The sequence below is a fragment of the Lucilia sericata genome, unplaced genomic scaffold (genome assembly GCF_015586225.1).
Source record: "Lucilia sericata isolate MDLA Ls3-8-SP2 unplaced genomic scaffold, ASM1558622v1 Contig001150F_arrow, whole genome shotgun sequence".
In the NCBI taxonomy this organism is placed as follows: domain Eukaryota; kingdom Metazoa; phylum Arthropoda; class Insecta; order Diptera; family Calliphoridae; genus Lucilia; species Lucilia sericata.
In genome coordinates, this window is record NW_023995121.1 from 1 (window position 1) to 143,863 (window position 143,863).

Genomic DNA, 143,863 nt, shown 5'->3' on the forward strand with positions numbered 1-143,863 from the left:
CCAGTGACATTACTGCCTGATGCAGGCAGAAAAAGGTTTCCACACAATCTTTAATTATTGATTCGTCTAAAAGAGTAAACATAAAACAATAATTAAAAAACACCTTTAAATAAATATTTAACATCTGCAATACTTACCCGGATATTGATTTTCCATAATAATACTGCGAGCCAAACTTTTGGCCAATTTTTTGAACAGGAAACGATTGCCAATTAAACCATCCCGCATGGGCTTCATAAGATGTTGCACCACCCAAGGCGAAATGCGTCTAATACAGCTGCCTATTAGGACTTCATCTAATTCTATGCTGGGACTGCAGGGCGTAAATTCATCATCACTGTCTTCACCAAACAGTTGGACAAATTTCCATTTCATTACATCATGCCAACGTAGATCTTCTTCGATGAGACGTGCCAATGATTCACTTAATTTACGTCTCTGCATAAACAGTTCGCAAGGCCAAATGCTTTTACTTAAATCTATAGACTTAAATAAATCTTGACAGTTTTGTGGCCGTATTTGTTTCGGTTCTAGAAGAAAGTTGTTGTCTTGATGTTCGATTGGTTCAGGATTTTCTTTAGTATTTATTACACCAACTATATTGGTTTTTGTGGTTTGATTAATTTTGGCATCTTCAATTTCTTTAAGAATTTTACAAATCTGGGGATCATCGGGCTCCTCATTCGGATCAATGCCAAAAATTTCATCCAATTCAGTTTTTTCCTCGCTAAAAAGACGTGCCAATTCTACAGCAACGCTATCATTAGAATTCTCATTTTCCACTTCTTGGGATACTGCTCCCGCTTCAATTAAAGATGTGTCTAAAGGCGTTTTCTGTACCGCAGGTGAAATGGGTGAAATGGGAGCTGTTACAATAGACGGTGTGGGACTAAAGTAAACTTCTTCCTGTTTAGGCTTTGCATGGTGTTCACTGCGATGCCTATTGTGACGCCTATAGTTACGATGGTGTTGTTGTCTTTTAGACACTTTAGGTGTCTGATTGTTTAAGGGATATTTCTTAACAATATCCAAACATTTTTCTTTTTGTAAATGTTTTTGAAACATTTCAATTTTCTCATCTAAAGACATTTTATTTTGATCATGATCAATACCATGGTCACCAGATTGAAATGTTGTATTTTGTGTTAAAGGTGCGTCATTATGTGGACATATATCTTCTAGAAGGCCAGCTTCTGTTTGCGTTTCTTTGGAAGTTGTTAGTGGTTTGGAGCTAACTTTAGTTTTTATACATTTCTCCAAATGTGTAAATAAGCGTTTTTCTTGCGTTGTTCGCCTGACTATTGCGATCTGGAATATTTGAAATACATTTTATATAAGGGACGTTATCTCTAATTCGAGAATACTAAATTCATAGATATAAAACGATTAATACGTTTTTGCATCAAAGTGGAACAAACTCACAGTCTAATTTATATACATATGTACATATTTAAAAGATCTATACATACTTTCCGGTGAGTCTTATTCAATTTTTAGAACAATTTTAATTTGTTTTAGTCATTCCGAGCATAGAGAACAAAGTTTTGTATATTGGAAACTTTTCAACTGTAATTAACTGTGTAATGTATAAACAATTTTATCTTTTCAACTTACAATTTTAACCATTGCTCTTTGATAGAACTTTGCTATCATACATGCTTTGACGGCTTTATCCTCCAACAGCTCAGCTGTTTTTCTAATTGACTTTTTACACAATTCCTCATTAGCGTAGTCCTGCCGGCGCAAGCCATTCTTTTTATTATTGCTATTGGAATTTAACAAATTCTCTTGCAATTGCTTTTCCAAATAATTCAAATAGTGCTGGCGTACCTTTTAAAATGAAGATATTTTATAAAAATAAATAAATAATATGTGTATTTACTGACCATTTCTGTTAAGCGCGTAAATTCCGGGTCCTGGTTACTTTCTTGCAATTCCTGCAATAGCTCATTGCTTTCATCATTATCTTCATCAATGGCCTCTCCTACTGCATCTGTTATCATATTTATTGTTATGTATTTGTATTAAATTGTTGTTAATCAATCTTATTGGCAATTTTGCAAAACTTTTTAGTTAATTTATGGTCCAACAACAATTTATGAAAAAAGAATCTGCTAGGACAATGGCGTTGCCAACTTTTTATTTTAAAAAGCACCAAACACTGATAAAAAGAACACAAATAAGTGTGCAGCACTGAAAAAGAAACACACAGCATATTTTTAGGATGAAATAGTATGTGTGTATTAATAGTAATGTGTGTATTAAACCACAACAAAACAGAACATTTAATTTAGCAAATTTGAGTTTGTGGTGAATTTTTTTCTACTCAATTGAATATTTGCTGAAAAATTGTATTGTGGTTTGTCATTCAAATTAATATTGTAAAAATTACATACTTTTTATTGATTACTCTTATTATACGTAATAAAACTCTCAATACCTTTTTTTTACATTTTATGTATTTATGTTTTTTTTTCAACTTTTTTATTTCGTCTTCAACTAAGCTATCATTAAATGTTATTAAATATATTTTAAACGTTTTTTTGAATAATATGTATAGTATAATTCATGTATAATGTGTTTTTAGGCAAAAATTGAAACAATATTTTAAAAGTTTGAGTTACAAATATTAAAAAAAAGAAATTTTTCCTTAAAAAGTGTTTAATATAATAAAAATTAGATTATACAAAAATAAATAATTTTGTTTTTTTCAGCTTACAATATCATAGTAAATATTAAAAGAAGTTGGTGGCATTCAATAAACAAAAATATTATTTTAAAATTAAAAAAATAAAAAAATATAAAGTTATGCATAAAAACAATGGTTTTTAGGTGAGAGTTTGCTGTGATTTATCTGTTTTATTGTGGCAAACAAATAACCTTTTAATATTATGTTCGACACACGCACTCATTTTTTTATAATAAATTTATAGATTTTTAGTTTTCGCATAAAATATTTTAATTAATATTTTAAATTTTCTTTCTTTTTTTGTTTTTCATTTAAAAGTATTTTTTACATTAATAAATTAAATGAAAAATATCTGTTTTAGTATTTTAGAATATATAATATTATTATGTATATCGTTAAATATATGTATGTATAGCCAAAGTTTAGGTGACAAGATCGATTTTTTTTAATTATTTAAATACAAACAAAATAATAATGTTGTTAAAAATGTATAGATAATATTAGTTGACAGTTAAAAATAATAAAACATGACCTGTGCAGAAACGAAAGTTAATAATTTAGTTTGGTTTGAAGTTTTAACGGTTTCAAAAACTGAGCATTAGTTTCTCCAATAGTTTTTTGATTTTTCTTACTCAATTAGTGGTCAGATTTGCAGGTCCTGATTGTGGTATAAAATTTTTATTTTCTTTGCTCCCAGCTTAATTACTGTTCCCCTTCAAAACCTGTAAATCTGTTGAGTACTGAAACAGATTTAATATTAACAAATACTCCAAAGAATTAAAAAAAAATCCGTTAAAAATATTTAATTATAAAAATGTAGCTTATAATACATTGAGCGAAGTTAAAATATATTTTTTTAATATCTGGCCAAAATAAAAACAAATATTTAAATTCTTAAAAAAAAACAAATGTAAATATAATTTTTAAGGATAGATACTTGGCAAAGTTTATGAATAAATTTTGAAAAATCGTGTACTTTATAATTTCCCTCTCTTTTCTGTAACATAAATAAAATTATGATTAATAAATAAGTCTCTGAAATCAAAACAATTTAAATATTTGTTAAATTTGGCAAAAAGAAACCCAATTAAAAATATATGTTTTTTATATAAAACCCCCTTGAAGCTTACTTGTGTTTCGCTCACCTTGTATAGATAACATAATATTTCCAATTCTCATACATGCTAGTTAAGAAACAGAAGAAAAATAAATGAGACAAACAAAAACTATTTAGTCCAAATCAACACTATCCATTTTTTCAAAACCAAAAATATTTTCAGAGCGTTGTTGCTGCTGCTGACGTTGACTAGATGATGCTGATGTATTAGCAGCTGAATTGCTAGTACCAGGTTGCTCCGAATTATTACTTGTATTATTTTGATTTTGTTGTGGCTGCTGCTGTTGTTGTTGTTGATGTATGGGACATACAGAAGCAGTAGCCGGACGCTGATGCTCATCAACAATGTCCATGTGAACATCATTATCGTCGTCTTCTTCGCCATTGAGCGATTTACGGCATATAGGGCAAGTGCCGTGTAAATTTAACCATGGCACTATACAATCTTCATGATACAAGTGAGAACATGGTAGTTTGCGTACCTTTTCATTAATTTTGAAATCTTCCCAGCAGACGGAACATTGCAATTTACGTTCAACTTCTTCGGCGCTTATGTCTACTTTGGGTATATCCTCAATTTTATCCTTGGCCAGAGGCGGGGGACCAGATGTTTCCATTTGATTAAGTAATTGGGTAACAATCGTATCTAAACCCTCACGACCCCAGGCATAATCACCCAAATTGCCCATAAATAAAAGTTGCGAATTATCGAAAGGATTAATTTCGCCCGCTACAGCGCCACTACCCACAGATATCGACTGCAAAAAGTTTAATAAGACATCGTCCAAGCGATCTAGACTTTGAGGTCTGACACGTCCACCGCCTGTTGGCAAAGGGCCCAGGGATACTATGCCTCTCGGCTGGTTGCGCATAGAACTAGGATTAATATTTATCTGCAGGTTGGGACCGTTGCGGGAAGCCAATAAATTGGCTATTTGCCCACGTAAGGTCTCCAGTTGCTGCTCGTCATTTCCACCGCCCATAAAACCTGCATTACTTGTACTGCTACTGCCACCTACACTGCTATTAGAGGCCGTAGCTGCTGGAGGTAATTCTTCCACAAAGCCTCCCGAGCAAATTGGACAAATGTAATCGGTGTTAGTATTGGGAATGTTTATTTCCTCATCGCACATATGACAATAAAATCTAGTTGGCACTGTTGGCCTTTCCTCCACAACTGCTTCAGCCATAGTAACTATTTGGTTAAGGGATGTTGCGGCCCGCTATGCCGGCTTGAAAATTACTGTTAGAGGGCTAGCTACTGTTTGCTTTTCGTTGCTGGGGGTATTTACTTCTTTGTTTTCTTAAGCCGTCTGCAAAAGTCTGTTAATGAAATACTATAGTATATTGCGTTTTCTACAAAAAATATTATTTTAGTATTTTGTTTCAGCTGGTGTTTTTTTTTTTTTGTTAATACCTATTGGCAATTTTTTGTCTTTTTTAGTTACCACACCACACTGTTTCTATAGTTTCACCACTTGTCTGAAATTTCGTAAATGTTTTCTAAAGCTTCTTGTGTATAATTTCGTTTATATTTTCTAAAGTAGTTAGCAATTTTGTTATTCTACAATTTTTTAGAGAATTCTAGGTAAAATTTTATATTTGACAATGCTTTTGTGAAAAAAATTTCGATTTTTTCTTAGCAAAATGTTCTTTTTTTGCAATACCCCACAAAGTGTTGTCAATTTAGTTATTTTTCTTATGATCAAACGGATTTTAAATGTGAATTCTAGCGATTGTTTTATTACAACCCAGGGTTGTATTCTTGTATGACGTGTTTGAAGGTATGAAGACGTATAGAAATCCTAAGGAGGTTATCAAACACATAAGAAATACACAGGATTGTATGACGACTTGGTATGAAGACTTTCTTGGCGCGAAAAGTCATCATACAGGACAGTGTCGGGATAAACTGCAGACACATATATACACATCCGCGAATTGATCGTTTATCGAAGTGTTGTGAAGCATTGCTGTTGTTGCAACAATTGCTATTGGAATAATATTCCAATTGCAATAAAAAAAGGAAAATAAATTGTATGCCTAGCTCCGCAAGTACTCCTATAATATATAATATAATAACGGAATTATTTTGCAGTAGTTTCGTGTTACTAAAATGAAAAATTTAACTTTAGGAAGAGAAAACATCCGATCCGAAACCCATTTGTTGTTATATAGAGACCCAGGAACATCAAAGTTGCAAATGTTGCAGTATGTTTTTCACATTCACTACTATACACATCAGGACGTGGTTCATCAACATAAACAAAACAATTGATATTATAAAGGTGAGTTAGAATTTTTATTTTATTTAACTTCGTAAGAAGGTTTGTCATTCCGTTTGTAATTTCTACAATATAATTTTCCGACCCTATAATGTTTATGTTCATATGTATGTATATTCTGAGTCCTTAAATATAACGGAGTCTATTTAGCCATCTCCGTCTTTTAGAAATTTCTATAGTATTGATTTTAGAAACATTAAATTGAGTATGTAGAGCCCGCAGTAAATTAAAAGCTATAAAATATGACATTTTGGTACATTTTCGTTCTTCAAAGGTACTTTTGGAATTTCTTATATTTTTTTTCAGATTCTTTTTTTTAAACTCTGTAATTTGTTGACGGTGTATTTAAAACACTCAAAATGCCAGGTTATCCACGTTGGTTTGGAGAGAACCCTCCAATCGACCTATACTTTATATAGGAAGTTGGAGCCCCGAACAATTAATTAATCAAAAGTATTATTTGGTCTCCACCAATTAAATCAAACATAACCTCAAATGAGGTAAGTAAAACGAAAGCACGCAATTTATGCAAACAACGCATAACTTAGAAACTGTTATACGGAGTAATACACTCAATTGGTGCGAGTGAGACGTAACTCTGTCGAAAGCTTGGCAACAAACACAAGCCTGATCGTCCTTAAGAAATAATGGCGATGACGCGAGAGTTGTTCCCCAACTCAGACCTGACGTCTCAACATTCAGATTCCTAAGTGAATGAAAATCTGTAGGAAGGGATTTGTGGTACTTTTTCGTTCTTTAAATGGTACACTTTGGTTTTCATACAATATTGAATCTAGAAACATATAATCAGACATATATCCTGATGTAATCAGAATCTATAAGGGTGAATTTTTTGGTACTTTAATTTTTGAATTCTTTTAAATATTAAATCTAGAAACATGATGTAATAGAATTAAAATCATATTGATGGAAATTTTATGTGAAAGTGCTGTCAGACTGATTTGCGAGAGAAAGCTAGTTTACCGTAACTTATAAATAAAAAATCGTATTTATACCCTACACCACTTCAGTGTGGAGGGAATATTGGGTTTGTACTGATGTTTGTAACGCACAATAATATTGGTCCTATACCCTATACCATTCAGAATCATTTTCTGAGTCGATTTAGCTATGTCCGTCCGTCCATGTAAACCTTGTAATCAAACTACAGGTCGCAATTTTAAAGATAATTCAATGAAATTTGGTACATGATCTTCTATTGTCCCAGGGACGAAGTCTATTGAAAATGGTTAACATCGGTCCATTATTTCACCTAGCCCCCATACAACTGAACCCCCGAATAGGACTTTTAAACTTTGTAATCAAACTACAGGTCGCAATTTTGGAGATAATTTAATGAAATTTGGCACGTGATCTTTTATGGTACCGTAAAAGAAGCCTGTTGAAAATGGTTTACATCGGTCCATTATTTCACCTAGCCCCCATACATCTGAACCCGCCGAATAGGCTTTTAAGTTTATAATTATGTTTAATATACTCATATCTCGGAAAAAGCTGCAAAAACCAAGTTCTATACAAGATTTGATGACCCTCACGAATTCCATAATAATAGGTCCTCATATGACCTTAGCCCCTATGAAAAGCCCTCATCAAAATTTCACTTAAATGTCCACAATTTTATTCAACAATAAACGGCTTAAGTATGTATATCTGAGGCAAGGTACAATTCAATTTAAATGCTTTATTATGGCAAATAAATCACATTATATTTTTGTCAAAGGTGTAGGGTATTATATGGTCGGCCTCGCCCGACTATAATTTATTACTTGTTTTTCATTTGGTATATTTCTTAAACTGTACAAATATTTCAACAAACATAAATGTATTACAATTTAGTTAATAACTTGATCCAGAAACGTATTGGTGCATAGGCTAAGCGGGTATAAACTCCAAGATAATATGGATCGGCACAACCAACTCCCCATGACACCATTCCCACGAGTATACCATTTATTGTAATGGGTCCACCACTGTCTCCTTGACAGCCATCCGTATTACGGGCAGCAGCACAGAACATGCTGAAAATATAAAGTGCATAAGAATACATATATACATAGGTAGAAACTTAATAGCAAACGGATAATATATTTTTTTAGTACAAGAAAGCAGACTTCTTACGCATTTGTTATACCGCCATGAGAATATAAACTTTCATGACATTTCTGTTGATTAACCGTATAAACGATGGCATATTTCAGTTCCGACGATAGTAAATGATCCCCTGAACTTTGATAACCCCAACCTGAAACAGTTGCTGCTACATTATCTTCTATCTTAGTGGATAATTGTGGTAGTTTAATCGATAGAATCGATCTATAATATACATCCATCCGGGGTTGTATGAAGACTTGGTATGACGACCTAAAATATCATCATACCGGTCAGTGGCGTGATAAATTGCCGCGAAAAATACAGCAACTTCATTGTTTTTCAAATTCCCGCTAAAGATGTGTGTATTGAAAGTACAAAGGTGTTTTATCCAAATTTCTAATTTGTGAAATGTTATGTTTTTATTTTTACAATACAAACAAGAAAATAATTCGACATTACGAATACTTTTTTGCATTCAGTTCTAGTTCTAAGCTATTCACAAATAATTGTTAACAACAAATTTTGACATTTCTAATATATGGCATCCTTTTCAACAGTGTTGTTATTAAAAGTATTATTAAACATTTGTACAACACGACAACACTGCAAAGAAACAAAAAGTCATCGTCTCTGCTAGTTCATAAGCGGCATTTGTTTTGCAAATTTTTAATTTTCGTAAATTTTTGCAAAATCATTAGATTTTTATAGTTACAAATTAAGAAAATAATTGCTAAAAATATAAGTAAACATGTCTATTTTGGCTTATAATGGTGGTTGCGTAGTAGCAATGCGTGGCAAGGATTGTGTGGCCATTGCTACCGATAGACGTTTCGGTGTACAGGCCCAAACTATTGAAACTGATTTCGAGAAGGTATTCCAAATAAATCCACGCATGTTCTTGGGGCTAGTGGGCCTTCAAACTGATATTCTAACCGTCAAGGATCGTTTGATGTTCCGCAAGAATTTGTACGAGACTAGAGAAAATCGTGAAATGCAACCGGCCAGATTTTCAGCAATGCTTTCTAGTTTCTTGTACGAGCATCGTTTTGGACCCTATTTTATTGAACCAGTCATAGCCGGTTTGGATCCCAAGACAATGGAGCCTTTTATTTGTAATATGGATTTGATAGGCTGTCCAAATGTTCCCGATGATTTTGTAGTGGCTGGCACATGTGGTGAACAGTTGTATGGTATGTGTGAAACCTTGTGGAAACCCGACTTGGAGCCCAATCAACTATTTGAAGTTATATCTCAAGCAATGATTAACGCTTTCGATCGTGATGCTATAAGCGGTTGGGGTGCTACAGTGTATATTATCGAAAAGGATAAAATTACCACAAAAACATTGAAGACTCGCATGGACTAGAGAGCGGGAAAAGGCAAAACTGGTTTTATTTACTTTTCTTATTGTATTTTGTAATTCAATTCTCACAAAAAATGTGTTTCAGGCAGAAAGATTTTTAATTAAAATAAAATAATTTGTTTCAAACAAATGTAAAACAAAGTCATGTTTAATAATTACTAAAAGAATTGTTTAATAAGATGAAAGATTGACATGTTAGATTATAACAATCTTATGATTATCATGTTCACAAAATATGCACTAATCATGTTATTTAGTTAAAATCGTTTTGTATTCCAACATTTTTCATAATAAATTGTTTTTATTTTTTCATTTAATTTCATTACTTTTTACTAGGAACTCCATTGAACACTCTTAATAGCCATTGCTACAGCTGCCTCTTTTGTCTTCGCCCCACCGATAAATCCTGTGTGATGTACAAATGTTAAACCTTCAATACCAGCCATCTTAGAAAGCTCTTCGTCTCTTAGTCCCCTCCAAGGTTCAGGCAAAAACTTACGACCCAAAAAGCTGTCAGGTGTTACAGGAACACCAGCTACACGCCAACCACCCGAGGTGTCCACAAAAATTACAAGTTTTGGTACACCCTCCATTTCAAATTCCTTCTCCAAAGCACTTAAATGATGTTTCCAGGGACAGAACTTTTCTAACATTAGAATTTCACCACTTTCATAAACGTCTTTGGCTGTTTTCAAAGCAGTGCGTACATATTCTCTAGCTTTTATCCAAGAACCACCAATCGACAACACATTATCGATAAATTCTTTGCCTGCATAAGCCATAGCTTCTTCGAAACGGGCATTGACATCCACATTGGTGCCTTCCTCTTCCCAACCGGGATTGAAATTACCCACTCTCTTCGATAAATGTGTGGAAATCTTATACAAAGGTTCCTTACCATCGGGGCATATTTGCACACCATTGTCAATGGCATCAAGTTCACTTATAAAGTTGGCATACAATTGTTTAAATGTTAATTTTAAATTTTCCGGACTGAGTGATACGTTGGCATGCTTTTTGAGGATTTGATCTATAACACGTTCTCCATAAAAACAGAAAACTAAACCGGCGCTACTTAATCTAAAACAAAGAATTTAATTTCTGTTTTACACAATTTATTACTGGCACGTACCTAATTTTATACTGATCTCCTAGTTCGGGTCTTAAACTACTCATGGTTTCCTGAAAAGTTTTCTGATGATGATCATAAAGCTTTTTCTCATGATCAAACTCGCCTCCCACATCCACAATAATATCACAATGTTCATGCAGTTCGGCATCATTGCGTGATCTTAATATTTTGGCATTTTCATATTCTGGCAATTGTTTAAGCATAAAACAAGCTAATACCTCATCACAATGGAAGGTGCCACTATGTGTGCCTATAGTTAAAGGGGCTCCCTCCGTTCGCAAACGTTTGGGGCTTATAGCGTTAGCAGTTGTGACAGACATTCTAAATAAATGGGCTGTTTATAAGGTTTAATTCAAAAAATGTTTTAATTAAATGAAGAAACACTCACGCTTGTTTGTTTTGAAAATCGTTAGATATAACTTACGAATTATCGGCAATTTGCTAGCGAAAATGCTACACATGTTTACAAGTCGAACATAAACAAGGTTTTTGCAGGTAGTATGACATATCAACGTTTGAGGGTATATTTTTTATATGTGTGATTTGACATTTCACATTCAGTAAGCTGATGTGCTGCCTATCATCTTGTATGTTTACATTCGCCCAGCGCTGCCAAGTTTGAAGGATTAACAAATTGTTCTAAATCGAGATGGCCACACATCAAATTTGTTGACTCAAACTAAGGCGAATTCAGATAAGGTGGTGGCAGTTCTGCAACAACAAAATTTTCCATGTAATTTGCTTTTGCATTTGGTACACACTGTCAAAAATGTCAAAACATTAATTGCACCGAATTCATTTAATGCAAATTAGGGTTCTATAGTTGAAACGAAAAGTCGACTTTTCGACTTTTTGCATTTAGTTAAAAGTCGACTTTTCGACCTTTCGACTTTTTCCATTTTATGAAAAGTAGATTTTTCGACTTTTCGACCTTTTTCATTTATTTAAAAGTCGACTTTTCGACTTTTAGTATTTTATAAATGGTCGACTTTTCGACTTTTTCCGACTTTTCGACTTTTTCCGACTTTTCGACTTTTTGATTTTTTACGACTTTTTGGCTATTTTCGATTTATTTCGACTTTTTTTCGACTATTTTTTTACTTTTTTCGATTTTTTCCGATTATTTTAGAGTTTTTGACCTCTTTTCCACTTTTTTAAAATTTTCGACTCTTTTCGACTTTTTCCGACTTTTCGACTTTCTTCGACTTATCGACTTTTTTCGAATTTTCAACTTTTTTCGACTTTTCGACTTTCCGATTTTTTGACTTTTCGACTTTTTTCGACTTTTATTTACAAAGTCGACTTTTCGACCTTTTTCATAGACGATAGTCGAGTTATCGACTTTTTTGGAACAAAATAGTCGACATCGACTTTTCGACTTTTTTCGACAAAAAGTCGGTTGTTCGAAAGTCGATTTATAGAACCCTAATGCAAATATGTTGTGAAATTTTTATATTTTATAAAAAATACACATAAAAATATTAAATTTTGTGAAGATAATATACCCTGAGTGGAATAATGTTTGTTCTAAATGAAAAATTCTACTCCGGAAAATTAATTTTGCAATACTTAAGTTTGTGCCCAAAATTATGAAAAATTAATATTTTTGTGAAAAATAAAAATGTAAAAATTTATAGAAAAATTATATACCGAATGAAAGAATCTTTGTTGTAAATGGAAAATTCTACACCGGCGGAGTAATTTTTAAAATTTACAAAATGTAGTCAGCTGCCGCCGGACGGGTAGATATCTCATATAGGTTTTGTTATAAAAAGCGTTCCGGAAAAGAATTTTGTTAGTTAATCACATTATATACACAGTGTAAATATTAAACAATTTATTATTTTTTTTAGACCTCAAAATTTGACCATAACATATAAGACAGTTTTCGCCGGTCGGTCAAATACGTCATGCGGGTTTTTTATATCAAGTGTTCCGGAACAGAATTTTTTAGTTAATCGCGTCATCTAAAAAGTGTAAATATAAAATATAAGGCAATATTGTTTAATCTCTTAACAGTTAATAAAAAAAAATATTATTGTTATATTAAGTTGGTACATGCGTACCTACCAATTATTCATTATTTATATAGAAAAATATTTGTTTATATTTTCAGATTTTTTTACATAAATTATTCAAAATACTAACGAGGTTTTTCTCTGTTTTATCGGACATTTTTAAATATAAAAATGTAAACAATAACAAACTCTGACATCCAAGGCGAATAGATTATAAGGTGAAGTCATTTCATTTTGCGGCGAATTCATTCAATTTTTTATATATGGAGTTTGACAGCGTCGGTTTTGAGAGAGAATTTTTTTTTATATGGAGTTTGACAGCGTCAGACTAAATTTCCATAGACAAAAATACAATCAGCTCTTGAAATGACTTCACCTTATTAGTTTCGCCATGCTGACATCAGTGCGTTCCAGTCAAGTGAAGAAAAAAATAATCAGCTGATTGAATAACACCACCTTATCTGAATTCGCCTTGACTCAAACGGTAAGTTTTTTGATTGTGTTAGTAAAAAAACTCACACCGCACATATACATGTGAGTTTTTTCACTAACACAATCAAAAAACTTACCGTTTGGGTCAAACAAATTTGATGTGTGGCCGTGTCGCTTTAGACCTGTTTCACACTGAGAAACTTTTGATTTTGTGTGTGAGAGAAAGAGATCGTTGATATTTGGTTCTCTTTCTCTCACCCACAAAAATCAAAAGTTTCCCATAAAAGTTTGCCAGTGTGAACCAGGTCTTAGTGAAAAAACTCACATGTATATATGCGGTGTGAGTTTTTTTACTAACACGATCAAAAAACTTACCGTTTGAGTCAAACAATTTGATGTGTCGCCAAGACGCTTTAAATGCCATACGGGTACAGTAAACATCAACGGCAGGGATGGAAAATGAAATTTTGTTTCAGTATCAAAAATCATCAGAGGGTACTTTTTTGGTATCGATTGTTTATTGTCAATAAAACGCTTAAATACGTGTTATTGTCAAAAAATTGACATTATATAAAAAAGTACCAGTTGAAGTACGAAAATATTATAGAAAATTCTAAAAATACCATTTAAAGAACGAAGAAGTACCAAAAAAATACTCTATTTAAATTTTTTATTCACTCAAGTCCCTTATTGCTTAGTTTTATGTTCTAGAAAACTCTAAAAGTACCAGATTGAACGAAAAATTACCAAAAGGTCCAAGTTCTCATTTACTCCGGGGACTATATGCTTAATTTCATGTTTAAGTTCAATATTATAATAAACTCAAAAAGTAATAGTTAAAAAAGTATCAAAAAGTCCGTTTTTATAGGTTCTCATTTACTTCTAGTTCTACATTCATAATTTTATGTTTCTAGGTTCATTATCATCGGAAATTCAAAAGTACCTACTAAAAATCACCCTTTTATAGATTCTCATTAACTCCGGGCTCCACATGCTTAATTGCATGTTTCTAGGATCAATATTATAAAAAACACAAAAAGTACCTTTTTAAGAACGAAAAAGTACTAAAAAGTCTCCTTTTATATGTTTTCACTTACTCCTGGCTCTACGTGCTTAATTTCATTTTTCTAGGTTCAATTTTATAGAAAACTCAAAAAGTACCATTTGAAGGACGATAAAGTACCAAAAAGTCCCCTTTTATAGATTCTCATTTACTCCGTGCCCTACATGCTTAATTTCATGTTTCTAGGTTTAATTTTAAAGAAAACTCAAAAAGTACCAGTGAAGAACGAAAAAGTACCATAGAAAATTCAAAAAGTACCAGTTGGAGAATGAAAAAGTACCAAAAAATATCCTTTAGTTTAGTGTTAATACATCTAAAATTTTTATCTAAATTGACTCATAGTGTTTGAATAAAATCAAATTTCCAGTTTTAACCCCCTTTTGGAACTTTTTTCCTCCCTACTAACAAAATAAAAATTCTATTCCAAAATGTTACAACATCGTAGTGGGAGTCCGTTATTATGTATTCGCATAAGTTAATAAACCAAAAACAATGTTTTATGAAAAAAGTACCAAAAATAGGTACAATTTTACCCCTTAAACGTCCGAATATCCAAAAAGTACTAAATTGATGTTTTTATTTTTTCGTTATATTATGAATAAGTCAAAAATATTTGTTGTATATTCATTGATTGAAAAGATACATGGGGTGCAAAAAAAGTACCAAAATACAGTTTTGTTCGTTTATTCCCTAAAGGCTCCGAATTTAAAAAAAAATACCATATACCTGCCTGATTATTTTTTGAATGAAGCTTTAAACTGTTTTTGTATCTTTTCTAGATTAGGAGATATAAGGTTACCGAATTTACCCGTTTTTACCCTTTTTGCCTCCTCAACATTAGAATTTCCAAAAATCCCGTCTTCTATCTATTTGGTGGGAGGCCAATCTTCTTTTAGGCTGTGCGATGATGAATCAGTCAGCCAGTGAGTAAGGCAGTCAGTCAGTAACGTTAGAATTTTATATATATAGAAGATAGGTATACAAACACTTGACTTGGAGGCGGTTTTTTAAGTTTTAGGAAAAATTTTCATTAATTTTTTTCTTTGAAAATAAAATTATTTTTGTTTTGTTAAAAATGTTTATTTTTTATCTTAAATATTGATTAAATTGATAATTTTGATGAAAACCAGTTTTTATACCCACCATCAAAAAAGATGGGGGGTATATTGATTTTGTCATTCCGTTTGTAACACATAGAAATATTGGTCATAGACCCACAAAAGTATATATATTCTGGGTTCTCATTAAATTCTAAGACGATCTAGCCATGTCTGTCCGTCCGTCTGTCTGTCTGTCTGTTGAAAGCACGATAGAGTCCGAATAGAGGGTTGAAATTTCACATAAATATTTCTTATAGGTAAGGTTTGTTTGGTATTGAAAATGGGCAATATCGGTCCACGTTTTCGGATAGCCCCCATACAAGTGGCCCCTCGAAAAGCAGCTTTAACAGCCATAACTTGTTTAAAAATACGAATATAGCGATGAAATTCGACATAAGTAAGTTTCTTATGATCCAAAATCAATATTTCAGTGTGATCCAAAATCAATATAACGAGTGTAGCGATGAAATTCGACACAAATAAATTTAATACGAACCAAATTCTATCTACCAAATTTTATGAGGATCGACCCATAATTGACCCTACCCCTTCAGAAAATTACTTTAACGCTCATTACTGGCTTAAAAATACTAGTATATAGATGAAATTCGACATAAGTAAGTTTCATACGAGTCAAAATCTATCTAAAAAATTTTATGAGGATCGGTCCATGATTGACCCTACCCCCCATATAAGGTCCCCTTCAGAAAATGACTGCAACGCTCATTAATGGTTTAAAAATACGAGTGTAGCGATGAAATTCGACACAAATAAATTTAATACGAACCAAATTCTATCTACCAAATTTTATGAGGATCGACCCATAATTGACCCTACCCCTTCATGTCTGTCCGTCCGTCTGTCTGTCTGTCTGTCTGTCTGTCTGTTGAAAGCACGATAGAGTCCGAATGGAAAGAGCTAGAGGGTTGAAATTTCACATAAATATTTCTTATAGGTAAGGTTTGTTTGGTATTGAAAATGGTCCACGTTTTCGGATAGCCCCCATACAAGTGGCTCCTCGAAAAGCAGCTTTAACAGCCATAACTTGTTTAAAAATACGAATATAGCGATGAAATTCGACATAAGTAAGTTTCTTATGATCCAAAATCAATATGCGAAATTTTATGAGGATCGGTCCATAATTGACCCTACCCCCCATATAAGGTCCCCTTCAGGAAATGACTTTAACGCTCATTACTGGCTTAAAAATACTAGTATATAGATGAAATTCGACATAAGTAAGTTTCATACGAGTCAAAATCTATCTAAAAAATTTTATGAGGATCGGTCCATGATTGACCCTACCCCCCATATAAGGTCCCCTTCAGAAAATGACTGCAACGCTCATTAATGGTTTAAAAATACGAGTGTAGCGATGAAATTCGACACAAATAAATTTAATACGAACCAAATTCTATCTACCAAATTTTATGAGGATCGACCCATAATTGACCCTACCCCTTCAGAAAATTACTTTAACGCTTATAACTGGCCTAAATATACGAGTATATAGATGAAATTCGACATAAGTAAGTTTCATTCGAGTCAAACGAGGTTTGATGGTGGGTATATAAGATTCGGCATAGCCGAATATAACACTCTTACTTGTTTTTCTTAAAAATATAAAATTGATGGTAACTTTATATTTGTTCAGTTAGCAGGAAAATGGGATTTAGACGATTTTTTTGGAGTTTTTAGTAAATTATTGTCAAGAATTTAAATACTTTTAATAAAAAAATAGATGTTATTAATTAAATTAATGAATTTAAAAACTCCGATATGTGTTGGTTGTATTAGAACCGATTTAAGACTTTTGAATACTACAAACGTAACATAAAACAAAAACAATTTTACTATGTGAGTAAAGCTTTAATGAAAAGTCTATTTATTTATGACATAATTAAACTATTTAAAATTCACATTTTATTTTTCAAGTTAAACTTTCAAGAAAAAATTTCGTTAAAATTTCGAAGAATTCACATTTTCTGTTTAACAAAATAAATAATGCAGGCAAATCGGGGTGTTAATATAATACTTTGCAGTTCTATTGGTTAAACATTAATAAATATTTACTTTCATTTATGTACATATTATAAAGTTTATAATATGTATAATTTAAATTATTTCCATCCATATCCTAACAGTGTCTATGATTTATATGTAAAAAATGAGAGTACAAATATCAATAATTTTAAACAAAAATTTTACGAAAACGCGCCTTAAAAATGGTACAACAATTTAATTATCATATATGAACTAATTTGAAATCAAAGCAATTAATGACAAAGTGTATTGAAAAAATAACAAACATACACAAAGCTAATTTTATTATAAGATTTATTACGCGAAAAAAAAGATATAATGTCCGAACAGTGGGCCATTGTTTAGACTTATTAATTGAGAGTTTATTTTGAAAATTCAGTAGGTCAAATCGTTTAATATTAATATATCCTTGAGGGGAAATTTGAATTTCAAAAAAGAAAACTAAATCTAAATGTTAAGCCTAGACAATACTGTATTTTTTAAAATAAATTTGTAAATTGCTTTATATTTTGACAGGTAAAATTCTCATTTGCCACCCACTGTGCCATATAAAGCTAACATTCTTCACAAAAGGGAATTTTTAGGAAAACGAAAAATATTGAACAAATAACAAATTTTGCCAGTGAAAATTCATTTCAGTATAACAAATCAAGTTAAAACGAGCACATAGATGTTAAAAAACGGTTAAAAAATATCTAACGGCTTACAAAATCGTTCAAATACATTGCAAAAGGAAAAAAATGGCGGAGACTCGTTTAAGAAGAAATGTTAGTCGTCATGTACCTACAATGTATGTAATTCGAATCTTGTAAAGTAAATTTAAATATTAAATTTATTAAACATTTACAATTACAAACAAAATCTTACAAATTCCATGGTAATGTGAGATTTTTTTTCGGTTTGTAAATAATAATAATTTAAACACGTGATAAATACCTTTCAGTAGATATTTTCTCACAATATGTTTTATTTAAACTTAAACAAATTACACATATTGGCAGTTTATTTTATACGTACTTACATTTTCGTATTAAAAAAAAAATCAACTATATATTTTGTTGCATTTCAACATGTCTATAATAAATAAAATTAAAAAAAATGTGTTTTTAAATTATACTTACAAAAAACCTTGTGTACGATTTTTTATTTTAATCGCAGTGTATTGTGCAGATTAAGCTTCAATTAACAGGTGTTTTTGCCGGGTTTTAAAGTGTTTCTTTAAATTGTTGTAAAAAATTAAACGTTTTGTAGAAAACTTTATTGTGTTTATTCTTTGATTCCCAGTAGTATAAAGAACTTTGTAATGACGTTATTGTTTGAACAATAATAATAAACATCATTCGAAAATCGGTTTAAGCCGAATAATACAAATCCTACGCGTAAAAAGCATGGCGAAACTAATAAGGTGAAGTCATTTCAACAGCTGATTGTTTTTTTGTCTATGGAAATTTAGTCTGACGTTGTCAAACTCCATATAAAAAAAATTCTCTCTCAAAACCGACGCTGTCAAACTCCATATATAAAAAATTGAATGAATTCGCCGCAAAATGAAATGACTTCACCTTATAATATATTCGCCTTGCGTAAAAAGCTTATGTATGTATGTACGGTTACTTATTAGAGAAGACCACAAGTGTCCACCGTAGAAGAAATTAAGAAATTTCATCAAAGACGTTTCAAAGGCTTCTTGTAAATGTTTTATAAACCTCGTATTTGCAGAGTTCGTCTTCGCATGGTGGTGGATTTATAAAAGTTAAATACGATTGGTCGAATTTTCAATAAAGTCGCTTTTGAAAATTTACTAATAAAGGACCGATATATATATCCGATAAATCTTCTATAAATCGGCCTTCGAACAATCAAAATGTCGGAAAAAGCTAAAGTTAACCTAAAAAAGTCGTTAAATCCACATCTTATTGCAAAAAGTTCAAAAGTTCGAATATAGCATCCGAAATTACTCAAAATTCTGGAAAATCATGATTTTCATGTTTCTATATCTATGCTATATATGTATCTGGATTATACAAAGTGAAGCATTTTTGCTGTATTCTTTAAAAATGAAATTTTACATGTTTTAAAAATATGTACATATGTATATACATTATTTCCTATCCATTGATATACATACTACGTATATTATTAGTTTAGTATAGTATTAAAACTGTTTTCTACCCGCAGTATTTTCCTTTGTGAACCCCTAGACCTGTCGCTGATAGGTTTAAGAGGTGCAAATTTACTATATAAAATTTGCAATACTTCCTTTCTCAAGATACTGATAGTTTTTTTCCTTTACTAACCTTTTTTAACATTTACTAAATCAGCGCTGAATCCCAATCAGTTTAAAAAAAATCCATTTTGGCCGTTTAAACTGAGTTAAAAATTCATACAAAAAATTTTAAATTTTTTATAAACATTCACTATAGCAAAATTATTTATTTGCATCGACAAATTTTAAAATGCATATTTATATATAAAAGGGGGGTCCACCTAATGCAAATATATACATATATTTGTTAGAAAAAGTATTTTTTTCCAGTATAAATGATATTAAATAACATTTAATACCGGAAAATTTAACATGTTAACATTTTTTAATTCCATTTTTTTCATGTTTAAATAAACTTTTAAAATGTTAGTGTTAGTGACTGCAAAGAAACTGTCAGCTGAGATAATCTGGTTTTATAATTAAAGATTGATTTCAATTTTTGTGTAATAAATTATATTTGATTTATAGACAGTTTTTAAAAAAAGTAAATAAGCTTAATTTAACAAACATATTTCACATATTATAGAATAAAATTTAAGAATTTTGATTTAAAAGTATACTTTTAACGATTTATAAAACTGTCATTTATTTTCGGGATTAAAAGATGTGAGAACTGAACTAGTTTTAGTTTAAAACTGAACTAAAATAGTAATAAATGGAACTTTTTGACTTGAAATGCGTTTTAGCCTAGAGCTTAAAAGCTATTTTTGCTTAAACGATTATGTTTAGCAAATCGGCGATATAACTCTGCATTTGAATACAAAAACTGGATTTCCGACGAAAGCGAATTTTGTTAACGGTATGTTCAAAAAGCCGGCTAAAGTTCATTCTCAATTAAATGTGAGTTTTTTCATTAAAAATTTGTTTATAGTTCAATTTAAAATAGTTTTTTTTCAATCAAGTTCTACTAACAATATTTAAAAAAAATCTTCATTGAAGGTCATAAATTTTATAACAATCGTGTTTTAGTAATTATAAATGCAAAATATTTAAAGTTAAAATAAAAACTTTTATTTAACAAATACCCCATAAATTTGACATTAGGTTAAAATATTTGCAAATTTTGAATCATTATATAGGGGGTAGTAGAAAAAAATTTGTCTTATAGACAGATGATCCCTTCTGACAGTTACAAGCTGTCAACATATAATATGACAGTTTTAATAATAAATTAACAAAATATTAATTTTATGAAAGATTCCATTCACTTAAATCTTAGTCTATGTTTATTCCCTATTTTTTGTTGTTGTTATTTTGATTAACTAACATAACTTATCATAAAAATATAAACAAATTTTGTATTGAGAAATATGTTAAAACAAATGTCTTTATTCATTATTCATTAAACTAAAATATTTTAATGAATGCACTTGACCTTAAAAACAAATGTAACATTTTTTTTTAATGTCACAACTCAGTTGTAATCAACAAAACTTGAAGGGTAGCGACCTGTAAAATGTCAATTGTAATTGTTTAAAGATTTTGAAGTGGATTTAATTTTTTTAATTTTGAAAATGATTAGATTAATACAAATTTCATTTTAAGAAAAAAATTTCATTCCGTTTAAAAATTGAAAAAAAAATATTTTTATATAATATATTTTAAATTATTTATCATATATATGTAAATATATATTTACAAATTGTATTTGTTATGCAAGTAAATTTTGCTCATATAAAACACCCCAAAAGTGTTAAAATTAAATAGATTTTTTGTAGCTGTCAGTTGTAACTACGCATTATGATGTCTGGTGTGGGGGGTTTTGAAGCGTAAAATTAGTAATAATTGTAAATACCAAAATTGTGGCTTCTGTTGAAATGGATATTAAATTTAATTGTTTTGCGAGATAAGAAAAACATTAAATTGTTTAAGAATAACTCACATTTTTTAAAATGGAAAATAATGCAATATATTTTATTTTTTACAGAAAATATTAAATTTTAAGTAATAAGGGTATTAACTGCAAATCGAATAAGTTTCTATTTCACTTTATTATATGTAATGAACTTTAACGAACGACATCTCAGTAAATAGATGTGATATCTAAACAATACAAAGAGCATTTTTAGGGAATAAAATTCATTCCTAACTTTAGGTTAAGATATCTCAAAAATGAAACAAGATATAACAGAATTTAAACTTTTATTTGAATTCATTAGATTAGACGACATATAGACTAGAATAAACTATACAATAGACTAGAATATAGACTAGATTATAGACTAGATTATAGACTAGACTATAGACCAGACTATAGACTAGACTATAGACTACACTATAGACTAGACTATATACAAGACTATAGACTGTAGGCTAGACTTTTGACTAGACTATAGACAAGACTTTAAACTAGACTAGACTATAGACTAAACCATAGACTAGAATATAGACTAGACTATAGACTAGGCTATACACTAAACTACAGACTAGACTATAGACTAGACTATAGACTAGACTATAGACTAGACTATAGACTAGACTATAGACTAGACTATAGACTAGACTATAGACTAGACTATAGACTAGACTATAGACTAGACTATAGACTAGACTATAGACTAGACTATAGACTAGACTATAGACTAGACTATAGACTAGACTATAGACTAGACTATAGACTAGACTAGACTATAGACTAGACTATAGACTAGACTATAGACTAAACTATAGACTAGACTATAGACTAAACTATAGACTAGACTATGGACTAGACTATAGACTAGACTAGACTAGACTATGGACTAGACTATAGACTAGACTATAGACTAGACTAGACTAGACTATAGACTAGACTATAGACTAGACTATAGACTAGACTATAGACTAGACTATAGACTAGACTATAGACTAGACTATAGACTAGACTATAGACTAGACTATAGACTAGACTATAGACTAGACTACTAGACTATAGACTAGACTATAGACTAGACTATAGACTAGACTATAGACTAGACTATAGACTAGACTATAGTCTAGACTATAGACTAGACTATAGACTAGACTATAGACTAGACTATAGACTAGACTATAGACTAGACTATAGACTAGACTATAGACTAGACTATAGACTAGACTATAGACTAGACTATAGACTAGACTATAGACTAGACTATAGACTAGACTATAGACTAGACTATAGACTAGACTATAGACTAGACTATAGACTAGACTATAGACTAGACTATAGACTAGACTATAGACTAGACTATAGACTAGACTATAGACTAGACTATAGACTAGACTATAGACTAGACTATAGACTAGACTATAGACTAGACTATAGACTAGACTATAGACTAGACTATAGACTAGACTATAGACTAGAGACTAGACTATAGACTAGACTATAGACTAGACTATAGACTAGACTATAGACTAGACTATAGACTAGACTATAGACTCGACTATATAGACTATAGACTAGACTATAGACTAGACTATAGACTAGACTATAGACTAGACTATAGACTAGACTATAGACTAGACTATAGACTAGACTATAGACTAGACTATAGACTAGACTATAGACTAGACTATAGACTAGACTATAGACTAGACTATAGACTAGACTATAGACTAGACTATAGACTAGACTATAGACTAGACTATAGACTAGACTCTAGACTAGACTATAGACTAGACTATAGACTAGACTATAGACTAGACTATAGACTAGACTATAGACTAGACTATAGACTAGACTATAGACTAGACTATAGACTAGACTATAGACTAGACTATAGACTAGACTATAGACTAGACTATAGACTAGACTATAGACTAGACTATAGACTAGACTATAGACTAGACTATAGACTAGACTATAGACTAGACTATAGACTATACTAGACTAGACTATAGACTAGACTATAGACTAGACTATAGACTAGACTATAGACTAGACTATAGACTAGACTATAGACTAGACTATAGACTAGACTATAGACTAGACTATAGACTAGACTATAGACTAGACTATAGACTAGACTATAGACTAGACTATAGACTAGACTATAGACTAGACTATAGACTAGACTATAGACTAGACTATAGACTAGACTATAGACTAGACTATAGACTAGACTATAGACTAGACTATAGACTAGACTACTAGACTAGACTATAGACTAGATTATAGACTAGATTATAGACTAGACTATAGACTAGATTATAGACTAGATTATAGACTAGACTATAGACTAGACTATAGACTAGACTATAGACTAGACTATAGACTAGACTATAGACTAGACTATAGACTAGATTATAGACTAGAATATAGACTAGACTATAGACTAGACTACAGACTAGACTATAGACTAGACTATAGACTAGACTATAGACTAGGACTATAGACTAGACTATAGACTAGATTATACTAGACATAGACTAGGCTATAGACTAGGCTATAGACTAGACTATAGACTAGACTATAGACTAGACTATAGACTAGACTATATACTAGACTATAGACTAGACTATATACTAGACTATATATTGTACTATAGACTAGACCATAGACTAGACTATAGACTATACTATAGACTAGACTATAGACTAGACTATAGACTAGACTATAGACTAAACTATAGACTATAGACTAGACTATAGACTAGACTATAGACTAGACTATAGACTATACTATAGACTATGATTTGTGATATTCGTCTTTCTTCAAATATTGAAGAGACACGTACTTATTTGGCATCAATGTTTGCATATATTTCGCAGTAATGCGTAACAAAGCATCACCTTATTTTCAACCTAATTTTTTTAAGGCAATATATTGAACAAATTACGTTAGCTCTGTAACCCAATTAATAAAAATTGCACTTTTATTCACTTACATAATAATAAAAACTACATACGAAACTAAATTAAATACAATTTTATCATTAAATATCATCTTATTATTTTTACTTTCTTTTTGAAAACATTTTCACATCATCAATTAAATTTCAATAGTAACGATAGTTTTAATTCATTTTATTTATTTTTTCTATGTAATATTAGTTTTAATTTGAAACGGAAGTTACAGATAATTGTATTTGTTCACATTTAAAATTACAAAACAATTAATTAAAAATATTAAATTTAAACTAAATTGAAAACATAAAAAAAAATTCCCAGAGTTCATTACTTTTTTTTACAAAAAAAAAAAAAAAAAAAAAAAAAACAAGCAGTGTTGAAAATTTTGTTTAAAATATTTTCAATAAAATTTTCTGTTTAATAACTAAATGAACTCATAACGGTTTTATTAACTCATAACTTTAGAAAGTTTTTTTTTTTTTTTGGGATTTACAAAATATCTGTCAAAATAAGTTAAAAATTACCTCATTTTGATTTTTTTCTTTTTGCAAAACACGTGCAATTTTAAAAATTCTGTTTCCAGGCTACGTTGTTGATGTTTATAAAGTTTAACCTTTCAAGATGCTCAAATGAAAATTGAAAACCAGTAAATTTAATCTTTCAAACTTGTTTGTTTTACATCTTGAGTTAAAATTTTTCAATTAGTAATTGGGAAAATTTTGTTTTGACACTGGCATTGTGTTAAGCATTTAAGAACATGTTTCCAGATTTATTATGTCCGTTATATGAATTAAAATTTACGGAAATTATAAGTCAATGGCCATGACAGCTTCTTCTCGTATTTTATATGACCCGATATCAAAAAAATGATTTTTCTTAGAAAATAAATCCCCAAAATTGTATTTTTTTATTTTGGACCATTGCAACCATATCTGGTGCCTGACTGATAAAACTGTATTCTTTTTGAGATTCTCTTCTTTCAATTTTATAAAAATTCTCAAACTAAACTACATATTTCTGTATAAAATTATTTTAATTTTAAAGGGTCTGTAGGGTATATCTTCTAAATTTACGATTTCTAACCGGTTAGTTTGATTTTAATAAAATTACAAATATTTATGTTTTTAATAGACTAGACTATAGAATAGACTATAGACTAGACTATAGCCTAGACTATAGACTAGACTATAGACTAGACTATAGACTAGACAATAGACTAGACTATATACTAGACTATAGACTAGACTATAGACTATAGACTAGACTAGACTATAGACTAGACTATAGACTAGACTATAGACTAGACTATAGACTAGACTATAGACTAGACTATAGACTAGACTATAGACTAGACTATAGACTAGACTATAGACTAGACTATAGACTAGACTATAGACTAGACTATAGACTAGACTATAGACTAGACTATAGACTAGACTATAGACTAGACTACAGACTAGACTATAGACTAGACTATAGACTAGACTATAGACTAGACTATAGACTAGACTATAGACTAGACTATAGACTAGACTAGACTATAGACTAGACTATAGACTAGACTATAGACTAGACTATAGACTAGACTATAGACTAGGCTATAGACTAGACTATAGACTAGACTATAGACTATTCTATAGACTAGACTATAGACTAGACTATAGACTAGACTATAGACTAGACTATAGACTAGACTATAGACTAGACTATAGACTAGACTATAGACTAGACTATAGACTAGACTATAGACTAGACTATAGACTAGACTATAGACTAGACTATAGACTAGACTATAGACTAGACTATAGACTAGACTATAGACTAGACTATAGACTAGACTATAGACTAGACTATAGACTAGACTATAGACTAGTCTATAGACTATTCTATAGACTAGACTATAGACTAGACTATAGACTAGACTATAGACTAGACTATAGACTAGACTATAGACTAGACTATAGACTAGACTATAGACTAGACTATAGACTAGACTATAGACTAGACTATAGACTAGACTATAGACTAGACTATAGACTAGACTATAGACTAGACTATAGACTAGACTATAGACTAGACTATAGACTAGACTATAGACTATAGACTAGACTAGACTAGACTATAGGCTAGACTATAGACTAGACTATAGACTAGACTATAGACAAGACTATAGACAAGACTATAGACTAGACTATAGACTAGACCATAGACTAGACTATAGACTAGACTATAGACTAGACTATAGACTAGACTATAAACTAGACTATAGACTAGACTATAGACTAGACTATAGACTAGACTATAGACTAGACTATAGACTAGACTATAGACTAGACTATAGACTAGACTAGACTATAGACTAGACTATAGACTAGACTATAGACTAGACTATAGACTAGACTATAGACTAGACTATAGACTAGACTATAGACTAGACTATAGACTAGACTATAGACTAGATTATAGACTAGAGGTATACTTCCCTCGTTTATAATCGAGTTTGCAGGTGATTTTTCTTTGAGTGTAACTAGAAAAATGAAATACCTAACAAATACATACAACGGGGAAATAAAAATAATAAATAAAAATACATTTTTATATAGATAGATACATAGATAGAAATGTACTTAGAAACCCGGCTTACAATAATTGTTGCAAAAACAACAAACAGAAGAGAATCAACAACAAATAAACACAAAATGTAAAATACATACATATGTACATATAAAACAAAATACGTACGTATGTATGTATGTATATACTTGACAATAAATGGCTTTTATGTGATAAACAAAAAAAAATAATAAATAACGAATTGATTTTGTTGTTTTTTGTTAAATACACTATACATACAACAACAAAATGTGTGTTGCACAAAGCTTTTAAGCCAAAAAACAATAAGCAATGCCAGTCGAAAATCAACCGTGGCGCGAAGATGTTCAAAAAAACCAGTTAACTAACGAGACAAAAAAAAATAAATAAATAGTAATAGAGTACTTAAAAAAATAAACAAATAAAATTATGAAACAAATAGTTATTATAGAATTTTAAATTATTGAAAGAAATTATAAAAATACAAATATAATAAAACAATTATATAAAAAAAAATATCAATAAAAAAAATCTGAATTACTGAATTTCGAGAAAAAGTTTGTTAATTATGATTTTTTTTTTTTTGTTTCATTTTTGTAGTTTCTTTTTGTATAAAAAAAATTTGTTTGTAAAATATGTTAAACAAAAGAAAAAAAAAACAAGTTACCAAACTAGTCTTAAAAAATCGTATAAAAATATATTTAAAAAGAGAAATAAAACTAAAGAAACAAATTTGTATTGAATGTGCAAAAAAGTGGAAATAAAAATTTAAAAAAAATGAAGTGGATTTTGTTACCTATACAAAATAGTGTCTTAAAACATTAGATTCAATTCAATTGTTACATTTGTTTATAAAATAATAACAATTGTTAATGATTAAAGTTAAAAATCAAGAGCATATTATCTGTAGAGCATATTTTGGCATATTTAGCATATTTTACAATTTATATTATTAAGTTTTTACTTAATATTTAAAAAAAACTCCGCTAACTATGTAAAGGGTTTACAAATTCTAAAATATAACACAGAACATATAATCGAGAGGCTGAAGTATACTTTTCTAAAGATAAAGAGATTAAAATATAGCAGTAATTAAACCCTTATATTAAAGCCAATGGATAGAACTCTCAGACGTCATAATTTCTTGTTATTATAACTTTTTGACTATGGCGAAAAATTGGATTTTTTTGAAAGCTTTAGCTTAGAAACATATACTTTAGATTTTTAGAGCGGGTTTTTGAGATGGTAAATTAATAATCAGATTAGTTAATCTAAAAATAAATTTAATCTTATGTTAATCCCCTTTGATGTTTTTGAGTACAAGATTAAACTTCGCAGTGTTGCCATACAAAACAACAGAGAATGTCACTGTTTGTTATCAAAACAATGCATATTTTATAAAAAAGAAGAAGACAATAGTAAATTTAATATGAAAATTAATGAAAACTTAAATTAAAAACAAAAAAATGTATTTTGAAGTGTCCATAATTTATACTAATCAATAAATAGAACATTTTAATGTTTATATTTATAAAAATTTTATTAATTTTTTTGCATCAGCTGTTTACACTTTTGCATTTCGTGCTTAACCCTTTCAGGGTCAAAAATAATTTATGTCTAGAAAAAAACTTGAAAACTTATATTTAAGATAGTTTGAGTATGCTGAATCCGGGAAAAAGTATATTTTTTGAATTTGAGTTTTCCCTAGTGAATTATAGAAGGTCAAAGTTAAATGTCGAATATATTCGACATTCGAAAAACAGTCTCCAAAAGTACCACCAATATTTTTTATGATTTTTTTTTTTTTTTTTTTTGTAAAATGTCTTCTTAAACTTCTTTCAATACAATACAATTTAAATCTGCATAGTCCGATCTCCTAAAATACAATTTTTTTCCATTAAATGAAGCTGTTTTTAAACGTTGTTAAAAAGCACTTTTTAAAAAGTAGTCATAAGTGACAATTTCTTAAAATCTGATTTTTAAATACTTTTAAAATACGGAAGATTTTTCAAAATCTCAATTATAAATATAATAAAGTCTTCATTTTCATCTAAAAGAAAAAAATTAAAACTAAAGTTAAATACTATACCCAAAAAATGCTTAAAAAGAGAGTCTATTGTAATGTCGAATATATTAGACAAAACCACGGAAAGGGTTAAGATTTAACCACCTCCATTGGGCGCTTAAACTTGCAAACAAAATTAACTAATTGAGTACTCACAAACCTCTTTCGAGGATTAATTTTAATTGAATCGCTAATCTTTCACCTAAAGATTGGCCCTTAAAGATTTTTTTTTTTTAATTTTTTTATTATAAATTTCTGAAATACAATTAGAATGTTTTGAAAAAAAAAAAAATAAATTTTTCTTAGAATTTTGTTACTGACTTTTTTTAATTTCTTATAATTTATTTTAAAAGCGTGCTATTTATTAATTATATAATTAACATTTTGAAACGATTTGATAAACAATTAAGAAAATATACCAAAATTAATACAAGTTCAAAAATCTTGTTTAGCTAAATGACAGTTAAATAATTGTTTATTTTATTTTCTAAAACAAAAATATAAGCTTACTTAAGATGCTTTAAAATACATTAAAAAATAAAAAAAGCTAAACCCGGTTGGAGTTAATTGATCTAATTAAATTATATGATTTGGAATCAAGTACTTATTGATTTCTTAACATAAGAAACTAAATATCAATCTAGCGTGTTTAAACACTGAAAAACTCCCTAAATTCAATTTAGAAATGGGTAGTTATACTAATTATATTATAATTTCTGGTTTTAATAAAAAGAATTCAATATTTTTTCACTTTCACTTGTTTAGACAGGAAATACACATAATTAAATAAAAAGTTATTAAACTATAATTAATTCAACATAAATAAACATTGAAGAATTTTTCTATTTTACAACAGTTATGTAAATTGTAATTGAATCTAAATAAAAACAGATTTCTTTTTTATTGAAAACATACATTTTTTCAATACAAAAAAAAAAGGAAATTTTCTTGGTTTTTTAAAAATGTGTTCAAAGTTCAAGATTTAAAAAAAATACATATAAAAATGTAAACAAAATATATTGAACTCTATGCTCTAATAATTTCAACATCCTTCCACTTGATAAGTTATTGAAAAGAAAGAAATACAAAGAACTGATAACGGTTATTATTAATAATTGCAATGAAGGGTATCAAAACTTTTTGCTTTCATAAGTAGTTTCCGGAAAACAGAGTGATGATTTTGTACTAAACTTTAAATGATAATGCTATAATATAGCCCACAACTAGACTGGACTAAAGTGTATGACAAAAACTGATCTACAACTACATAGAGACCTGTCAGACCAAAGAGTTAATAATCTAGAATTAGGACAGGACTATAGTCCAGAATAATAACCAGACTAGACTAGAGCATAGTTTAAACTAAAGTCCAGACTATAGTTAAGACTAAAGACTAGAATAAAAAGTAAACCAAAGTCTATGCTACAGTCTAGACCAAAGACTAGACTTAAGAGTAAACTATACTCTAGACTAGACTAAAGCCTAGAGTATAGACCAAAGTTTAGACTACGGTCTATACAAAAGACTTGAATATAGTACAGAAACACTGATGACTTGACTTTAGTCTAGACTATAGTATAAAGATTAAACTATAGCCTAGACTATAGTGCAGACTAAAGACTACACAATAGATATAGTCTTGACTAATGACTAGTCTATATATTATACCAAATACTAAACTATAATCTAGACCAAAGGCTAGAATATAGTATAAATACTAGACCTGAGTCTCGATTAATGAATTTACTATAATAAGATCAAATCACTACAATGTAGACTATAGTCTAAATTATAGAGTAAAGACTAGACTAGAATCTCATGAAGACTATAACCTAGGCTATATATTGTCTAGTATAGATCGATCTATATTTGGACATAGCTTTAACATAAAGCCATATTCAGAAAATCACTTTATATCACTACGAAGTATTGATATTGAGCTCTCAATATTCTGTGTGGATGTAGGGTATCATCAACTAGGACTTAAACGACTATACATTCTTAATTGTTTATTCTAGTCTATGAACGATTTATTAAATATTTTATTAATATAAAATTTATTTAAAACTTAACGCAACTCAAGCATAGGAAGAAAACTGAAACAATTCGTATATAATGGTCAATGAACGGACTTAAACAATTATGGATTTCAAAGTATAATAAATAAGGTAATAAATACACAATAACAAAAACAAAACAACTGATAACAAATAATTTTGTTAATGAATTTATAAAAAAAAAACAAAGATCAAATACCTCGTATTTAATTGTTGTGTACATATCAATAATGAGTGTTTATTATGTCGTCTATAGAGTGTCAAAGAGTAACAAAATGATGACCAGACAGACACCTGAGTGAATATGATAATTATTTGTTTTCTTTTTATGTGGACCCACTGATCTATGTACCAAATGAAAGTGATTTGTGTTAAATTTTATATAGATATCAGATGTGCTCCTTATATGAATACTATAACCAATTATAAACCAAAAGTCATTTAATTAAAATTATCGTGATATGCTAATTTTTAGATCAAAGTCTAAGCTTTAGCCTAGACCAAAGACTTGTTTCTAAAAAGCTTATATCTATACGATATCAAAAATCTGACTATAAAGCTGCAGGGTACTATAAAATTCCCATTTTTTACATCAATCTTAAATACATAATTATAATTTATTTAAACTTAATTATGTTTATATGCTAATTTTTAGAGCATAGTCTAGATCAAAGTCTAAGCTTTAGCCTAGACCAAAGACTCGTTGCTAAAGTGTTTATAGAATCAATATATCTATACGATATCAAGAAGCTGACTATAAAGTTGTAGGGTACAATAAAATTTCCATTTTGTACGCCAATCTTTAGCACATAATTATAATTTGTTTAAACTTAATTATGTTTTTTATGTATTACAAACTTTCCTACATATTTACCCACTTAAATATTCATAAAAAATAGGTAAATTTATTCGTGTGTGTATTTAAACATTTACAATTTTAACAAAAATATTTTATGTCAATTTCAAGTTGTGGTTTATAATAATCATTAATAATTATTGATTTTCAAAGAATAAATAAATAAATATTCAAAACTCGTGACTGTCTAAAATAACCATAAATGACTTGAAAGTAATTAAAGAAGGAAATATACATATAAATATTTGTTTCGTCTTAAACGAAATAAACTCGTAAGTGTATTTTGTGCGATCAAAAATTATAAGTTTGCATATTTTTATACCCTCCACCACCATCAGTGGTGATAGAGGGTATATATAACTTTGTCATTCCGTGTGTAACACCAAGAAATATTCATCTGAGACCCAACAAAGTATATATATTCTTGGACCTTATGAAATTCTGAGTCGATTTAGCTACATATGTCCGTCTGTCCGTCCGTCCGTCTGTCTGTCTGTATAAAACATTCTCACGTTAACACGAAGCAACAAAAATTAACGAAATTCACCCAAAATATTTATTATTGTCCTAGGCAGTTTGGTATTGAAAATGAGCAAAATCGGTTCTCACCGGGAAAAGTTATGAATCAAAATTTGAAACAACCTCGAAAAAAATAAGCATTTTTTACACATTCTGGTGTAATTTTCTCGAAAACTATGAAAGATAATTCCATAAAAATCAGCATACATTCGTTTCTACACAAGAGCTTGACTCCTGCTTAAAATTGCCAGAATCGGTCCACAATTTCATATACCTCCCATACAAAAGTACATATTCCCGGAAAATGGGTTTTTTGTTAATAACTTCCGTCACAATGTCGAAATCTTTACAAAATTTTACAAATAAAAATCTTATATCAATAGAATTCATTCAGAGAAAAAATTTTCTTGATCGGTCCATAATTGGACATAGCTCCCATACAAGGTCCCCTCCCGAAAATAACTTAAACGCAAATAATTCATTTCTAAATCAAGTTATCTATATACAATTTGGTATAAGTATTGCCCTCACATACAGAAGTATTACTGTGAAATTTTTTTTCCATCGGTCCATAATTGGTCATAGCTCCCATACAAGGTCTCCTCCCGAAAATCAATTAAACGCGCATAACTCATTACTTACATAAGACATCCATATAAAATTTGGTACAAGTATTACTCATCTGCACAGAAATATTATTTTTTTCCGATCGGTCCATTATTGGTCATAGCTCCCATACAAGGTCCCATCCCTAAAATCACTTAAACGCGCATAGGTAGGTAGGTAGGTAGGTAGGTTGATAGGAGGATGTATACTACATCAAATCCGAAGAAATACACCTAGGCCACTATCGGGCCTGTTGTGCGCTCCAATTCAAGAAAAAAAAAAAAAAAAAAAAATTGTTCACTGAATGTATTATTTTTCCATGTTCAGAAACTCAGTTTCCTGGACGTAATTCCTAAGAATCTTCCAATCGGTGTTGGTTAAGAATGTTATTTCTGGAATAACATCACTTCCAAGATACTTGGATCTAACTTCGACGAATGCCTGACAATGGCAAAGAAAGTGCTCCAGAGTTTCACTGTCCTCTCCACATGCTCTACATTCGTCTGAATTCGCACGTCCAATTTTGTATAGATGTGCTCGTAATCCTGTGTGTCCACTGAGAATACGTACCATCATACTAACCTCAGACTTGCTCATTTTGAGAAGATTTCTCGTCTTGCTCTCATCAGGGTCACCCCATAGAATCTTTGTGGTTCTACCCACCGTTTCATTATTCCAAGAGGCCTTATGGGATTCTCTCATCCATATTTTTAATTCAGCTTTTGTTGCGTCGAATGGTTTTGCGTTTGTCAGGTTAACTACATCGAGCTCCCTTCCCTTTAAAGCTATTACATTCGCCCTTTCGTTGCCGACTACTCCCGAGTGGCCTGGTACCCATATGATGTGAACCTTACCTCTGGGAGAGTATTCAGTTAAAGCTTTCTTACAATCCAATACAGTCTTAGATTTAATTCTATCACCTGATATCGCACAAATTGCCTTCTGGCTGTCGGTAAATATATTAAGCCCTGTGGGCGCCATATTTATTCTAATCCAATTTACACATTCCGTTATTGCTCGTACTTCTGCCTGGAAGCTTGTGTTATGATTAGGTAAACGGTGGTATATTTCTGTTTCTGGGTCTTCAATATAGAACCCCAGACCCACTTTGTCCCCTAATTTAGAGCCATCCGTGTAGCAACGGATTCCTACTGGTATTTGCTCTAATGTTCCGCTTGACCAAGACATTCTATCTGGGATTAGCGTTTCAAAGTTTCCGACATATTCAGTGTCTGGTATGCGATCAGGCACGTACGATGAATGCGTATAACCTTCCAATGTGTCCAGTATACATTGATGACGTGTCCTATAACCGTTTTTGGCCAGTTCGCCTAAAGTAAAGAGCCGTTCGGCTGTAAGCGCCGCCTCATATCTTATATATGTTTCAATGGGTGGAATATCTAGCAACGTTTCCAGAGCCTTGGTTGAAGTAGTACACATGGCACCACTTATACCCAAGCAGCATGTACGCTGAACTCCCTGCAGTAGTTTGATATTACACTTTTTGTCCAAAGCACTCCACCAAATTATTGAAGCATAAGCTAGAATTGGTCTAATTACACTTTTATAAAGCCAATTTGTCATAGTAGGACTAAGACCCCATTTCATGCCTATGGTTCTCCTACATATCGCCCAGCACCGATGTGCCTTGTTGATCCTATCCTCTATGTGGTGTCTCCATTTTAATTTCCGGTCAAGTATTACACCTAAGTACTTAACTTTGTCTGTCACCGGTATCTTCTTGCCCAAGAAGCAAGGTTCAGTATATGTAGAAATTTTTGTCTTTCTTGTGAAAAGACAGATTTCCGTCTTCGCCGGGTTAACATTGAGGCCTCTCGGTTGAGCCCAGCTCAAGGCCGTATTCAGAGCCTCCTCAGCTCTTCTACACAAGTAATTTGGATCCTTTCCCTTTAAAAGTATTACGACATCGTCTGCATAGCAGACAGGTCTAAGTCCTTTCTCGGTTAGGGTCCTTAGGAGGCTATTAATCGTGGTGACCCAGAGTAAAGGTGACAAAATGCCACCCTGTGGTATACCGCGAAATACCTTTTTCCTGATAGTTATATCGTACATCTCGCAGCTTATCCATCTGTTCCTTAGCATGTAGTTGATCCAGTTACGGAGCACCCGGTCAACATAAAACTGGTCTAGGGATTGGATAAGGGTATCAGTGTGCACGTTATTGAAAGCGCCTTCGATGTCAATGCATACTGCCAGTGTATACAGTTTGCTATCGAAAGATTCACCTATGTAGTGGACAACTTCATTTAAAGCGGTTTCCACCGATCGTCCCTTTACATAAGCATGCTGCTTATATTTAAGGTCATTGTATGGTATGCTGCTTTTAACCATGCTATCGACTATCCGTTCCAAGGTTTTAAGTAGGAAGGACGTAAGACTTATCGGTCGATAGGACTTAGGTGTCGCATAGCTAGGTTTCCCTGGTTTGGGTATAAATATTACCTTTGCATCCTGCCATTTAACTGGGGTATATGCCAATTTTAAGCATGCAGTGAATATCTGTGACAGATGTACGGAAACCAGTCCCGCCTCCATCTGCAAAAGTGCCGGGAAAATTCCATCCGGCCCTGCAGCTTTATAGGGAGCAAAGCTCTTGATTGCCCCTTTAACCATGTCAGTTGTAATAACTATTTCCGTGTTACCCTCCCCTTCCTCCAATATCGGTTCATCTATGTTATTCGATATACCGGGTGGGAAATGAGAATCCATTAGGAGTTTCATTGTCTCCTCCATATCCTCAAGCCTCCTGCCCGTGTCATCGATCATAGATTCCGGTTGGACATGAGTTTTGGATAGGAATTTTTTTATCTTCGATACGTCATTTACGCTATCTACCTGTTCACAGAAAAGTTTCCAGGAGTCTCGTTTGGCTTTTCGAACGATTTTCTTATATTCACCAAGTTTATTACGATACTCATCCCAGTATACTGCGGTCTTTTTACGCCGTGCCCGGTTAAATAGTTTGCGAAGAGTCTTCCCAAGGTTCCGGATCTCCCCAGTTACCCAGGGTTTTTCCTGGGCAGATCTCCGCTCTCGCAGAGGGCAGCTGTCCTCGAACGATTCAACCAGGGCACTTGTGAACGTTTCCACTTTGGCATCTATATCCTCTTTATTTCGACATTGAAAAGTATCCTGACCTAAACGGTTCTTTAGTAAGGCCCCGAACATTGTCCAATTAGTTTTAGACTTATTCCGAAACTTTATCGGCTTTGGTGGTGGCCTTAGTATTTTGAATCTTATGTACCGATGATCAGAAAAGGAGTGCTCGTCCGAAACTCTCCAATCCTGAATTTCGTTTATAAGCTCTTCTGAACATATAGTTATATCTAATACTTCTTCTCTGATTCTATTGACGAAGGTAGCTTTATTACCTAAGTTCAATGTTATCAAGTCTTTAGTATTAAAGAAATCCATGAGGGCTTGTCCCCTGCGATTGGTGTTTGTACTACCCCAAGCTACATGATGCGAGTTGGCATCACAACCTATTACAATTTTCTTATTTTTCCTTTGTGCCTCTTCAACCAGTTTCATCAGATCCGACGTTGGTGGTAGGGTCGGAGAATCGAAAGGCAGGTAAATAGATGCAAGGAATATGTTGCCTCGACCTTGCTTCAGCACCGTTGCATCCGATGTTGATAATCCTGTTGAGAGGAGAAAACATAAGTTCTTGTGACATAAGATACATGTTCTCGGGCGAGATCCTGTATCAGCGTAGAAAAGTTGGAAATTTACGTGATTTAATCCAGAAACCTTGTTGCGAATCGTCCAAGGTTCCTGGATTAAAGCTATATGTATTTTACCTGTGTTGATTTTAGCCATCAGAGCGTTGGTAGCTGTCTCGCTCCGATGGAGGTTTATTTGGATAACCTCAATCATGGTCATCCATTAAACTGTCTTCCAGCGAGTTGGTGGTCACCTCCTCGCTCTTTGGATTTGACTCCTCCGGATAGCCTGAAGTGGCTATTAATGCAGTGAGTACTGTTGATGGCACTGCGGTGTCCTTATCAGGCATAGGAATAGCAGTATTTTTAATAGACACATTCCCAATTCTGGAGAGCATTGCTGTTCTGTCTTCTGGCGGGTGAGTGATTTCCTCCTCGCTTTTAGGATTTGACTCCTCAACATTGCTAGTACTTGCTAATGATGCTTTGGGTACTGTCTTAGGTGTTTTAGTGTCCTTGTCGGGGCCGGTTTTGACAGCCCTTTCAATCGGCGCCTTCCCAATTTTGGAAAGGGCAACTACACTTTCTTCTGGCGAGTTAATGGTAAATTCCTCGATTTTAGGATTTGACTCCTCAACGTTATCAGTAGTGGATACTGTGGTCTTAGGTTTTTTAGTGTCCTTTTCGAGGCTTGTTGTAACAGCCCTTCCAATCGGCACCTTCCCAATTTTGAATATGACAGATTTAGAGGCGAAGTAAGCCCTACCTTTATTCTTGGCAAGACTAGCCATGGATTTCTGGTCGATACCTATTACAAATAAAGTTCCCTCAGGTTCTTCTTTCCTGTAAAAGACATCCCATTTTTCCACGGCCAGCTCAGCATTTTGACCTCCAAGAATTTCCAGTATACGTTCATTAGCCAGTTTACTGCCCCATCCTTTTATGTAGACAGTGGACTTTAGGAGCACCGGAAGCTCGCTCTTCTTTGCCAGTCCCAGCCTAGCGCCGTCCCAGGGAGGAGGGATACTTTCCACCAAGTTCTTTAGGGTGCTAACACATTGGTGAGATGCCAACCTCATCAACATCACGCCCATGCTGAACTCGCAGCTCTCGCTCTCTATTGGTTGTTTGCCCTTTGAAGCTATTGCATGGTCCACTATCTTATTGTTGACCAGGTCTTCTATTTTACTCTGTTGGTCTATTGGAATTTTGCCTGTCGGATTACCGGCATCGTAAACTGCATAGCAGAGATCGTCCCGGTGCCTACTTCTGGCAACTTTGGCGTAAGATGGCGGCTCTTTACCTTTTCCTCCGTCTAGCTTCTCCTTCCTCGTTTTTCGGGGCTTCTTTTGAGATTCCCTTACCTTCGAGGTTGATTTCGCCGACGTGTTCGTCTTCGGAATATCTGGCTTGGCGTTGTCACCCTTACTCGCAGGATTCTCACTTGAGATTCCTTTGAGTGAAGTATGGCTTGGCTTCGACTGTGTATTAGAAGACGGGGAGCTCTTTTTCTTCTTAGGCTTATTCTCAGTTGTCAACTCCTCGGGAGACCTGATCCTTTTTGCCTCAGATCTTGTGAGAGAGTCCGATTTTTCCTTTGGAGTGTCGTGGGATTGACTAACTATGATTTCCTGAAGCATCTTTTTCAACTTCCTCCTCTGTGCTCCAGAAAGTCTTTTCTTAGTAATAGGTAGTTTAGCTATGCTATCACTCACCTCTTTCACCATTTGCTCTACTTCATCCTTTTTGGGATTTGCTATAATGGTATTATTATTATTATCATCTGAGGATTCAGAGTCGGAACCCTCACCTATATTTAAAGGCTGAGGTAGCTTAGAGCTCTCTCCGAGTACATCCTTCTCTTTCACCCCTATATTTTTGCCAGCGGCATGCTGTACACTTGACGCATTGTCCGCCACGGAGGCCAAGGTACCCACCTCCGTAGTAGTATTCTGCTCACGATTGCAGGATGACGACGACACGTGACTCGCGAGTAGATCAACACTTGCCGCCGGTACTGGGTTATTTAGGCCCTGCACCGTAACTTTTATCTTTTTATTTTTATTTTCCATATTTGTTTTTTTTTTTTTTTTTTTTTTTTTTTTTTTTCCAATTTTTTGGTCCGCGGGGAATATAATATTCCCAGGTGGTGGACAATCTGCCCTCCCTCAGCTTAAGTGAAATTAAAGCTGGGAGAGGACAGATGGTCCATCACCACCCCCTATCCGCCACCCGGGGACGCGCTCGGTAGGAAAAATCTGGAAAACTCCCCCGAGTTTTCCAGATAACTCATTACAAAATTTGGTACATGTATTACTCTCACATACAGAAATTTTACTGAGAATTTCTTTTCTGATCGGTCCATAATTGGTCATAGCTCCCATACACGGTCCCCTCCCGAAAATCACTTAAACGCACATAACTCATTAACAAATTAAGATATCTATATAAAATTTGGTACAGGTATTGCTCACATATACAGAAATATTAATGTAAAATTTTTTTCCGATCGGTTCATAATTGGTCATAGCTTCCACTCAAGGTCCCCTCCCGAAAATCAATTAAACGCACATAACTCATTACTAAATTAAGATATCCACATAAAATTTGGTACAGGTATTGCTCACATATACAGAAACATTACTGTGGAATTTTTTTCCTATCGGTCTATAATTGGTCATAGCTTCCATACAAGGTCCCCTCCCGAAAATCACTTAAACGCACGTCACTCATTACTAAATTAAAATATCCATATATAGTTCGGTACAAGTATTGCTCTCACATACAGAAATATTACTGTGAAATTTTTTTCCGATCGAGCCATAATTGGTCATAGCTCCCATACAAGGTCCTCTTTCGAAAATCTCTTAAATGCACATTACTCATTACCAAATAAAGCTATTGATACAAAAATTCTATTTCAAGATTTTTGCACGATCGGTTCACAGAAAAAATTATCAGTAGTTTATTTTCAATTAACATGTTTTTCTCTTTCTTTAATTTTAATTTAAGCAATTTTTTATTTGTCTTAATTATCTCGTTGTTTAAAACCTAAGTTACAAATTTGATTAAATTTTTAATTGATTCAATTAGTTTTTTAATTGATTGAAAAAAATTTTGTGGCCAACTTTTCTATTTTAGTTTTTTTTTTAATATTTTATTTTGATTTCTTATGCTAACAATGTTTATAATTCTTATATAGTCAATACGATTTTAGGCATATAATATTCAAGTTTCCTGACAATTTATAAAACACTTTATATGTTCAAATTTGATAATAAAGTGATATTTTTTGTAAATGCTCAACGCATTGTTAAAGGTCAAGCATTCCTTTAACATTGTGAGTAATCAATTAATAATTTGATTATTTTAATCATCAACTTAATTGGTTTTTATACATTTTTTACCATACAAACTAATTCATTTGATTAATAAATTAATAAAAATTAGATTTTATTTTTATTAAGTATTTAATTTATACAATTAATGAATTAATCAATTTTAAATTTTGTCTCAATTATTGATATTAATTGTTCTGATTAATTCGTTATTTGGAAAAAAAAGTATTTTTTTAATTTTTTTACAAATTTGATAATTGATATCATCATTTTGGTTATAGGTGCATAACTTGCTTGATACAATTATTTTGATAATTGAAACATATTTTTAGTTTTTTCTGTGTTCATAACACACATTACTTATTACTAAATTACGATATAGATACAAAATTTTACTGAAATATAGCTTTCATTTCCAGAAGTTTTGCTTAAAGAATTTTTTACGATCGGTCTATAATTGGTCATATCTCCCATACTAGGTCCTGCCCCTAAAACCGTATTTAACTAGTTGCATTATCAATTTGTGTAGAAAAAAAAATATATATATGTATTTTGAAAATCCTTAAATCTTTCACACACATGCATACATGCAAATTAATAAAAATCGCCAAGCGTTGGTAATGTTCAATAAATCTTGGAATTGTAATAGATTTGAGCTGTTTGAATCTAGGGATTTTTCTATTTAAGATATGAGAAAACTTATTTCTACAAATATTTGATCAATTAGAAAAGTATTAATATAAAAGTAGCTGGTGGAGGGTATTTAAGATTCGGCTCAGCCGAATATAGCACTCTAACTTGTTTTTTAAATAAAATTTGCATAAATGTTAACCTTTATTAAACTTAAGGCCATGACATACTATGCCATTATTTTTAATTGTTAAATTAGTAAAAATTGGTATTTTTTTAAAAACAAACCGGGATATTTTAATTTGAATATAAACAATTTGAAAATTTTTAAAAATTTAAAAGAAAAACAAAAAAAAAAAAAAAAAAGATTTCGGGTCAGGACTATAGTCCTTAGAATAAAACGAAATTATACACAAACCCCAATATTATAGTTGTCGATACTTAACTATGGACCATATCGACCAAAGATTATATTTTATTTAAATATTTACAGATAAATAATACAGTTCATATATAATAAGACCACATTATATATATTCTAGACTAAAGTTTAGACTTGTCTAAATTTAAGACTACACTACAGTTTGTATTAAAGACTTGACTCTAATATAGTCGGCACTCGAGACTAAACTAAAGACTAGAGTACAGACTACCTTAAAGACTGGACTATAGTCTAGATCAAAGACTACACTAAAGCCTAGACCAAAGACTAAACATCACTACAGTTTAGACAAAAAACTATACTGTATAAGTAGTCTAGACTAAAGGCTACATTATTGTATAATTTTCAACCAACCAAAGTCTAGTATTTCAAGACGAGACTATAATCTAAACTATATACTAGACTATAGTGTACATTAAAGACTAGACTATAGTCTACATTAAAGACTAGACTATAGTCTAGACTAAAGACTAGACTATAATTAAGACTAAATACTGGACTATAGTCTAGACTAATTACTGAACTACTTTACTCTAAAAACTAGACTATAGTTTACATTAAAGAATAGACCATATTCTAGACTAAATACTATATTATAGCATAGATTAAAGACTAGACTATAGTCTAGACTAAAGACTGGATTATAGTGTACATTAGAGACTAGACTATAGTCTACATTAAATACTATACTAAGACTGAACTACTTAACTATAGTTTACATTATAAAGATAATGACTAGACTATAATCAATACTAAATACTGGACTATAGTCTAGACTACAGTCTAGACTAAAGACTGGACTATAATCAAGACTAAATACTGGTCTATAGCCTAGACTAAAGGCTGAACTACTGTTTACTCTAAAAACTAGACTATAGTTTACATTAAAGAATAGGCCTTATTCTAGACTAAAGCATTAAAGACTAGACTATAGTCTAGACTAAAGACTAGACTATAGTGTACATTAGAGACTAGACTATAATCTACATTAAATACTATACTTTAGTCAACATTAAAGACTAGACTAAGACTGAACTTCTGTTAACTCTAAAAACTAGACTATAGTTTTCACTATAAAGATAATGACTAGACTATAATCAAGACTAAATATTGGACAATAGTCTAGAATAAAGATTGAACTACTGTTTAGGCTAAAAATTAGACTATAGTTTACCAAAGTCTAGTATTTAAAGACGAGACTATAATCTAAACTAAATACTAGACTATAGTGTGCATTAAAGACTAGACTATAGTCAACATTAAAGACTATTGTTTAGTCTACATTAAAGACTAGACTATAGTCTAGACTAAAGACTAGATTATAGTGTACATTAGAGACTAGACTGTTGTCTATATTAAATACTATACTAAGACTGAACTACTGTTTACTCTAAAAACTAGACTAAAGGCCATATTATAGCATAGATTAAAGACTAGACTAAAGACTCGACTATAGTTTACATTAAATACTATACTTTAGTCTACATTAAAAACTATAATCAAGACTAAATACTGGACTATAGTCTAGACTAAAGACTGAACTACTATTTACTCTAAAAACTAGACTATAGTTTACATTAAAGAATAGACCATATTCTAGACTAAAGACTAGACCATAGTCTGGTGTAAAACTAAAGACTATATTATAGCATAGATTAAAGACTAGACTATAATCTACATTAAATATGTACTATACTTTAGTCTACATTAAAGACTAGACTAAGACTGAACTTCTGTTTACTCTAAAAACTAGACTATAATCAAGACTAAATACTGGACAATAGTCTAGAATAAAGATTGAACTGCTGTTTAGACTAAAAACTAGACTATAGTTTTCATTAAAGAAAATACTATATTCTAGACTAAAGACTAGACCATAGTTTAGTCTAAAACTAGACTAAAGACTATACTATAGCATAGATTAAAAACTAGACTATAGTCTAGACTAAAGAGTAGATTATAGTCTACTTCTAGTTTAAAAATCAAAAATTTGTTTAACTAATCTATTAATTAAACGAAATTTATCTTAATTTAACTGATTTCGCAAAAAAAAACAAGTCCTACAACTTGCTGTAAACAAATGCACAAATGCTAATTTTAGATCAAATCTAAAATATTGACAATAATATTTATCACTTGTACTAGATAAATTTTTATTGCTTTTATTTACAATTTAAAATTAGTGGTTAAATGTGACGAAAAAAATAAAAAAAAAGTTATTTATTATTATAATAAGTTTCTTTTTTTTACAATGACAATAATTTGGTTAAACATTTTTAAACAGTTTATTACAAAGTATACGAAACAATAATAACAATACAAAATAAATATAAAAATGCCAAAAAACATCAACACCTTATTAGAGTAGAAATAATAAAAACAATTTTAACCACAAAAAGAAACACAATTATAATTAATACAATTTAAATTATTTTAAACACATCACACAATTATGGATATGAATAAATCAGCAGATATAAAAAATGGGTAAATATTGTTTATTGGCATAAATTTATTATTAATTGTATTTTGTTTATATTATAAGGTAAAAAAAAAATCCCCAAAAATATATAAAAATAATTAATTATATAATTGTTAATTGGTATAAGCAAATAAAACAAACATAATGAATTTATTTTGTAACTTTTGTAATTTACAGTGAAACTATTTTTCATTGTCATTGTTTTTTATTTATTTATTTATTTTTTTTTTTTTTTGTAGTGCGGTTAATGATCGTCCATTGTTTATGCAAAATGGCAATCGTGGTTTTTCGATGAGTGATTCACAGGAAATCAGTAATTTCAGACAAGCGTTACCACAATTTTTAGCCGTTAGTGTTAAAAACATTTTACTTTTTGGTAATTATTTTAATATACATCCCTATACAAATTGTGTTTTTTTTTATTATTTTTTACAATAAAAATAATAATAAAAAATGCGTGAATTTGTTTATGACGATATTTATCACATTTAACACTTAATTGTTTTGTTTGTGTTTTCTGTTTCTCATTATTTGGTTGTTTTTATTTTTCAAATAGTTTATGGCATGACATTGGGATTCCCAACAATTGTTATACCCGCCATACAAGGTGGTGATGGCAGAGAACCCAGTGACATAGTATTAAATAGAGATGAAATTTCATGGTTTAGTAAGTATTTATGCTAAAACTTTTATGAGCTAACTTGTACTAACATACATATTTACATACATACATTTGTATGTGTATTTCATCTCTTCTCTTTTAGGTTCTATAAATTTGATATGCGTACCCTTGGGCTGTTTATTTTCGGGTATATTAACACAACCCATTGGAAAGAGAAGAGCTATGCAGGTGAGAAATATAGCTGAACAAATATTTAATTAAATTAAATAAATTGGTTTCGTGTTTGGATCAAGGCGAAGTTTTAACTGAATTCAGGCAAAATCTGGCGAATTTATATATATTTATATACATATTTTAAATTACAATTTCAGGTTTCATTACTATTAATTGTTCACCCTTTGTGAGTGTTATGGTCCCATTAAGAACAAAATGGAACCTCTGGCAATTTTATTAGTTCAGACAGTAATATATTTTAATAACAATTCAGATAATGAAAGATGTTTGTGCCAAAATTGTTTAGTTATTAAAACTCCATCGAATCCGTCCATATTGATATTTAAAACCCTTAATTGAAATACATATGTAGTTGTTGAATGGTTATTCTCAAAATTGATCATCTATCTATATACATATATAAAAATGAAAGTGTGTTTGTATGTATGTATGTTTGTTTGGACTTTATAGGCTGCTAAAAGGCTGGACCGATTTTCCTGAAATTTTCACAGTGTCTTCCTGTATGTCTGGAAGGAACTATAGGCTACTTTTTATGTTGAAATTTCAAGTGGGCGATGTGTCAGGCCTATATTAAAAAAATATTAAATCAGTATATCTGAGATAATATAACAGTTAGAGTCTTCCAAATTCTGTCGGAGCAATTTTAGTAGCAATATGATTACTTAGGACAAAAAGTGGATGGATTAGCATTAGGGGGCGTGGCACCTCCCATATAAATTAAATACAAAAATTCGTTTATCTTGGAAACTATTAAAAATTTGCGCGAGTAACTTTAACATCCATGTAAACATTTTGGAAAATAAATTGGCGAACTACCCATGAGGGGAGCGGCACCAGCCATATTAATAAAATACAACAATTCGCTTATCTGGGAAACTAATAGAACAAAATTCTTCAAATTTTGCACTAAGAACTCAAATATTTATCTGAACATTTTGGAGAATAAAAGAGCGGACTTTCATCATGGGGGGAGGGGTGGCTTGGAGCCCCCACATAAATTAAATAGAAAAATTAATATATCTAAGAAACTATTTTAATTGAAGAACTTTGACATTCATGTGAACATTCAGAGAATAACGGGCGGACTTTCAATGGGGGGCTTGGCACCTCCAATATGAATTAAATACAAAATTTCGTTTATCTGGGAAACTAATAGAACAAGATTCTTCAAATTTTGCAAGAAGAACTTTATTATACATCTGAACATTTTAGAAAAAAGGGCGGACTTTCATCTGGGGGTCTGTGAGTCCCCATATGAATAAAATAGAAAAATTCGTATATCTGAGAAACTATTAGAGCTAGAATCTTCAAATTCTACATGAAGATCTTTGACATACATGTGAACATTTAGAGAATAACGGGCGGACTTTCAATGGAGGCTTGGCACCTCCTATAGGAATTAAATACATAATTTCGTATATCTAGGAAACTATTAGATTTAAAAAAAATTTTATCGATTACATTAAAGTCTTAATTAACGTTTGGAAAAATTGGTGAATTGTAAAAAATTTTATATCTGGAAATCTATTACAGTTAGAATTTTCAAAATTTTTAAGTAGGTTTTTTTATTTATATTGCTTTTAGGGTAGCAAAGCACACTGGGTATAGCTAGTATTTATACTTATATATCTTAACTTCTTTTAATTTAACAGTTTGTCAATTTACCCATTTTGGCATCATGGCTGTTATTTCATTTTGCCACCAAAACCGAACATTTATATGCGGCCCTGTGCTTAAGCGGTCTTGGCGGTGGTCTAATGGAGGCACCGGTAAGTATTATGAATTTTTAAATATTTATATGTAGTAGTGCAGACTATAGTCTAGTCTTCAGTCCAGATTATATTATTGCCTATAGTCCAGAATATAGCCTTGTTTATAGTCCAGACTATAGTCTAGTCTATACTCCTGACCCTATACAAGTATATAGTACAGACTATAGTTTGGTTTATACTCCTGACCATAGTCCAGACTATAGTCTATTCTATAATCCAGGTTATAGTATATTCTATAATCCAGGCTATAGTCTATTCTATAGTCCAGACTATAGTTTGGTTTATACTTCTGACCATAGTCCAGACTATAGTCTATTCTATAATCCGGGCTATAGTGTATTCTATAGTCCAGACTATTCTATAGTCCAGACTATGCTATAGTCCAGACTATTCTATAGTCCACACTATTCTATAGTCCAGACTATTCTATAGTCCACACTATTCTATAGTCCAGACTATTCTATAGTCCAGACTATTCTATAGTCCAGACTATAGTCTAGTCTATTCTATAGTCCAGACTATAGTCTATTCTATAGTCCACACTATAGTCTATTCTATAGTCCAGACTATAGTCTATTCTATACTCCAGACTATAGTCTATTCTATAGTCCACACTATAGTCTATTCTATAGTCCAGACTATAGTCTATTTTATAGTCCAGACTATATCCTATTCTATAGTCCAGACTATTCTATAGTCCAGATATTCTATAGTCCAGACTATAGTCTAGTCTATTCTATATTCCAGACTATATCCTATTCTATAGTCCAGACTATATCCTATTCTATAGTCCAGACTATAGTCTATTCTATTGTCCAAACTATAGTCTATTGTTAGGATTATAGTCTGGATTATACCCTATAATCCCGATTGTAATTTAATATATATACCCAAAAAATTACATTTTTTATAAAAATTTTCATTTAATCAAATATAATGTTAAAACTTTAGCGGTGTACTTTTAAATTTTATAATTTCCATTAAAATCGAAAAACACAATGTAATCATTAAAATTGCAAAGATATTAAAACATTCTTTAAACTTAATTAGATTTTCATTAATTTAATTAATATAAAAAACAATTGTTTTCTATTGTTTTTTTTAGGTTCTAACGTATGTAGCAGAAATAACAGAACCCAAATATCGTGGCATTTTATCGGCATTGGGATCAACATGTGTCATTACAGGTGTTTTCATACAATTCATAATGGGTTCATTAATGGATTGGCGTACAATAGCAGCTGTGAGTTCAGCTTTTCCGGTGATTTCTATAATCTCATTATGTTTTGTGCCCGAGTCGCCGCATTGGCTAATACGTGAAAAAAGATTTCGTGAAGCCATTAAAGCGTTGCAATGGTTGCGCGGTTGGGTGTCGGAACAGCATATTGAAGAGGAATTTAATAGACTATACGATGAATTAATAACACAACCGGCTTTGGAAGAGCAAGCAGAAGAAGTGCGTATGCAAGCAACTGGTGGTAAGACATTTTTCAGACGTTTCCGTATGTTTCGAAAACGCTCCTTCCTGGTGCCTTTCTTATTGGTGGCTTTCACCTTTTTTGTGGGACATTTTTCGGGTAAAACATCATTGCAAACCTATGCTGTACAAATATTCCATACACTAAAGGCTCCCATTAATAAATATCATGCTACCATATTGTTGGGAGTAGCCGAAATGATTGCCACTATTTTGTGTGTATTTCTTATACATTTTTCGGGTAAACGACCATTGGTGTTGATATCAACAGTTGGTGTGGCTTTGTGTTGGTTTGGCACTGCCACCTATGCCCATTATCTAAAGATAGTGCCCGGTTTTGCCATTAACAATGTGGTGGTAAATGCCTCCTCAGTTGTCTCTAAGGATAGTATCCTATCACGTGAAAACATAACGAAAATATTTGAAAGTGAAGAAAAAGCTTTATTGCTAAAGGCTCCAGAGGAAATGGTAGAAATGACTACCTTAAATGATTTTGAGACTATGAGCAATCAAACTCGTTCAAGAAGGCAAGCAGCTATGGAAGACACGACTTTGGAACCTTATAATATAACATTTGTGGACTTGAAAGATTTAGATTATGATGACAGTATATCCAACTACACCGAGACAACGCCACATTTTGATTTGGAGGATTCAAATGAGACTGAAGAAAATTGGACCACTACTATGAGGCCAGCAAGTAAAGTTTCTATTTCCTCAACAACTTTAAGCACTATGACCTCAACTACAACAACAACCGTAAAACCCAATACACCAAAAGGACAATCTCCCATACCTAAAGAGATTCTATTAAAAGTTCCCAAACAGGAGAAAAATAACTTGGTATGGGTTCCTCTTATTCTACTATTAGGAGCAGCATTTTTTGCCCACTTTGGTATACGCATGATTCCTTGGATTTTGATAGGTGAGGTATTTCCTGCTCCTGTGCGCAGTACAGCCTCTGGTTTGGTTAGTGCTCTGGGTTATATATTTGGCTTTTTGGCCAATAAATTATTTTTGCAAATGTTGACAACTCTAACTCTGCCGGGTACATTTTGGTTCTATTCGATAGTAGCTTTTGTGGGAGCTATAACCTTATACTTTACATTGCCGGAAACGGAAGGCAGAACTTTAGGCGTTAGTATTAAAAAAAGAAGTGTAACAAAATAAATACTAATATTTATCTCTTTTTAGGAAATTGAGGCTCACTTTTCGAAAAAATCCGATAAAAATCTTCTCTGCAAAAAGCAACAAAAACAAGAAAGACTGCAAAAACAACAGCAACAAAATCAACAAACCTGTCCCATACACCTGGATAATTTGGACAACTTACAAATACCCATTGGTCCCTATACGGAGGCAAAAATCATACAATTACAACAAAGCGATTTCATACCACAACATAACAATAACAATAATTCTAATGGTAATCAAGGTGGCTTTACCAATATGGCGTACGAAGAGAATAACACTACTCATTTATAGTTTTGTTGGTTTCTTTTAGATTAGATTTAATTTGTGTACTTTTAAGTATTATGTGGACCATAATTGTATTTCTTTACGGAGAAAAAATACACAAAATATTTTATTTAATTAATATAAAAAGTGCCACAAAATAGGTTAATTTTGTTGTATCATATTAAACTTCAAGTAAGAACACAACAAAAATAAAATTGTGATTAATTTTAGGAAAATAAATTTATTTAAAAAAGTAAATAAAATTTTATACAAAATTTGGAATTACCCTAATAAGGGTGATATTTTGTTTCACAATCCTTAAATAACGCCCCAATAGAGATAATAGGGAAACGTTCCAATTCAGGAAACACCATAAATCTGTGATCACTCATAATTATCATATTGTATGGAAAATAGTGTTTTGTATTAAATCTCCAGCAAAAATACTATAAATAGTAAAACTTTAGTTTTGGAAAATGCGTATAAAGCCTTTTAATACACTGAAAAAAATCCATGCCTAATATATACGAAAAATGTCGTACATTGTACGAATCTTTCGTTGTTTCGCACCACGAAATTATTTCGTAATATAAACGAAATTGTACGAAATATTTTAGTATAATGCAAAATAATATTGGAAAAATTAAATTAAATACATAAATTGAAAAAAGTGAATTTTGAATAAATATGGTAAAATTTACGAAATATTAATTTATGCAAACATTTTTTTTTTTTTTTTTTCATTTTAAAATATTTTTTCTAATTTTAGTTAAAAATTATTCTCCACACGAATTTTTAATTTTTTTTATGAAAATAGTTCGTGAATTATATTATACTTTTTCTTAATTTTTATAAAAATGTTTGTAGTTTTATTTAACGATAATATAATTAATATCATTATGTTTAATTTCGCTAAAATTTAAGAAAAAAGTATTACGAAAGGTTTTCGTACTTTCGTAAAAATAGAAAAGGGTCTTATTAAAGCCCCCTTCACACGAGCACACAAGTAATATGATCTGTCAAAATTTTGTATAGAAGAGAACGGATGGGATCGTCTAAACGCAATATGTAACGAAATCATCACACATTGAAAGGAAATACGGATGGAATATTTGACAGTCGTATGGCTCTCTTCATTTTTTGAAATTATTCCAAAAACAAGCAAGTCGCATTAGATCAGGGATGTATTTTTATGTAAACACATACAAAAAAAAGTGAAACAACTGTTTCCATCTTTGTAATTTTTTTATACCAATCGTGGAAACACTAAAAATATCATACGACTTTTATTCTCTTTTTTGTCATACGGATGGAATTTCATTTCACTTTTTCATAAGACTTGTCGTACGTAAAGTGTGATCGTCTGAAGGGCCCTTAAATAATATTTCGTATTATACACGAAATTTTTGTAAATATTACGAAAAAAAGAAGTTACGAATTTTTTTTTTTTTCGTAAAGTTGAGCATGGATTATTTTCAGTGTATTTATGTTCTTTGGAGTTTTGTGTTTTTGCTGATGTTGAAAACTATTATTTGAGTTAAATGCAATTGCTTTCTTAGATTATGTTTATCATAAGATTTCTGATAAATAATGTCTTATATGTCTAATAAGAAAAATCTTAGAATTTATATCACGTGTAGACAGTTCTAAGGGGTATTTATAGAAGGTAAGCTTAGATACAAGTGAAATTAATAACGTCCTCGTTTTGAAAAATAACATGTCAAAAAATTTCCAAATCAGCTGTTATTTTTGAACATATATAAAAAATAAAATGAATTCGCTATGTTTTTCTGAATTCACAGACGACACTACCTTATAATCAAGGCGAATAGACTATAAGGTGAAGTCCAAGGCGAATAGATTATAAGGTGAAGTCATTTAATTTTGCAACGAATTCATTAAATTTTTTATTTATGGAGTTTGACAGCGTCGGGCTAAATTTCCATGGACAAAAAAAAAATCAGCTGTTGAAATGACTTCACCTTATTAGTTTCGCCATGGTGAAGTCATTTAATTTTGCGGCGAATTCATGAGATTTTTTATATATGTAGTTTGACAGCATCAGGTTTGAGAGATTTTTTTATATGGAGTTTAGCCCGAAAATTTCCATGGACAAAAAAACAATCAGATGTATAAAAAATTTCATGAATTCGCCAACTTCAAGGCGAATTCACATAAGGTGGTGTTACTCAATCGACTGGTTTACGTAGCTGTCAAAGTTTGTTATTGTTTACATTTTTATATTTAAACACAGAGAAAAATTTCGTTAGTATTTTGAATTATTTATGTAAAAAATCTTAAAATACCAAACAAGTAAACAAATATTATTTTATTTAAATAATGGCATAATTGGTATGTATTAGGGTGATCGATTATTCGACATTTTCCAAAAACCGGTTTTCGAATAGTTGACATTTTAAAAAAACCGGTTGATATTTTTCAAATTCAGAAAAAACCGGTTAACCGGGTTTTCATTATAAATAAAAAATATACTTTAATTTGAAAAACTTAATGTTTATGTTTAAATTTGATTAATAAAACATGGCCCGAAATGATTTTTAACAGTTTAAAAGATTATAACTTTAGATCTAGTCGTCTGATTTACATTATTTCTTTAATATGAAAAAATTAGGAAAAAAGTGGGACACTTCTGTTAAACATAAGGTACTATGTAATCCTAGCTTATTTTAAAAGCCCTGTTTAGGAAATTTGTATAGGCAAAAAAAAACCGGGTTATTCGATATTCGAAAAATCAACATTAAGAAAAAACCGACACTGGTAAAGCAGAAAAAACCGGTTGAAAAATCGAGTCGATCACCCTAGTATGTATGTATACAAAAATTGTATTTAAGAAAAATATTTTTTCTTCTATTAAATGTTAACACATTAAACATTAGTTGTGTTTTGTTGCTAACGTTCAAAGGCAATTTCATATAAATTTAAAATTTATAAACGTTAGGAGTTAACGTGTAAAATTATACAAGTTAATTTTAACGTCGATAAAAGTGCTACCAATTCAAAAATAAAAATACAAATATTAATGTGTTTATGTCAAACAATAAAAAAATATTTTAAAATAAAATTTAAATCAAAAAAAATATCAAATAAAAAAACCTTTTTTAAGAAAATGTAAATAATTTCAAGATTTAGCAGATTTCTTCTGTGGAGTGATGCCAAGTCAGGTAATGTTCGTTTTGTTGCTAACTTTAAGCGTTAACACTCATTGATAGCAACAAAACACAACTATTATTGTTTTATATTTTATATTAACACTGTTTAGGTAACATGATTAACTAAAAAAAATCTGTTCCGGAATATTTTATATAAAGAAACTCATACAGTTCTATCTTATTAAATATTAACAAATTAAACAATATTATTTTATATATTCACTATGTAGATAACGTGATAACTGGAAAATATCTAATCGGAGAGCTTTATGTAACAGAACGCATAAGAAGTATTTACCCGGACGGCGGCAGCTACGTTAAAGTCAATTTTTGAAAACTACTCCGCCGGAGTAAAATTATCCATTAAGCCCACTTCACACGAGCACACAAGTAATACGATCTGTCAAAATTTTGTGTAGAAGAGAACGGATGGGATCGTCTAAACGCGGATGGAAAATTTGACAGTCGTATGGCTCTCTTCATTTTTTGAAATGATTCAAAAAACAAGCAAGTCGCATTAGATCAGGGATGTATTTTTATGTAAACACATAGAAAAAAAGTGAAACAGATGTTCCATCTTACTTCGTTCGTCTGAAGGGCCCTTTAGCAACATTCGGTATATATTTTTTCATGAAAACACAAAATACATGTAAAATGTTGTTGTTGCTGAACTTCTACCATGAATTTGCATTGGACTTCACCTTATAATCTATAAGATTTGGATACAAGTCATTAAAGGCGAATTCACATAAGGTGGTGACTGTTCGGCAACAACAAAATGTTCCATGTTTATTTCATTTTTCCATTCCAATTTACTTTTTCATTAGACTTGTCGTACGTAAAGTGTGATCGTCTGAAGGGTCGTTTCGTCGGCGAATTAAGCCAACAGAGCGAATTCATTGTATGTATCGTCACCTGAAACGCAAACGGCCCTAACTTACCAAAAATTCAAAATCGATTTTATTGTTGATTATAATGTATTGCATCAAAACAAATTTCTACAGAAGAAATTGGACTCCTCCGACCTAAATTAGCGAATTTATTCACGAAAAAAAGGCGCTATCTACAAAAACATTTAAATATTAATTTATCGACTTTTATATACGATATTGTCAACTATCATAACAACTTATAGGTTTCACCAAGATGTATTAATTTACAGGTGAAGTCAATAAGGCAGCTGATTATTTTGTTTAATATTTTCTAACTTTCAAAGTTTATGCCATGGGTTTTACTATTAAACAATTTGTTTATTTACTTAAAATAAATCGGAGAACAAAATAAAACTCAATTTTGTAAATTTTATAAATTGGACTATCGGGCCAAGATAGTCTTTGCTGCAGGAGTAGCTAAGCAAACTTAAAATACAAACAAACAAGAAGAGAATTGGAAAAAAAAGACGTCTGAAAAGTCTACATGTAAAATGCGCCAAACTTGAACAGACGTCTGGACAAACATGCGAAAAATCATCGTGTAAATGGCGTGATACATATAAAAAAATTAAACATATTCGACACTGACTTTATTTCGTATAGATTCGCTTTTAATGTTTATTTTGTTACGAATTACAAAACGAAAGAAACACACAAATGTAAACAAAACCATATGTTTTTTGTTTTTGCTTTGTCTCTCGTTAACATTTTCAACATCTGAACTAAGCAATTTACGAATGAGGAGGATTCTAATAAGATAAACAAATGAGCATAACAATATTACCCCGTGGACCTTCCATAGATGCTCGGATCAAGTGGGCATCGATTTAGACATGGTTTTTATTAGAATAACAAATGTGTTTTAAAATTGTTTTTTTAATGGGCCAATTACGCATAACATTTTCTTGACAAAATTAAAACTTATTTTTATTTGTAAAAAAATTTTTCGATCTAATTAATTATTTTCGTTTTTCAACGTTTTTAATAACAAACAATTCTTAAAACATTTATGTTTTGTAACGAATTAGAAATTAAAAGAAAAATACAGATATAAACAAAGTCATGTGTTTTTTGTTTATAGACGCTTTTTTGCATTTTCTTTTTAAACACCAATTCTTTGCAAATTTTTTGGATTGTTGAAGCAAACAAATTTGTTTTTATATTTAAATGGGAAATAATTTGTTTTAATAATATATATTATATCAAACACTTACCTTACATATATTTAATATAATTACACTATTTTAAACAATATTTTTGTTAACATTTTATTAAAATTCATCACCAAACAAAAACCACTTGACCGACATATAAAAAAACACAAACTAAACGTTTGACAGCTCAAAGAGAGCAATATGTAGGTGTAAACGATTTTTAAAGTCTGGCAATACTTGATATTGATTTGTAAAAACAAACGCTAGAACAAGTGAGGGCAACACTACTTTGTAGTTTTCTGATGAATACTTAAGAAAAAACGCTAAAAACGGCTTGCTGCAAACACATTTTTTAAAACAAATTCAAAAGGAAACTTAATAAATTTAATTATAAATTGTTAGAAAAGATAAAAAAATCCATTAGAGATGGATACAGATACGGAATTTCTGGAAAACATTAAGGCCTGCCGTACTTGTGGCATACACTATGTAACACCAAGCAAACAGCAGCTCAAGCATCTTTTTGAGTCACCCCTGGAACATTCAGAAATCATGTTAATACGTTTAGAATTGGCACAGTGGAATATTGAGGTAAGTTTAGGGGTTATTTTTATATTATAAGATGAGTGTAATTTGTAAGTTTTAATTTTTTAGGTGGCTGAAAACGATGGTTATCCCCAGTTTGTCTGTAATACTTGTATACACAAATTTGAGCAAGTGTTCGAATTGCGAGCCGCTTGCATTAATGCTCAAAATGAATTTCGCAAATTTTACAATGTACCAAATGGTAATCTCGCCAATGTTAAAATCAAAACCGAATTGCCGGATGAGACGAATGAAGAGCAAACTATTTGCGATTTTATATATGTTGATGATTTGAGTGACACGGAATATGACGGTGCAACGCCCTTTAACATACCTCATGTGCCCATTAAAGAAGAAGTTATAGAGGCAGCTACCATACCGGCGGAAGTAACACAACAGTCCACAAATATAGTAGAATCTGCCACTGAAGTAGTGTCACAAACATTGCCTTCATCCTCTCAGATAGCACAGCTAGTGTTACAAAATAAAAGTGTATCTGAGCCAAGTCCTACCGCACAGCAACAAGTTGAATGCAAACTATGCCAGCATCTTTCCCCCGACCAGGAAGAACATAAACAGCACATGCAACGTGCTCATGAAATCAGGGATATGGATTGTCATATTTGCGGCAAGCAATTTAAAAATTCTACCCCGGCACGTCTCAAATTCCACATGAAATGGCATACACTCAATAAACATGTCAAGTGTACATTGTGTGGTTTTGTGTGCAGTTCCAAAGATGCTTTAAGGGAACACAAACGTGCAAATCATGGCAAAATTAATTGTAAAATATGTGGAAAAGGCGAGTGCCCTGAAAAGAGTTTAATTTATTTTTTATTTTTAACTAAACACTATTTTTGCAGGAGTTTTGGCAAGGAAGATGAAATCACATTTACGTCAACATGAGCTGCTAACGAAATATTCCTGTGAATACTGTTCAAAAGGTAATTATAAACGTTTTAAATTTTCAAATTTGAGAGTTAAATAGACAATGTTTACAAATGACTAGGAATCTGTAGGGCGTTCCGAAAATATATACATTCTGCTAGGTGTCTAACAAATGTTCTATGTTCTTAAAAATTCATTACAATTAAAAAAACTCGAATTTTATTCCTTACTCGTACTTAATTTTTCCCTTTTCAGTTTTCACCACCGAGGACGAAAGAGAAAATCATATTTGGCAAATACATGCAAATGAAGATGACAATCACGTAACCAACTCACCGACCACCATACAAACCTCATATGCACATAGCGCACAGGAAACAAGTCATAATATTATATATGGGGAACAGCAGGAAGGAGAACAAATGTGTCAAGAACCAGAAGAAAATATAATCAATTATAAATTTCTTTGTGCCCATTGTGATCAGGGTTTTGTGGAACAAATTGATTTGGAAACACATGTCAATGAAGAACATCGTGTTACAACTCACATGACAGCCACTATAACAGAAACTGAGAGTCACAATGAGGAGTCAATTTTAAATAATACTGTTGCAATGTCTGCACCAGAACAAGATCATGATGTTGACCACACAAATATAACAGTTTTTGAAGATTATGACAATGATACTGATATACACGATACTCAAAATACTAACACTTCCTTCGTTACACAAACTGAACCCATGGATCACGATGAAGGAACCCCACAAGAAACAGATACTGAAACACCTGAAGAATATCATACAGAATCAGCTTTAAATAACACAACAACGGACGAGGAAGAGCAGGAAGAGAATAACGATGAACATGCTACAAATTCCGCAGAAGAAACTTTGGCTAATGTTCCTCCTGCTCATATTGAGAATAGTTTTAACACATTTGCTTGTGCTAAATGTTCTGAAACTTTTGCCACCATTGAACAATTGCGTCAACATTATGATCAGCATTTGGCCACCGAACAACAACAATCACCAAAAACTACACCCACTAAATCCCAATTTAAATGTAATTTATGTGGAAAATCTTTTGATTTAAAATTTAGTCTTAATCGTCATGTTAAAAAACACAAAAATGCTCCAGTTTAAAACGGCCATCATATTACTAGTATTCCACTATGTACATATATTTGTAATGTATATTAATCAACGTCTTCATCAGCACAACACATTCTTCAGTCGTAACACTTACATACATAAATAAATAATGTATTTTGTTCTAATATTTTTATATTTTAAGGATTTTCTTTTAAGTTTCTTACGCGTAGTTTAACAAAGACATACATTTTTCATAAGAATATTATAAATAATATTCACTTTAATGTATTTCTTAGTAAACATATTTAATATTAATATAAATAAAACATTAAAAATTAAACTTAATGCAGATTTAAGCTTCTTTTGCCTTATTATTTAAATGGTGCAACTTAATTGAGTGGAAAAACGTCTTTAGCATGGGATTATGTTCATATCTGTCTAAATGTCATTTGAATGAAAATAAGTCCACATCTTGTATAAATATTTAAAAAAACATGTTTCTAAAGTATTGAACCCATTAAACAAAGAATAAATCCATTAAATTATAAATCAAACAATTTTTATTTTCTTCTTATAGTATGTATTTCTAAAATTTCCACTAAAAACTTCCTGAATATCAAATTACTTCATTTAATACGCCACATAATCCCATAAGAAAATTACTGCTTAAAAATAAAACTGAAATAATTTCCAAAAAACATGATCACTACTTTAGTAATTTGCCCATCATGCGCAACTGTTGCATTTGTTGAGCCTGTAACATTTTTTGATTTTGTAAATGTTGTTGCTGCTGCCCCGCCGCACCCGTTTGTGACATGGGACCCATAGCACCAGGAACATTAGGCATCATACCACCTCGGCCCGGTGGTCCTCCCATAGCAGCCATGGCACCCACTCCCATAGGTCCCGCAGATCCAGATGGTCCAATCATGCTGCCACCGGCCTCACCCAAACCTGCTGGCAGACCACCCACTGGCCTATTAAGTATAGCAGGATTTTGTTGTATATCCGAAAGACAGGCTTTCCACTCCTCCAGACGACTATAATGTTTGTTGAGTAAAGCTTCTTTACGTGAAATTTCTATGCGTAGATCTTGATTTTCATCCTTGATTAGTTGATCGGGTTTTAGAGTTGATACCAAGAAACGTTTTTGCAAAAAGAATGCTTCCATTTGCCGGGCCACATCTATAAAACGGTTCGTAGTTTTTTGCACTTCCAATTCGACTTCTTCCTTATTGGTGCCAGTATTCGTCTCTAGCTTGGTGAGTGAAAGCAGGCAATTTTGAAAAGCCTCTTCAAATTCATCCATTAGGTTGCCATTGGAAGATGTGGACATTTTTATCAATTCTGCGATTTTTCGCAAACAAAAAACAAAACAATTGTTAATTAGGGCTGCCAGACTAAAAAATACTTCTTGTATTTTTATAGTTGCCAGTTAGATGAAAAAATTTCAAAAGTCGTTTACTAAAATTTGTAAAGAAAGTCGAAAGTATGATTTTTTAATAGTTGAGTATTAAAACTTAAATCCCTTTTAATAGAATTTGTTTGAAAATCCTAAAAAGTTAAAATTTTTGTGAAAAATTAAAAACTTAATAAAAAGGAGATACTATTTACTATTATAGAAAACTTCAAAATTGAAGTATTTTTTTTTATAAAAAATGTAGAATATTGAATAACTTTTATAGAAATTTGCCAAATTAAAAAAAAAAATATATAGAAAATTTCAATTTTTAATAATTTTTATATGAAATTTCAATTTTTAATAACTTTTATATAAACTTTTTAATATTGATTAATTTTTCAATATTAATTTTTTTACAGAAAATTTTCAATATTGAATTTTTTTTATAGAAATTTGAAGAATTGTTAAAGAAAATTTTCAATAATTTCAATTTTAATATTTTTTATAGAAAACTTTTAATATTATAGAATTTTCTATAGACAATTCATGTTTTTTGGTCTAAATCGAATTTTTAGTGAAAATTTTGTTTCTTAGTTAAAATCGTTTTCTCTTGATACTTAGTTTTTAAAAATTTACTCCTTACACTGTCTTCACATGAATTAAGAAATCCATTAATAAATTTCAACACCAATATCATCATTATATTATTTTTTGTATAATTTTTATTACTAATTAACCTGGTGTTTGTTTTATATGGGGAGTTTTTTATTGTGTGTGTGTTTTTTATTAATTATTTATTTTTTGTTTGTTTATAATTAATTTATAAGTTTAAAAATATTTTTAAATTGTGTGTTTTTTCTTTACTGATATAGAGGAGTGTGTGTTTTGAGGGATTATTAGTTTTATTTTATAAGATTTTTCATTTTATGTTTTTGTTGTTGTTTTTATTTATTTTTTATTAAACTTATTAAATAGGGAACTAAACCAAAGATTTTTTAAATATCCTTTTTTGTATTTAATGTTTTTTTGTATAAGTTAAAAGTTATATTAAAGTAAAGTAATATTCATTAATTATTATTAATAAAGTGTAGGGGGTTGGTTGTGTGTATTTTGTTAAATTAAAATTAAATTAAAAATTATGTATATTTAGCTTCAATAAACAGTAATTAACTTAAATTTGATTTAAAGAGTTTTAATCTCTGCTCTCTTTAACAAACAAAATAATTGTATATAAAAATAAAAAATAATGTTTTTTTTTTTTGTTAAATAGCGTCTAAATCAACTTATCAAATTGGAAATGAAAGTACAAAAATGTGTAAAGGGAAAAGGTTTTAGGAGTAAGAAGAGATAAGGTTGTTTGTTTTAATTGAATTTTAAATAAATTTTAAAACTATGTTTTGGGGGAGATCAATCAATAGTTTAAAGAATAATTTACAAAAATATAAACTTTCTAAAACTTCTTTTTAGCAAAACGGGGAAGGAGGAAAAACTAAAAAGATAAAATTTAACACAAAGAAATGAAACAGAAGAGGGGAAAATCTTTGAAAATCGTAATATATTGTTTTGGGCTGGAGGTTTAAAACAGTAATGTATTAAACAAAGAATGGGCTAAATTATCGTAAAAAATAATAATTATAAAGTCTCCTAGTCTACAAATTATATATGTATGTTTATGTGTGTGTGTATATATACGATATAGTGGGTCGAGGAAATTAAATGTTGTGTAAGTAAAGATTACAACATTATTTATAAACTTAATCAATTTCGTAAACCTCATTCGGATCGAAACCAGGTGCTGGTCTTGGCGGGGCAGCACCCATAGCTTGAGCCGCTGGATTGGGAACAATTTGTACACCACCCACACCAGGACCAGCACCAACACCACTACCACCCACAACTCCATTGGCTGTCTGACCCTGAAAATAGCCAGCCGCCTGTGGATTTTGATTAACATATAATAACGGATTCATGTACATGCCACTCGGATGGGCCAGAGTGGCATGCAATGACAAAAGATCCTTATACATAGTAGGATCCCCACTGTTCATTTGGCTGTACAATGTATTCAAATATGTTGGTACTACTTGTATAACTTGATTTTGTGTCATTTCAGGATGATCCTTAGCAATTTTCATGTTAAGCAATTGTAGTAGTACATCCGAACGAAAACCGAATATTTTATTGGAAGTAACACTACCCGAGGCATTGCCATATTGGCCGCCATAAGCGCTACGATCATAAGACATAAACTGTGCGGTCTGTACGGTACGCGTCTTCTCAGCTTCGAATTCAGACCAGGCCTCTTTACGTTCCGATTCGCTAAGATTTTCACTTTCTTCGTTTTCGAGCAAAGAGTCATGTTCGTGATATTTGAACAGCAATTTTTCATGTTCCGACAATAGTTCGGCAAACAAACGATCCTTGGGCAAAAGTGGTATTTCTCGTGGCACACTAGGTTCCAATTCATATGTGTAGAGTTCCTGTAAATCCGATTGATTATAATGACGTGATATTTGCTGTTCATCAATAACCCGCTTGGCTGTAGCCTGTTTAGCCACTTGACGTTCGTATAACTTCTGTTCCATGGTGCCCATTGCAATGAGACGATATATGTAGCAAGGTTTCACTTGGCCAAAACGATAAACACGGAAAATACTTTGGGTGTCGTGGGAAGGATTCCAGGAGACATCGAATATAACTACACGATTGGCAGAAACTAAATTTATGCCCAAACCGCCGGCTCGTGTCGAAATTAGAAATAAACGAGCTCTTAAGTTAGTAGGATCATTGAATTTCTTGCACATGGATTCACGTTGCTCCACCGAACACGAGCCGTCTAAACGGAAGTAATCTGTACCGGAACTCCAAAAGCCAGTGAACTCGCCGACATCACCTGCAAATAGAATGTTAAAAATAAGAATTTCAATTTCAATCAACCAAAGATCTTAAAAAAATTTTTAAAATACACAAAGATTTTCTATAAAAACTGTTTCAATATAGCAAATTTTCTATTTCCTATAAAAAAATCTGTAATATTGAAAATTTTCTGTAAAAAATTGGTTAATATTGAAATTTTTCTATTCAAAATTTTTCTGTAATCAAAAACTTTTCTATTAAGAATTTTAATCAAAAACTGATAATATAGTTCGTAACTCACCTTCATATTCATAACCTCGAGTTTTACTATCAATCAACGATAGAAAATGTTCAATTGTGTCCAAACTCTGCAGCGATTGTGAGAAAACCAATAGTTTATCGCCAATTTGCTCACATTGCTGCAATAGTTTCATTAGTATAACCAATTTGGGGGAATGATTGATATTATTGAGTTCTCTATCGGCCACAAAACGTTTCCACCATTCAGAGGGATCATCTTGCTGTGTCGGTGCCACTTCCTCTATATCACTATCATTTTCATCGCCAGCATTATTGCGACGATAATTTCTAGTCTTGCGAGACTTTGATGAGGCTCCGGCACCAACTCCTCCACCACCACCACCACTACCAAATGATTTTGACGAATCTACTGAAGTGTCTGAGGAAGAACCACCACCACCAGCTGCTTCTTCTTCGTCATCATCATTGTCGTCAATGAAATCGTCCAATGAATCATTATCATTAGCTAATACTTTTTTGCGAATAACTGAATCACTGTTAATGCGCATATTCATGGGATGTGTCCATATGCGTCTTAATTCTTGAAAATCTTGGAAAAGACGAGCTCCTTTACCCTCGGATATGGAACTGCCAATATCACGTTGGTGTGTCATATAGTGTTCATACAATAGTTGTTGCAGTGTAGACAAAGTGGTGTAGACGACATATTCATGTTTTGGTGGTAGATACGGTGCCAGCACCGAATAATCTCGTCGTTGTATACAACCCTGCAACAGTTGATGCAAGATATGAGAACGATGTTTCATTAAACGTATATCACGTTCTGTGGAGTCTGTATATTGACCATTCATTATGGGGTTAACGAAACGGTTGAGATATTCCTTGTAAGTACCCAAGAGATTGGGTTTGATAAATTGAATCATACAATAGTCTGAAAATAAAACGATAAACAGTTGAGAAAAATAGAAAAATAAAATAAATCGCTTTTACATACATTCCTTGAGATTATTTTGCAGTGGAGTACCGGTCAATACAATACGTCGCATAGTGCGCATACGTGTAACAGCTTTACTAATCGAAGTCTTTTCATTCTTTAGCAAATGACCTTCATCACAGACCACTAGATCGGGACCCGGTTCAACCAGCGACTGTTGTAATTGTTCACGTTGTTTTTTACGCAAACCCTTGGCCTTTTCATTGGTTAATATACGATACATATCGTAACCCATAATGCAGACACCGCCCTCTTCGAACCATTCATTTAATTTGAAAATTCTTGTATTTTTATCTTTATACTTGGACATGTCGTAAATTTCAATGTTGCGTTTACGGGTAAAACCCATCCAATATTTAAATTCACGAGCCCAATTATTGAGAGTACTCAGGGGGGAAATGATGAGTACACGCTCGACATTGGTTTTATTGGAATTCGCCAGTAAAGTGTGAGATAAAGTGACAATTTGACAAGTTTTACCCAGACCCATGCAATGGGCCAAAATACAACCCGAACCGGGTTTCTCTTGAGCATCTTCTATAGTCTCAAAACAAGCATCCCACATAAATTTTACACCTGTTACCTGATGGGGTTTAAGTTTTTTCATTAGACCCTTGTCCACCTCTAGTAAAGTCTTCTTGGATTCGGGGTCAAAATCTAAAACCAATTCGGTTACCTCCACACTTTCGGGTTTCTCATAGATTTGATTATACAGTTTTTGACGTTCCTCGATACGTTTGCGACGTTCTTCCTCTTCCTTGGTGGCGGTTTTGGTGCTTATATTAAGTTCGGAAGTTTTTATAATTTTACGTATGTCTTTACGTTTGCCTTTGTCCTTTTTTCCATCTTCATCATCATCGTCATCATCATCCGACTCATCGCTGGAATTTTTACGAATTCGTCGTCGTTTCTTTTTAGATTTCTTGTTGTCAGGTTCGAAATCCTCATCGGAATTATCGGAATTTTTACCTTTTTGGAATACACGTCTTTTGCGTGTAGGTATTACCTCACTATCGCTACTGTCCCTTTGGCTGTCGGGCTCCTCGGCATTATCCTCTGCGCCGGAAATGCGTTCATCAGAATCGCTTTGTTTCATTTCAAAATCGGAATCATCATTGTCAGATGAAATACGTTTTCGTCGTGCAGCCGAAGTCGAAGGCTTCTCGGTACCACCATTCATTTTAGCTTTTTTGTTGTGTTTGGATTTAAGATTCTTAAAATCGGCTAATGTGCAACGTTTTAGTTTCACTACACAACGTCTAACGCTGGAAGGAGATGGTGGGCGGGCTAAGGTTTGTCGTTTAACAGCAGTTTCTTTTTTAGCTGCTCTTTTAACAGGCGGCCGTATCTCTTCTTCTGAGGAATCCGACTCACTTTTGCCTTCTTTAACGGAATCTAGTTCCTCCGATTCACTTTCAGAGATTTCCACAAAAGATACAGGTTTGCGAGATCGTTCGGGTAAACGTCTAACTGCTTTATCTGACGGAGGTTTTGCGGATCTTGTAGATCTTTCAGTTTTTTCCAATCTTTTCTTTAGCTCAGGTGAATTAGAGCGTTTCTTTTCCTTAGTTACTTCTTTTTCTCTAGGCTTTTCGAGTAATTTCTCTAAAGGTACTATACGTAATTTAAAACCCGTATTATTATTGGAGGCAACGCGGAATTGTGGTTCTTCTGGCTTATCGGATTTTTCTTCTGTATTCTGCTCTTTATTAGCTGCTGACTGGTCCGTAGCTAATGATGAAGTTTTACTCTTTGTAGTCTCCTTAGATGTTGAGGTACTGGAGGAATTGTTAGTTGAGCTGGTGGTGGCTTTTGTGTCGTTACTTGTGCTGCTGTCGTTACTGTTTTCATCCTCCAATACCTCTTCCTCAGTTTTATTTGTATTCAATTTGCTACCTTTATTTGCTGCTGTTGTTGTTGTGGTGTTATCGTTTTGTATGGAATTTTTATCTTTTAAAGAGTTTTCCTTGTTTTCCTCAATAGTTTTCTTAGCATCATTTGTATTATGACAGACCAAATCGTTGGTGGATGTTTCTTTGCCCATTTATATGGTAATTTTTTAATGCCGTCCACACTCTATAAGTTTTAAAAGGAGAAAATCTGAAAAAAGATAAACAAATGTTTGTTGGGTAAGCAATTTTCCGTTTCTTTCTATACATTATCTTTCGTAGAGTGCATGCAAATTTAATGTTAAAACAAACTTAAACATGTCTCAGCGTGTTTGCTTTAACACTAACACACATAAAATTGCAAAAGATTTTTTTTTTATTTTAGAAAACTAATCTTTTTGTGAAACTACTTACTTTTTTCATAGATTTCTTAAGTTTTCCAATTTTTTTCCTTATTTTACTTTTTTCTCTTTTTTTTCTGCTCGCTGCAGCTTCACTTCAATTCTCAAGTATAATTGTCGTTTCGTTTTTTTCTTTCTCAACTTTGCTGAACTTTTTATCGGAAAGTTCACTTTTTCAACTCGTTTCCACTTACATTTCTTTAGAAATATTGAGTTGTTAACAAAATTCCATTATTCTCTTTATTGTTTAAACATTTTTTATATTGTAAATAGTGTGAAAAAGTTTTGCAAATTATGTTTTTTTCTCCTCAGCCAAAAGAAACGCCGCTAAAAAAGTGTACGAAAAAACTGTTTCAGGTATAGAGAGTTAAACTGTGTTGAGTTTTCATACAGAGTTGCAATTGAATCAGTTGTTTTTTGTGAATACTAAACACAGAGTGTAAAATAGTGTTGCCTGTTTTTTTGATATTTTTCAAAAGTAATCGAATAATTGTGAATTTACAGAATTGTTATGAGAACTGATTTCAATAAAAATTAAATTTTCTGCAATATTGGAAACATATTGCAATGAGATTTTTAAACTCTTTGATGAAAAATATAGAAATTTAAAAAATTTCAACATTTTCTTGAATTTGAAGAAAATTCGTATTTATCTATTATTCAATTTGATTTCGAAATAATTTCTAGTTTTGTCGTCTTTACAAGTTTGTTATTCAAGAAGTTTATTTATATATCCAACCTTTCATCTATCTATCTTTTTATCTATCTATCTATCTATCTATCTATCTATCTATCTATCTTTCTAATAGACAATCTAATAATAATCTAGTGCACAAGACAACAATAATGCGACAATTTGCTAAAAAATTTCGTGTGCTTATGATGGCGCACATGATATTTTTTTTTTTAAATTGTCGCATTATTGTTGTCTTGTGCAGGCCTTTATAATTATCCATATATGTATGTATCTATCTATCTAGTTCTAGGGAGGACTAGTTCTGGCGTCTTTTTAAGTTCCAAGTTTGTTATTCAAGAGTCTGAAGTTTGTCTACTTATCCTTCTACATATGTATACACATACATATATATCTATCTATTGTATGTATGTTTGTATCTATCTATCTATCTATCTATCTATCTATCTATCTATCTATCTATCTATCTATCTATCTATCTATCTATCTATCTATCATCTATCTATCTATCTAGTTCTGGCGTCTTTTCAAATTCAAAGTTTCTTACTAAAGTCTGAATTTTGTTCCGAAAAAAAAGAAAAATATCAATAAAAACTTCCATTTATTTCTAATATATAAATTTCTAAAAGCTGTTATATTCAAGATTTTTTTTATTTAAGTTTTTTTTAAGCTAATTATTTATAATTAAAAAAATAAACTCTTTTATTACTAACTCAAGTAGTGTACATATGTATGAAAAGAGAAAAGTGTGTGTGTATGTTAGACATTAATTAATATAAATTAAATTTCGTACAAAATGTGTTTTGTATAATTAACGCTTAAGTAAATAAAGAAATTGGTAAAAGAAATACAACAAAGAGAAAGGTAGGGAGGAGAAGTGGGGAGTATGGGGAATAATTGCTGGTTTCTAATATAATAGTATAATTTTATAATAATATTTATTTATATTATTATACCCTATTATGTATATTGTATTATAAATTACATTATCTAAAACTATAAAATGTATAAATGTGTGTTTTGTTGGTTGATTGGTTTTTATGTACAAAAAATAATTTTAGGTTGGTTAAAATAAAAATGAAATATTGCTACGCTTGGCGTAGATTTATAAACTAAGTAAAAGAAAAAAACGACGTTCAAATGGGTATGATTGGTTTACATTATAAAAAGAGTTGTTTTTTTTTTTTTTTTTTTGTTTACTAAAAGTTAAATGTTTAAACATTTGTATCACTAGTAGAGGGTGTGGATGTAGTTTTTAATATGTTCTGTGTAGGTTGAGCTGTCAACGTTGATGCTGACGACGATGATGCTAATGATGACGATGAAGTATTGGTTGCAGTTGAAGAATCTTTAAGTTTTGCGGTGGGATGTTGAGCCAATGATACCACCTTCATATTTTGCAACGACTTAAGATTAATATTACCACCTTGAAAATTAGGCGATAAAAATATTTGACCACCACCTTGTACGGCTAAAACGACGCGATTCGGTGTGGTTGCATTACCACTACTGGTGGCTGCAGTTTTATTTGTTGGATTCTTGTAATTAGTTTGGAAAAAAAGTTGTTAAAATTATTTTGTTTTATTGTTTGTTTAAATAATTTTCTTACCTGTTGCTGCGTTTGTACAATTATGTTTTTATTTGTTATGTTTTGTGTTTGTGAGGAGGCTGGCTGTAGTCTTAATGTTTGTCCTGTCGAACCGACAAATATTGTTTTTGGCGTTTTGGAGTTTGTGGTCGTTAAACTGTTATCCATGTTATTGCTTAGAGTTTTTGCATTCGATACATTTATACGATTTGCTGTCGAGACAATTTGTGGTAATTGTTGTACCCTTAAGATTTGATTACCCATTATGACGGTTTGTAAATGTGGTGTTGTTGTTGTTGCTGTAAGATTTGTTGAAGAATTTTGGCTGGTAATTATACTGCCGCCACTTTTCTGCAGCAGTTGTTGTATGTTTGTCTGAAGGGGAGTAAAAAATCAAATGAATATTTTTTGTGAAAAAATCGGATCCTTATAAATTTATTTAAGTTTTGTGATATAATGATAATAATACATAAACAATTTTGTTGCAAAACTCTGTTGTCCTTTAATTTAAACAATTTTCTATCTATCTATCTATCTATCTATCTATCTATCTATCTATCTATCTATCTATCTATCTATCTATCTATCTATCTATCTATCTATCTATCTATCTATCTATCTATCTATCTATCTATCCATCTATCTATCCATCTATCTATCTTATCATATCATCTTTACTTACATTTCCTTGCTGCAATTTAACCGTTTGCCCACCAATAACAATGCTGCCCTGCTGGGTTTGAACCACATTTTGCTGCTGCTGTGACTGAGTCTTGCTAATAGTATTCAATGTCTTGCCAGTTGTTAAGACCACTTGTTTACCTTGTAAAGTGGCCAAATTAATGTTGGCCGTTTGATTGACTGTATTAATAAGACGTATATTTCCAGCTGCATTTGAGGTGGCGGGTGTTTGTTTTGTAATAATTTTAGTACCAGCGGCTGTTGCAGTTATAACACGACCTGTGCCTGTTGATACAACAGATGGTGTTACTTTCGTAGAGTCTAGATTTACCAAAGTGCTGGTATTGCTAGAACCTGCTTGTGTTGTGATAATTCTTTGGCCCACAGTAAAATTAGAATTGCTGCCCAAGGATATAATACTATTCGGTACAGAAACAATAGCATATTGTTGGGTTTGCTTCACTTGTTGCTGTTGAGATTTTTGCAACACATTTGCAGTTAAGTGTTGTTGATTAGTTTTGATAGTTTGTGTGTTATTGGCGGTGCCAGTTATACGTAATGTTCCTCCTTGTTTTTGTATTAAATTATCTAGAGATATTATTTGTCCACTAGAACTAGTTATAACGCGGGTACCAGCTCCAGTTATGTCGGACTTTAATTGTGGGCTGGTGGTTTTGAGAATTCTAGTTATATTTTGCTGTTGCACGGTTGCATTATCCTGTGAGACTACCACAACTGAAGTTTTGGGATTATTGTGTTGAGCAACCGTTTGAACTCTACCGGTCATGTTTGTCTGGTTAGCTGAAGTATTTCCCACAACTTGTACTGTTTTAAACTGTATTTGATTTGGATTTATAGTTTGCTGTTGCTGCTGCTGTTGTTTTTTCAGATTTTGTATTAGTATACGTTGTTGTTGTGGTGTCAAATTTTTAGCATTTATAGTTTGTATTTTATTGCCGCTTATGGTTGTTGTAGCCGAAGAAACGGTAGTCGCTTGGGAGGGTGTTACCACAACTGAAGATGAAGCCACTGGTATTTGTTGCAGGACAATACTTTTGCCTTGACCCGTTTGACCCACAATAGAAGTGTTGCCTAAAAAATTGAAGGGTTTTTTTAGAAATATTTTACAGAAATATTTTTGTGAAACATATTTTTATAGAAAAATGTTGAAGAAACTTTTTTAACAAAAAAAAAGTTAGGTTTTTGAGAAAAAATGTTGCTGAAACTATTTAGAGAGAAAACGCTTAATAAAACTATAAAACTATTATAGAAATTTACTCGAATGTTTCAACTTACCCAAAATAACTCTTTGAGGTTTAGTGCCCGTCGCCACAGCTGTTTGAGTTTTCGTAACGCCCGAGTGCTTAACAATAATATGTTGCTGCTGTTGACCTTGTTTTTGCTGTAGAGCAGCAAATTGTTGCGGTGACATTTTTACAATAGAACCAGCTGGATTTGTAACCGTACCACTAACAGTAATCACATTGCCAGTATTCGATAGTAATTGAAAGCCACTGGTGTTAGAATGAGATTTTTGTTGCTGCTGCTGTTGATGTTGTGGGGTAGTTGGACGTTCTGTTGTTGGTGTAGAAACAATTCTTTGTCTATTAACAATTTGGGTAGTTGGTGATTGTGCCGACATAAGTGTTTTGACATTTGAAGTAGGAACTAAACGTATAATATTTTGTTTGTTACTTAGTGAAGCAGACGCTGGGTTGCTAGCAACAGTTTGAGAAGTAGTAGGAGGATGAGAAGGTTCTGTAACATTAGATGTTGATTGAACATTAAGTGACATATTGTTGGCCATTGATAGCGGTATAATAAGATTCGATTGTTGCTGTTGCTGGGTTAAAATTTGATGTTGATTTGTTTGTAGTGTTATCCGATTTTGTATTAATTGTGTTTTCTGTATAAGTTGTTGCGGAGATTTTTTAATTGTGTTGGCAGGAGAGGAGTTTGTTGAGGGCGAGGAGGATGTGGATGATGTTGTTACTTGATTTATAATGATGGGTTTATTAAGAGTAACACGTTTGCCGGCTAAATTGGCGGTTAGATTAGTGTTATGTTGTTGTTGTTGTTGCTGTTGAGCAGTGTTAGTTAGCTGTTGTGATGTCTGGTTGTTGGTGTTTTGAGCCGGCATAACCGAAGTGGCATTTGATACATGAACAGTTTGCAAACCTTGCGGTGTGGCCACTATTATGGGGGTGGTATTATGATTAGGATGATTTTTATTTGGTGGCATTTGAAAACTGTGCTGTTTGAGTATATTACTGCTGCTGTTGCTACTCGAGCTGTTATTATTGCTGGTATTTAAAGCTTTATTGTCTGTTCTTATGGTGGTTTTTAATAAGGATTTCTGCTGTTGTTGCTGTTGTGTACTATTTGCTGATGAAGCCAGCGGTATATTATATTTTAAGGGAGGAACCGGTGGACATTTGTTACTGTTTATTAATTGCTGTTGCAAAACCTGTTGCTGCCGTTGCACTACACTATTATTGCTGACAATAATGGGATTTGAGGGTACTAATGCTGGCATGGTTATTAAGGAACCAGTAACCTTACTGCTAACATTGCTGGTCTCTGAGCTGTTAACCAAGTTAAAATTATCATTATCTAACATAGTAGACGGTTTGCCGGTACCGCCAGGTGCTGAAGTATGGCTTAAAGGTTTGGGTTTTCTTTGAGGCAACTTTTTTGTTTTGCCTATAGTTTGATTTTCTTGATGTATGCGCTCAAATTCTTCTTCCGAACGATTACGATGCAAATAAATCCATATTTTACGTTTAGGATCGTAGCGTACACAGGGATCATGTTCGGTGTGCATGCGATCCAAAGCTCCACTTACAATAGTTTGTAAAACATTCTCGGAAGCATCACGATTGATGTATTGTGAACATTTAAGCAGCTCGGATATTTCTGCTCGAGTACCCTCACCATTAGGTAAACGAGCAGTAGCATCTCTTACCAAAGTTAAAATCGTAACAAAGTTAGGACGATCACCTACCATCATACTATGACCACGTGCCTTACTGAGTGCCAATAAGGGTGTGTAGATCCCCTTGACCGGACCTACTACACTTTCATAGCCATACATGCGATAAGTGTAGGCTTTATGGGGTTGTTCGAATCTCTCTCGTTCCTGCCTTTGAAATTCTGCAATTTCCTCTAAAGTAGCTGCTCTTACCGCCCAATTGGTGGGACATCTGGGTGGTGGTGGGGGCGGTGTTAAGCCTCCTCCATTATCACTGCCTGCCTCGCCTGAATCATCATTTTCCACAGAACTTCGAGGACAAATTTCTAATTTCAATTCTGTTTGTGTTAAATTGTTTGTCTGTCTATCGCTGGGTTGTTTACGTTTCTCCATCCATAGAGTACACAGTTCAGTAAGTCTATTATCTGAGTCACGTCCAGCTCCTATCCATTGGTAGATGTTTAACTGCACCTTGTGCTCTATATAGGGTACATATTCATCTGGTAGATCGGGAAATTCACCCACTAGAAAGTTAATAGCCGACTTTAAAAGATTAGACCAGTTGTCGGCCAAAGAATACCATTCATTTAAAGCGGTAATGGGATTACGCAGCCAAACATCAATTTTATGACGCAAGTCATCATAACGCATGCGATGATTGGGTGTGGAACAGAAAAAGTCGCGTATTAAAGAGAAATAACAAGCATGTGTCTCCTGTATTAATTCACTAACAGTAGGAGCTGTTGAAGCTGTTGAAGTTACTTTTGGGGTTATAAGAGATGTTCGCGAAATGGGTTCTAATTTGGGGACCGGCTGTGTTACCACAACAGTTTCCATTTGCTGTGAGGGTTGTTGCTGGGGTTTGTTAAATGTTAACGAATTGTTGGTCTTGTCATTGCCAGCGTTATCACTTGCTGAAGGCATAATTACATCGTTGCCTATAACAAAAGCGGGTATAGTTTCCTCACAAGTTCCACCAAATGTTTCTACTTCTTCCTGTTGTAATTCCACTTCATTATCAAGCATATTAAAGGCATCGTGATCGGCCGTTAATAGAGAAGAATCATCCATACATAAATTAAGATTATCTTCATGATTTGTTACCGACATTAATTGGGAGATATTTAGAGAGTCATTTGTGGTGTTACTATTTAAACCAGCAGAATGGGTGTGAACCAAGGAATGTTGTTGTTGTTGGGTTATAGTATGATGTTGTTGCTGCTGAAGATGATATTCCTTTGTTGGTGATTTTGTTGCCATTTGATATGTCTCGGGTTTTTTAAGCATTGGTTGTATGGGTACTAATGCGGGAGGTTCACTTAGTTTTGGTGGTGGCAGCGGTGGAGGCGGTAGTGATGTGAGAGTTATAGGTTGTGTAATTGCAGTTGTTGTGTTGGTGGTAGTTGTAACATTTGTTGCTAATATTGTTAATGATGTTGTGGTGTTCGAGAACGTAGCTGGAGTCGGTGCTGTTGCTGTTAAAGTTGTTGGCATTATTTTTGGTTTACGTCCCGGTGTCTTACCAAAGGCAAACATACGTTTGAAATTACCACCCATTTGGGCACGAGCACAAACATCTCTTAAACGTATATCAGAAGTTTCGAATTCGGGAAGAGTCTGCAAAAGATGAATAATGATATTGATTAGAAACTTTAATTAAAAAAAAAAAATATTAAAAAAATCCATTTTTTTTTTCTACAAATAAGGAAATTTTGAAAAATTTAATATAAACAATTGAATTTTGAAAAACTGTGATCAAGTACCCTCACCATTAGCACTTTTGAGAATTTTCGAAAAAAAAAAAGATCTTTGAAGAAATTTTCGATTTTCCAAAAATTTATCAAATTTGTGACATTTCGAAAAGTTTAGAAAAATATGAAATATTTTGTAAAAATGTTGGGATTTCAAGTACCCTCACCATTAGCACTTTTGAGAATTTTCGAAAAAAAAAGATCTTTGAAGAAATTTTCGATTTTCCAAAAATTTATCAAATTTGTGACATTTCGAAAAGTTTAGAAAAATATGAAATATTTTGTAAAAATGTTGGGATTTCAGACTTCGAAAAATGTATAATAACTGTTCGTTTAAAATTATTTTTGCGAATATTAGTTCTTATTTCATATTGGATCTTACAAATCCAATTTGAGTTAGGTATCTTAAACAGAAATCTGTTTGGGATTTCTTAATCTCTCTCTCTCTCACACTCACTAAACATCTTTATCTTAATTTGTAATAGAAACTGCCAATTAAATGCAGATTCGTATAAAACCCATAATTATTTATTAAACTCACCGGTTCTGTTATTTTCCTGCGCTTATGTTCCCTTAAATACTCTCTAAAGTTGCGATTGGTCAGTTTGGACTGTTTAGATTTCTGCTGTAGACGACAAGCCTCCTCATCTTCAATATCCTGATGTTTCTTAAAGATCGTACTATAAATACAACGATCTGCCAAAGAGGTGGAGGTCTTAACAGCCTCATTTTCATTTTCCAAACCACGCTGTTGTAATTGCTGTTCCTTTTTCATTTCATCCGCCAGCAAGCTATCATCATCCTCCTCATCGGCACTTAAGACAACATCACCCTTTAAGCCCAACTGTTGTGCTAATTGGGAAATTTCACTATAGAAACGTTTTCGAGCACGCATGGCCGACAGTTTGTTGTCGGCGAACAGATGTGAAGGTTTAGGCTGTTGTTTATTTTGCGTTAAAGAGCCTTTGAAAGCAGCCGGTTTTATGAACGAATCCGGTGAGGATTTATAGGCCGTATCCAATAGTCTTTGGCGGGAGATAAACAAGTGTTTGGCGGTATGTGACAAACGTTCACAATGTTGAAATCTTTGTTCTCGACGTCGAGATTTCAAAATATTTTGACGTAGTTTTATGATATCAGGTCTACAGTTGCCAACTTCTAGTTGTTGCTGCAGACTGGTTAAAGGTGAAGCACCAAATCGTGTTAGTTCATTATTAAAGAGCATGGAAATCGTGCGAGACTGTTCTACAGCGGCCATTTGTGGTGGCAAGAGTTGTTGGAAACGAGGCAGGAATTGTTGTAAATGTTGTTGCACTGGTAAAGGTAATTCCTGCCATGTGGACAAGGAGAAAAACTCTTGGAATATAGCAGCATTTTCACACAGACCGCGCGGTAAGTTTAAAACCTCTGTGGTTATTTTGGCCAATTCCAAAGTGTCTTCAGAGTCCTCTGCATCCGATTCATCGGAAGACGTGGTGGAGATACTAGATTCGCCAGAGGAGGAGGATGTCGAACCGGCATAGGTCATATAGCTAACATTTTGTTGGTTATGATGTTGCTGCTGTTGCTGTTGATATTGCTGTTGCTGTAGTTGCTGCTGCTGCAATAGTTGCAGGTGTATTGCATTGCCTTCACTTTCATCTTGGCCATTCACATCCAAGGTTTCACTGTATTCCGAATCTGACATATGGATTTAATGCTTTAGTTTTGATTGATTTTATCCAAAATTGTTTCTAGTCTATTGGTTTAAGTTGCAATATTTCCCTAGAACTGCAAATATAAATTTTTATTAGTTTCTTAACGTGAACAATTATTATTAAGTTGGGTTCATTTATTTCTTATTGTACGTCTGAATTTCTCTATACTTAAGTTTTTAGTTGCCCATTTCTTTTCGTATTTTTTAATATTGTTTTTAATTATTTACACTCACGCACTCACACACAACACACTTTAATATTTCTTGACTTTTTTCCTAACTTTTATTTTCGTTTTCTTGGTTGTATTTTTTTAGTTGCATCATCGTTTTAAACACACTGTTTAGAAATTTTAAAAATTCTTTAAATTATACATTTTTATATGCATTTCTTTTTTTGGGGGGACAGTTGGTGATTCTTATTTTGCGGGCCTGTGGAGGGATTAGCGCCTTTAATATTGAAAACCTACCTCACACCACCTTATTTCCCCCTTCGGTTGTATATATTTTGGCTTTCAACGCACTTTCTGAGCGGCTCTCAAAGAATATTTGTGTTTTAGTAAATGCTTTTAGCCTCAATTATTTCTGAAATTGATTTTCTTTTTCTGTCGGGGTATAAATGCGCAATTTACATGATTTTTCGTCGTTTCTTTCGCAATTGTCTTGTGGCTTGTACTGCTCTACTCGTGTTTTTTTCACTCGATTGTAATTTTCTCAACATTTTTTAAAACCAAAATGTCATTTAATACATAAAAAAACATTTTGAAAAATGGCATATTCGCCTTGTTTTCAGCCAGCGTTGCCAGATTTTCAAGGCTTTTTTGTGTTAAAAAACTTGGTAGCACTGGGGTTTATCAGGGTTGTATTTTTGTATGCCGTGTATGAAGTGTATGAAGTGTATGAAGACTTCCCTACAAGAACAGTGACAGTCATTTGATAGGTCATTTGACTGGCACTACTGATGTATTATTTCTATCACAGCGTAAAGCAAAGTTTCTATCAGTTTCTTAAGGCAAATGGACAAAAGTGATGGAAACATTTGTGTACATGTGATTTTTCTTCTCCCTTGCACTTATGAATTCTATCGACTTTAAAACATATATTTGAGCTCCTCACTCTTTTGTTGTTTACTAACCAAGGATGACATAAATATTAGTCAGGATTGACTGATCATGCTTGATGGATATATCCATCACAGTTAACAAATTAAAAATGATGTATTTATCGGTCATTGTTGACTAATCATATGTGATGAATATATCCGTCAAATGTGACGGCTATACCAATTTATAATAAAACACAATTTATTATTATTATAAGATATATATTTGTTAATTTTATTAATATAATAAGCATGTACATAAATTAACAATCATTTCACCATTTTACATACCTCGCAGGATCTTAAATCCGCTGATGCTCCTTTTAATTTGTGGAAATAAGTTGTCTGTAAGAAATACATATAAATATCGAAATATAAAAATTAAAAGTAAGTAATCATGTTACCATAGATTGATTAAGCTCCGAAGTGTTTATCTTCAGCTCCACTTCCTGCACTATTTTTAAATTCTGTTTATAATAATTCTCTTTATTTTCAATAATTTATAGACTTTGTAAATTTTGAGATTTTTCGCTTCATGATCTTTGGCTTTTACAGAAATAATTAATTTATAACGTCGAAATATATAACTCTAAAACACAGTACAGTCAAATGTAGTTGTTTCACTCTTTCATATGCAAATGAAACCCTTTACCACACATTGGGTACATTAACAGTCATTTTACCGGTCATTTGACTGTCATTATTGATGGAATTATCCATTAACTATTTTTTTTTAGCAATTTTATAAAAAAAATGTTGCAAGAGTGTTAGTGAAATCATTTTGTATGTGTTAGTTTCGGTCATACATTTCTTGTAGGGTTAAAGACCTGGTTCACACTGAAAAACTTTTGTTGAGAAACTTTTGATTTTGTGTGTGAGAGAAAGAGATGGTTGATATTTCTTTCTCTTTCTTTCTCACACAAAAATCAAAAGTTTCCCAACAAAAGTTTTTCAGTGTGAACCAGGTCATAGAAACCCTAAGGTCGTCATACCAAAAGAAATGCACGGGTTGTATGAAGACTCGGTATGATGACGTTTTTGGCGCAAAAAGTGATCATACGGATCAGTGGCGGGACAAATTGCAGCGAAAAAATACAGCGAATTCATTGATTTGCATAAAAATTGCAGCAAAAAAGTGGAAAAAACTTTAAGGTGTTAATTTCAAAAAATAATAAAGTATTTTATATATTTGAAATTTTATCGTGGGAAAGTTGTATTATTTTTGCAAAAACAAAAAAGGAAATAATTCGTTTAAATTTACTATTATTGTTAATAATATATTCTACCAAAAAGGTAATTATTTAATTTGCGTAGTAAGAACAGTTCTGAGGAAAAATTATATTAGCACATTACAGTCAAACTCGCTTATAACAAACTCGGTTATAACGAATTCTCGGTTATTATGAAAAAGTTTTCAAATCCCGCTATTTTGGTAACTATTTTCATACAAAAAACATCTCTATTACGAATCCTCGTATAAAACGAACTACTTTTTCAGGCCCTCAAGTACAATTTCATACAATTTTCCTTTTTTAAAACGAACTTCAAAATTATGTGTTGAAATCATAAGAATATATTTGGCTTTGTTGAAAAAAACTGAAATTTGTTATGAAAAAATAAAGTTAATGGTGTTTTTTGTGAATAATATTAAATAAATTTATAAACCATATTATTAAAATTTCGTAAAATGCCACTTTATTTTTGGAACTACAAAAACTTCACCCGTCTTATTACGAACTTCGTTTAAACGAATTTGACGTATAATGAACTAGCTATATCCAGCGTGCTTCGCTACCCTCATATTAATGAAATAAAATAAATATTATTGTAAATATAAATGAATATTATTGTAAAGTCAGTCCAATATACATTTATGTATATCTGCAATATCAAAAAGTCCCCTTTTATAGATTTTCATACAGGATCCTAGGTTCAATATTTCATAGATTTTCAATCAATAATGATTGATTCTAGTTTAAATATTACAGGAAACTCAAAAAATATCAGTTGGAGAACGAAAATGTAACCATTTTTTAGATTTTAGTTGATCCTTATGCATGTTAAATTTTCAACCAGAAGTTCCTCTCATACAGATTTTTATACACTCAGGAAGTTGCATGTCCAATTTTATGTTTTTAGGTTAAATATTATAGAAAATTCAAAAAGTATTATTATATTTTCGTTCAATCAGGACACTACGTGTTTCATTTTATGTTTACACATATATTCATTTTATGTTTATACAATACCAAAAGACATCTTTTATTTAATTTCATGTTTCTAAGTTCAATATTATCGAAAATTCAAAAAGTACCAGTTAAAGAACGAAAAAGTACCAGAAAATATTCCGTTTTAGATTTTCATTCACATAAGTCCCTGAATGCTTGGTTTTGAGTTTCTATGTTCAATATAATTGAAAACTCAAAAAGTACCAGTTGAAGAACGAAAAAGTACCAAAGAGTTCTCTTTTATATGTTCTTATTTACTACTTATGTCTCTAGGTTCAATATTATAGAAAATTTAAAAAGTACCTATTGAAGAACGAAAAAGTACCAAAAAGTTCCATTTTATAGATTCTCATTTTCTCTGGGCTCTGCATTCTTAATTTCATGTTTCTAGGTTCAATGCTTAAATTCATGTTCTTAGGTTCAATATTATAGAAAATTCAAAAATTACCTTTTAAAGAACGAAAAAAACTCCCCTTTTATAGATTCTCATTAACTCTGGGTTTCACATGCTTAATATCACGTTTCTAGGATTATATTATAGGATCATATTATAAAAAACACAAAAAGTACCAGTTAAAAAACGAAAAAGTAGCAAAAAATAGTCCTTTGTACCGGAGTTCCAAGTAACAGTAAATCTATCAATTTCTTCAATTTTATTAAAATTGGGTCAGTGAGTTTGAATAAGATCAAATTTCCCGTTTTTTCCCCTTTTGGTATTTTTTCTTTCTATTGAAGTAATAAACATTTTATTATAAAAAGTTGCAATATCGTAGTAGGAGCCCATCATTAAGTATTCATTCACATGTTAATACAAATCAATACATAGGAAACAATGTTTTATGCAAAAAGTACCAAAAATAGGTACAAAAAAATATCCAAAAAGTACTAAATTTGTATTTTTATTTTTTTCGTTAGGTTCATTGGTTTAAAAGATGCATGGTGTATAAAAAAAGTATAAAAATACTTCCCTAAAGGGGTCGAATTTGAAAAAAGTACCAGACACCTGTCCGCTTATTTTTTAAATAAAAGACAATAAGCTTTAAAATGTTTTTGTATTTTTTCTAGTTTAGGAGATATGAGGTTACCGAATTTACCCGTTTTTAGCCTTTTTTACCTCCTAAACATTCGAATTTCCAAAAATCCCGTCTAAGTGGACCTTTTTGGTGAGGGACCAATCTCCTGTCCAAATTTCAGCTATTTAGCTTCGTTTAGGCTGTGCGATGATGAATCAGTCAGTCAGTAACGTTAGAATTTTATATGTATATATAGATGATCATAAATTTTCCGACAATTTTTCTCGATGCGAAAAATACAGAAACGGGGTACAGATTATACTCTGAAGTTCGGGACTGAAAAACTAGTTCGTAATAACCGAGTTCTAAGAGATGTTTTTTGTAAGAAAATAGTTACCAAAATATTGGGACTTGAAAAATTGTTCGTAACAATCGAGAATTCACTCTCTTGTTCCCTAGGAGTTACTATCTATTAACAATCCGATTTTTGGGAAATTTTGACCTTTAACATTTTTTTTTAATATTTCAATATACATAAAGAAGCTACTTCAAAATCTTTTAAAATTAAAAATTTACTAGGACAATTGAAAATTAAGCAAAATGCTGTGATAGTTCATGTTTGATTACTCTGATCGGTGTGATAAAGTTGAAATACAGTAGTAATTTTTTGTCTCCCGAGGTTTGCGAGTGTTTACTTTCAAATAAGTAACATTACTTTAAAATCGGTGACCATAAAAAATGATTTTTGGCCGCCATTTCGAAAAATGGTCCACAGTGCGCCGGCCGGGTAAATACTTCATATGGGTTTTGTTATAAAGCGTTCCAGAACAGATTTTTTAGGTAGTCACGTTATATACATAGTGTAAATATAAAACAATATTGTTTAACTTGTTAACATTTAATACATTTTAAAATTAAGCCATAACGTAGAAGTGTTAATACAAAATATGAAACAATATTGTTAAATATGTCATATTCAAATATATGTTATATTTAAATATGTTCTATTATAGAAAAAAATATTGGTCTTAAATAACATGTTTGTATGCATACCAATTATGCTATTATTTAAATGAAATAATATTTTTTTACGAAATACTTGTTATTTTCAGATTTTTTACATAAATAATTCAAAATACTAACGAAGTTTTTCTCAGTTTTAACGGAAATTTTTAAATACAAAAATGTAAACAATAACAAACTGACATCAGTACGTACTAGTCAAGTGAAGAAATATTCAGCTGATTGAATAACACCATCATGGCGAAACTAATAAGGTGAAGTCCCTTGGTGAAGTCATTTTAACAGCTGATTGTTTTTTTCTTCATGGAAATTTAGCCCGAAGCTGTCAAACTCCATATAAAAAAATTCTCTCTCAAAACCGACGAATGAATTCGACGCAAAATGAAATGACTTCACCATGGCATCACTACAACAACACAAAATCAACATGTATATTGTTTTTGTATTAGAATGATTACTGTCAAAAATGACATTTGAAATGTAAACAAATAACATAACATGTAAACAATATAAACTTTTGACAGAAAGCATACTTTACACAAACATAAAAAAATAGTCAGCTGCTTTATCGCAGTCACCTTTATTATGCCATGCACCGCACCTTACAATATATACGCCTTATGTGCATTCGCCTTGAAATCTGTGATTTTTTTCAACTTTTAACAAGTGGTGCCAAGTCTTAAAACATTCCTGGATAATCATTCACAGTGAATACTTTAAATGTTTTGTTTGTGCGGAAAAAAAATAAAGTTGAAGAATATCGCAGAAATCGCGCTTAAAAATTAATAAAAAATATTAACACACGATTGATGAAATTAAAATAAATAAAAAGTAAACAATATGTCTAGCATCTTAAGACCAAAATTAAATAGAATACCTGGTGGCGGCATGCCTTTGGCTAAAAAGGAGTCGTACGTCAAAGATCTCACCAAATTGACACAGTTGGAATTAAGGGAAATCAAGGAACGGGAAGAGAAATTATTACAAAATAAGTAACTATTGTTAAGATAATAATTGAGACAACAATATAAAAATTTTACTTGTTTTACAGATCAAAATTGCAAAAATTACCAGATAAAGGCAAACGTATACAAGATTTCTACGATAAGCTGCTGCAAGAGCTGGAAAGACGCTCAAATGTAGATGAAGCTGCCGAAATCTTTTCCAACTTAAATATAGCCTCTCAGGGCGAGAAAGTGTTAAACGAAATGGAGTGGCAGGGAAATTTGAAACAAGAAAATCTAAATCCTTTGGACGATGTTTTAGATAGTGATGATGAAACTGAAATGGATCCCTTAAAGATAATAGCTCAAAGACAAATGCATGAAAGAAAAGTAAAAGTTAAACCACCCGAAGTTAAGTTAATAACTGAAGAAGACCTTAAAGAAATAGAATCTTTTAAGGCAGATTCTCCAGATTCTGGTGTAAATACCGAATCTAACGGGGGAGAGGCTCAGGGAGAACAGGCCATAGAAGCTGAAATCGTGGCCATAGATATTAAGGAAAAATTAGATAACATTAAGCCCAAATTACAAACTCTAAACAGTAGCATAAATTCTCTTAATGGAGAGTCCAGGAGTAGTAGTGTGTGCTCGCACACTTTAGATTTGGAGCCTCATGTTCATTATTTGGTAGATAAGACTGAAACGCATGTACAACCACCTATCAGGGAAAAGTTTAAACCTTACCGCACCACCGTCTCTAATGTTCATGATCCTGAAAAAGAAAGACAACGTAAGCAAGGTAAAAATTGGGAAGTTACAGCAGCAACTCCACCTCCGATACAGCATAATGGTACTCAACTTCTCAATTTAATGGATTCCGTTGAAATTCAAGCACAATATTTAATTAAATTAAAGGTACTTTTTTACAAAATTTTTTTATACTGAACTATAACAATTTCTGTTTTAGGAACTCCAAGAAAAACAGGCCGCTGAACGTTTGGCGGCTAAACTTAAACGTTTAGAAGATCGTAAACTTCAATTACCCTCTGAGGAGGAATTAAAAACAAAACCATCATTTACCAAATATCGTGAACCCAAGTCACAAACACATAATATTGAAGGTGAACAAAAATTCAATGAAGATGACGAAGTTCATGATCCTCTAGACGAGGAAAAGTCTGGCGGTGTAAACTATACCGTATACGAGTAAAACAACAGGTACCTTACATTTTCCCATATACTTGTAGTTAGTTTTTTTTATTTTTTATTTATTATTTCAAAACGACAACATTTAACACAGATTTAACATTTAACTACAAAAACGTTTGTGGTTTTTATTTGAATAACATTAAACGTCATTATTCTTAAACATTCTATAAAGAGCTGAGCTCTTGCGTTTGTCCTTTTCTAACTTGGCTGTCATTATAACTTGTAATAAATAGTTTATATAAATGTATTTTTAATAGGCTTTTTAAATTGAATAGAATTGAGTAGCGGTCGACGCCTGCAATTCAATTTGTCCCATTTTAAATTGTAAATGTTGTAACCATTTCAGCAAGTTCTCGGCATGATGTGTTTGCTTTTCCTCATAATCCGGAGCATAATCGCGTACGTTTTGTAAGCGTACATGCAAAGTATCGGAAAGCTAAAGTGAAGTGATAAGAAAAAATATTATAAAATTGATTTTTTAAAAATCCTCCAAAAGGAGGGGTAAAATGAAATAAAAAGAAAAAAAAAATATGGAATATTAAAGAAAATATTGATTCCAATCTATATAACGAGGTATTTGATATTTAAGACTTTACATCAATTCAGATTTCTATTTTCTCACATAGTTAAGAAATCAATAAATATTCGTTTTTTGGAACATTACCTGTGTTTGCGAGGACAAAACTGGACTCCACAATGGCAATAATTTGCTTAAAACTGTTGAATTTGTTTCCTTCAATGCTTCCAATAAACTTAGAAAATGCAAATTTACCATTTCGGAAAGCTAAATAAAACAAAAAAATTATTTGTCAATTTTAAAATATAAAACACAAAATACTAATTCTCACCTTCGCATTCGAATTCTGTGAAAAATCATTGGTTTCCTTAGTTGGTTTCGAATGTGAAACCAGTTGTAAAATACAGGGCGTTACTTTAGCCCAAAACTCAAAGAGAACACCCATAGTATTACCCTCAGGATTATTGGAGGTATGAGCAATTTGTTCCAAATAAACTGTCCACAATTGACACAAAGTAAAAGCATGGAATAACGAAGACATATGCAAGACAGAGGTCTTAGATTGTTCGGCGAAACCAGCAAAAATAACTTGTATATGATCGGCTATATGACAGGAGGCTTCTTGGGGAACAGGTTGTGAAAAATTTGCATGACCAGCAGCTGCAGTATGATGACCACTAGTTGGATTGTTGGCATTAGTTGGTTGGCTAGTAGTGGCATTTGCAGTTGTGGCTATATGTATGGTAGAACGTCGTTGCAATAAAGCCATATGAGTGAGAGAACCTAGTAGCAGCCAGGAAAGCAAACGCATGTGACCCACACATTCGGTAAATTCTTTGGGCCTTTATGAAGAAGAGTTTTGTTAGTTATTTTTTAAGATTATTTAGTATAATATAGGTTAATAACTCACCCTTGTTGTAGTGATGAGGGAGCATTGTAAAGCCAGGGTAAATACCTAGCTACAGCTTTATTATCTCTAGAGTTTCCACGCGACATTTCCAAAGCCAAATACTGTGATACAGCACCCTTTAAAACACCACCCAAAGTATCTTCTCCCAAACCATTTTGGGTTTGAGAATTTTTGAAATTCTTTAAGGAATTTGTATATGAGTAAAAAGTATAATTATTTTCTAAAGGTCTTACCTTAATTTTACTGAGAGTATGAAAATCTGCCAAAAAGTCTATAACATCATTGATATACTGCCTCAAACAATCGGCTGAATTTGTAGAAATATTGGGTGGAACCTCTGGTATATCTTGCAATGTACCCGGTGGTAAAGTACCGCCAGCATCCAATAACACAAATCCTATAATCATTAGTAGATTATGATCTGGTATATTGGTTTTAAACTTTAAGGCCTGTACAAATTCAAATATCAATTGACGGCATAAATATTGCTTATCACGATCTCGTGAAAAGGAACGTGAATAAATGCAAATATCGTATAAAACTGAATAGTCCAAATTGGTGTGTTGCACACAATAGGCTAATATTTTAGAATAGGGATCTAACAGTGTTTTGGGTACACAATTCAAACGCAATGTAGCCACCATAAGATCCAAAAGGTATTCATGATTTGTCAAGGTGGGCAATATAACAATAACTTGTCTAAGTAAATTTTCCAAACTAGTCATGGCCTGAGGCCAAGCAGACTGTACCGTAGCATCGGGTACCACACACTGTAAATACTCGGACATGTTGCGGAAAATAATGGGTAAATTTTCTACGGGTAAAGATTTTTTGGCTTGCAAAGCTTCACACACCATGTAAATGGGACTGGAAGCATTTAATTCCTGGAAGTCTTGTAAAGCCTTGGCAATACTACGGAAGGTGTTACGCCTAACTTTCACTGCAATAGAAATAATTTAGGAAATGTTAATAAATTGTGTGATATTTTCTGTTGCTGGTCAACATACTTATAACTTCTGTCTGTAGAATTTGTAAAAATATACCATTGGGTGCCAGTTGATGTAAAACACAGCGTAGAAATTGTAATGCTACCGCTTGACCACTGCATAATAAGGGTGGACCATTTTCACCCTGCCAAGCGTAAGTGCAGGTCGAAGATATTCTAAAAGATTAAGTTTTATTTAAATTTGTTTCCTCAATAAAAAATCTTTTACTTACTTCGATGTTATGGTTAATATTTCCGGTAAAAATGGTGCTGCCATAGAGGGTTCTCTATGTATGAAAGTACCCAGTATAACAATTAGCAAACCAATCTCTTCATCGGTATATTCTTCAATTAAAGCACCACATTCTGAACAGCGTTCACATACGGTATAATCACCTACTCGACGAGTGCTCTGCAAACAATTTAGATTTATACAGTTTTCCGTTAAAAATTTATATAAAAAATTATATTGAATTGTTGGTGAAAATCGGGTTTTTGGTAAAACGTGGATTTTTGTTAAAAAACGGAATGATAAAAACGGACTGATGGAAAATCGATTTTTTGGTAAAATTGTAAAAAAAAATTAACTTTTGATGAAAATGGATTTTTGGAGAAAACTTGATTTTTTAAAGTGGAATTTTTGACGAGAAGCGGTTATTTGGCGAAATATTGGATTTTAAGTGAAAATGCGATTTATGGTGAAAAATTTTATTTGGATTGTTCGTGAAAATTTGTATTTTTGGTAAATACAGTTTTTCGGCGAAACGTCGGAAAATTTTATTTGGATTGTTCGTGAAAATTTGTATTTTTGGTAAATACAGTTTTTTGGCGAAACGTCGGAAAATTGGATTTATGGTGAATAATTAAATTTTGTATGAAAAAAGGGATTTTTGGTGAAAAATTGTATTTTTGGTGAAAAATTGTATTTTTGGTGAAAAATCGGATTCTTGGAAAAAATTAAATTTTTGCTGAAAAATTGGTTTGAATCGAAATTTTTGGTGAAAATGGCATTTTTACGTGAAAATTAAAAACTAATTCGATTTTTAGGAAAAATTCCGTAATTAATAAACTCCACATCTACATACCACTCTATCTGGCTGCGGTATTGGCTGACCACCCAAACCATTCTCTAGTCCATCATCTAAATCATCATCTTGTTCTTCGGGTGGTTGATAGGGCGGCGGAGGCCAGGAGCCAGCATAACGCGAACGTATATCGGGTATTGCATTGACATCTACCGCAAATGGTGCCATCTTTTGTCGTGGCTTTTTGGCACTATCCGTGCGAGCTGCTGTATTAAGTGGTATTTGTGCCCCAGCCGATGTAGTAGAAGGACCTACGGCCCCATTCGATTTATCTTCCTGAACCGTTTTTAAAATCGACGTGTGTAAATCATGTTGAGTTTCGTCTTTGTGCGTAGCTTGTTGAGCACCAACATGATGGGTGGTATGATGGGGTTCTTCCAGGGCTACTTGTTTAATTAGACGTCTTGGTGAGGTTGTACGACTTGAGGGTGTTACATCATCTTTAGTACTTTCCGAAACATCAAGACTGTCTTGTTTCAAATGACTGATATCGGGTAAGTTGAGGCCTTCGCGTAAGCGATCCGCTATGGCGGCTACACTTTCTTGTGTGCCTATGGGCAATAAACGTTCGGGAGTAGGTATTTCTAGAGTGCCAATATTCTTGGGAGGCGGTAATGTGGAAGGGTCAATTTCGTCTACTGGATTAGGCATGACACTCATTTTAGAGAGTGGTGAATCTGGCGAGCCGTAGGCCTTATCCGATCTTTTCAAGGTTTTGGAGGTTAGTTTTTTGTGATTAGCACTTAATCGGGAATCATCGTTACCATTTGAGGAAGACGAAGTGCCAGCACTACATTCTATAATGGTCTTGTGTCTGCCCAAGGGCTTCTTGGACTGCTCCACTGTTGTCTGTTTGGCAACAACTTGTCTCTTGTCAGAACTTTCTCCATTACCATTAGCGGAACGTGAACCATTAGTGGAGGATTGAGATTTTGCCTCAGTGACTCTTGGACTTATATCTTGCAACGCACCCAAAGCTTTTAAATGATTGGTAGCTATGGCAGCAAACATTTTTGAGGTGGAAGTGGCCGCCGAATCTTGTGACTTATTGCGTACAGTTATGGCACGGTGTACATCTACGGGTGGACTTATAATAGCGGTCTCTGAAGGTTCTGTGCCCACCAAAGGTGTAACAATCATGCGCACTCCCTCCTGTAGACTGTGTCTTGAGTGAGTAGCTACTACAGTTGTGGAGACTGTTTCCGACACAGTGGATTTAATTTTAGTGGTATAAGTATCACCAGTTTTGGTAGTAATCATGGTTTTTTGATTTTTAATAGTTTCTTCTGTAGTACGACGGCTTCTTAAAACCTCTAATTTTGTGGAGTTTATCTCCTCGAAATGTATGGTATCATCAAAAGAGCCAGGGGCACTGCTGCCGTGTAAAGTACTATCGGATAAATCACTTTCTGGTATGGCCACCAGCTCCGATTCCGTTTCATCGGCATCCAAACTGGAATCATTGTATTTCCTAAAAGCATGTTGTAGTTTAGGTGTAAAAGCCACATTTTGTCCTTTGCCCTTTGAGGCACCACTGGTACCCTCTGAAGGAAACATTGGACTAGCGGGGGGACTTTGTTCCTTATCCTCGGGATCGGTACCCAATGACGGTTGGCTGACATCACGTGACCTAGAAGTACCTTGTATATCCAAGATGGTTGTGGTCGGTATACGACGGCACTGATGAAAATGATTACGTAAACTATTCATTATAATGCGTATAGCAGAGTTAACGTAAGCACTTTGCGGTGGTTGGGTATACGAGTACTTATAGAGCACAACTAACATGGTAAACATCCAATTGCGCCGGGGATACAATTCCAAATACCATAGAGAGTAGTTAAAGACTTGATTTTGATACGAATCAGCTGCATTATTATTGGGATTTGGAGCGTAAAGTATGACTTGCATTACCGACGATAATATTAGACCACCTATCAAATGATTTTGATCTAAAACTTGGGGCAAGTTGGCCATAAAGGCATTGAATACAGCCGATGCTCTAAGTAGATAAAAGAACATAACTGAAAAATAAAAATTTTAGAAAATTATTATACAACTTACCTCAAGTTCTCGGGTGATGTATGGAAAGTTTTGTCAATTTGATTGTGACCCAATAGTAAGAATAAGTGTTTTAAAACTATACCCTGGGTTTTGGACATCGGCTTATCTTCCGAGGGATAAGCTTGATCAGGTCTAGACATAAATTGCATTAATAAAAATACCAGCAAATGTATAGTTTCACGATCTGATTCTTCTAATTCGGTAATGCGACTCAATAGACCAATAAGACTATCATCATTCATGCCACTTAAAGAGTGTATATGGCCATCTAAACACGTCCACAAGATTATAAAGAATATAAAAAATATATATAGTTTTAGAACCGTTTAAATGTCACTAGTTAATATAAAGTCAACTTCGGAAATTATTTCAAAGTCTTATTAAAAAACTATTTTTTTAGAATATGACTAAACAAGAGATGAGGAAGTTAAGGACTGATAGATGTGGTTTTTCTAATGGGTATATAAAGTTAACTTTGTCATAATTCCCAAGTCAATAATTTTATATTATTGATTTAACATTACATCACACTTACACTACATCTAGATTTAGTTTAAGATTTAGGATATTAGTTTACAATTTATTATAGACTCAGTAGTTTTATACACACAAACAAGCAGAATAATAGAGTTTTAAGTTTTTCTTAGGAATACATACCAGTTTTACAAGGGTTATACATTTTTTTGAAATTCAAATAATTATAAAATTAAAATGTTTTAAAAAGCGTAACTTAAAAAAATTATTAAATCAACTTAACATTTTAAATAAAAGTTTCATTCACATAACTACCAGAGATCAGAGATTTATTGCGATCTTCCAAATCGTGCAAAAATTTCTTTTAGAAGGAAAGTTGAGTAAAAACTTATTATAAACTGAAATATATCTTCAAGAAAGATAGAGTTGTAGGGAATACATGCTTTTGCCAAGCTTAGACTATCCAACTTTTAAAGGATAACTAACTATTCTTTATAGTTAGTTATCCTTTTCCTATATATTTCTGAAACTTCAAATTTTATGTCAGTAACTTTTATCTGAAGAGAGTAATCGCTTTTCGCCAATAAACTTTAATATTGTTTATTGTTCGGATTTTCGGAATGAAATAAAAACAAAATGTTTTCGTTGTTAAGTAGGCACGCAAAATTTTAGATCGAATTCATAAAAATGAAATTTCCGTTCAATTTTACACCTATACGGTAAATCGGCTTCCGATAAAGATGCAATGGCAGTACTTCGGTAGGTTAACAGTTAGTATTGTAGTCTGTGGGACAGGAGGTCGTGGATTCAGTAACCATCAGTGACTAAGTGACTAACTAACTAACTAACTAACTAACTAACTAACTAACTAACTAACTAACTAACTACTAACTAACTAACTAACTAACTAACTAACTAACTAACTAACTACTACAACTAACTAACTAACTAACTAACTACTAACTAACTAACTAACTAACTAACTAACTAACTAACTAACTAACTAACTAACTACTAACTAACTAACTACTACTACTACTAACTAACTAACTAACTAACTAACTAACTAACTAACTCCTAACTAACTAACTAACTAACTAACTAACTAACTACTAACTAACTACTACTAACTAACTACTACTACTAACTAACTAACTAACTAACTAACACTAACTAACTAACTAACTACTAACTACTAACTAACTAACTAACTAACTAACTAACTAACTCTAACTAACTAACTACTAACTACTAACTAACTAACTAACTAACTAACTAACTACTAACTAACTAACCTACTAACTACTACTAACTAACTAACTAACTAACACTAACTAACTAACTAACTAACAACAACTACTAACTAACTACTAACTAACTAACTACTAACTACTACTAACTAACTAACTAACTAACTACTAACTAACTAACTAACTAACTAACTAACTAACTAACTAACTAACTAACTAACTAACTAACTAACTAACTACTAACTAACTAACTAACTAACTAACTGACTAACTAACTAACGAACTAACGAACTACGAACTAACGAACTAACGAACTAACGAACTAACGAACTAACGAACTAACGAACTAACGAACTAACGAACTAACTAACTACAACTAACTAACTACTAACTAACTAACTAACTAACTAACTAACACTAACTAACTAACTACTAACTAACTAACTAACTAACTAACTAACTACTAACTAACTAACTAACTAACTAACTAACTACTAACTACTAACTAACTAACTAACTAACTAACTAACTAACTAACTAACTAACTAACTACTAACTAACTAACTAACTAATAACTAACTACTAACTAACTAACTAACTAACTACTACTAACTAACTAACTAACTAACTACTAACTAACTAACTAACTAACTAACTAACTAACTAACTAACTAACTAACTAACTAACTAACTAACTAACTAACTAACTAACTAACTAACTAACTAACTAACTAACTAACTAACTAACTAACTAACTAACTAACTAACTAACTAACTAACTAACTAACTAACTAACTAACTAACTAACTAACTAACTAAATCTTTATCGGGGATGACAGTGAGAGAAATACTGCTTCAAATTCTTCTGTTTTCGCGACTGTGTTGAATATCAGTTTAACAAGCTTTATCGTTCTGCAATTTCAAATTTAGGTCTGTTAAATTTTTGAGACGTTAAATGGAAATTCTTAAAAATTTTGATAGAATGCCAATATTGCAATATTTTGGGTGATAATTTAAAGAAAAAAGTGTACATGCATGCTATGGGAGTAAATTGAACTAGTAGTTAAAGTGATGAAAAAAGAAGCTTTTATTATTTCCAATAGCTTAAGTGATTAAAGAGCTTGAAGAAAAGTTTGCTTAAGAAAACTATAGTACAAGTCTACTAGTGAGGATCGGTTAATTTAGTAGTTATTTTTAAATAATTATCAGTTTAAAGTTTTTTTAGTTAAAATAATTTACATGTGCCGGGAAAATCCATACAGTGGCTGGGCCGGTGAAAATTTAACCACAAATCTGTTGTTTACAATTTGTTATACATACGTATTTACATTTTCGATTTTCATATATACAAAATTTACAAATTTCATCCATGTTAGAATATTTTGTAGAAATTCAGGGTGTCATTAAAATGTACAAAAAGCCACAGTAGAGGAGTAGAGTAATAAATTTTAGAGAGACAAAAGGCGTACGTAGTAGTAGTTTCAAAAAACGTAGTTATGGAGTTATGGTACATCAAATTTTCGTTTCGTTAAAATATTAATAAAAATAAAATGAAATAAAAAGAAAAATATAGAAAAAATCCAGAAAAATAACATATATTCAAATATATATGTATGTTTAAAAGACACCATTACGACAGTTATGAGAGAGAGCGTAGGGATAGTATTATGATTGACACAAAACAAGAGAGAGCGAGAGAAAGTTTACAAAAAGCATGCTACTACAACCTACCTTGAGGTGCCGGTGCACTAGCACTGGTTGATGCTTGTGTGCAACCGACATCACAAGTACAAATCATTGGTATGGCTGAAGCTGATGGACTGGGACTAGGTGCTGGTGCGGGTGGAGGAGGTGGTAGGAGATTTGGTGCCGAGGGATGCTTTTGAAAATGGGAATGATAGGAATGGGTGGATGAATGTGGATAATGATGTGATTGTGTGGAAGGTTGGGATTTTGTTTGTTGCTTGTGATGATCAGCTTCTTGTAACGTCGGCATTGGACTATGAATTAGCGTTTGACTAGGCGCTACACAATGCACTAAATACTGATGACTTTGACTATGAGTCGAGGCTAAAGTTGATGTTGTTGCTACTGGTGCACTACTACTAGACTGATGGGAAGTTGAGGAAAAGAAGAAATGTTGCTGAGACATAGGATGATTATGAGTAGAGGAATGTATGGGACAGGGAGGCTGTAGGGGATTGTTGGTGGTGTGAGGGGTGGCGGTAGTATTGGTTGGAGGGGCTGAAGGTTGTGAGTGATGTGAATGTGACGACGTTACAGAGTGTGTGGTTATATGAGCACTGTAAGCCGCACGGTGTGATAATGTATTGCTAGCTGTTGGATAACTATAACTAGTACAAGTTTGGCTGGCTCCACTACTAGAGCCTAAAAACTGACCCAAACCAAAGCGTGATGTTTTCCGTTTTAATATGGGTGCCGAAACCTGGCGGCTATAGATTTTCTCTTTATCGGGAACTAGAATTAATGAAGTAAAATAAAACATACAAATGCTAAAAAAAAAACAACTTAAATTTAACTCACCAAATTTGGAATCTTGTCGGGGTATCATGCTGGCAGGAGCTGACATAGTCCTCTTATAAGGCCATTTGGTGCCAAAGGAAGCACTTAATGTCTTGGCCATGCCACCAGTAGCAGTATCAGACTGACTTAAAGCCTCACGAGCCTTTAAGATTTTCGATGACAAAGCTTCACTGCCATTTTCAGAATTTCTCAAGTCTCTTAAATACGAAATATCGCCACATTTCTCCAGAGTAATTTGAGCTTCCACAAATAGTGTATCGAAACGATTTAGGAAAAACTCCCAAGTCAAAATCTTACGATCCGATAGAGAATTATGCAGTTGATAAACAGATTGCAAGACCACCGGTCGATCAACAATAAACAAATCAAATTGCGATTCCAAGCAGAAGAGGAGTGACCGAATTGCTGTGTCATGTATGGTTCCGATATATAGCGTAGCTCTTTGTGCCACATACACATTGATGTCATCCATGCTGGCTATAAGATGACAAAATGCTGTAGCCAAAGCCGTTTGTAGACCAACCTCGGTGCGTAGTGGTGTCGAATCCATAAATCGAGTAATTACAGTAACTCGTTCAACTGCTGTGAATCGTATGCGCCAATCGGTATCATGAAACGCTTCCTGAACCACACGCCAAAAGACATCAGATCCCAAGGGCAAAGTTATGCAGTGTAGCAGCAGCGGTACACCTACTTGACAAATGTGAGAATGTTCGGCATTGCAGAGTTCCCAAAGACTACGGTTAAAGATTATTAAGTAATGGGAGAATGGTTTGCTTAAATGTGAAACGAAAGAGTTTCTACTACTTACTTTTTTATAAGCAAATTCTCTTGGCACCAGATAAAAAAGCCACGATGCTCTCGGGCAGCCTTGGCCAAAGCATCGCCATGCAGAGTCATAACATTTAGACAATGCAGGACATAGTAAAGAATTTCCGGTTTCTTAATTGTGGGAATTTCCTAAGGAAATGTAATAAATGTCGTATAAATAAGATTTGTGGAAAGTGGGTGACTAAATATATGCCGTCGTAAACAATTTAATAAATACCGTTAAAAGTTGATGTATATACTGCAAACTTTGTGGCAGTTGATCTAAGGAAAATTTAAATTTGCCAACCGAAGTATGCCAAAAATCTTCACCATCTTCTTCTTCCTCATCATCATCAGAGAGACTGCCATTGTCTAAGCCGCAAGCACCACCAGTGCTGCCATTGCCAACACCATTATCACCACCCAAGACAGAAGCTTTGGTAACACTAACATTAGCACTGCCTATAGAAACATAAATTGAACAAATTTAAAACCAAATTATAAAATTTTTAACTAACCAGAAAACTTACCCACATCCGCATCGGATAATGTTATAGATCTAGCTATCGCACGATCAGCGGGCAATATAGAGGCTAAATCTAATTGTTCAGAAACCGTTTCAACGGTAGCCGTCATTATCTAAGTTAAAAGTTGTGATTAATTAAATTAATATAAATTCAATTTTTGAAACAACTTTTACAAAAAAACTGTATTATTTACATTTATGTATATTTTAATAAAAAAATACATTTAGTTATTTACAAAAGTCACACATATAAATATATTTTTTTGGGTTAAGTTCTTTTTTTCTTTCTCTCTAATTTTTTTGGTGGTTAATTTTGTACAGTGTAAATTACAGTGAAAACTGAGCGTAGTTAAAACTCTAGTTATTTAGGTGCATGGGGATATAATTAAATGTGCTTTGTGGGTGTTGCATATTTGTTTTGTGCTTTTAATAATTTAAAATTTTTGCATGCTTATTTTTACACTGAAAAAAATTAAATTGTTTTAATTAAATGAAAAAGTAGTAAGAGAAAAAAAAAATAATATGGAAATTATGATTAGAATTATTTACATTAAAGAAAACAATTTCAAAATTTATGTTTTTTTTTGTACATTTAGGTATTTTGTTAAATATTTATATTGTTTTTATTTTCAATATTCACACACATACAAGATACTTTGAGTCAAAAGAAAGTTTAAAACAAGTTATTTTGTTAAGAAATAATAAAAAAAAAAATAAACTAAAAAATAAAAAGTTAAACCTTTCAATCATTGTATTTGTGTTCTGGGAAACCCTTTGACCATCTGGATATTAAAAAATCCAGTAATCTATTGTTGCGGGAAGTTTTTGATCACCTAAGATTGATTTAAAATCGTCCGAGCCTAGAACTGAACTAGAACTGAACTAGAACTGAACTAGAACTGAACTAGAACTGAACTAGAACTGAACTAGAACTGAACTAGAACTGAACTAGAACTGAACTAGAACTGAACTAGAACTGAACTAGAACTGAACTAGAACTAGAACTGAACTAGAACTGAACTAGAACTGAACTAGAACTGAACTAGAACTGAACTAGAACTGAACTAGAACTGAACTAGAACTGAACTAGAACTGAACTAGAACTGAACTAGAACTGAACTAGAACTGAACTAGAACTGAACTAGAACTGAACTAGAACTGAACTAGAACTGAACTAGAACTGAACTAGAACTGAACTAGAACTGAACTAGAACTGAACTAGAACTGAACTAGAACTGAACTAGAACTGAACTAGAACTGAACTAGAACTGAACTAGAACTGAACTAGAACTGAACTAGAACTGAAATAGAACTGAACTAGAACTGAACTAGAACTGAACTAGAACTGAACTAGAACTGAACTAGAACTGAACTAGAACTGAACTAGAACTGAACTAGAACTGAACTAGAACTGAACTAGAACTGAACTAGAACTGAACTAGAACTGAACTAGAACTGAACTAGAACTGAACTAGAACTGAACTAGAACTGAACTAGAACTGAACTAGACTGAACTAGAACTGAACTAGAACTGAACTAGAACTGAACTAGAACTGAACTAGAACTGAACTAGAACTGAACTAGAACTGAACTAGAACTGAACTAGAACTGAACTGAACTGAACTAGAACTGAACTAGAACTGAACTAGAACTGAACTAGAACTGAACTAGAACTGAACTAGAACTGAACTAGAACTGAACTAGAACTGAACTAGAACTGAACTAGAACTGAAACTAGAACTGAACTAGAACTGAACTAGAACTGAACTAGAACTGAACTAGAACTGAACTAGAACTGAACTGAACTAGAACTGAACTAGAACTGAACTAGAACTGAACTAGAACTGAACTAGAACTGAACTAGAACTGAACTAGAACTGAACTAGAACTGAACTAGAACTGAACTAGAACTGAACTAGAACTGAACTAGAACTGAACTAGAACTAACTGAACTAGAACTGAACTGAACTAGAACTGAACTAGAACTGAACTGAACTAGAACTGAACTAGAACTGAATTAGAACTGAACTAGAACTGAACTAGAACTAGAACTGAACTAGAACTAGAACTGAACTAGAACTGAACTAGAACTAGAACTAGAACTGAACTAGAACTGAACTAGAACTGAACTAGAACTGAACTAGAACTGAACTAGAACTAGAACTGAACTAGAACTGAACTAGAACTGAACTAGAACTGAACTAGAACTGAACTAGAACTGAACTAGAACTGAACTAGAACTGAACTAGAACTGAACTAGAACTCAACTAAACTGAACTAGAACTGAACTGAACTAGAACTGAACTGAACTAGAACTGAACTAGTACTGAACTAGAACTGAACTAGAACTGAACTAGAACTGAACTAGAACTGAACTAGAACTGAACTAGAACTGAACTAGAACTGAACTAGAACTGAAATAGAACTGAACTAGAACTACGTCATTATGATATTCCCAAAAACATTTCTCTATTAGACACAAATGACTTCTAGTAACGGTAGGTGGATCAGTTGTTCTACTTCGATATCTATATCTCCGATGTGCTGGAATTCCTCTTTTTTATGTCAAAAAATTACATAATAATGATAAATAACATAGAGATCTGTAACTCAATTTGGGAAATGGTTGTTCTAAACAACTAAAAAAAGTTTTGTATCTAAAGTTTCAAAAATAGCAATTTTAATTCTAAAAACAACAGGATTGTATTTTGTATAATGTATAAGCAATATCTGCGTTCCTATCCGATAAACTATTTCGGATCTACTGATCTAAAGAAGAAATGTGTCCATAGTAATTTTGTGCTAAAAATAAAAAAATGTTATGGTAAAAATAGAAACACATGAAACCGATTTTGGAAATTTTTCAGAAAAAATGTGTTTTTACTTTAACCAACAATTAAACTATTAAAAAGAACATAAAATAAAAAAATAATTCATATTAAAATAAACTTTGTACATTTATATATACACTGAACATATAGTTATTTTTTAATAAATCAACATTTATGATTTTGTTCTGATAATGAAAAAACACTTATTTAAATAAAATAAAGAAATTAAAAAAAAACTACACCGAAAATTACAAATTGTTTGTAAAAAAATAATGTTTAAATAATAATATAAGGTGAATTTAGTAATGATTTTAGATTTAGAGCTTTTTTAGTAAATTTTGTGACTTTTAAAAATGCACAAAGTACCTCGTCTGTAGCGTGAACTTTTCTCAATTCAATACTATCAACCGATTGGCCATTATCGTTTTTCTATAATAAAATGAAAAATATTCAATAAAGATCATAATTTGGTTTTGGTGGCATAAAATGTATATAATGATATATAAAAAAAACTTAAAAAAATTAAAAAAAATATATATTAAAAAAAAAAATAGCAATAAAAAAGTTTTATAATAGGTAATAGTTTGCAATATTTGTAACTTAACCTTTTTATTTTTTGGAAATTTCAATGTTATTTTTTTGTAATTTTAGGGTGTTTTTTTAGGTTTGTTTGTTTAAACTAAATTAATTAAATCCATTCTGTTTATAAACTTAAACTCTGCCTATTTATTTTTTGTTCTGGGTAAACTTTTTAACGTAACATAACAAAATTTTCATATTTCAAACAATGTTTTACTTTGTTGCATTTTTCATTAATGTCTTATAGCGACTTTTTCTCTCAGTATAACTTACCGAACAGACATGCGGCATATGCACTAAAACGCCACCCACAGAGTGGGGTTCGGGTTGTGGTACTGCCACCGGCACTGGACCTAATTTGGAAAAATAATATGTTAATTTTGTTGTCAATTTTTCAATAAACACCTTTACGTGTGTTTTCTTTTAAATTGTTGTTTTTAAATTTTGTAAATAGTTTTCTTCAAATTTTATTTTTTTTATTAAAAGGTTCGCATTCTCATAACTTACATGCAAGGAAAGTTAAATTATTGATAGAGAGAAGAGTTTAAATGCTAATCAGGAATAACAAAACAAACTGAAATTATACTCACTACTAAATTTTCAATTTTTTATTTAATCAACTATTTTCAAATCTAAGTTCTAATAAAAAATGCTAAATGCATGCATTTCTTGGGTTTCATAATTTTTTGAATTTTAAGAAATTTTATATTGTATACAGTTAAATTAAGTGGAAAGTTTTATTGCAATTTTATTTTTAATATGATAGTCAGATGGACCTCTCATATCGACATTCTATACGAAGATTTGAAATATTGCGCAACTAGAGATAGATCAATGAAAGAACATATGTTTAACGAATGAACTGAAGAAAAAACTGACCTAGAACTGAACTAGAACTGAACTAGAACTGAACTAGAACTGAACTAGAACTGAACTAGAGCTGAAATAGAACTGAACTAGAACTGAACTAGAACTGAACTAGAACTGAACTAGAACTGAACTAGAACTGAACTAGAACTGAACTAGAACTGAACTAGAACTGAACTAGAACTGAACTAGAACTGAACTAGAACTGAACTAGAACTGAACTAGAACTGAACAAGAACTGAACTAGAACTGAACTAGAACTGAACTAGAACTGAACTAGAACTAGAACTGAACTAGAACTGAACTAGAACTGAACTAGAACTGAACTAGAACTGAACTAGAACTGAACTAGAACTGAACTAGAACTGAACTAGAACTGAACTAGAACTGAACTAGAACTGAACTAGAACTGAACTAGAACTGAACTAGAACTGAACTAGAACTGAACTAGAACTGAACTAGAACTGAACTAGAACTGAACTAGAACTGAACTAGAACTGAACTAGAACTGAACTAGAACTGAACTAGAACTGAACTAGAACTGAACTAGAACTGAACTAGAACTGAACTAGAACTGAACTAGAACTGAACTCGAACTGAACTCGAACTGAACTCGAACTGAACTAGAACTGAACTAGAACTGAACTAGAACTGAACTAGAACTGAACTAGAACTGAACTAGAACTGAACTAGAACTGAACTAGAACTGAACGAGAACTGAACTAGAACTGAACTAGAACTGAACTAGAACTGAACTAGAACTGAACTAGAACTGAACTAGAACTGAACTAGAACTGAACTAGAACTGAACTAGAACTGAAATAGAACAGAACTAGAACTGAACTAGAACTGAACTAGAACTGAACTAGAATTGAACTAGAACTGAACTAGAACTGAACTAGAACTGAACTAGAACTGAACTAGAACTGAACTAGAACTGAACTAGAACTGAACTAGAACTGAACTAGAACTGAACTAGAACTGAACTAGAACTGAACTAGAACTGAACTAGAACTGAACTAGAACTGAAACTAGAACTGAACTAGAACTGAACTAGAACTGACAGAACTAACTAAACTGAACTAGAACTGAACTAGCACTGAACTAGAACTGAACTAGAACTGAACTAAACTGAACTAGAACTGAACTAGAACTGAAACTAGAACTGAACTAGAACTGAACTAGAACTGAACTAGAACTGAACTAGAACTGAACTAGAACTGAAACTAGACCTGAACTAGAACTGAACTAGAACTGAACTAGAACTGAACTAGAACTAACTAGAACTGCGAACTAGAACTGAACTAGAACTGAACTAGAAACTGAACTAGAACTGAACTAGAACTGAACTAGAACTGAACTAGAACTGAACTAGAAACTGAACTAGAACTGAACTAGAACTGAACTAGAACTGACTAGAACTGAACTAGAACTAGAACTGAACTAGAACTGAACTAGAACTGAACTAGAACTGAACTAGAACTGAACTAGAACTGAACTAGAACTGAACTAGAACTGAACTAGAACTGAACTAGAACTGAACTAGATCTGAACTAGAACTGAACTAGAACTGAACTAGAACTAAACTAGAACTGAACTAGAACTGAACTAGAACTGAACTAGAACTGAACTAGAACTGAACTAGAACTGCACTAGATCTGAACTAGAACTGACCTAGAACTGAACTGGAAATGAACTTTCGTAAACCCAAATTAAACTTATTTTTCTTTAACTGTATACAATATAATTTTGAAATGTTTTACAAACTCTAAGTTGAACTATTTCGGGGTTAAAAAAATTTTCAAGCTAAAACTAGAAAGAAACAAAAAAAATCAATTAAATAAACACAAAACTGCAGTGTTGTTCTCTGAAAGGTGTGTGTGTGTGATATGTTGAAAATAATTATGTTTGTGTATTTTTGTAATTCTGTAAAAATTGGCAACTTTCACTGGTCACAGTGTAGAAATCAATGGGTGAGTGGGTGTAAAAAGAACTTTCTGTTTCGAAAATCAAAGAACTCAAAACAATCAGTGTAAATTGTATTAAAACTTTTCGTTTAGGGTGTGCTTAAGTGTCGTTTGCTATTTTGTTTTTTTTTTTAAATATTGAAAGAAGCGTAAATTGTTTGTTAAAACGTTAAAAAAACGAACATTAGGTTACGTTAAAAAAGAGTGAAAAAACTTAAATATTAAAAAAAGAATAGAACGGAACGGAACAAAATCAAATGTATTTTGTTCAAATCAAATACGAGAAACAAGAGTTTTGAAATTAACACAGTTCGTTGTGGTTAAAAAATTGTATTTTTTGAAATTGTTAAGAAGAATTATTTATATTTTAAAAAATGTTAATGATGCATCACCTGCCATAATAATAATTTTTCCATCGTCTGTAAAAAATGGATCGAGCTTAAAAAGGTCTTGAGTGTGGTGGAGAGGGCATCATAAACGTATACAGATTTTGTTTTAATTTTTTAATTATATATAGAGTAAATAGAGTAGTGATAATAATAATATTTTTAAAAGTAAAAATATATTTTATGTTTTTTTTTTTTTAATTTGAGTTAAAATTTAACAAAAAATTAAAAAAGTGTAGAAAAAAGTATTCAATTTATTTATAATTTTTTATTACAAATTGTGTTTAAAATGTAGAGTGTTAGAAGTAAGAAGTAGTGAAGTTTTGATATCATATGTCAAAATGTCATATAATATTAGGAAGTGTAGATAGTTTGAGATAGAGAGAGAGAGAAGAAGAAATGTAGAAGAGACAGAGAAGGAAATATCATGTTGAAATCATTAAGATTTTAAAACTGTGATCGTGGTGATAAAGAGTTTAATTTTTGAGGAGTATTAAATAGTTGAGCACAACCAATTTGTTAGATTTGCAAAGTTTAGAAAACTTTTTTGTGTCATTTTTGTTCAGTGTTTTTTAAGTTTGATTTACTTTTTTATTTTTTTAAGAAGTGCATAGAAAAAAAGATATACAAACTAATTTCTTTATGCTCTAAGTGGATTTTTAGCTACTGGTTACTCTAAATTTGTTTTTATTTTGTTTTAGAGAGTCAAAAAGAGAGACGAGCTGAGTTGCTTTTTTAATGCTTTCTTTAAGCTCTTCTTGTAACAAGTAAGAGCATTTAAAATAATTTTAGGGGAACTTTTTTAAAAGGATTTTACTGCTGTTAATTTTGTTGGGAAGTTTGGGTTGAAAGGAAAATTAATTTTGAAAGGAAATTATTGGTTTTATAATTAAGCACCTGAAAATCCTCCTAAGGGTCCCAAGGGTATGGGTAAAGGGGCCATAGATAGTGATACATCACGTTCACGCGTCTTTTCCTTATCACTTTCTGGGGGACTTTTGCGTGAGGATTTCTCTTCTTCGATAATGTCTTCAATGGGAACCTGTAATGGGGAATGGAAACAAGATATTAACGATTTTTATTTGATAATATGTAAAGAGTTATTTTAAAAACAGAATGCTTTAAATACACACGAAACAGACTAAAACTGAACTAGAACTGAACTAGAACGGAACCAGATCGGAACCAGAACTGAACTAGAACTGAACTAGAACTGAACTAGAACGGAACCAGATCGGAACCAGAACTGAACTAGAACTGAACTAGAACGGAACCAGATTGGAACTGAACTAGAACTGAACTAGAACTGAACTAGAACTGAACTAGAACTGAACTAGAACTGAACTAGACTGAACTAGAACTGAACTAGAACTGAACTAGAACTGAACTAGAACTGAACTAGAACTGAACTAGAACTAAACTAGAACTGAACTAGAACTGAACTAGAACTGAACTAGAACTGAACTAAACTGAACTAGAACTGAACTAGAACTGAACTAGAACTGAACTAGAACTGAACTAGAACTGAACTAGAACTGAACTAGAACTGAACTAGAACTGAACTAAAACTGAACTAGAACTGAACTAGAACTGAACTAGAACTGAACTAGAACTGAACTAGAACTGAACTAGAACTGAACTAGAACTGAACTAGAACTGAACTAGAACTGAACTAGAACTGAACTAGAACTGAACTAGAACTGAACTAGAACTGAACTAGAAACTGAACTAGAACTGAACTAGACTGACTAGAACTGACTAGAACTGAACTAGAAACTGAACTAGAACTGAACTAGAACTGAACTAGAACTGAACTAGAACTGAACTAGAACTGAACTAGAACTGAACTAGAACTGAACTAGAACTGAACTAGAACTGACCTAGAACTGAACTAGAACTGAACTAGAACTGAACTAGAACTGAACTAGAACTGAACTAGAACTGAACTAGAACTGAACTAGAACTGAACTAGAACTGAACTAGAACTGAAACTAGAACTGAACTAGAACTGAACTAGAACTGAAACTACTGAACTAGAACTGAACTTAGAACTGAACTAGAACTGAACTAGAACTGAACTAGAACTGAACTAGAACTGAACTAGAACTGACTAGATAACTAGAACTTAACGAACCTGAACTAGAACTGAAACTAGAACTGAACTAGAACTGAACTAGAACTGAACTAGAACTGACTAGAACTGAACTAGACGAACTAACTGAACCTAGAACTGAACTAGAACTGAACTAGAACTGAACTAGAACTGAATTAGAACTGAACTAGAATTGAACTAGAATTGAACTAGAACTGAACTAGAACTGAACTAGAACGGAACCAGAACTGAACTAGAACTGAACTAGAACTGAACTAGAACTGAACTAGAACTGAACTAGAACTGAACTAGAACTGAACTAGAACTGAACTAGAACTGAACTAGAACTGAACTAGAACTGAACTAGAACTGAACTAGAACTGAACTAGAACTGAACTAGAACTGAACTAGAACTGAACTAGAACTGAACTAGAACTGAACTAGAACTGAACTAGAACTGAACTAGAACTGAACTAGAACTGAACTAGAACTGAACTAGAACTGAACTAGAACTGAACTAGAACTGAACTAGAACTGAACTAGAACTGAACTAGAACTGAACTAGAACTGAACTAGAACTGAACTAGAACTGAACTAGAACTGAACTAGAACTGAACTAGAACTGAACTAGAACTGAACTAGAACTGAACTAGAACTGAACTAGAACTGAACTAGAACTGAACTAGAACTGAACTAGAACTGAACTAGAAGAACTAGAACTGACTAGAACTGAACTAGACTGACTAGAACTGAACTAAACTGAACTAGAACTGACTAACTGAAGAACTGAACTAGAACTGAACTAGAATAACTAGAACTGAACTAGAACTGAAGAGCTGAACTAGAATGAACTAGAACTGAACTAGAACTGAACTAGAACTGAACTAGAACTGAACTAACTAGAATGAACTAGAACTGAACTAGAACTGAACTAGAACTGAACTAGAACTGAACTAGAACTGAACTAGAACTGAACTAGAACTGAACTAGAACTGAACTAGAACTGACTAGAACTGAACTAGAAACTGAACTAGAACTGAACTAGACTGAACTAGAACTGAACTAGAACTGAACTAGAACTGAACTAGAACTGAACTAGAACTGAAACTAGAACTGAACTAGAACTGAACTAGAACTGAACTAGAACTGAACTAGAACTGAACTAGAACTGAACTAGAACTGAACTAGAATGAACTAGAACTGAACTAGAACTGAACTAGAACTGAACTAGAACTGAACTAGAACTGAATAGAACTGAACTAGAACTGAACTAGAACTGAACTAGAACTGAACAATACACTTTGTTCGATATTGAATGTCGCAGATGTAAGGACTAGGCGTAAAGAGTTTCGGAAAGACTTATGTTAAATGTTATAGATAATGTCTTTTGAATATGTAGAAATTGTAAGAATAATGTAAAATAATTGAACGCTAGTTTCTACTTACATCTGGTGGCCTTAAAGGATTTAAGGGAGCCATAAATTGCACAATTTTGGTTGACAATTGATGCCACATTATAGAGGCCTCGCAATAGGCACACTCTGCCACCTAGAAAGGAAAATAAAATATCATAAATAAAAGGTAAAAACAGCACGTAAGAAGTCTTAAAGAAGTGTGAGAATTGTCTTATGCCTTTAATTACCTTCAAAGAACAGACATGACTACTAAGACCCACACGAGCGGCCGTAACCATGCATTTCATTAGACGGGAAACATCTTCACATACCGAAGTATGAATGCCCATGTGTTGTTCTATATCTTGCAACTCCATTTGTTTCAATAAAATATCCAACATTAAAATGCAACAGGTTAAATTGTGTTCAGCATCGGTAGAGAATTCGGTATGACGATTGGTGGGAGCCTCATCATCAGAAATGGCAGAAGTATTACCCGAGTCATCCTCAACAACGGGAGCTTACATTAAAGAATAAGGAATATATTCCAGTCTTTATATAATTGGTTGAATACTTACATATTGAACTTCTACGTGGAGGATTATCCTTAGTATCTTTGGACACGGCCTTAACACCTCCCTTGGGAGCGCCCTCCTTTTCACGCATTAATTCATGTTGTACACCATACTTCATGATGCGCACACCATCACCAAACATGGCGAACAGTTGGACTAAAGGTATCAAAATACCCAATTTGGAGAGAATTTGTAGCCAACGTAAAGCCTGTTGTTGAACTTTGGCGGTGGTTTTTTCAAAACGTATAGCCACAAAATTATACATAGTTTTGGCATCAAAACCCAAAGGAGACATTTCGGGATCTAAAATTTTACTTAAAACAATTTTCAATTCATTGAGTTCCTTTTCGGAAACATCATTGGTTATGGCCTCCATCCAATGAGGCATAACATAATCCCATATTTCCGAAGTTATGACTTCATAGGGAACCAAACAGATTAAACGTTGTAGACCCTCCTTGAGATGGGCGGTGCGTGAAGCCAAAGTTTCCCAATGACCACCAACACGACCGTATTCTGGCGGATGGGGCAATAAACAGGAAGTAAAAACCTATGAAGGAAAATTGATATTAAATATGGTATTTTTGGAATACATGTTGTTAATATCTCACGGAATAGTGTATGCGGCAGATTTCCTTAAGCCAATCCACCACATGTTCTGTTTTCAATTTCTCTATAGTACTTTCAATTTGTCCCGCATCATAGGAATAGGCGGTAACATGGAACCAGTGGAAGAGCATACTTAATATTCTACCCAGAATCTCAACTGGTGTATCAGGGGTGGGAGTACAACGGCCCACCAATAACCAAATCCCATATCGACCCAACATTTGACGTTCCTCTAGAGTAATGGCATCTGGCATAGAACCATTACCGCCTGCAGCAGAACTAGCTCCATTTTTCTTAGAATCCGAACTCTCTTTGCCCGGTTCAAAGTTAATGGGTTTGGCCTCGCGCAATAACTCACTACACACTCCACCATATGCATTTGCATTTCGGGATCCATTTGCCAAGCGGGCGGCAGACTACGATGCACAACATGATCACCACCACGACGAGAATTATGTCGATTACTATGACACTGGGAACAATAACGTATGGGATGATTGCCATTGTAACTGGCACATTCAGTGGAAAAACAAATAGAAAATGCTGATTTCTCCGTAGAGCGACAGTTTTTATTCTCACACACCATGGACACCTGTTGCATGGGATGTAATATGTCACCGAACTCAAGATTAGCATGTTCACGATGTATCTCATTGGCACACTCGATACACAGATACAGTGGTGGAGGACAGTCAGGGGCATAAGTAATGCTAATGCTATGATCAAAACAAACTTTAGCCGCTTCAGCATTACCAGAATTGGGACAATTTTCACGTTGGCACACAAAGGGGACTAAATCATCTGGAAAAGGAGACAACTTAATATATAGAAAGGAAAGAGCATTTTGGGTATTTTGACAACTTACTGGTTAATTTTGAGAGTAAAACTTTACGATCAAATAGATTAGGATCAAAGGCTGGCCAATAGTAAAATAATAATTTGGCCGCCGATGATCTAGACACAGCAGTACCATAAGCAACAACACATAAAATATCCTTAACTACATTATGTTTAAGAGTCATTAGACATTCCAATAGCTGACAATGATGAGCTGGATTATTGGAATATTGCAGAACCATCATTATAACCGATGATACCGATTGACAGGCTTGAGACTCCTGTTCATCAGCACTTCGGCGAGCTAAAAATATTTAACAATTAAAACTCTATTAGAGAAAGTTTCGTTACTCTTTTGCGGAACTTACTTATAGTGAACGGCAAGATATAATAACATAGAGCATTAACAATTTCTTGATGTAGAGCTGGGGGTAAGACAGATATAGTAGAGCTAGCTAAATAGGGTAAATTATCAATTAAATCCTTATCTAAAAATGGTAAGATACAGCATAAACATTGTAATAGAGCTCGGCCAAATGCTATAAGAAAGCAGAGAATAAATTTAGTATTTAATTTAATTCGATTTTATGTGAAATTATGTCACCTAATTGACCATATTGTATACAGGGTGCTACATCAATGAGCATAGTAAGAGCATTATATAGATTTCCATATTCAAGATTGGGATAGGCCGACATACGTGTGGGATCTTCAGTAGGATCGCGTATAAGTTCGTGTGGTGAGGTACGTACATCTTTAAGGACAGCTGAGAAGAATGAAATTGAATGAATATTATTTTTTTTTTACTGAGAGATTGGGAAGAGAGAAAATTATATGTACTTACTTAATAGAGTTTGAGAGAAATATTTAATATTGTTAGCGATGTCAGCGCCAGAGGGCGCCGGTAAGACATTATGTAATAGACGTACATGATATTCATGAAGGCAACGTAACTTTGCCTTAACTAGAAATGGAAAAAAGGACAAAGGGTTTTATAGACAATTAAAAATTTAAATAGTAAAAAGTCTATTTTGAAGCAACATTTTTTCAATTTAAACCAGTTTAAACAATGTTTCAGCTGATTTTATGTCATCGAGCCATAATTCAATTTTTGAAGAAGAAAATTATCGATCGAATTATCGAAAATTCACAAACCAAGTTTCTTTTCAATTTGAACCCAACCCGTTTAATCGAATTTGCAGCCGATTTTATGAGTGATCTTTAGTAGACTTTATAGTGGACTCTCTAATCGACTTAATAGTCGATTCTATAGTCGACTCTGTAGTCGAATCTTTAGATGACATGTAGTTGACTCTTTAGTCGGCTCTATAGTCTGTAGATGCATCTATAGTCCAATCTATAGTTGACTCTATAGTCGACTTAAAAGTTGATTCTAGTCGACTCTATAGTCGATCCTTGAGTCGACTTAATAGTCGATTTTATAAACAATTTTAGTCGACCTTGTAGTCGAATCTTTAGACGATATGTAGTTGACTCTTTAGTCGGCTCTATAGTCTGTATATGCATCTGTAGTCTAACCTATAGTCGACTGTATTGTTGACTCTATAGTCTATAGACTGTATTGTTGACTCTGTAGTCGACTCTATAGTTTGTTTCAAAAAAATTTATTGTTCCAGGGAAAATATGACTGATTACAAATCAAGCTCCCTTTCCAATATAAATGCGATTTAACGAAGTTAGAAACGATTTTATCGTTTCTTAAATAATAGAAAACGCCCAATTTGTGACCCTTTCACTTGACCTAATTTTATAAAATAACTTCATAAAAAGATAAAAAATTTAAATAATAAGTTTGGTGAAAGAAATTACATATAAAATTTTGCAAAAGTAAAAAACTTACAGGCTTGAGCACGAGTACCCATATTGACGAGCTGGGTCTTGAAACTATCGGTCATTATATCAGACACATCCTTAGAATTTCCAAAGCTCCTTCCAATGGACTTGCCATTCTAAAAATTAAGCAATATAAAACAGCTTAATAACTTTTTTTTTTTTTTTAATTATTAACAATAATAGAAATTTTATAAAAATTTTGATTTAACTATTTAAAATTAAAAATCCTTTAAACTTTTTATTATATAATACTTTTTATACATAAAAACTTTACTAAAAATGGTGTTATTTAATTTTAAAACTGTTTTATGTTAAATTTGATGGATTTTTAAAAAAATTTATTTAATTTTTATAAATTACTTAAAAGGCTTTGCAAATTTGCTAAATTTTACCTCAAAAGTTGTAAATTTCTTTAATAAATTTGCAATTTTTTACGGATTTTGCTAAAAACAGCAGCACACAAAATTAATAAAATATCTACTATTGAAAAAGTAACTTTTTCAGTTGAAAAAAAAGTGTATCTATTTTATATTAAACACACAAAATTGTGTATAACTATTTACTAGCAGATGCGCATAGAACAGCTGTTGGGGAAAAAGGGGTCAAAAAACAATTTTAAATGTAATTTTTAAATATTATATAAAGTGACAAATAATTTTGCTTAAATTACTTACCTAACACTTAGTTACTTATTAGTGAAAATTTATATTAATTTTAATAATTTTTTGTATACAAAAATATTTGTTAAGTTTTATTTTAAGTTTTTAATAAACTTAAACCTGTAGCAGCAGTCCTTGCTTTTTCACACTAAAATTGTGTATTTATAACATTACAACTCTGTGTTGTAATGAGCTCCACCATCCTCCATTTAGTTTATAGAAAGTGCAAAAAAAAATCAATATTATATTTCCCGTCAAAACATTTTCAAAAGCAACAGTTGTTTGTTTATGATTTATTCATTAACTTGCATGTCAGTCTGATGACACAACTGCTTATTTAGCGCCTGCTCTCTTTCAATGTTTTGTTTACATTGCTTTAACAACAGTGTCTATCTACTAAACAGCTGATTTTTGTTATTGTTTACATTTTATCTCAACAAGTGTTTGTTTTGTAGTGAGTGTTATTTAATTTGTACCGTTATCTATAATATTTGTTTACAAATATTAATCAGCTGTTTTGGTATAAGAAATCAGCTGTTATTTGAATAATTCAACAAGTGTTTGTTTACAAGATGTGCTTATGCGTGTTAATCACATGACATTACGTGTAATATTACTCAAAATGGGAAAAGGATTTCAATGCGGAAAGGCCGGTATTGAGAGAAATTATGTTTGAGAATTTATCGTAGGTAGTTAGATAAGTTTGGGGTCTTTAATGTAAGATTAAGAACAAAAAACAATTTAAATATGTTTAAAGGAAGTTTACAGTGTTTCGAAAAAATCGCTTTATAAGGTAAATTCTAAATTTTTAGAGCAAACCTAAGGGATTACAAGTCAAGCAGCTTTTTAAATTTAAAGGGCAAATATAAGTGATTACAAATTAAACATATTTTTCAATTTAAACGCGTTTTAAAGAAGTTAAAGCTGATTTTAGATTTTTGACCAAAAATAAATGTTTGAAGAAAAATAACGTGTTTTAACGAAGTTACTGTCAATTCTATGTTTTCGACCAAAACAAAATCGATTTTTGAGGAAAAATTTAGGTTTTTAAGAGAAAACATGATCGATTTTGGAAAAAATTATCTATAGTCGACTCTGTAGTCGACTCTATAGTTGACTCCATAATAGAAAAATAGAAGGTAGTGTCAATCTCTCTTTATTTTTTTAAATTCTACATCTGACATGCTTAAGGATTATGAAGTTTTCATAGAAATCGTTTTACCATATTAATTTGAAAAACTCCAGTTTTCTTTGAAGTTTGTATAAAAATTAAACAAAATTGAATAAATTTAACAAAATATTTGCATTTAAATTGAATTCAATGGTAAGATTAATAACATATTTAATATTAAACAGAAACTAATTATTTAAACAATTTAAACAGGAAAATATATTGAAAACTTGCAAGAAGATTTGCTAAAAGAGCTGGTGATGAGTTTGCTTTATATAAAAAACAATGCAATATCCACATTGTTAAAACGAAACTTGTCAAAGTGCAAATGTTTCCAGCATTACCTTCTTCTGTCTGGTCGACTAACGGATTGAATTTCCACGCAAACTAGACTATTCAAAACACGGAATAGACTAAAATTCAGCCTTTAGTACAGACTATATTCCTGAATACAGACAAGACTATTGTCCAGACTACAGACAAAACTTTAGTCCGGACTATGCTATAGTGCAGACTTAGACTAAAATATAGTCCAAATTATAAACTTGACCAGCCTATAGAATAAACTATAGTCCAGACTACAGGCTAAACTTTAGTTCAGTCTATGCACTAAGCTATAGTACAGACTGCAGACTAGACTATAGTCCAGACTATAGACTAAACTATAGTCTACTTTTGCATCAATATAAATATTTAAGACAAACTTTGATGGACCTGAAAGCTTTTAGTGTTACGAACCTCAAATTTTGCCAGAACTACATTGGCATCTAGTTGAATAATTGGAACAAATGGATAGTCATATATAGAAAAGTGTGATTTCATTATTCGTTTATAGCAGAAAATTATAGCCGTAGTTTAGTCAATAGTCAAGTCTATAGTTTAGGGTTTATTCTAGTCTATAGGTTGGACTATAGTCAAAACTACAGTCCATATATGAATATAATAAACTCATTATTGTAATAAAAATAAATTGAAAAATGTCTTATTTAAATCAGTGTGTTTTCGTTATCAGTACGTCGCAAAAATTAATAATAGAATAAATCTAATAATAAATTACAAATTCTTCACTAAAAATTCCTAGGAACTTAGCATAATTTTTTAAAATATGGCAACGCTTTATTCAGTTTTAATAAAAAAGGAAACTTCAAAAAACCTTATTAAAAATTAAAATTTTTGATTGACACTACCTTCTTTATTTTTATCATGGTTGACTCTGTAGTCGGCTTGTAATTTAGTTAAAAGTCGACTTTTTGCATTTTATGAAAAGTCGGTTTTTCGACTTTTTTCATTTAATTAAAAGTCGACTTTAAGTATTTTATAAAGAGTCGAATTTTCGACTTTTTCCGACTTTTCGACTATTTTCGACTTTTCGATTTTTTTTCGACTTCTTTCGACTTTTTTTCGACTATTTTTTGACTTTTTCGAATTTTCCGACTATTTTTTTTTTTTACTTTTTTTCCACTTTTTAAAATTTTCGACTGTTTTTGACTTTTTTCTACATTTTCGAGTTTTTGACTTTTTCCGACTTTTTACGACTTTTTGACTTTTTTCGACTTTCTTCGACTTTTCGACTTTATTCGACTTTTCGACTTATTCGACTTTCAGATTTTCGACTTTTTTCGACTTTTATTTATAAAGTCGACTTTTTTCACAGACGATAGTCGAGTTTTTTTTTCAACAAAAAGTCGATTGTTCGAATATTCGATTCGATATATAGAACCCTACTTTGTAGTCGCCTCTATAGTCGACTTTGCAGTAGACTCTGTAGTTGACTCTGTACTCGACACTGTAGTCAACTCTGTAGACGACTATGTAGTTGACACTTTAGTCTGCTATATAGTCGGTAGATATATCTATAGTCGAATTAGTAGTCAAATCTAGTTTCTAGATGTCTCTATAAACTCTATAATCGATTCTGTGGTCGACTTTACACTTGACTCTGTAGGCGACTCTATAGTCTGTAGATGTCTTAATTATTAATTTTGAGGAAAATTTTTGATTATTCTGGGAAAACGTCAGTGATTACATATTCTTTTTCTCAATTTCAAGGCCTTTTAACAAAGTTTAAGCTGATTATAAGTTGTCTTCTAACTGCGATTTCAAAATTGCCTTTATTCATATTTCTTTCACTGTTTTGTTTTATTTTTCTATTTTCTCAGTTTTCCTTGAAATTTTTTTCAAATTTGTCCCAAAAATTTGTCACTTTAAAACGGTTGATCAAAAAATAATTGTAAAATATAAAAAAAAAAAAACTAAAATATTTTTCTTAAACAATCTTTTTCAAGACTTAAAAAAAAAAACCTAAAATTTTGAATAAAATAAAACAAAATGTCTGAAACTTTAACCTCTCAAGAATTGGCAGCCTTAAAAGACTTGCCCTCGGCTCCGGAAATGGGTGAATTACGTAAGATAACCACTTTACAAGATATACCCTTAGCTCAGGGCGATAGTCTAAAGCAAAGTGTAAATTCACAACTAGAACTTCAAGCCGCCCATGAGGACGAAAATGAACATAAAATAAAAACCAATTCGCTTAAAAGATTTTTTCGTTTGCCCTCTAAAAAGAAAAGCGAAGGGTCTGCCCTGGAGGGAGAAGCAAGTCATATGGAATTTGAAGAAGGTGGTGCAATACAATATTATCAACAAAATCCTACACAAAACGATCATGAAGATCGGGATTTAAAGCAAACTAATTCGGAATATAGACGTTTTAAATTAAATTATGGCCGTTATGAGTGTAGGATTTTGTTTGTAAATAAAAAAATCTTAAACCCAAATTAAATTATTTCTTTATAACAATACAGCCAATCCTGCTTCTAATGTACGTCCTGAGAAAGAGTTAAGTGCCTCTTTTTCAAAAGCCAATTTGAAATCTTCTTTGTCCACTTATTGGAATTCAGTTTTTAAACTAAAGAAAACTAAAAAGTCTTCAAAATCTCAACTGGAATTGCAACAAACTGTTAGTGAAGCCACTACCTCAAGAACTGAGAGAGAAAATCAATTACCCGATTCTACTAATGATTTATCACAAAATCCTGATTGCCCTGCTGATAGCAATAGCATTTTAGATGATATCCATACTTTACAAATTTCTGAAGAAAGTCGTCCGAAATAATTCTTTAAATTGTTTTTTTCTTAAAATAAATTTTTATTCATTTTGTGCAAATTTTTTAAAAAATTAAAATGTTTTTGTGGTTTTGTTTGCTGAAATTGTAATTTAAGCGCTTTGCGTTAGCAACACAAGTTCAAAGGTTTTAAGCTAATCAACTGTAAAACTTAAATGTTTTTAAATGTTCACCATTTTAGGGTGGTTTAAAGCAGCTGTTGTTTTGCTCTTTAAATCCCTGCTTTTCGCAATGACAGTCTAGTTATCATTTTTAACTACATTTCGCTTTCATTGGGTCATTTTTAGAGGTCAGCTTCGTGTGTGTTAGCAAGCCTTTAGTTAATCCTATAGTTTTCACTTTTACGCTTACGGATTTTGTAACCATAAAGTAAAAGGGTTGTTACTAGAAAATATTGCAAAAGAATCCTTAAAAATGTGATTAAAGATTCATAAGGGGGAGTTGTTGTATAAATTGTAATTTATATAAATATTTTCGTAACAAATTTAATAGTGTAAATTTGGCGAAAAATCTTTAATGAAATCCCAAAAGTTTTCAATATGTTGCAGAAGTTTTATTTATATCAATTTACTTTTATGTATCGATTTCATTTATATTTTTGTTTAATTGTTTGTAGCTGTTTTTAACGATTTATTTACAATATTTTCCACTAAATAATTTTCTTGATTGTTTTCAGCAGTTTTTATTATATATATATTTGAAATACTTACTTCTTTTTAACAAAGAAATTAATACTATACAGTCGACTTTATAATTCACTATAGTTGAATAAGTTCACTCTGAAGTCGACTTTATGGTCGTGTCTGTTATAAAATATATAGCAGACTCTATTGTCGACTCTATATCAGACTCTATAGTCTACTCTATAGTCGACTCTATAGCAGACTCTATTGTCGACTCTGTATCAGACTCTATAGTCTATTCTATAGTCGAATCTATATCAGTCTATAAAGTAGACTATGGAATATTCTATAGTCGACTCTATAGTCGATTCTATAGTAAACGCAGTAGTCGACTGTAGGGGCAATAGTCTACTCTATGATCGAATTTATAGTCGACTATATAGTCGACTCTGTAGTAGACTTTATAATCTACATTATGATCGCCTCTATATCTATAGACTACATAGTCTACTCTATGCTGGACTCTATAGTCGCCTATATAGCCGAATTTGTAGCCAACTTTGTAGTTGACTCTGTAGATGACTCTATGATCAACTCTATCGTGGATTCTATAGTAGACTCTGTAGAAGACTCTATAGTCTACTTTATAATTGACTGTAATGTCGGCTCTATACCTCGCCTCTATAGTAGACTCGGTAGTCTACTCTATGGTCGACTCTATAGTCGTCTCTATAGCCGACTTTGTAATTGACTTTGTAGTTGACTTTGTAGATGACTCTATAGTCAACTCTATTGTGGATTCTATAGTCGACTCTATGAACTAGTCTATAGTCTACTCTTTGGTCGATTCTATAATCGACTTTGTAGTAAACTCCATAATAGTCGACTCTGTAGTTGACTCTATAGTCGACTCCTTTATTGACTCTATAGTCGACTCCTTTATTGACTCTATAGTCGATTCTATAATCGATAGTTGACTCTATAATCGTCTCCATATTAAACTCTATATTCCATTCTACAGTCCGCTCTATATATAGATATTTATAGTCGGATATATATTGGACTCTACAGTCGTCTCAATAAACAACTCTATGGTCGCCTCTATAGTCGACTTTAACTCCATTTTTAATTTAACGACTTTATTATTGGCAGTTTTTTCAACAGCATTGTCGAGTCTCATATCTAATTTATAATACACCCCTTTCCTAACACTATAGTCTGTAGTCCACTCTTTTAGTCGCTGTAGGTTCTATAGTCCAAATTACATACACATTTTTAAATTAAACCCGTTTCGAATTAACAAATTATCGAACCTAGATAATGTTTATAATCCGAAACCTTTGCGATAACAAAAAAATCATAAAAATAGTAAATAAACCAACCCTTTACCAAAAAAATCTAAACATGAGAATTTCTCAGACTATATTTTTGTTGTCTTATCTAAATAAATAAAACTGTAATAATATTTATGACCGATATATTTTACACTTAAAAATATAATAAATTTTGAGTGTAATTAAAGGTAAATACTAGAGTTAACACAAATAAAACAAATAATGGATTAATAAGTGTTAAATAACTGAATAAGAAAGATAAAAAAGTACTTGAACTCTTTAAAAGATAATCAGCTAAAGATTCTAACCCTAAAATATTATCAATCGAGTTATAAATTATGTTTTAAAAAAATCAAAAGATTTTAATCTATTATTTGAAGTAGATTTAATGATTGAAGTTAAAGATGACTCTATAGTTCAGTCTTTAGCTAAATTTATAGTTTACTTTATAGTCGACTCTATAGACTTTCCAATAAATAAGTTTCTTTCACAGAAAGTCCACAAATTTGTCATCTGGTCATGTGGCATTTAATGTTGCCAATTTCTTGCTTTATTAAGTCTGTGGCAGTAATAAAATACCAACCCATTTGGTCTACAATAAGTTTAGACATTAAATTATTTATTTGTTAAAATTGCACTTGTTGTTTTGTGGTATTTTTCCCAAGTTTTTTTTTATTCTTTTGTTGCTGGCCAAACATCATCTGCAGCAGCAACAGCAGTTTTAAACAATAAATGATTCTTTGCCAAAAGCTAAAAAAGAAGAAAAAAAATCTTCTCAACTCAACCTTCAAAGCAGCACTTAGGTGTCTCTGGCATTTGTTGGATGTTGGTGTAAGTTGTTGTGGCTGCTACTAATTCCCTTTTAAGCATTGAATGCCAAAAGGGTTTTATGTGTTCTGGTTTTCCAAGTATTTTTTCCATAATTTTTTTTCTTTGGTATTTTTATCAGTTTTATACTCCAACACCCCGAAAGTATTTATTACACAATAATATTTTACCACTCATTCTTCTTAGTAAAGAAATCCAGTGGCAATATGTATGAATATGTGTTGTTAAATCTTTAATTGTTCTTGCAACTCATTTGCATGCTGGAAGCATATTAATGGTATTCACTACTTGAAAAGCAATACACAGTAATGCAGCAAATGTAAAACAGTAAGCTTGTAAGACCATTTGCATCAAAATCTGAACTACATTACTGTTTCCAGACCATTACTACAATGTGTGTGAGTTGTTTGCTTGTATTGCAATTTTACCCTTTAGCACTTCCGTTTATTGTATTGTTTTTGCCTTTGAGTGTAGTTGGCAACTACCACTGCCAAATACACAACAATACTCGTAGTAATGAAAACAATTTGTTGAAAATTAATAATGGTACCAAACTCAGACTTGAAAGAATTGAAATATTTTAGAAAATCTAAAAGACCAGAAGCGTCTAGTTCAGTTCTAGTTCAGTTCTAGTTCAGTTCTAGTTCTAGTTCAGTTCTAGTTCAGTTCTAGTTCAGTTCTAGTTCAGTTCTAGTTCAGTTCTAGTTCAGTTCTAGTTCGTTCTAGTTCTAGTTCTCAGTTCTAGTTCAGTTCTAGTTCTGTTCTAGTTCAGTTCTAGTTCAGTTCTAGTTCAGTTCTAGTTCAGTTCTAGTTCAGTTCTAGTTCAGTTCTAGTTCAGTTCTAGTTCAGTTCTAGTTCAGTTCTAGTTCAGTTCTAGTTCAGTTCTAGTTCAGTTCTAGTTCAGTTCTAGTTCAGTTCTAGTTCAGTTCTAGTTCAGTTCTAGTTCAGTTCTAGTTCAGTTCTAGTTCAGTTCTAGTTCAGTTCTAGTTCAGTTCTAGTTCAGTTCTAGTTCAGTTCTAGTTCAGTTCGTTCAGTTCTAGTTCAGTTCTAGTTCAGTTCTAGTTCAGTTCTAGTTCAGTTCTAGTTCAGTTCTAGTTCAGTTCTAGTTCAGTTCTAGTTCAGTTCTAGTTCAGTAGTTCTAGTTCAGTTCTAGTTCAGTTCTAGTTCAGTTCTAGTTCAGTTCTAGTTCAGTTCTTCAGTTCTAGTTCAGTTCTAGTTCAGTTCTAGTTCAGTTCTAGTTCAGTTCTAGTTCAGTTCTAGTTCAGTTCTAGTTCAGTTCTAGTTCAGTTCTAGTTCAGTTCTAGTTCAGTTCTAGTTCAGTTCTAGTTCAGTTCTAGTTCAGTTCTAGTTCAGTTCTAGTTCAGTTCTAGTTCAGTTCTAGTTCAGTTCTAGTTCAGTTCTAGTTCAGTTCTAGTTCAGTTCTAGTTCTAGTTCAGTTCAGTTCTAGTTCAGTTCTAGTTCAGTTCTAGTTCAGTTCTAGTTCAGTTCTAGTTCAGTTCTAGTTCAGTTCTAGTTCAGTTCTAGTTCAGTTCTAGTTCAGTTCTAGTTCAGTTCTAGTTCAGTTCTAGTTCAGTTCTAGTTCAGTTCTAGTTCAGTTCTAGTTCAGTTCTAGTTCAGTTCTAGTTCAGTTCTAGTTCAGTTCTAGTTCAGTTCTAGTTCAGTTCTAGTTCAGTTCTAGTTCAGTTCTAGTTCAGTTCTAGTTCAGTTCTAGTTCAGTTCTAGTTCAGTTCTAGTTCAGTTCTAGTTCAGTTAGTTCAGTTCTAGTTCAGTTCTAGTTCAGTTCTAGTTCAGTTCTAGTTCAGTTCTAGTTCAGTTCTAGTTCAGTTCTAGTTCAGTTCTAGTTCAGTTCTAGTTCAGTTCTAGTTCAGTTCTAGTTCAGTTCTAGTTCAGTTCTAGTTCAGTTCTAGTTCAGTTCTAGTTCAGTTCTAGTTCAGTTCTAGTTCAGTTCTAGTTCAGTTCTAGTTCAGTTCTAGTTCAGTTCTAGTTCAGTCAGTTCTAGTTCAGTTCTAGTTCAGTTCTAGTTCAGTTCTAGTTCAGTTCTAGTTCAGTTCTAGTTCAGTTCTAGTTCAGTTCTAGTTCAGTTCTAGTTCAGTTTAGTTCTTCTAGTTCAGTTCTAGTTCAGTTCTAGTTCAGTTCTAGTTCAGTTCTAGTTCAGTTCTAGTTCAGTTCTAGTTCAGTTCTAGTTCAGTTCTAGTTCAGTTCTAGTTCAGTTCTAGTTCAGTTCTAGTTCAGTTCTAGTTCAGTTCTAGTTCAGTTCTAGTTCAGTTCTAGTTCAGTTCTTTCAGTTCTAGTTCAGTTCTAGTTCAGTTCTAGTTCAGCAGTTCTAGTTCAGTTCAGTTCAGTTCAGTTCTAGTTTCTATAGTTCAGTTCTAGTTCAGTTCTAGTTCAGTTCTAGTTCAGTTCTAGTTCAGTTCTAGTTCAGTTCTAGTTCAGTTTAGTTCAGTTCTAGTTCTAGTTCAGTTCTAGTTCAGTTCTAGTTCAGTTCTAGTTTAGTTCTAGTTCAGTTCTAGTTCAGTTCTAGTTCATTTCTAGTTCAGTTCTAGTTCAGTTCTAGTTCAGTTCTAGTTCAGTTCTAGTTCAGTTCTAGTTCAGTTCTAGTTCAGTTCTAGTTCAGTTCTAGTTCAGTTCTAGTTCAGTTCTAGTGTTCTAGTCAGTTCTAGTTCAGTTCTAGTTCAGTTCTAGTTCAGTTCTAGTTCAGTTCTAGTTCAGTTCTAGTTCAGTTCTAGTTCATAGACAAGAGTCTGGAATAGACAATAGAGTATATATATTTTTAAATACAAATCTCTAACAAAAAGCGCTCCTGCTTTCCATCAAAGGAAAAAAACTGTAGACAAACTTTAGCCATAAAATGCATAATTTTCACACCCCGAGTCATTTATTTCAATACATAATTTTTTTATTGCTTGCTCTGATGTCTTATTGCAATGGCTGGCAAAGCAACAATTGGTGTTGCCTGGCTGGTTTGGTTCCTCTAACTCCCCTCAAAGCTTATCAAACAAATAAAAAAAACTTATGGTTGTTGTTTATTGTTCAATTGTTATCTGGTCCTTTATCCTTGAATACGTTTTTTGTTCGTTTGTTGCCATTAAATGCATCTTGTATTTAATGTTGTGATTTATTTTGAACAAAAGGAAGTCAAGTCTATAAAAAGACATAATAAAACGTATGTTAAAGACAGGGAATTAATAAATTTTATGAACTAGTATTTGTAAGGATAAAAACAGAGCAATGAGAGGGGGATCTATAATCTTTATATTTTTCTTTTACTTTTAGATATTTTGGCCTCTTCAATAATATATTAAATTTTGTTATCAATTTTAAAGCAATGAAAAAAGAAGAGATTGCAATTTTACAACATTACACTGCAACTTGATTTAGGAACCTCTCAGAAATTCACTTGGTAGACTTAATACAACACCTGTTTATACCAAACGATCTTCTTTTAAAGAAACTGACCAGTGTTAAGGCGCTAATAAAAGACAAAACCTGTTGCTGCTGCTCACATAAAAACCATCTTGAGGAAATGTCATCTTGATATAAAAATTTTCAAAATCAATTTCAAATAAATTAAATACCTCATCAAGACAAGTGAAGAGAAAATCAAGCAACCAATCGTGCATTGAAATTTTGATCATCAATTAAAATAAGTAAAAAGTGCCACAAAAGAAACCCGCATCTTCAATGAGAAATCAAGAACTTTTAGCAGAAGTCCAAAGGTAAGTGATTTTTTTAAGATTTTAAAGTTTGCATTTGAAGAAGAGAAACTGAAATATTTAAAGGGAATCCAATATATTGCTATAATTGTATAAAAGACAGATGAGTCCTAAAAGTATAGTCATAGTCTATAGTCCAGTCTATAGTCTAGTCTATAGTCTAGTCTATAGTCTAGTCTATAGTCTAGTCTATAGTCTAGTCTATAGTCTAGTCTATAGTCTAGTCTATAGTCTAGTCTATAGTCTAGTCTATAGTCTAGTCTATAGTCTAGTCTATAGTCTAGTCTATAGTCTAGTCTATAGTCTAGTCTATAGTCTAGTCTATAGTCTAGTCTATAGTCTAGTCTATAGTCTAGTCTATAGTCTAGTCTATAGTCTAGTCTATAGTCTAGTCTATAGTCTAGTCTATAGTCTAGTCTATAGTCTAGTCTAGTCTATAGTCTAGTCTATAGTCTAGTCTATAGTCTAGTCTATAGTCTAGTCTATAGTCTAGTCTATAGTCTAGTCTATAGTCTAGTCTATAGTCTAGTCTATAGTCTAGTCTATAGTCTAGTCTATAGTCTAGTCTATAGTCTAGTCTATAGTCTAGTCATAGTCTATCTATAGTCTAGTCTATAGTCTAGTCTATAGTCTAGTCTATAGTCTAGTCTATAGTCTAGTCTATAGTCTAGTCTATAGTCTAGTCTATAGTCTAGCCTATAGTCTAGTCTATAGTCTAGTCTATAGTCTAGTCTATAGTCTAGTCTATATCTAGTCTATAGTCTAGTCTGTAGTCTAGTAATGACAACTTATAACTCTAAAATTTGAAAAAAACACAACTTCATGGGTGTTCCTGCCTCCCACGACAGACTGAATGAACAAGTGTCTGAACAAGACGATTTCTTCATCTTCTTAAAATCATGTTGATGATTTCTTTTTTACAAGTTTTACAAATTTTTTGTTGATTTTATGAAAAAATAAGATTTTTATCAAATTTTTGCCGAAACTCTTTGTCTTAACTCATAATTAATCATAAATACTTTAAAAGTTGAAGTTGGAATTTGTTGTTATTTGAAAATGACCTACGAACAAATGGCGATGACAACGACATCGAATGTTGTCGAAGTCGGGAGAAGAAGCGTTTTTTTCCACAACATTTGATGGAATGTAACGAACATGTTTTTTAAATCACCAAAATATGTTCGAAACTTGCTGTGGCATTTAAAAAATGTGTTTATTGTGTTTTTTTTGTTTCTTTTTTTTCAACAACAAATCTTAGTTTGTGGCAAGAGTGTTTGGTTGTCTGTTTGCTTGTCTTAATGGCTCATGAGTGGCATAGTTAGTGTGTTAGTATGTTTATCATTATTAGGCAGACAGAGTTTACTCTCTCTTACATTATATTTAAATACTAGTAAGTGCTATTGCTGCTGTTGCAAGTTGCAACTAACTACTCCATTAGAGTTACAATTGTTAAAATGTTGTTGCTAGCTTAAGTTTAAGTTTAATTTTTATTTTCCGTTTTTGTTTTGCCTCATTTTTTTCCGTTAACCTTTTGACCAAGCACGTTTAGGAAAGCAGTTCGAAAAGGAGTTTAAATCAGTGGTCGGTGGGGAATGACTAAAGCGAATAGTGAAAAATACATTGTTTACATTATGTAAACAATGTATAAATAATATAAATTTACATTTATATACCACAAAAACGTTGAAAAATACTTAAACTTAGTAAAATTACTATTGTTTACATTATTTACATCGTGTCAACAATAGGTAAATAATGTGAAATTTCTTTAAAACTCATCAAGAATCATGTGGAACTTTTAAAATATTAAAAATACTTATTATATGCATTATTTACACCATGTAAGCAATGTGTAAATAATGTAAATTTTTATTTACTTGCCTCAAAAAAAGTTTAAAAACGCTTGAACTAGGTGACATTGCTTTTGTTTTCATTACATACATGATGCCAACAATAGGTATATAATGTAAAATGCCTTTCAAAACTCCAAAATTCATGTACGAAAGTTAAAATAATAAAAATACTTATTGTTTACATTGCTTACATCATGTAAAAAATGTAAATTGTATTTTAAGGACCTAATAAACATTGACAAACACTTAATCTAAGTGAAATTACAATTGTTGACATTATTTACAGATGTCAACAATAGGTAAATAATGTAAATTTTCCTTTGAAACAAATAAAATCATGTAGAAATGTTAAATTATTAAAAATTATGTTTATTTACATTATTTACACCATGTAAACAATATATAAATAATGTAAATTTTTATTTATATACTGAAAAATGTTAACAAGTACTTACATTAAGTAGAATTACAATTATTTACATTATTTACATGATGTCAACAATAGGTAAATAATGTAAAGTTTTTCTTGAAAAATTCTTTTAACATTAAATTTATTCCAACCTTCGTATACTAATACACTTATACCAAAAACTATCTGGTCATTGGTCTTTTACCTAATAAAACCCCCCTAAACTCCCTCCTCCTACCATCAACTATTGTTTTAGAATATTTTTATGTGTGATGTGCGTTTTCATCTTTATCTCGCGAAAAGAAACACTCCTTATTTATGCTATTTTCCTAACTATAACTTGTTCTTCTTCCTTGCTTTTTGGTTAAACGAAAAATTCAAAATCATGGTCATTCACTTGTAGTTTAGTTTGTAACCTTTAAAGTCGTATGGACGGACATGCAACCAACTAAAAACAACATTCATTCAAATTGCATTCATACGTAAAACTACAGCAAATAAACATTTTTACAATCCATCCATGATTATTTACACAAGTTTTTAGTTATTTTTTTATTTTTGCTTATTGTATTTAAAAGTGCGTAAAAACTTGTGCTTTCAATGTTTAATGATGGTTACTGGTATGGGAGTGTGTACTATTTAAGTATAAATACTCGTAAGCAAAGTAACTTACTAAGTAAGTAAGTAGTTTAGGCATTCTATTTTGTTCTTTACATAATTTTTCGGTTGGTTGACTAAGTTGCCCTAACATAGGGTTTTCAAAATCGGTGACTTTTGTTTGTCCCGGCGATGTGGCTGCTGTTCCTCAGTTAAATTTTAAATAATATCAATTGCTGAAGTTTTGGAAAGGAGTTTTTATAATTTCCTTACAATTTTCCAGTTTTTATATGACAATAAACTATTCCTAAATGGTTGTCCTAAATCCCCGCTATTGGAAACCCCTGCTTGTACATCTCTTAAATGCTTGTAATGCATCGTTTTTCGCAAAACAGATTTTTTGTTATTATTATTGTTTGCTTTAGTATGTTTAAGCCTTAAAGATTAATGTTCTACTCGCAAAGCGATAAACTAGAAAGTATTATTAAATCGACAAAGGGTTTGCATCAGTTCCCATTATAAAACCCTCTCAGATTCTGAGATATTTTCTATAAGAAAACTCTCTCAGATTCTGAGATATTTTCTATAAGAAAACTCTCTCAGATTCTGAGATATTTTCTATAAGAAAACTCTCTCAGATTCTGAGATATTTTTTATAAGAAAACTCTCTCAGATTCTGAGATATTTTCTATAAGAAAACTCTCTCAGATTCTGAGATATTTTCTATAAGAAAACTCTCTCAGATTCTGAGATATTTTCTATAAGAAAACTCTCTCAGATTCTGAGATATTTTCTATAAGAAAACTCTCTCAGATTCTGAGATATTTTCTATAAGAAAACTCTCTCAGATTCTGAGATATTTTCTATAAGAAAACTCTCTCAGATTCTGAGATATTTTCTATAAGAAAACTCTCTCAGATTCTGAGATATTTTCTATAAGAAAACTCTCTCAGATTCTGAGATATTTTCTATAAGAAAACTCTCTCAGATTCTGAGATATTTTCTACAAAAAAACTCTCTCAGATTCTGAGATATTTTCTATAAGAAAAATCTCTCAGATTCTGAGATATTTTCTATAAGAAAACTCTCTCAGATTCTGAGATATTTTCTATAAGAAAAATCTCTCAGATTCTGAGATATTTTCTATAAGAAAACTCTCTCAGATTCTGAGATATTTTCTATAAGAAAACTCTCTCAGATTCTGAGATATTTTCTATAAGAAAACTCTCTCAGATTCTGAGATATTTTCTATAAGAAAACTCTCTCAGATTCTGAGATATTTTCTATAAGAAAACTCTCTCAGATTCTGAGATATTTTCTATAAGAAAACTCTCTCAGATTCTGAGATATTTTCTATAAGAAAACTCTCTCAGATTCTGAGATATTTTCTATAAGAAAACTCTCTCAGATTCTGAGATATTTTCTATAAGAAAACTCTCTCAGATTCTGAGATATTTTCTATAAGAAAACTCTCTCAGATTCTGAGATATTTTCTATAAGAAAACTCTCTAAGATTCTGAGATATTTTCTATAAGAAAACTCTCTCAGATTCTGAGATATTTTCTATAAGAAAACTCTCTTAGAATCTGAGATATTTTCTATAAGAAAACTCTCTCAGTATCTGAAATATTTTCTATAAGAAACTCTCTCAGATTCTGAGATATTTTCTATAAAAAAATTCTCTTAGATTCTGAGAAATTTTCTATAAGGAAACTCTCTCAGATTCTAAGAAAGATTTCTATAAGAAAAATCTCTCAGATTCTGAGATATTTTCTATAAGAAAACTCTCTCAGATTCTGAGATATTTTCTATAAGAAAACTCTCTCAGATTCTGAGATATTTTCTATAAGAAAACTCTCTCAGATTCTGAGATATTTTCTATAAGAAAACTCTCTCAGATTCTGAGATATTTTCTATAAGAAAACTCTCTCAGATTCTGAGATATTTTCTATAAGAAAACTCTCTCAGATTCTGAGATATTTTCTATAAGAAAACTCTCTCAGATTCTGAGATATTTTCTATAAGAAAACTCTCTAAGATTCTGAGATATTTTCTATAAGAAAACTCTCTCAGATTCTGAAATATTTTCTATAAGAAAACTCTCTTAGAATCTGAGATATTTTCTATAAGAAAACTCTCTCAGTATCTGAAATATTTTCTATAAGAAACTCTCTCAGATTCTGAGATATTTTCTATAAAAAAATTCTCTTAGATTCTGAGAAATTTTCTATAAGGAAACTCTCTCAGATTCTAAGAAAGATTTCTATAAGAAAAATCTCTCAGATTCAAAGAAAGTTTTCTATAAGAAAACTCTTTCAGATATCAATAAATGTTCTATAGGAAAACTGTCTCATATTCTGAAAAATTTTCTATAAGAAAACACTTTCAGATCATAACTCTCTCAAGTTTTCTATATTTAGTTTAGTTTTTCTGGCAAAATAGCTCGCTTCTTCATTCCTTACAACCGATACTGCCACAATTTGTTGCATGTTTTTCTTACAACGTATTTAGTTAAATGTGTTTATTTGGTTTTTAAATCATTTCTGCGTTCCTACTTTTTTTTTGGTTCATAGTTCTTTTTTGTCGTTCTTGGAATAGTAAAAATTGTTCAATGTTTAAACGATTTACAAAACCGCTCTTCTCTCCATAATGTGCTTAAGCTAGTAAATGTCCGTATATAAGCAAAATGATTCCCTTTATTTCTTTCCAAACTATTCTTAACTATTTAAACATTTTTCTTTTAATGTTGTTGTAAAATGTTAAAATTTATTTGCCAACATTTCTTAAATAATCTACTATTTCTTTATCCCTCAAACCATTAAAGATACAAACTTGAGTGTTGTAGTAGTTGTTGTTTGTTGTTGCTGTTGCCTTTAACATGTTGCCAGGTTAACTACTTAACATCATTGTCAATTTACTCCTTTTTAAAATGGGAATGATTAATTGCAACCATTTTCGTTTAATACGTTAAAAAAAAAAGATTAGAAAAATGTTGGTTCTATAGATAGTTGCGTGTAATGGTTAGTAAAATAAATGACTGGCGTAAAAGAGAATTTTTATTTAATAAAGTAATAGACAGAAAAAGGAGTTTGGAATATAATAAAGAGATTAAGAATAGACATTATTTTTTGATTCTTGAACTTTTAATCTATAGGAAATTTCTCAAGATTTGAGAGGTTTCCAACAAGAAATTTTTGAGAATCTGAGAATAAAAATTTCTCAGAATCTGAGGGAGTTTCTTATAGAAATTTTCTCAGAATCTGAAATAGTTTTCTTATAGAAAAGTTCTCAGAGTCTGAGAATCTGAGGGAGTTTTCTTATAGAAATTTTCTCGGAATCTGAAACAGTTTTCTTATAGAAAAGTTCTCAGAGTCTGAGAGAGTTTTCTTATAGAAAATTTTTTAGAATCTGAGACAGTTTTCTTATAGAAGATTTCTGAGTATCTGAGATTATTTTTTTATAGAAAATTTCTCAGAATTTGAGAGAGTTTTCTTATAGAAAATTTCTCAGAATCTGAAACAGTTTTCTTATAGAAAAGTTCTCAGAATCTGAGAGAGTTTTCTCATAGAAAATGTCTAAGAATCTGTGAGAGTTTTCTCATAGAAAATTTTTAAGAATCTGAGAGAGTTTTCTTATAGAAAATTTCTCAGAATCTAAGAGAGTTTTCTTATAGAAAATTTTTCAGAATCTGAGAGATTTTTCGTATAGAAAATTTCTCAGAATCTGAGAGAGTTTTCTTATAGAAAATTTCTCAGAATCTGAGAAAGTTTTCTCATAGAAAATTTCTAAGAATCTGTGAGAGTTTTCTCATAGAAAATTTCTAAGAATCTGAGAGAGTTCTTTTATAGAAAATTTCTCAGAATCTGAGAGAGTTTTCTTATAGAAAATTTTTCAGAATCTGAGAATGCTTTCTTATAGAGAATTTCTAAGAATCTGAGGGAATTTTCTTTTTGAAAATTTCTCAGAATCGGAGAGAGTTTTTTTCTCGAAAATTTCTTAAAATTGGAGAAAGTTTTCTTCTAGAAAATTTCTCAGAATATTCCTATAGAAAAATTCTCAGAATCTGAGAGAGTTTTCTATGTGATTTTCTCAGAATCTGTGAAAGTTTCCCTATAGAAATTGTGAAAAACCTTATTTAGTTGCCGCATTTAAAATCGCCTTTCGAATGTACAGATTTGTATTTTGATTTTTTCTCTTCAATTGGTAAAAGTTAACCATTGTTTTTTGTTGTTGTAGTTGTTTCAGTTAAAACCCCCAAATTTAACCTTTTGAAACTCAATTGTATTGTCTTCCAATAAAAAAAGGTTGACTCAATTAAGTTGTTTGTTCTTGCTTGTTGGTCAACCAAAAAAAAAAAACGTAAAAAAGAACTTTGCTCCCATTTAGCTAAAACCACCAAAAAAAGAATCAAATCCCCTAAAAAAACCTTTTATTGTTAGTTACTTGTGTGGCATTTTTTTAAGTTTTGGCGGAATAAATGTATTTGTTTTACTACCGAGAACATATCTGTTTGCTATCAGAGATTTACCAGCAAGATGCATGCGTTCTCCTGCTGTAACATGATTCAATCTTAATTTAACTCTATAGGAAAAAACAATTGCTCTCTAAACCATTCTAACTCCAAGAATAAAGTTGCTGTTAAAGGAAACAAAAAAATGTCACTCTCTTTGTAGAACTAACTGAAACACACATTAGCAAAAACACATTGTGGCACGTTTATTAAAAGTTTAGAAGGCTTTACCACAGCAGCAGCCCAATATATTGGAATGAATGAGTAACTACTCCAACAGGCAGGCGGTAGTATTTCTTTTTTTCATCCCGATCAAGATTTAAACATAATGAGATAAATTTGTGCTTGGTTGCCATGTAGTACTAGTTTTTGGTTTTTACTACATGTGGCAAGTAGTAAAATGTGATGATCAAGTCGATAATGATGACTTTTTTTGCGTTATTTGAAAACGTTTTAGTTTTTTCTATTCGGGGCTTCGCTTAACGTTTTGTAAAAATTGAAAGATTTAAGAATCTGTAGCGATTAAAAGAGGAAATCTTCGAAACTAGCGGTTTATGGTGATTTGGTAAATTAAACTGTTAAAAAGGTTTTTTTTGTTGGTTGGCCATTGTTAGGATTTTTTGTTTTTGTAAATTGTTAACAATGTTTTGGAACTTTTTGCATTTTCCATGTGTATTTCTTTCTATTGCCGACGCACAGTAGGATTGTAAAGGAAACTTTTTTTAAGAATCAAAGAGAACCCCTCTCAGATACTGGACAATTTTCAATAAGAAAACTCTCTAATCTATGGTCTAGTCTATAGTCTAGTCTATAGTCTAGTCTATAGTCTATTCTATAGTCTAGTCTATAGTCCTGTCCATTCTAGTCTATAGTCCTAGTCTTAGTCTATTCTAGAGTCTGTCCTATAGTCTAGTCCATAGTCAGTCCAGTCTAGTCTATAGTCTAGTCTATAGCTAGTCTATAGTCCTAGTCTATAGTTAGTCTATAGTCTAGTCTAGCTCTATAGGTCTAGTCTAGTCAGTCTATAGTCTAGTCTATAGTTCTTAGTCTAGTCTAGTCTAGTCTATAGTCTATCTTATTATCTATAGTCTAGTCTATAGTCGATTAGTCTATAGTCTATCTATAGTCTAATCTATAGTCCTATAGTCAGTCTATGTCTAGTCTATAGTCTGTCTATAGTCTTGTCTATAGTCTAGTCTATAGTCTAGTCTATAGTCTAGTCTATAGTCTAGTCTATAGTCTAGTCTATAGTCTAGTCTATAGTCTAGTCTATAGTCTAGTCTATAGTCTAGTCTATAGTCTAGTCTATAGTCTAGTCTATAGTCTAGTCTATAGTCTAGTCTATAGTCTAGTCTATAGTCTAGTCTATAGTCTAGTCTATAGTCTAGTCTATAGTCTAGTCTATAGTCTAGTCTATAGTCTAGTCTATAGTCTAGTCTATAGTCTAGTCTATAGTCTAGTCTATAGTCTAGTCTATAGTCTAGTCTATAGTCTAGTCTATAGTCTAGTCTATAGTCTAGTCTATAGTCTAGTCTATAGTCTAGTCTATAGTCTAGTCTATAGTCTAGTCTATAGTCTAGTCTATAGTCTAGTCTATAGTCTAGTCTATAGTCTAGTCTATAGTCTAGTCTATAGTCTAGTCTATAGTCTAGTCTATAGTCTAGTCTATAGTCTAGTCTATAGTCTAGTCTATAGTCTAGTCTATAGTCTAGTCTATAGTCTAGTCTATAGTCTAGTCTATAGTCTAGTCTATAGTCTAGTCATAGTCTAGTCTATAGTCTAGTCTATAGTCTAGTCTATAGTCTAGTCTATAGTCTAGTCTATAGTCTAGTCTATAGTCTAGTCTATAGTCTAGTCTATAGTCTAGTCTATAGTCTAGTCTATAGTCTAGTCTATAGTCTAGTCTATAGTCTAGTCTATAGTCTAGTCTATAGTCTAGTCTATAGTCTAGTCTATAGTCTAGTCTATAGTCTAGTCTATAGTCTAGTCTATAGTCTAGTCTATAGTCTAGTCTATAGTCTAGTCTATAGTCTAGTCTATAGTCTAGTCTATAGTCTAGTCTATAGTCTAGTCTATAGTCTAGTCTATAGTCTAGTCTATAGTCTAGTCTATAGTCTAGTCTATAGTCTAGTCTATAGTCTAGCTATAGTCTAGTCTATAGTCTAGTCTATAGTCCTAGTCTATAGTCTAGTCTATAGTCTAGTCTTAGTCTAGTCTATAGTCTAGTCTATATCTAGTCTATAGTCTAGTCTATAGTCTAGTCTATAGTCTAGTCTATAGTCTAGTCTATAGTCTAGTCTATAGTCTAGTCTATAGTCTAGTCTATAGTCTAGTCTATAGTCTAGTCTATAGTCTAGTCTATAGTCTAGTCTATAGTCTAGTCTATAGTCTAGTCTATAGTCTAGTCTATAGTCTAGTCTATAGTCTAGTCTATAGTCTAGTCTATAGTCTAGTCTATAGTCTAGTCTATAGTCTAGTCTATAGTCTAGTCTATAGTCTAGTCTATAGTCTAGTCTATAGTCTAGTCTATAGTCTAGTCTATAGTCTAGTCTATAGTCTAGTCTATAGTCTAGTCTATAGTCTAGTCTATAGTCTAGTCTATAGTCTAGTCTATAGTCTAGTATATAGTCTAGTCTAGTCTAGTCTAGTATAGTCTATTCTAGTCTATAGTCTAGTCTATAGTCTAGTCTATAGTATAGTCTATAGTCTAGTCTATAGTCTAGTCTATAGTCTAGTCTATAGTCTAGTCCTATAGTCTAGTCTATAGTCTAGTCTATAGTCTAGTCATAGTCTAGTCTATAGTCTAGTCTATAGTCTAGTCTATAGTCTAGTCTATAGTCTAGTCTATAGTCTAGTCTATAGTATAGTCTATAGTCTAGTCTATAGTCTAGTCTAGTCTCGTCTATAGTCTCGTCTATAGTCTTAGGTCATATTAGTCTAGTCTATAGTCTAGTCTATAGTACTAAGTCTATAGTCTAGTCATAATAGTCTAGTCTATAGTCTGTCTATAGTCTAGTCTATAGTCTAGTCATAGTCTAGTCTATAGTCTAGGTCTATAGTCTAGTCTATAGTCTAGTCCTATAGTCTAGTCTTATAGTCTAGGTCTATAGTTAGTCTATAGTCTAGTCTATGTCTAGTCTATCGTCTAGTCTATAGTCTGGTCTATGTAGTCTATAGTCTAGTCTAGTCTTAGTCTATAGTCTATAGGCTAGTCTATAGTCTAGTCTATAGTCTAGTCTATAGTCTAGTCTATTAGTCTAGTCTTATAGTCTAGTCTATAGTCTAGTTCTATAGTCTAGTCTATAGTCTAGTCTATAGTCTAGTCTATAGTCTCGTCTATAGTCTAGTCTATAGTCTTAGTCTATAGTCTAGTCTATAGTCTAGTTCTATAGTTAGTCTTAGTCTATAGTCTAGTCTATAGTCTAGTCTATAGTCTAGTCTATAGTCTAGTCTATAGTCTAGTCTATAGTCTAGTCTATAGTCTAGTCTATAGTCTAGTCTATAGTCTAGTCTATAGTCTAGTCTATAGTCCTAGTCTATAGTCTAGTCTATAGTCTAGTCTAGTCTTAGTCCTATAGTCTAGTCTATAGTCTAGTCTATAGTCCTAGTCTATAGTCTAGTCTATAGTCTAGCTCTAGTCAGTCATAGTCTAGTCTATAGTCTAGTCTATAGTCTAGTCTATAGTCTAGTCTATAGTCTGTCTATAGTCTAGTCTATAGTCTAGTCTATAGTCTAGTCTATAGTCTAGTCTATAGTCTAGTCTATAGTCTAGTCTATAGTCTAGTCTATAGTCTAGTCTATAGTCTAGTCTATAGTCTAGTCTATAGTCTAGTCTATAGTCTAGTCTATAGTCTAGTCTATAGTCTAGTCTATAGTCTAGTCTATAGTCTAGTCTATAGTCTAGTCTATAGTCTAGTCTATAGTCTAGTCTATAGTCTAGTCTATAGTCTAGTCTATAGTCTAGTCTATAGTCTAGTCTATAGTCTAGTCTATAGTCTAGTCTATAGTCTAGTCTATAGTCTAGTCTATAGTCTAGTCTATAGTCTAGTCTATAGTCTAGTCTATAGTCTAGTCTATAGTCTAGTCTATAGTCTAGTCTATAGTCTAGTCTATAGTCTAGTCTATAGTCTAGTCTATAGTCTAGTCTATAGTCTAGTCTATAGTCTAGTCTATAGTCTAGTCTATAGTCTAGTCTATAGTCTAGTCTATAGTCTAGTCTATAGTCTAGTCTATAGTCTAGTCTATAGTCTAGTCTATAGTCTAGTCTATAGTCTAGTCTATAGTCTAGTCTATAGTCTAGTCTATAGTCTAGTCTATAGTCTAGTCTAAGTCTAGTCTATAGTCTAGTCTATAGTCTAGTCTATAGTCTAGTCTCTAGTCTAGTCTAGTCTATAGTCTAGTCTATAGTCTAGTCTATAGTCTAGTCTATAGTCTAGTCTAGTCTAGTCTATAGTCTAGTCTATAGTCTAGTCTGTAGTCTAGTCTATAGTCTAGTCTGTAGTCTAGTCTATAGTCTAGTCTATAGTCTAGTCTATAGTCTAGTCTATAGTCTAGTCTATAGTCTAGTCTATAGTCTAGTCTATAGTCTAGTCTATAGTCTAGTCTATAGTCTAGTCTATAGTCTAGTCTATAGTCTAGTCTATAGTCTAGTCTATAGTCTAGTCTATAGTCTAGTCTATAGTCTAGTCTATAGTCTAGTCTATAGTCTAGTCTATAGTCTAGTCTATAGTCTAGTCTAGTCTATAGTCTAGTCTATAGTCTAGTCTATAGTCTAGTCTATAGTCTAGTCTATAGTCTAGTCTATAGTCTAGTCTATAGTCTAGTCTATAGTCTAGTCTATAGTCTAGTCTATAGTAGTCTATAGTCTAGTATAGTCTAGTCTATAGTCTAGTCTATAGTCTAGTCTATAGTCTAGTCTAAGTCTAGTCTAGTCTATAGTCTAGTCTATAGTCTAGTCTATAGTCTAGTCTATAGTCTAGTCTATAGTCTAGTCTATAGTCTAGTCTATAGTCTAGTCTATAGTCTAGTCTATAGTCTAGTCTATAGTCTAGTCTATAGTCTAGTCTATAGTCTAGTCTATAGTCTAGTCTATAGTCTAGTCTATAGTCTAGTCTATAGTCTAGTCTATAGTCTAGTCTATAGTCTAGTCTATAGTCTAGTCTATAGTCTAGTCTATAGTCTAGTCTATAGTCTAGTCTATAGTCTAGTCTATAGTCTAGTCTATAGTCTAGTCTATAGTCTAGTCTATAGTCTAGTCTATAGTCTAGTCTATAGTCTAGTCTATAGTCTAGTCTAGTCTATAGTCTAGTCTATAGTCTAGTCTATAGTCTAGTCTATAGTCTAGTCTATAGTATAGTATATTGTCTAGTCTATAGTCTAGTCTATAGTCTAGTCTATAGTCTAGTCTATAGTCTAGTCTATAGTCTAGTCTATAGTCTAGTCTATAGTCTAGTTTATAGTCTAGTCTATAGTCTAGTCTATAGTCTAGTTTATAGTCTAGTCTATAGTCTAGTGTTTCCCAAAATCAGTTTCATGATATTTCTCCCCCACTGTCCTTTAAGCTTCTCAATCAATATTTGGTTGTTGTTTTTGCTGTTGCCTCGTTTGGCCATTGTTTTGTGTTTGTTGTGTTTTTTTGAGAGTCTACATATGTTTTTGTATTGATGCTGCTGCTGCTGCAAAGCTAATAGCTTTCTAATGATGTACTTGTTACATTTAATCATTGTCTAATGTTGCTTGTATGTTGTTTTTTTTTTTCTGCTGCTGCTTCTTGTTGTTGTTACATATTGTCCTGTTGTGTTTTATGGCTCTAATAATGTCGCTATTTGAAATCTTTTTTTGTTTTTCTCCTGTTGTTGCAGCAACATGTTTGCTATTCTGCTTTTGTTGTTTGGTTTTTAAGTTTTTTTGTTGCTATTGCTTGGTTGGTTGTTTGCTGTCAATTTGGCTTGTTAAACTTTAAATATCTTTTTTTAATAGTTTATTATTTTGAGTATTTGTTGTGGTGTTTTTTTGTTGTTGTTGGTGACTTCCCCTATTGCCCTGTATTTTTAATAAATTAAAAATTTCATTGTTGTTAGTTGATTGTTTTGTTTGCAACAGATTGCTGCACTTTGCTGTTGACTATTACTGTTGTAGTTGTTTTAGTTGTTGTTCAATTTTTATTAGTTGTTATCGTGTGCGGTATCAAAAGCTAAATCTTTAAGATTAAGTTGTCATTTTCGAGTGGAAAAAAACGTTGCTGTTGCTGCTAAATTGTTGTTGCATGTTGAGGATGTTTGTTTTTTTGTAGTTGTTTGTTGTTCAAATTACTGTGTGTGGTTTATTTATTTAATACGTCTTTAATGAGGATTTAATTTTTTGTGTTGTTTTTGCTGTTTTCCTTAAGTTTAATTAAGTTGCTCGTTGTATGTTTTTGCTTGTTTTCAATTTTTTTTATTGATTTTTTTCTAATAAATTTATTTTTAGCCAACATTTTGTTGTTTATGCTGATCAGTTTTGTTTTTTATTAAAGAGAAAAAATGTCATGGGAATTTTGTGGAAATGTAGTAAGATTTGGAGGTGAATGTAAAGATATGAAAATGAGTCTAAGATTTTGAACAGCAAGATCATTAAAAATTTAAAAGTAAAACTCAAATTACTTTTAATTTCTTATAATTTAAAAATAAGAATTTTTCAGTTTTCTCAAAGTCTAGCAAGCGCCTAACTTTAAAACAAATTTGTTAAGAAAATAAGTTAACAACACTTTTCTTATCCTGTTTTTGGTAAATTTTTGAAAAATACAAACCCCTCCTTTTAAGATTTAATTAAATTTAACATTAAGACCTCACAGAATATTAAAAGCACTTAAAACTTTTTAAATTTGTCATAAAATATTACCACAATTATCAAAACTACATAAAGACAAAAATAAAAATCACACACTCGGGCAGACAGACAGATACATCTAAAGACAGTTAACATACATATAACAAAAAATCTAACAATAAAACTCACAGAAAATGATATGCAAATTAAATCTTTACCCACAATAAGATGAACAAAATTAAAAAAAAAAACTGTTTTTTGTCAGAATCAAGCCAAAATAGAGGGCGTGGGTTAATGTAAATGTAAAAACCAAAAAATAATATTATAATTTTCTTTTAATATCTACAAAAAAGAAAAACTATACTAATGTATGCAACCAAAATGTTAGACAAAATATATTTCGTCATAGTTTTTTTTTTTTTTTGCCAAAGCAAAACTAAATTTGGTGAATGCGAATTTCCACACTTAAATGTTGGTAGATTTTGAAAACCTGTCAATCTTAGGGGAATATTGTAAATAAATAAAACTTCAAAACATAACGATGAACTACGAACTCTTGAATTTTGAATTATATGTTTGTTGCACGCTCTTTGGTTTTCTCTCTCCTTTGCTCTTTTCCTCTTTATTCCCTATAAATGGTGACAGTTAGAGTAACGGTTTGATGGAAATAAAGTTGCCACAATGCTTACTTAGCTACACTCCATAAACAATATACAGGTTGCACTGTGGGTTGAGAATCGCGTATAGTCTAGTCTATAGTCTAGTCTAAAGTCTAGTCTATAGTCTAGTCTATTGTCTAGTCTATAGTCTAGTCTATAGTCTAGTCTATAATCAAGTCTATAGTCTAGCCTATAGTCTAGTCTATAGTCAAGTCTAGTCTATAGTCAAGTTCTAGTCTATAGTCAAGTCTAGTCTATAGTCTAGTCTATAGTCTAGTCTATAGTCTAGTCTTAGTCTAGTCTATAGTCTAGTCTATAGTCTAGTCTATAGTCTAGTCTATAGTCTAGTCTATAGTCTAGTCTATAGTCTAGTCTAGTCTAGTCTAGTCTAGTCTATAGTCTAGTCTATAGTCTAGTCTATAGTCTAGTCTATAGTCTAGTCTATAGTCTAGTCTATAGTCTAGTCTATAGTCTAGTCTATAGTCTAGTCTATAGTCTAGTCTATAGTCTAGTCTATAGTCTAGTCTATAGTCTAGTCTATAGTCTAGTCTATAGTCTAGTCTATAGTCTAGTCTATAGTCTAGTCTATAGTCTAGTCTATAGTCTAGTCTATAGTCTAGTCTATAGTCTAGTCTATAGTCTAGTCTATAGTCTAGTCTATAGTCTAGTCTATAGTCTAGTCTATAGTCTAGTCTATAGTCTAGTCTATAGTCTAGTCTATAGTCTAGTCTATAGTCTAGTCTATAGTCTAGTCTATAGTCTAGTCTATAGTCTAGTCTATAGTCTAGTCTATAGTCTAGTCTATAGTCTAGTCTATAGTCTAGTCTATAGTCTAGTCTATAGTCTAGTCTATAGTCTAGTCTATAGTCTAGTCTATAGTCTAGTCTATAGTCTAGTCTATAGTCTAGTCTATAGTCTAGTCTATAGTCTAGTCTATAGTCTAGTCTATAGTCTAGTCTATAGTCTAGTCTATAGTCTAGTCTATAGTCTAGTCTATAGTCTAGTCTATAGTCTAGTCTATAGTCTAGTCTATAGTCTAGTCTATAGTCTAGTCTATAGTCTAGTCTATAGTCTAGTCTATAGTCTAGTCTATAGTCTAGTCTATAGTCTAGTCTATAGTCTAGTCTATAGTCTAGTCTATAGTCTAGTCTATAGTCTAGTCTATAGTCTAGTCTATAGTCTAGTCTATAGTCTAGTCTATAGTCTAGTCTATAGTCTAGTCTATAGTCTAGTCTATAGTCTAGTCTATAGTCTAGTCTATAGTCTAGTCTATAGTCTAGTCTATAGTCTAGTCTAGTAGTCTATAGTCTAGTCTATAGTCTAGTCTATAGTCTAGTCTATAGTCTAGTCTATAGTCTAGTCTATAGTCTAGTCTAGTCTAGTCTATAGTCTAGTCTATAGTCTAGTCTATAGTCTAGTCTATAGTCTAGTCTATAGTCTAGTCTATAGTCTAGTCTAGTCTAGTCTAGTCTATAGTCTAGTCTATAGTCTAGTCTAGTCTATAGTCTAGTCTAGTCTATAGTCTAGTCTAGTCTATAGTCTAGTCTAGTCTATAGTCTAGTCTAGTCTATAGTCTAGTCTATAGTCTAGTCTATAGTCTAGTCTATAGTCTAGTCTATAGTCTAGTCTATAGTCTAGTCTATAGTCTAGTATATAGTCTAGTCTATAGTCTAGTCCATAGTCTAGTCTATAGTCTAGTCTATAGTCTAGTCTATAGTCTAGTCTATAGTCTAGTGTATACGATTATGTGAAATTTTCTATAGAAAAGTTTGTTCAGATTCTGAGAAATTATTCGACTATACAATCCACTGTACAAGAGGGTGTTGGAGTACTTTGTTTATTTTTAATCCAACAATCCATAATATTCCAAAAGGGAACTTTGTATGAGTAAAGGAATGAATGAATGAGTGTATTGCATTTATGGCATGTGGGTGGCGCTTTGATATGCTTTTGTAATGATGAAAACCAAAAAAAGAACAGGCGACAAAGCAGGAATATGGATGGATGGTTGGATACATAAGTCATGCATTTACCTGCCTTTTTTCTAGATTTTAATATGCATTTACTTGGCAAACAATAACAGGGCAAAACCAAAATGAAAAACATAAAACATAGATGGGAATCTAATAGAAAAATAAAGCTTTTGTCGTTTGATAAAATAGACATAGACACAGACACACACACACACACAAACTCTATAGAAAATCATCAATCAGCTTTAAGGAAATTGTTGACGATCAAAAGACAAAAAATAATAAAAGGCAAACGTCAGCGACAACAACTTCAAATTGCAACAGCAACAGGAACATATGTTAATATTCCCATGATATTAATGAAATGTTAAATCTAGCGTAACTGGAACAAGTGGAACCACCACCAACATCTACTCTCTAGTACCTACGGAACAAACAACCGAAGGAGAAAATTGTAAAACGACACCAACAAACCCACAATGACCATAAACAAATTTAATGCAAATTTTCGAAAATTTTCTTTTCTTTTTTTCCTTTAATATAACGGTTTTTTATTTTGGGTTTTCTGTTTTTCTTTATTATTGTTGTTTATAAACATAATTCCTGCTTATAAGCTAAACGAAAACCACGTCCCACATATTCCTCATCACTGCGAAAGGGCAAAATAATTGGTCCCGCCGCGACATCTCTAACTGGTGCATGAATGGTAAAATCTTCATTTTCGGTGCCATCATTGAAACGTTCACCACACAGACGCACCTGATTGATGCCCAAAAAATCATCGGGACAATTGAAAATGCCAGCACCAGCCTGACCATCCGGCACTAAATCATTTTCATCTAAGAAAGTCAGAAAACAAAAGAAATCAAACGTGAGAAAATTTTCCAAACCACTACCATTACCTTCATCTTTATTGATTATTTGAAAATCCAATTGATCAGCACTGCCACCAATTTGTTCCATTATATAATTGACACTGCAATAATCTTTAGCACGTTCCATACAAATAACGTAATTTAAATTGTTCTAGGAAAGAGTAAATTAAGTTGAACTCATATGTCTTCCAAGTTAAGCAAATAACTCACAAAATATGTAGCCTCTTTGTTGTCCACTATGGTGCCTTCGATGTCATAATTAAAGGACTTAACTATACCCTCTAATTCGGTGTAATATTGCAAACAGCCCAAAGGTGCTAAGTTGTCCTCCAACTAAAATTGATTATTACGAAATTATTATTTAATTTTCTTTTTTCAAAACTTGCCAGATTAATCTTGATATTAAAGGATCTCGATCCCGTAGGCACTTTGGCGAAAAATGATAAATAGATTTTACTATCTGGTGAATTTTCCACATCAACGTAAACTATAAATGATTGCAAAAATAAATAAAATTTTTTTATAGAGAAATTTTCTATAAGAAAAATTCTCTCAGAAAAATAAAGAATTTTTCTATGTGATTATGAGAAATTTTCTATAAAAAATGTTTCAGAATGTGAGAAAATGTTGCTCACATTGTGGGAAATTATCCATAGAAAATGTTGCTTACATTGTGAGAAATTTTCTATAGAAATGTTGCTCACATAGTGAGAAATTTTCTATAGAAAATGCTGCTAACATAGTGAGAAATTTTCTATAGAAATTGCTGCTCACATAGTGAGAAATTTTCTATAGAAAATGCTGCTCACATAGTGAGAAATTTTCTATAGAAAATGCTGCTCACATTGTGAGAAATTTTCTATAGAAAATGCTGCTCACATAGTGAGAAATTTTCTATAGAAAATGTTACTCACATAGTGAGAAATTTTCTATAGAAAATGTTACTCACATAGTGAGAAATTTTCTATAGAAAATGTTACTCACATAGTGAGAAATTTTCTATAGAAAATGTTACTCACATAGTGAGAAATTTTCTATAGAAAATGTTACTCACATAGTGAGAAATTTTCTATAGAAAATGTTACTCACATAGTGAGAAATTTTCTATAGAAAATGTTACTCACATTGTGAGAAATTTTCTATAGAAAATGTTACTCACATTGTGAGAAATTTTCTATAGAAAATGTTACTCATATTGTGAGAAATTCTCTATAGAAAATGTTACTCATATTGTGAGAAATTCTCTATAGAAAATGTTACTCATATTGTGAGAAATTTTCTATAGAAAATGTTACTCACATTGTGAGAAATTTTCTATAGAAAATGTTACTCACATTGTGAGAAATTTTCTATAGAAAATGTTACTCACATTGTGAGAAATTTCCTATAGAAAATGTTACTCACATTGTGAGAAATTTTCTATAGAAAATGTTACTCACATAGTGAGAAATTTTCTATAGAAAATGTTACTCACATAGTGAGAAATTTTCTATAGAAAATGTTACTCATATAGTGAGAAATTTTCTATAGAAAATGTTACTCACATAGTGAGAAATTTTCTATAGAAAATGTTACTCACATAGTGAGAAATTTTCTATAGAAAATGTTACTCACATAGTGAGAAATTTTCTATAGAAAATGTTACTCACATAGTGAGAAATTTTCTATAGAAAATGTTCTCACATAGTGAGAAATTTTCTATAGAAAATGTTACTCACATATGAGAATTTTCTATAGAAAATGTCTCACATAGTGAGAAATTTTCTATAGAAAATTCTCACATGTGAGAAATTTTTCTATAGAAAATGTTACTCACATTGTGAGAAATTTTCTATATTGTGAGAAATTTTCTGTGTGAAATTATCTCAGAATCAGGGAATTTCTTAAGTTGTACTTACTATGCTGTCCCGTATTAATGCCGCACAAAACCGGGACTACAAAGTTAATATTTTGTCCTGAAATAATAAATTGATCGTCGTCGCAGTTGCCATCAGTAGGACGATTTAGCTGCAAAAATCAAAAGATCAAAAAATATCTAATGTAAGTCCATTGCATATGTGATTAGATATGTTTACCTCAAACATTAAAAAATCCAATCTCAATTGCTGGACATTCTTACGCAAATTGATAATTAAAACACAAATCATCATTTCTCTGACCGGTTGAGGATAATTGGGACTTTCAAAATAGAACACCGATTGAGCCACCGTATCACCGCAGCCAGTTAAAACTAAATTTTTTAAATCACAAAAAATCTATTTAATAGATTTTTATTTATAATTTGAAACAAACTCACATATACAGCAAACTCCCAAACCCTCGCCACATTTTTCCGTTGATATACCACCCAAACTTTTGCACTCGAACTCATGATAACAAATACCATCCATGGACCTGATATCACCCATACTCACTGAACAACGGGTATTGGCAAATTTGATGACTTCGAATAGACTTAAGAAACCTTTACTTTTAGTTTTTCCTTTGGTGTCTATGGAGCCATGTTTTTGTATCAGATTCACTTGAGAGGGAGAACCAAAGACGAAAAGATTTTTCAGTTTTTCAGCCACATTAAAGGGAAAAGGACTAGAGGGTTTCATGATAGTGGTGGAAGTAGTGGGAAGTTTAGTGGGTCTAGGGGAGGTGGTTGATGTTTTGGGTTTTGAGGTGGTGGTTTCTGGTGGTTCGGTTTCAGGCGGTGGCTCGGTAGGCTCTTCAGTTACTTCTGGTTCTGGCATTTCTGTTACTATAGGCATAACAGTTGTAGTAATTTCCATTCCGGACTCTGTAGTGGTTGCGGATTCCTCTTGCTGCTGTTGCGGATATCTCTGCCAAAATAAACGCGGCATAGGTTTACCCGGTTGAAATCTTAACTTATAAGGATTTTCATATGTAACTAAAGGAGGCTTTGTAAACTTTTTCTTTAATTTTGCACTTGTTTCAGTGGTCATTTCCACTTCTTCTAACCACTCATTGGTTTTAAATTGTCTAAGTGTTATAAAACCATTGCGATACGAACAGGACACGTATTCCATTTGAAATATTAACAGAACAATTAAAGAGATTTTGTAGCATCTTGTTAGTGTCGTCATTATTGACGGAAGTGCTGGCAACAACTGTCGTTTTATTGTCGTTGGCAATATGATTGGACCAGTCGTTTCATTTGAAAAACTAAATTTCTTTTTCATTTGTCATAATTAGAGCATTAATTGTCAGTTGCTAAAGATGTTGGTTGGTTGGATAACTAACTAATCTCAGGTGTAATGTAACCTTCACTTTTTTCTTTATTCCAAGAGATGCATTTCTTTCTTACTTTTCTTGTTGTCGTTGTCTTGGTCATGGTTATGTGATTCTCATACCAACATGTTGTTGCTTTGTGCGAAGAGTGAATGTTCTTAATCTGTTTGCTTTTAGAGACATTGTTGCAGTTTAAAGTTTCATTTGAAATTCAAGTTGCGTTAGGATTTTATTGTCCGATGTTTGAAGTCTTTTAGAACATTGTCTCAGATTGTGGAAAATTTTCTTTAAGAAAAGAAAATTTTCTCTAAGAAAATTATCTCAAATTCTCAGAAAGTTTCTATAGATAGTAGCAGATTTTAAGAAATTTTCTATAGAAAATTTATCTCAGAAACTGAGAAATTTTCTTTAGAAAAACTCTCTCAAAAACCAAAGAAATTGTTTTAGAAAAATTTTTTAAATTTCTATTGAAAATGTTACTCACATTGTGAGAAATTTTCTATTGAAAATGTTACTCACATTGTGAGAAATTTTCTATTGAAAATGTTACTCACATTGTGAGAAATTTTCTATTGAAAATGTTACTCACATTGTGAGAAATTTTCTATTGAAAATGTTACTCACATTGTGAGAAATTTTCTATTGAAAATGTTACTCACATTGTGAGAAATTTTCTATTGAAAATGTTACTCACATTGTGAGAAATTTTCTATAGAAAATGTTACTCACATTGTGAGAAATTTTCTATAGAAAATGTTACTCACATTGTGAGAAATTTTCTATAGAAAATGTTACACACATTGTGAGAAATTTTCTATAGAAAATGTTACTCACATTGTAATAAATTTTCTATAGAAAATGTTACTCACATTGTGAGAAATTTTCTATAGAAAATGTTACTCACATTGTGAGAAATTTTCTATAGAAAATGTTACTCACATTGTGAGAAATTTTCTATAGAAAATGTTACTCACATTGTGAGAAATTTTCTATAGAAAATGTTACACACATTGTGAGAAATTTTCTATAGAAAATGTTACTCACATTGTGAGAAATTTTCTATAGAAAATGTTACACACATTGTGAGAAATTTTTTATAGAAAATGTTACTCACATTGTGAGAAATTTTCTATAGAAAATGTTACTCACATTGTGAGAAATTTTCTATAGAAAATGTTACTCACATTGTGAGAAATTTCCTATAGAAAATATTACTCACATTGTGAGAATTTTCTATAGAAAATGTTACTCACATTGTGAGAAATTTTCTATAGAAAATGTTACTCACATTGTGAGAAATTTTCTATAGAAAATGTTACTCACATTGTGAGAAATTTTCTATAGAAAATGTTACTCATATTGTGAGAAATTTTCTATAGAAAATGTTACTCACATTGTGAGAAATTTTCTATAGAAAATGTTACTCATATTGTGAGAACTTTTCTATAGAAAATGTTACTCACATTGTGAGAACTTTTCTATAGAAAATGTTACTCACATTGTGAGAAATTTTCTATAGAAAATGTTACTCACATTGTGAGAAATTTTCTATAGAAAATGTTACTCACATTGTGAGAAATTTTCTATAGAAAATGTTACTCACATTGTGAGAAATTTTCTATAGAAAATGTTACTCACATTGTGAGAAATTTTCTATAGAAAATGTTACTCACATTGTGAAAAATTTTCTATAACAAAATTCACTCGGATACTGAGAAATTTTCATGGAAAAGTTCTCGCAAAAACAGTAATATTTTCTATTAAAAAAATCTCTGAGAAACTGCGAAATATTCTATAGAAAAATTCTATGCTTTAAACTTTAAAGTTTAAAGATTTAAAAACAAAATAAAACTAACTAGAAGAGAACCCCTCTCTCCATATAGCAGGTACCTCTCCCTAAACTTCTTTCCAATTGCCTCGATTTGTTTCCTTAACAACAAATAATAATTCTTTAAAAAAAAATGAAAGAAATAAATTGAAAAGAATTTTCCATACAACTGTCAATTTATTTATACAAAAAAGTACGAGCAAAAAAAAGAAGAAAATTTCTTTAGAAATTCTTCCTAGAAAGAAAACATATTAAGATAGAAACCAATGAAATTCTCCATAAAAAAAAATAACCAAACAAGTAGTTACGCATTTCTTCAGAAATAAATTTCTTTTAGTTGTATATGTAGTGTGGACAAGATGAAGTGAAGTAGTGGAGTACAATACTAAGATGTATTGAAATGAAAAGAAAAATACGTAGAAGAAAAGTTAAGTACACCGTTATTAGGTTATAAGCCATCAATTATATGCACATTCAACAAAAACAAATAATATTCAAACAACAACAACAATATTCGAATGTTGCAGCAACAACTTAAAAAGATTGTTGGAAAATGTCTACTTTTTTTTACTTCAATATTTTAAAAAATTGGTGACTACTGCTTGCTGGCTGCCTCTTGACTGCCATAAAACCAACAGCAACATGGCTTAAACATACAAGATGAGTGTTTGGAGAATCTGTTTTTAGAGTAAAAACGAATTTAAGAGATGCTACACTATCGAAATAAAGCTGTAGTTGAAATTAGTACTATTTGGAGACCTAAAAAATGTCTTAAAATGTTGCCTTTTCGCAATGCTGCCCTTTTAAAGAGAAAAGTGCAATCTTAAGACAAAAGTGCAACACTTTAAGTAAAACTAATTTCATTTTAAAATCAGTTTGTTGCCAACTTAACCTCCAATCCATATTATCTTCTCATATTCTAATGATATTTTTCTTTGGAAAAAAACTACTTATAGCAGCCGAAAATATCAACGCACAGATGCCAACAAATATCGACAAAAACACAATACATTATTGGTAGATTTTCCACTTCTTGGAGTTTTTTTTATTTCACCATTTGATTTTCTTTTTCATCTTGAACATTTTAAGGCAGTCATAATGCTCAAGACATACGTACTTTTTATTCCAAACTCTTTACATTTTTCAAGTATCATTATACGATAATGTTGATCATAATGAGGTTCATCAAACTTCTTACCGAGTTGCAACTTTAACTACCAAAGAGTTCTCTTCCATTATTTCGTTGAGGTTCAAAACTGATACGAAACAAACGTATTCATTCGCTTTCTAACATCCCATACATGTGTCCACTAAATGTCAATTAAGCAAAGCATTGGAGATTCTTTTGAAAAACCACTAGAACACTTAAATCCATAAAGAATAATTTTGTTTGTTTGATTTTTTTTAGTTCTTTCTTTTTTATCGGTCTTGTGCTTGGAGAGGAAGTAGAAAATGTATTTGAATTGAACCACGAATTTGTAATAGAAAATAAAATACTTTTCGAATCATAATTTTTTTTTGGAGATTTGGAAATTTAAATAAGACAAGAATTCTTACCAGGAACTAATTTAGCTTTATATTACCTTTGTTTGTTGCTAGAAACAAAAATTCTTAAAGAGAACTTCTCTCATCATGACTATAGACAAGTCTATAGACTAAAGAATAGACTAGACTATAGACTAGACTATAGACTAGACTATAGACTAGACTATAGACTAGACTATAGACTAGACTATAGACTAGACTATAGACTAGACTATAGATAGGGCCAAGCTCAGGCTACTATCGGGGTCAGCGGGTGGCGGATAGCTGAACGGCCTATAGATATATAGGTCAGCTGCGATAAATAAGCAGTCCCCGACCATGAGCGGCAGAATTCGAGGGCGTACTATAAAAAGGTACATGTGCCTGAAGACGATTGCTGCGTCAATGGCGATTGAGTGCCGCCATCTAAATATGCACTCGTCCACAGGGGATGCCCTCAAGAGAGGAGCAATTAGAGGAGTGATGCCCTCGTGGATTCCCCAATTAAAATCCAAAGCGTCTGACCCATAGTGGGCGGCTTCCTGGTATGCGTCTGACCTCAGGAGAGGCGGCAGTATCCTTTGTCCACTTGTCTCTTCGGCATTTTGGACCATCCCCTAAAGGGAAAAACCTCCGCCTGAAGGCATTAAGACCAAGTCCAGTACGGTCTTAATCATGGAATTTCTGGAAAAATGGATAGGAACTGACAGAACCCCGGGCTGACGGTTGTTGTATTCTGGAACTTCAGTATGCAGAAGTGAAATTCTGCAAAAATGGCTTCCAGGCTAATGCAGCAACCGCCTCCGTCCCAGTAAAACCTGGCAAGTCTTTAAATACGTTCAAAGCTCGTCACCATTTGGTTGGTGGTGCAGGATCGGATGATATTTACCCGACTTACACCGATCTGGCTCTGGCGGAAGGTCTCATAAGGGCCTTTCGTCAACCCTCGCATGGACCTCACTGCTTGCATAGGGACCCATGGGATCATAGTCGTGACTGCACAACGAGCGGAGATAGCGGTTTTAAGTTGGGACCACGAAGATAAATGCCTGAAACCGAAGAAATGACGAGGAAGATAGTAGATGTTGAGGAAACGCCACTTGGAGCATGTTCAATTAATGAACAACTGTCAAGTAGCGGACAAGAAGAGTTTAAAGCTACAGAAGCCCCTGTTAACGTAGCAGATGTAGGAAA

At 31.9% G+C, this 143,863-nt stretch overlaps 14 protein-coding genes across 23 annotated transcripts; 5 read left to right on the top strand and 9 right to left on the bottom strand.

The window, feature by feature from the left end:
• Positions 1-4: 4 nt before the first annotated feature.
• On the bottom strand, positions 5-2,122 carry LOC119610301 (the record flags this gene model as incomplete). Its single annotated transcript, XM_037965448.1, has 4 exons — positions 1,887-2,122; positions 1,615-1,830; positions 138-1,308; positions 5-66 (listed from the first exon to the last, which is right to left on the bottom strand). Coding segments are annotated over exons 1-4 (1,566 nt in total), but the record flags the coding sequence as incomplete, so codon positions are not given.
• A 1,712-nt stretch (positions 2,123-3,834) lies between these two features.
• Positions 3,835-5,525, bottom strand: LOC119610300 (E3 ubiquitin-protein ligase Iruka). The gene is made up of 2 exons (XM_037965447.1): positions 5,224-5,525; positions 3,835-5,162 (listed from the first exon to the last, which is right to left on the bottom strand). Exon 2 carries the CDS (start codon positions 4,994-4,996, stop codon positions 3,920-3,922), a length of 1,077 nt encoding a protein of 358 aa, XP_037821375.1. The 5' UTR covers positions 4,997-5,162; positions 5,224-5,525; the 3' UTR covers positions 3,835-3,919.
• A 2,230-nt stretch (positions 5,526-7,755) lies between these two features.
• Positions 7,756-8,473, bottom strand: LOC119610307 (trypsin alpha-like). The gene is made up of 2 exons (XM_037965461.1): positions 8,231-8,473; positions 7,756-8,130 (listed from the first exon to the last, which is right to left on the bottom strand). The coding sequence occupies exons 1-2, from the start codon at positions 8,440-8,442 to the stop codon at positions 7,938-7,940; spliced, it is 405 nt and encodes a 134-aa protein (XP_037821389.1). The 5' UTR covers positions 8,443-8,473; the 3' UTR covers positions 7,756-7,937.
• Positions 8,474-8,788: 315 nt separating this feature from the next.
• LOC119610306 (proteasome subunit beta type-3) lies at positions 8,789-9,707 on the top strand. Its single transcript, XM_037965460.1, has one exon. The coding sequence runs from the start codon at positions 8,952-8,954 to the stop codon at positions 9,567-9,569; it is 618 nt and encodes a 205-aa protein (XP_037821388.1). The 5' UTR covers positions 8,789-8,951; the 3' UTR covers positions 9,570-9,707.
• LOC119610304 (MYG1 protein) lies at positions 9,642-11,352 on the bottom strand. 3 transcript variants are annotated; one of them, XM_037965456.1, is made up of 3 exons: positions 11,087-11,352; positions 10,699-11,032; positions 9,642-10,646 (listed from the first exon to the last, which is right to left on the bottom strand). In XM_037965456.1, the coding sequence occupies exons 1-3, from the start codon at positions 11,157-11,159 to the stop codon at positions 9,899-9,901; spliced, it is 1,155 nt and encodes a 384-aa protein (XP_037821384.1). In that variant the 5' UTR covers positions 11,160-11,352; the 3' UTR covers positions 9,642-9,898. The 3 variants fall into 3 exon arrangements, with proteins under 3 accessions (XP_037821384.1, XP_037821385.1, XP_037821386.1); XM_037965457.1 differs by having other exon boundaries at positions 11,123-11,351; XM_037965458.1 differs by having other exon boundaries at positions 10,699-11,019; positions 11,087-11,348.
• Positions 11,353-18,000: 6,648 nt separating this feature from the next.
• On the top strand, positions 18,001-49,544 carry LOC119610302 (facilitated trehalose transporter Tret1). 5 transcript variants are annotated; one of them, XM_037965452.1, is made up of 8 exons: positions 27,346-27,417; positions 43,505-43,707; positions 43,942-44,078; positions 44,259-44,369; positions 44,467-44,552; positions 46,211-46,327; positions 47,436-48,944; positions 49,002-49,544. In XM_037965452.1, the coding sequence occupies exons 2-8, from the start codon at positions 43,673-43,675 to the stop codon at positions 49,290-49,292; spliced, it is 2,286 nt and encodes a 761-aa protein (XP_037821380.1). In that variant the 5' UTR covers positions 27,346-27,417; positions 43,505-43,672; the 3' UTR covers positions 49,293-49,544. The 5 variants fall into 5 exon arrangements, with proteins under 5 accessions (XP_037821377.1, XP_037821380.1, XP_037821378.1 ...); XM_037965450.1 differs by lacking the exon at positions 27,346-27,417 and adding an exon at positions 27,525-27,581; XM_037965453.1 differs by lacking the exon at positions 27,346-27,417 and adding an exon at positions 31,241-31,257 and having other exon boundaries at positions 43,692-43,707.
• Positions 49,545-54,768: 5,224 nt separating this feature from the next.
• Positions 54,769-57,428, top strand: LOC119610303 (zinc finger protein 33A). Its single transcript, XM_037965455.1, has 4 exons — positions 54,769-55,112; positions 55,176-55,908; positions 55,970-56,050; positions 56,250-57,428. Exons 1-4 carry the CDS (start codon positions 54,948-54,950, stop codon positions 57,137-57,139), a joined length of 1,869 nt encoding a protein of 622 aa, XP_037821383.1. The 5' UTR covers positions 54,769-54,947; the 3' UTR covers positions 57,140-57,428.
• Positions 57,429-57,625: 197 nt separating this feature from the next.
• LOC119610305 (mediator of RNA polymerase II transcription subunit 28) lies at positions 57,626-58,479 on the bottom strand. Its single transcript, XM_037965459.1, has one exon. It carries the CDS (start codon positions 58,422-58,424, stop codon positions 57,795-57,797), a length of 630 nt encoding a protein of 209 aa, XP_037821387.1. The 5' UTR covers positions 58,425-58,479; the 3' UTR covers positions 57,626-57,794.
• A 748-nt stretch (positions 58,480-59,227) lies between these two features.
• LOC119610298 (transcriptional regulator ATRX homolog) lies at positions 59,228-65,248 on the bottom strand. Its single transcript, XM_037965446.1, has 4 exons — positions 64,905-65,248; positions 62,602-64,701; positions 61,648-62,538; positions 59,228-61,383 (listed from the first exon to the last, which is right to left on the bottom strand). Exons 2-4 carry the CDS (start codon positions 64,643-64,645, stop codon positions 60,245-60,247), a joined length of 4,074 nt encoding a protein of 1,357 aa, XP_037821374.1. The 5' UTR covers positions 64,646-64,701; positions 64,905-65,248; the 3' UTR covers positions 59,228-60,244.
• A 1,486-nt stretch (positions 65,249-66,734) lies between these two features.
• On the bottom strand, positions 66,735-75,022 carry LOC119610296 (nuclear factor related to kappa-B-binding protein). The gene is made up of 6 exons (XM_037965444.1): positions 74,740-75,022; positions 73,118-74,346; positions 69,151-72,442; positions 67,856-68,946; positions 67,195-67,548; positions 66,735-67,123 (listed from the first exon to the last, which is right to left on the bottom strand). The coding sequence occupies exons 2-6, from the start codon at positions 74,261-74,263 to the stop codon at positions 66,800-66,802; spliced, it is 6,207 nt and encodes a 2,068-aa protein (XP_037821372.1). The 5' UTR covers positions 74,264-74,346; positions 74,740-75,022; the 3' UTR covers positions 66,735-66,799.
• A 5,325-nt stretch (positions 75,023-80,347) lies between these two features.
• Positions 80,348-118,290, top strand: LOC119610294 (DNA-directed RNA polymerase II subunit GRINL1A). Of its 3 annotated transcripts, none has more exons than XM_037965441.1 (4): positions 80,348-80,627; positions 80,687-81,494; positions 81,547-81,797; positions 117,958-118,290. In XM_037965441.1, exons 1-3 carry the CDS (start codon positions 80,476-80,478, stop codon positions 81,787-81,789), a joined length of 1,203 nt encoding a protein of 400 aa, XP_037821369.1. In that variant the 5' UTR covers positions 80,348-80,475; the 3' UTR covers positions 81,790-81,797; positions 117,958-118,290. The 3 variants fall into 3 exon arrangements, with proteins under 3 accessions (XP_037821369.1, XP_037821368.1, XP_037821367.1); XM_037965440.1 differs by lacking the exon at positions 117,958-118,290 and adding an exon at positions 81,880-82,035; XM_037965439.1 differs by lacking the exon at positions 117,958-118,290 and having other exon boundaries at positions 81,547-82,035.
• On the bottom strand, positions 81,812-107,458 carry LOC119610293 (protein unc-79 homolog). Its single transcript, XM_037965436.1, is given in 29 exon segments — positions 81,812-82,224; positions 82,453-82,572; positions 82,637-83,147; positions 83,216-83,394; positions 83,449-84,155; positions 84,223-84,377; positions 84,434-84,612; positions 85,286-87,287; positions 87,350-87,617; positions 90,805-91,551; positions 91,618-92,354; positions 92,429-92,577; positions 92,666-92,889; positions 92,958-93,066; positions 96,151-96,213; positions 96,637-96,716; positions 99,590-99,646; positions 100,481-100,625; positions 103,122-103,223; positions 103,318-103,589; positions 103,648-104,194; positions 104,256-104,608; positions 104,611-105,054; positions 105,119-105,394; positions 105,459-105,629; positions 105,695-105,856; positions 105,935-106,054; positions 106,952-107,060; positions 107,337-107,458. Coding segments are annotated over 28 exon segments (9,108 nt in total). The 5' UTR covers positions 107,007-107,060; positions 107,337-107,458; the 3' UTR covers positions 81,812-82,050.
• Positions 110,972-111,940, top strand: LOC119610295. 2 transcript variants are annotated; one of them, XM_037965442.1, is made up of 2 exons: positions 110,972-111,511; positions 111,579-111,940. In XM_037965442.1, the coding sequence occupies exons 1-2, from the start codon at positions 111,103-111,105 to the stop codon at positions 111,887-111,889; spliced, it is 720 nt and encodes a 239-aa protein (XP_037821370.1). In that variant the 5' UTR covers positions 110,972-111,102; the 3' UTR covers positions 111,890-111,940. The 2 variants fall into 2 exon arrangements, with proteins under 2 accessions (XP_037821370.1, XP_037821371.1); XM_037965443.1 differs by having other exon boundaries at positions 110,972-111,394.
• Positions 118,291-135,793: 17,503 nt separating the features above from the next.
• LOC119610297 lies at positions 135,794-139,115 on the bottom strand. Its single transcript, XM_037965445.1, has 7 exons — positions 138,377-139,115; positions 138,156-138,310; positions 137,979-138,087; positions 136,467-136,567; positions 136,291-136,413; positions 136,108-136,231; positions 135,794-136,044 (listed from the first exon to the last, which is right to left on the bottom strand). Exons 1-7 carry the CDS (start codon positions 139,113-139,115, stop codon positions 135,794-135,796), a joined length of 1,602 nt encoding a protein of 533 aa, XP_037821373.1.
• Positions 139,116-143,863: the final 4,748 nt, after the last annotated feature.

Excerpts from the sequence above, each read along its gene's own strand:
- LOC119610300 (XM_037965447.1), bottom strand. The coding sequence starts at position 4,996 with ATGGCTGAAGCAGTTGTGGAGGAAAGGCCAACAGTGCCAACTAGATTT.
- LOC119610307 (XM_037965461.1), bottom strand. The coding sequence starts at position 8,442 with ATGGATGTATATTATAGATCGATTCTATCGATTAAACTACCACAATTA. Across the intron at positions 8,131-8,230 it reads CATGGCGGTATAACAAATGC|CATGTTCTGTGCTGCTGCCC; the intron begins GTAAGAAGTCTG and ends TTATATTTTCAG.
- LOC119610306 (XM_037965460.1), top strand. The coding sequence starts at position 8,952 with ATGTCTATTTTGGCTTATAATGGTGGTTGCGTAGTAGCAATGCGTGGC.
- LOC119610304 (XM_037965456.1), bottom strand. The coding sequence starts at position 11,159 with ATGTGTAGCATTTTCGCTAGCAAATTGCCGATAATTCGTAAGTTATAT. Across the intron at positions 11,033-11,086 it reads GATTTTCAAAACAAACAAGC|CCCATTTATTTAGAATGTCT; the intron begins GTGAGTGTTTCT and ends CCTTATAAACAG. Across the intron at positions 10,647-10,698 it reads GGAGATCAGTATAAAATTAG|ATTAAGTAGCGCCGGTTTAG; the intron begins GTACGTGCCAGT and ends TCTTTGTTTTAG.
- LOC119610302 (XM_037965449.1), top strand. The coding sequence starts at position 18,095 with ATGGCGGAGACTCGTTTAAGAAGAAATGTTAGTCGTCATGTACCTACA. Across the intron at positions 18,145-43,941 it reads AGTCGTCATGTACCTACAAT|TGCGGTTAATGATCGTCCAT; the intron begins GTATGTAATTCG and ends TTTTTTTTGTAG. Across the intron at positions 46,328-47,435 it reads GTGGTCTAATGGAGGCACCG|GTTCTAACGTATGTAGCAGA; the intron begins GTAAGTATTATG and ends TGTTTTTTTTAG.
- LOC119610303 (XM_037965455.1), top strand. The coding sequence starts at position 54,948 with ATGGATACAGATACGGAATTTCTGGAAAACATTAAGGCCTGCCGTACT. Across the intron at positions 55,113-55,175 it reads TGGCACAGTGGAATATTGAG|GTGGCTGAAAACGATGGTTA; the intron begins GTAAGTTTAGGG and ends TTAATTTTTTAG. Across the intron at positions 56,051-56,249 it reads CTGTGAATACTGTTCAAAAG|TTTTCACCACCGAGGACGAA; the intron begins GTAATTATAAAC and ends TTCCCTTTTCAG.
- LOC119610305 (XM_037965459.1), bottom strand. The coding sequence starts at position 58,424 with ATGTCCACATCTTCCAATGGCAACCTAATGGATGAATTTGAAGAGGCT.
- LOC119610298 (XM_037965446.1), bottom strand. The coding sequence starts at position 64,645 with ATGGGCAAAGAAACATCCACCAACGATTTGGTCTGTCATAATACAAAT. Across the intron at positions 62,539-62,601 it reads GCAAAATAATCTCAAGGAAT|ACTATTGTATGATTCAATTT; the intron begins GTATGTAAAAGC and ends TTTTATTTTCAG. Across the intron at positions 61,384-61,647 it reads TCGAGGTTATGAATATGAAG|GTGATGTCGGCGAGTTCACT; the intron begins GTGAGTTACGAA and ends TTCTATTTGCAG.
- LOC119610296 (XM_037965444.1), bottom strand. The coding sequence starts at position 74,263 with ATGTCAGATTCGGAATACAGTGAAACCTTGGATGTGAATGGCCAAGAT. Across the intron at positions 68,947-69,150 it reads ACCTCAAAGAGTTATTTTGG|GCAACACTTCTATTGTGGGT; the intron begins GTAAGTTGAAAC and ends TCAATTTTTTAG. Across the intron at positions 67,549-67,855 it reads TTAAATTGCAGCAAGGAAAT|ACAAACATACAACAACTGCT; the intron begins GTAAGTAAAGAT and ends ACTCCCCTTCAG.
- LOC119610294 (XM_037965441.1), top strand. The coding sequence starts at position 80,476 with ATGTCTAGCATCTTAAGACCAAAATTAAATAGAATACCTGGTGGCGGC. Across the intron at positions 80,628-80,686 it reads GAGAAATTATTACAAAATAA|ATCAAAATTGCAAAAATTAC; the intron begins GTAACTATTGTT and ends CTTGTTTTACAG. Across the intron at positions 81,495-81,546 it reads AATATTTAATTAAATTAAAG|GAACTCCAAGAAAAACAGGC; the intron begins GTACTTTTTTAC and ends TTTCTGTTTTAG.
- LOC119610295 (XM_037965442.1), top strand. The coding sequence starts at position 111,103 with ATGTCTGAAACTTTAACCTCTCAAGAATTGGCAGCCTTAAAAGACTTG. Across the intron at positions 111,512-111,578 it reads AAATTATGGCCGTTATGAGT|CCAATCCTGCTTCTAATGTA; the intron begins GTAGGATTTTGT and ends ATAACAATACAG.
- LOC119610297 (XM_037965445.1), bottom strand. The coding sequence starts at position 139,115 with ATGGAATACGTGTCCTGTTCGTATCGCAATGGTTTTATAACACTTAGA. Across the intron at positions 138,088-138,155 it reads TGGATTTTTTAATGTTTGAG|CTAAATCGTCCTACTGATGG; the intron begins GTAAACATATCT and ends TGATTTTTGCAG. Across the intron at positions 136,045-136,107 it reads AATAATCAATAAAGATGAAG|ATGAAAATGATTTAGTGCCG; the intron begins GTAATGGTAGTG and ends TGACTTTCTTAG.